The 129,504-nt window shown below is 38.0% G+C and overlaps 8 protein-coding genes across 8 annotated transcripts; 2 read left to right on the top strand and 6 right to left on the bottom strand.

Moving 5' to 3' along the window:
* Nucleotides 1-1,182: 1,182 nt before the first annotated feature.
* Nucleotides 1,183-4,226, bottom strand: foxf2a (forkhead box F2a). The gene is made up of 2 exons (XM_055033445.1): nucleotides 3,036-4,226; nucleotides 1,183-1,970 (listed from the first exon to the last, which is right to left on the bottom strand). Exons 1-2 carry the CDS (start codon nucleotides 3,973-3,975, stop codon nucleotides 1,789-1,791), a joined length of 1,122 nt encoding a protein of 373 aa, XP_054889420.1. The 5' UTR covers nucleotides 3,976-4,226; the 3' UTR covers nucleotides 1,183-1,788.
* Nucleotides 4,227-5,147: 921 nt separating this feature from the next.
* foxq1a (forkhead box Q1a) lies at nucleotides 5,148-6,385 on the bottom strand. The gene has a single exon (XM_055033323.1). It carries the CDS (start codon nucleotides 6,247-6,249, stop codon nucleotides 5,497-5,499), a length of 753 nt encoding a protein of 250 aa, XP_054889298.1. The 5' UTR covers nucleotides 6,250-6,385; the 3' UTR covers nucleotides 5,148-5,496.
* A 26,445-nt stretch (nucleotides 6,386-32,830) lies between these two features.
* Nucleotides 32,831-39,437, bottom strand: irf4a (interferon regulatory factor 4a). The gene is made up of 9 exons (XM_055033674.1): nucleotides 39,224-39,437; nucleotides 38,344-38,543; nucleotides 37,922-38,108; nucleotides 37,183-37,262; nucleotides 36,894-37,071; nucleotides 36,510-36,590; nucleotides 35,900-36,298; nucleotides 34,529-34,641; nucleotides 32,831-33,703 (listed from the first exon to the last, which is right to left on the bottom strand). Exons 2-9 carry the CDS (start codon nucleotides 38,539-38,541, stop codon nucleotides 33,554-33,556), a joined length of 1,386 nt encoding a protein of 461 aa, XP_054889649.1. The 5' UTR covers nucleotides 38,542-38,543; nucleotides 39,224-39,437; the 3' UTR covers nucleotides 32,831-33,553.
* A 298-nt stretch (nucleotides 39,438-39,735) lies between these two features.
* Nucleotides 39,736-46,139, bottom strand: dusp22b (dual specificity phosphatase 22b). Its single transcript, XM_055033675.1, has 7 exons — nucleotides 45,956-46,139; nucleotides 45,721-45,754; nucleotides 45,539-45,621; nucleotides 44,757-44,806; nucleotides 43,634-43,708; nucleotides 40,783-40,954; nucleotides 39,736-40,404 (listed from the first exon to the last, which is right to left on the bottom strand). Exons 1-7 carry the CDS (start codon nucleotides 45,974-45,976, stop codon nucleotides 40,276-40,278), a joined length of 564 nt encoding a protein of 187 aa, XP_054889650.1. The 5' UTR covers nucleotides 45,977-46,139; the 3' UTR covers nucleotides 39,736-40,275.
* A 5,590-nt stretch (nucleotides 46,140-51,729) lies between these two features.
* Nucleotides 51,730-59,459, top strand: ripk1l (receptor (TNFRSF)-interacting serine-threonine kinase 1, like). The gene is made up of 11 exons (XM_055033693.1): nucleotides 51,730-51,973; nucleotides 52,130-52,295; nucleotides 53,970-54,126; nucleotides 54,221-54,358; nucleotides 54,451-54,679; nucleotides 54,762-54,911; nucleotides 55,455-55,531; nucleotides 56,150-56,234; nucleotides 56,342-56,938; nucleotides 57,040-57,177; nucleotides 58,251-59,459. Exons 2-11 carry the CDS (start codon nucleotides 52,135-52,137, stop codon nucleotides 58,538-58,540), a joined length of 2,022 nt encoding a protein of 673 aa, XP_054889668.1. The 5' UTR covers nucleotides 51,730-51,973; nucleotides 52,130-52,134; the 3' UTR covers nucleotides 58,541-59,459.
* Nucleotides 59,460-59,819: 360 nt separating this feature from the next.
* On the bottom strand, nucleotides 59,820-65,269 carry opn7a (opsin 7, group member a). Its single transcript, XM_055033471.1, has 5 exons — nucleotides 65,182-65,269; nucleotides 63,916-64,078; nucleotides 63,501-63,628; nucleotides 61,442-61,776; nucleotides 59,820-60,747 (listed from the first exon to the last, which is right to left on the bottom strand). Exons 1-5 carry the CDS (start codon nucleotides 65,267-65,269, stop codon nucleotides 60,118-60,120), a joined length of 1,344 nt encoding a protein of 447 aa, XP_054889446.1. The 3' UTR covers nucleotides 59,820-60,117.
* A 6,023-nt stretch (nucleotides 65,270-71,292) lies between these two features.
* Nucleotides 71,293-78,012, top strand: mep1bb (meprin A subunit beta b). Its single transcript, XM_055032912.1, has 14 exons — nucleotides 71,293-71,422; nucleotides 71,528-71,546; nucleotides 71,641-71,691; nucleotides 71,793-71,836; nucleotides 71,936-72,014; nucleotides 72,890-73,007; nucleotides 73,189-73,367; nucleotides 73,891-74,109; nucleotides 74,252-74,404; nucleotides 74,949-75,164; nucleotides 75,261-75,728; nucleotides 75,809-75,988; nucleotides 76,732-76,882; nucleotides 77,512-78,012. Exons 1-14 carry the CDS (start codon nucleotides 71,348-71,350, stop codon nucleotides 77,732-77,734), a joined length of 2,175 nt encoding a protein of 724 aa, XP_054888887.1. The 5' UTR covers nucleotides 71,293-71,347; the 3' UTR covers nucleotides 77,735-78,012.
* phlpp1 (PH domain and leucine rich repeat protein phosphatase 1) lies at nucleotides 77,977-129,156 on the bottom strand. The gene is made up of 17 exons (XM_055032911.1): nucleotides 127,199-129,156; nucleotides 98,297-98,493; nucleotides 97,310-97,435; nucleotides 95,785-95,933; nucleotides 89,562-89,708; nucleotides 87,646-87,873; nucleotides 86,934-87,136; nucleotides 86,548-86,608; nucleotides 85,418-85,513; nucleotides 84,658-84,813; nucleotides 83,746-83,946; nucleotides 83,017-83,179; nucleotides 82,799-82,929; nucleotides 82,470-82,583; nucleotides 81,394-81,588; nucleotides 80,579-80,807; nucleotides 77,977-80,504 (listed from the first exon to the last, which is right to left on the bottom strand). Exons 1-17 carry the CDS (start codon nucleotides 128,799-128,801, stop codon nucleotides 79,185-79,187), a joined length of 5,319 nt encoding a protein of 1,772 aa, XP_054888886.1. The 5' UTR covers nucleotides 128,802-129,156; the 3' UTR covers nucleotides 77,977-79,184.
* Nucleotides 129,157-129,504: the final 348 nt, after the last annotated feature.

Genomic DNA, 129,504 nt, shown 5'->3' with positions numbered 1-129,504 from the left:
CAAACTCCACATTTTAGAATCAGTTAATACTTTCAGCTCAGGAAAAAATGTTTTGCAATCAATTAAATTTGCATGAAAGCATTTCTGATTGTGGATTTATGCCTGTGTGAGAGACAGAATTGATTGAATTTTAGTATCTAAAGCTACAGAGTCTGGGCAAAGAAAAATAAAAATAATTATGACATAAAGTTGGAATTTTGATGGCCTAGATCTAAAGATACTCCATTGCCAATGTTGCCGGCAAAACCCTGGGAGTATTTTTGATAGGAGACTGATTGAATAGCGATCATAGCAGAAAGAGTTCATCATTTCAGCTGTGTAAAGGACAAGGCTACATGAAATAATTGTTCAGTGGCCTTACCCTTTACACTGCCAAATTCTCCTTCTTGCAAAGAGTTGGATCCAGAATCAGAAATGCTTAAATGTAAATTTTATTGACTGCATTATTTATTTTAACTGTGACTTTCAAATGAAATACTGTAAATAACATGCAAAATACAGTAAATGTAAAACAAAATTAAAACCCAAGAATAAGAAAGTTATGAGAGCTGGAAGAACACAATACAATTCTCCTGTGCTCTTCATCTCCATACTGAAGAAAATAACTCAGTGGGTTTAATTAATGAGTAGTAGAGTCAGAGGAATGGCATCACCATCTTGTTGTGGCTCACAGTTGGAGCATATATGTCCTTGGCTTCTTCCAGTGTTTTGCCTCCTAACTTCTCTGCCACAGCCTCATTCCTCTCCCTCCTCTTCTCTCTTGCTTTTGATCACATCAAAATCTTTGTCCTCCTATTGACAGAATTGTAACACTGTGCTTTTCTCCGCCCACGTACATTATGCTTGATTGGCAGTTGATTGTTCATGAGCCATACCTTTGAGCTATTTCAGAAACTGGCTGATTATTGGTTGATATAATGTTTCACACATTGACCTATATTGGAGAAATTCAGGACTCACCCGGGAGCAATTTACCAATTCAGTACAGATCAACATGTTCAACATGAACATTTTCTACTCTCGGTTATCTTTTTTTCTTCATTAGAGGCTATTTGAAGTGTCACTCTAAATCATATTTTGACCACCTGAAAACACTGTAAGGACAAAAGACTGAAGCAAACACATGAAGAGATTAAAAAGGGAATTCAATGAAATGCAATTGATGGACAAACTCATCATACATTACCTTTATTTTCTGGTGTATTACAATAATTATCATGAAAGTTAGATGTCAGTAGCTGAAAATTAAGATTCTAACTTCCAGTACTACACACAGGAAAAAAGCAGGTTGTTGCACAATTCTTAGAAAATAAATAACATTGCTTTCAGAATGTTTTAACTATGATTCGAGAACAGCTTCGTCCTTTGACTTTCAGCTAGCTGCACTCACACTTCTGCATCTGCACATACCAGTTCAACAAAACCAGAAGTTCTTGTAGAAGCATGCACGCATCATTAACGACTCTTCTGCCAGATATTTTATTGCAACTTGGCCGTTGCTGAGTGCCACGAAACCCTGTCTTTACATTTAGACACCTCAAGATGGCAGTGCAGAACAAGACAATGGGATTGAAGGATTTGACCTTTACAGTTTCATGGAGCGCCAAGTTGATCAAATGACATCTCAACTGAAAAAGCATAAAAAACTGGGTATTTCAAATAGATTTCAAAAGATAAATCATATTTTGTATTTTTCAGGTGTAGAAAAAGGAGAAAGAGTCTAAGACTGAAAGCAAGACAATCATTGAATGGAAGGAGAAGAAAGAGCAGATGGGCTATGATGTGTGGTCATCGAGGCACACTCGGCTTTACGTCCTGGCAGTCGCTGTGGTTGTGGTGGTGATGAAGCCGAGGATAATCGGATTCTTCGGTGCTCGGATGGAAGGAAGAGGTGCCATTTAGGTTCAAAACGAATTCCTTCCTTTCCGGCACTTGAACAGCTGAGGGGCTGGAATATTGAGGATATCCCACTGGAAACAAACAGAACCAAAGTCGGGATCAGCATGTGTGTGAGGTGGTGTTGAAACTCATGGCAAAGCCACGCTGCATTTTTGAAGGGCAGCTTTAAAAAAAAAATGCCAACAGATTTTTCATGTTTTATTTTTGTGGCTAAAAAAAAAATTTTTTTTACTTGTTTATTGTAATATTTTCTCTCTTTTTGCAAATGAATTACAGAAGTGACTATGCTTCTCATAACTTTTAATGTTTTAAGCAGCTTGTAGAATAAAACTTTTTTAATTTAAACATGCCTAAAATAGTAAAATAAGTCAAATGTTTGGCAATGTTAATTAAAATTCAATCTTAAATATATGCAAATTAGATGTAAGCTAAATTAAAAGGTAATAATTCTGTCTCCTTGTGTTTGAGTGTCCACATAGTGATATAACTTGCGTCACTTGCGTAATAATTTGCTACTTTGTTGCATCTCATCTGTATTTTTATAGTTGTGTGTATTGTTTATGACAAAAATAGGGACAATACATAGTAAGTGCAGCATATGTAGGACGTACCAAAGGTCACAGATAATTAAAAATCTTCTCCAATTGCACCAAACAGTTTTGAGGCCCTGAAATATAGCCAGGTCTCTCTTCAAGCATTTTATATAGCTTCCTTTTCACTCATCTGTTATTCATTTTTTTAAACATTTTATGATAGGTACTTTTTTAAATGGAATTAAATTATTGAAATTGAAACGCATCACAAATGATGAAGCGTCTATAATTCACCGACAGGATGACGTCCTGACGTCTAGGGTTAATCATCGTCGTTTTTGGAAGACTTTCAGTAAAAATATTCGATATTTTCTGAAATGTTTAAGAACATTATATGCCCCCAAAAAATTGAAGCAAATATTTAAAACACACTACCGGAAAATATCAATAATAGGCTATTTCTCCAAATTTTCAATTCAAAATTAAAAATGTACTGGACAAAAATTCTAAACTCGTTTAAGACAAGCCAACACCAAATAAGTGAATAAACTACAGCGTAGATATCAGCATCACATCACAGTTTTCTTTAAGTGGATTTTCTACCTGCCACCTCGGATGATTCTCGTGTGTTATGATGAAAATGGATTTGAGGCAAAAAATAAGGTGAAGTTGCACAGGTATTGCTGAGGCTTGATGGCAGAACTTGCTGTTTTCTGTGTGAGGACACACCGGGTGCATTCCAGTGCGAGGCGGCATTTTCATACGCACGCGTAGAGTCCAGAGTGGCTCTTGTCCTTGATGAAGAGTGCAAGGGACTGCTGCTGCTGCCGTCTGGGCAATAATTGGTGTGAGATGCTGCTTCACATGCCGTCACGTAGGATGTCAGGGAGGTGGATGAAATATGCGGGATGTGATGGCCTACTCCAAGTCCCTCAAATCCCCCTTGAACTGCACTACCCACTAAATCTAAGTTGTAGTTACTATGGTATGATATTGAGACTTGAGGAGATTGGAAGTCAAAGTTCTGCGCCAGCATGGACGCGCCAAACCCGATGCCATTCATCATCCTGTGCACTGGTTTCATAGCTTGGCATTTCCTCCGGAATCCTCGCGGTCTGCGGCGAAAGGACCCCTCCTCGAACATGAACTCGCTTCCTGCGTCTATGGTCCAGTAGTGACCCTTTCCAGGTCTTCCTAGATCTTTGGGCAGTTTTATAAAGCATTCGTTTAGAGACAGGTTGTGTCTAATGGAGTTCTTCCAGCCCTGGTACGATCCTCTAAAAAAGGGGAATGTGGCCTGCAGGAACTGATAGATTTCGCTCAGAGTGACTCTTTTGCTCGGTGAGTTTTGGATTGCCATTACTATGAGTGCGATATAAGAGTAGGGCGGCTTTTCAGGGCGCCTCAAGCTGGTGGTGGACATTTTTCCTCTAAGTGCGCCCTGAGCGCTCTCCAGGTCTGGCCGCGGGCTGAGCAGCGCGGCGCAGGAGCGCGCAGAATCACAGGGATCCAGCTGTTGCTGCTGAGGCATCTCAGCAGTCATGTTCGCGCTTCTGTTTGAATGCGAGCACTCCCGCTTCCCTGTGTAACGTCGCTTACTCCGCTTTCCTGACGCAGCATTTCAAGAAGTTCCTTTAAACTGCTTTACGAGGTTTACAGCCGTGGCAATAAGCGGTCCTCTGCCGTCATTCGTCTCACTGGCCATGTTGGCAATGATCCCTTATAGACAGGAGGAATAAAGATCTTCCACTTAACTTGTGCATCTGTTACCCGGTCAAATGGAACTCGACTACGTATCCGTTTTCTCCTCTGTGTCCTTAGCCCCATTACGCATCCTGCGTTTCCCCCCAAATCCCTGCAAGAAATCAGGAAATACTCCCTGCCCCACTGGCCGAGATCCAGACAAGGAGTCGGACACAGCGCATTAGAGCAAGACTAATCCCCACCCACGCTTCACTTTTCAAAGCATTTCTGTCCACATTTGATAACCAAATATCTTATGTTGCAAAAATGACATCTTTGACAGTTTGTGCAGTCATTTACTCATTTAGTATTAGACAAAAACAAAGAGAAAAAAAGAGATTTTACCTCTTATTTTTATTTTATTCTGAGAGGGTGGACTGAAGAGGTTCACTGATGTTCATGTGTCAGGTGATACTCAAAAAAGATATATGCATTGTTGACCAGGATGGAATGGCAACCTGTCCATTGTGTAACCCTTTTAACCCACTGCTGGACATACCAGGCCTCTGAGACCCTGGAAAATAGACCAAGGGTCTCAAAATCTAGCCCTCAAGATCCGATGTCCAGCAAATCTTAGATGTACTACTGATCCAACACACATGAATCAAAGAACCTAATTACATCATCAGTACTCTTGATAATTACCTGATTATTTGACTCAAGTGTGTTGAACCAGCATCTAAAAAGTACAAGACACAGGAGATTGACGCTATAATTTTAAGACCATGGATGGATGGATGGATGGATGGATGGATGGATGGATGGATGGATGGATGGATGGATGGATGGATGGATGGATGGATGGATGGATGGATGGATGGATGGATGGATGGATGGATGGATGGAAAAAATGATGTAATAATGCAACATTCAAAATGAACTTCATCAAAATTTGCTAGTTTTATATCAACAAGCAAACAAATAAATAAACACTTTTTATTGGTTCCAATAAAACACACAACTACATCGTTGTACTGTTGTTTTTACTTTTTTTTATTTTTGCTGTTTTAAAATATTTTTATGAGAGGTTTTGACAAAGAAAACAAAGTGCATCTTGAGACATTTTGCCTATCAAATAACAAAAGTATTAGTGTACTGTACGCAGTCATATTTACAATTAATTGTTGTCAACAAAGTAATAAATAAAGAAAAGGCAGCATGTAAAGGTAAAAATAAAAGAAAACATGCCAGCATCAATAAGGTAATAAATTAAAGTATCATTCACTGATGACTTTAAATTCTCAAACAAGAAAAACAAAAACAATAACAATGTGAGTCTGTCTTTTGTTCTGTTCATAAGAAAAGCGTTCCAGCACCAGGTTCAACGAGCAGCCCAGCTAAAGGAGGGGGGGAAAGCAGATGCGCCTGAGTGATGCAGCATGAGGTCAGAGTAAGGCCAGATAAATGCAGGGAAAAATGGCTGCTTGGTTGAGACTCTTTTGAAAGGCTTGCTGAGGATGCTCTCAATAGCAAATGAGCTTGTAAACTTGGGACGGGGCTCAGTCTTGCTGCTTGGGTCAGGCTTGTCGGTACCCTGAGGATCCTCTGTGCTCTCCGACAAGTCCTGCACTCGGTTGAACTGCTTACTGATGCGCTTTCTCCTGCGCCGGAACACCCCGTCAGCGAACGTGTACTCGCTGTTAGGGTTGAGCATCCAGTAATTGTCTTTTCCCCAGGGCCTGGATGGGTCCCTGAGTACTTTCAGAAAGCAGTCATTCAGAGACAGATTGTGTCGCACAGAGTTCCTCCAGCCGGTGTAGCTGCCCCTGAAGAAAGGGAACTTTTTCATCAAGTAGTCGTTTATTTCCGCCAAAGTCAGACGTCCGGTGGGGGAATCTCGGATAGCCATGGCGATCAGAGCGATGTAGGAAAGAGGGGGCTTGGGTCTCCGTGTGTATGGTTTCGATTTGCTGCTCCCACCTGGAGTGACCAGTGGAGGGCTGTGTGCCACGCAGTCTCCATCGGACCCCAGCTCCTCCTCTGCAGAAAGAGCGGACTTTTCTTTCCCCTCTTCATCCATGGGGATCTGAAGCTGCGTCGTGTCATGGTTTCCACACAACACTTCTAACTTCATGCTGATAGAGGTGCAGAGTTGCAAGATCCAGCGTAAAACGCAGAAAAGCTGTTTGCGTAAAAGTGGTTTGTGCGTCAAGACGCGCGGTGCCTTGGAGAGTCTCTCAGGGCCGGTGTCTTTCCAGTCATACCTGCCAGAGCACAACAGCCCATTTCACCTTTACTCCACGTACTATTATTTATATCATCCTCACCTAAGGACCAACCCCAAAAAAGGCGGGGCTTTATGCTTAAAAGAAAAATGCATGTTACCATCTGAACAGGTATTACAAATAGAGTGCAAGTTTAACAGTGAATAGAATAACAAAAGAAATGAATACTGACTGATCATGTGGTATAAAACAAACATAAAGAGACCTCTCTCAACACACACTGCACCGTACCTGCTGAAGGTATTCAGTCAAACACTCTAGAATTATCTCACCTGTAACAACCAGGGGGCGTAACTCTCTACTGTAAGATAGGTGCTTAACCTTAATATCAACAGTTGATCGAGGGAGCTTCTTCAAAGTTTTGATGTGCTTTTTGAACAAATATCTTTATTAATGCCTTCATTGTCATGTCACCACCTTCAGTTAGAAAATTCATGTCTGGGTTGTGGTTATGTTATACCTTTTCCAGTTTCACATGATAAATTTGAGCTTCGTGAGATGTTTGCAGCTTGAGAAATTATTTTAATCTAACCTGGCTTGAAGGCAACTGGGAGCACTGTGATTTATTGAGGAGTTAGAACTGTCAGAGTGAAAGGGGGCTCACTACAAATTTCAGATTTTTATTTGCTGAAAAAATAAACTATGTTTCAGTTTCTCTTTACTTCATAAACATGTTACTTTCACACAATATGCTAATAAAACACGATTAACTTTGTAGCAGGAGAAAATGTGAAACGATTCAAGGGGTGTGAATATTTTCACAAAGCACTGTAAAAATTCCTACAGTCCAGAGTAGCTTTTAAACTTACTAGTATGACATTCAAACAAATCAACAGAAGTGCAGCTTGTGCCATCAATATTTAGACAGTTCAATACACTCATGATCTGCCACATCAAATCTATCAGCTGTAGATTGTAGCTTTCACGACCAGAGTAGAAACCAGTGCTACAAAAAACTGAGTCATGTTCGTCTTGATGCTCAGTGCCAAAAAGATGATTGATGACAAATTGCTTCCAATGATTTATGTTCCCTCTAAATGAAAAGCCTCGGTTTTAGACAATTTGAGTCCAGGCTACAAACCAAACAAACCAATTAAAGTCTGAACTCTGCCTTAAAGTCCTTAAAGCTAATGTTTAGGTCTTTTTACTATTTCAACAAATTATCCTCATAGTCATATATTTCCCTGGGAGTTTGTTTCGGCTAAAATAACTATTTGTTTAAGAGTCACCGTCTCTCTTTAAAAACAAACACCAACTCTGCTTTTTTCTTAGTTCTCCAGCAGCAAAAGGTTATCTGAAAAACAATACCTTTCAGACACACCTGCAGACAAAAGCTGACATAATAATCACGTTACACATAGTCACCAACTGCTTCCATAGAGGAGTGTGCAAGCCATGGTTTAAAACTGTTGCTTACACATGTTTGTACTGGTGTGGATGTTTGGATTGTCCATGTAGTAATCTGTTTGTGTTAAGTGTGACACCTGAAGCTGTGGTAAGGTCACTATTTTCAACGGTGGCATGTCAAGTGGAGATTCCTTTAAGCCAACCACACAATGACAGGAGCCCAAACAGTAGGTATTTGTTTTCTTCACTGCAAGTAGGAGCTTGTGAGAGCACAGGGTGCAACTCTTGTGAATTCCCTCCTGCATTCCTGCATTGTGATTTGCTGAAGGAGAGCTTTAGCCGTAAGTTATAGCGTCATAGCTGGAATTTCAAGTATGAATGCACAGTGTAAATAAGGTGCGATCTATGGATATATTTAAACACCACATTGCTAAGCTAAGACAAGCTAAGATATTAGTATAAAGTGTGTTTCTAAAAAATATAATGTTCTAAACATATTCTGCCATTAACTAGTGTCAGAATTATTTCATTTGTGAAAATGTACTTTCTGTGAAGAGAAGTTTTCCCAAGCTTTGAATATTCTATGCTTTTGTTTCAGAAAGCCTTTGTCTTTTCCATTGCCCAGTTTTTTGCCTGCACAAAAATTTATTCTATAAAGAAATTCAATACAGTGTAGTTCAATTTGAAAGTTATTGCTTTGCTAGTTTCACTTTGTGTCTTCTAATATTTTAATTATGAACTTATTAGGCAAAATGTTTTCATAATTAATTTGTGCAGATACACAATAAGATAGCATCTTTCTCTTTCATGAACTAACGTTTTTCAAGCTTACACATTGTCAAGCATTATGGTGAAAACTTTCTCAGTACAAAAAGAAAAAAAAAATGTTTTTGTCTGAGCTGCACAAGTAAGTCAACTATGGCTCCTTTTTAACTGCACCAACTGTACAATAGATTTGAAAGCATCGTTGTCCACAACACAGACAAACAGATTTTGAGATTTCAGATCAGACTTTTGGAAATGTTTGCTATTCTGGGTTTGACACTTGTCTGGAAATTTTGGAATGAGGAAATCAAAGACGTGAATAATCACGGCTTGGTGCATACCACTCCCACACATGCAAAACATAGCGCAACAGTACACATGACCATTTGATTGGAAAGCACATGGGAATCCCAGCCGGTTGCCAATGTAAATACAACCTCCCCTCACAGATTTCAAAATAGATGTCTTTATTGTGTGTATGAGTTTAATAAGCAGAATTCAAGTCACAAGCAAAGATATTTTATTATTTTTTTGAAAGACACATATAATTTTCCATCAAATACTAAAATACTAAATTAAAATAAGTTGAAGCCTAAATATGCCAAAAGTATGAATCATTTTTGGCTTAACTGTACAAAACTTTGATTCGGAAATTGTTGTGCGGTGGATGCATCATGAACATTGTTTTTTCCCATGAACATACTTTGGACAAGTCACAATAAAGTGCACAGAGACTTAACACCATGAGTGGTTTCTTTTCTAACTCTTGTAACTGAAAATAGAATAAAGTCGATAAGGTGAGATATGCTACTAATGTGGTTGACCTTTTAGAAATGGATCACTTCAGCACACTGAGCAGCACTTCATACAGACCCAGCTGAGTTTCACTGGACACCTCAATTGGTTTTCCAATGTGGCTTCTCCAAGTTCACATATGCATAAGACATGGCTATTTTGACTGATGTTTTATGAGTGCCCAGAGGTAACTGAAGGATGAGTTCCTCCTTGCGGCATTATGATGATGTCTTATGATCTTGTCCTATGAAAGGACCCGGTGTTCTTTTTTAAAATATCTGAACGCGAATGCAAAGCATGCAAATATATAATTTCCTGGACAAAAACCTAAAAACGTACAGTTGTCTGCAAGTTGATCTTGCAGAGAGCCTGTAGAATGTAATCTCTAGCCTATAAACTGGCTCATTAGTTCCTTCCCCTTCTTTGTTATGAAGGAGTGTGACAAGCCAGACTTATGTACATTTGAGACTATAATTAAACCAGCAATGTATTTTATTGACCGTATAGCAACCAGTATCTGCAGTATACTTTGCAGTTTTGTGTTATTGTTCAGGCAACTTTCTTTAAGTTGCCCAGCTAGAATTTGTTTAAAGAAGCAGAAATGAGTCAAGAAAGTTCTCCCTGACTAAGTGTTTGCAATGGAATTTCTTGTTTGAAAGTATGAGGAAGAGTAAACAGACTTAGATGACTGCATGTGTATGAAGTTAAACTGTTGCTAAAAACAGCTCAAAAAGAGCAAGACACAACAAAATGTTGAAGTGTGAATGTCAACTTTACCTAATCATCTTTTTTCTAATGCCATCAATAAATTATGAGTAATGGTCAGCTCACCATTCAAACATCAATTAACTCCTCAGTGACATAAAGAGCTGTAGCACATACCACTTTGTCCAAAATTAACCATATGATGTCAACCAACTCTATCCAAAAGATTTCAATAACAACAAAAAGCCTTTGGGTGCAAAACTGTGAATGGCCAGATGACCAGATGTCTTGCCCTTGATTAGAAAGTCAGTGTCTGGGACACAGTTATGGTTCTACCCACTCCTTAGAAGGGCAATTAAAATGTAATCTAAATCCAAAGTTTCCCCATGTTATTTATGCTGTTGTGCCACTCACCAAAGATACACCTCAAAATGCATTCGACAACTAATTATAGTTTTCTTTCCTGTCAGGTCATGATAATATGCTGACATACTTTCAGTGTGTTAATATTCTATACGTTGCTAAAAGTTGATGGCTGCTGATTACATGTACATGTTTGTGCAAGTTAAAGACTGAAACCATGTCAGCATATCGTCATTATGTGACAGAAAAAATCTATAATTAGCTACTGAGTAAGCATTTTGAGGTGTATTTTGGGTGTCTTGCACAACAGATTAAATATTATGGAGAAACTTGGGATTTAGGTTAAATTTTAATTACACTTTTAAACAGCGGGTAGAACCACAACTGTCTTCCATTGACTTTCAGCAGCTCTGATCTTGTAAGGAGCATCTAAGATTATCCCCAGTTTTGCACACAAAAGCTTCTTTTATGTATTAAAAGTAGTTTAGAACTCCAATGACCAGAAGTATGTGCAGGTCACCCGGATATATGTTTTGAATTATGGCTGTAACATTATCAAAAATGCAAAAATTGGGTGCTGGTCTATTTAAAGAAGAATACACCAGCACTCAAAGTACTGAAAGACTGACAACTTTCAGTACGTCAGTCATTATAAACTCAGGCCAAATCCCATCTTTCACTGTTGAGATGGTAATCGGAGGGTTATAAGCACATAAAGTAAAAATAAAGAACAGGTGCCAAATGGCTCTGCGATAAAGATCTGTTATTCTTTCAAGGTCATTATAGCGGTGGGTCTTGCTAGCTTACAAGTACTCATTGCATAGTTAAAATAAAGATGTATGCTTATTACCATGGACATACCGTGCACATACACACTTACACATAATGACAAACATACAGACAGACATATCTACCAAACAGTTGTGTTTTTGAACTGTGGGTGGAAGTTATAACACCTAGAGAGAATTCATGCAGGCACAGGGATAACATGCAAATTTCATTCCAAAAGCCACTTGGCCAGGATTCAAACACAGAGTGGAAAAGCTGCAAGGCAGAAGGGCTACCAGGTTTTCCACTCTGCAACCCTGCAAAAACATTTATGCTCCTTTAAGTTTTTATCATTATATTTTATTGGTATTTTGAGTCATTGACCAACACAATGTGAAATAAAGCAAAAAAGTGAATTATTTGATTAAATGCAACGGCTCAAATGGATCTGAGTCAGTTTCTTTCAAAGTGATTGCTGCAGAAAGTCTTTTTGCCATGTTTCTACCAGTGTTGCACTTTCAGAAGCCGATATTTATGGCCATTTGTTTTCGGATGGATATAATTTGCAAACATAATTTTTTAAGTTTTGCCACATATTCTCATTTTACTTTAGGTCTGGAAGTTGACCGAGTCATTTTAAGGCATGAATACTTTGATCCAAACATTTTATTTATACATTTGATTGTATGTTCAGGGTATCCTGCTAGAAGATGATCCTACATTTAAGTTTGAAGTCTTGTGCTGCTTTTAACAAGTTTTCTTCCATGATTACTATGTCTTCAGCTCCATCTAACTGTCCATCAACCGATGTATGATGCTTAAACCACTACACATATCATTCACCAGTGGGAATAATATGCACAGGCATCAGGCATGATGTGAACATTCAGATACATTAGGATAGCTGTTTTCCTTTACTTTCTTTTTTTCTTTTTTCCCCATTTTTCTGTATGTAGGTAAATAAGTTTGGTGTTGGGCCTATCATGTCAGAGTACATCTTTCACAAGTTTACTACGTGCACAAATGGCATATGGGTGACTATAAACGGGAAATCATATTCATTGTTTTAAGAAGTGGTTCTCTTAATGTCATTTCTATCCCTTTTTTTCCACCAACAAACCTGAGCTACATAAATGGACACTATTTACTGCCAAGGTACCTTCTGAAGGTCATTCGTTGCACTGGGTTTTATTTAGGGGTGTCAGAGTACAGATGACTGAATGCAAATGCATACCAAAATTCTGATTCTTAATTACCAGCCTTGTTTGATATGCTCACTGGAAGTTATTTTAGGTCAGGCATGCGTGGGTTTGTGGTGAGCACAGATGCTCTGTGTGAAAGACTAATGAAAAGCAGATATCTGAACTTTTTCCAAGCCATATTGTAGAGCAGCCTACATTCTCAACTTCTCTTAAATAAACTTATTCAAACCGATCATTTTTTAAAAAGGCAAAATGAGGGTAATTCAGCCATAAACAAATCACAGAATATTCAGAAAACATTGTTGGTAAAACATCATAACAGCCTTGGCGATGACAGAGAAAGAATCAAAAGACCAGGTCTTTCTCTGTTTGTTATCTGAAGGTTTCTGTTTGCATTGATGTCTGTGCTGAGTCTCTCTTAGTGCAGACAAACACCCATAAGCTGTTACTGACAAGCAACAGAGCTTCAAAACCACTGCCAGCATCACTGGATGATGACTAAACATTGCAATCTGTGTAAGGCAGGCAGTGTGGGAGCAAAGGCAGAGCCGTTTCAAGGCGGAAACTGTTACAGTTTGGACAATTTTTGCAGATTAACTGCAATTATAAAATAATAAAGTCTAATAAGAGTTTTGTACCATTCCTTTGTGTTCATATGCTTTTTAAGTGCCAATGAAGCGTACCAATGAAGCAGCTCTTCAGTTTGATCACCTTCCCTAATCTCACAGTTTACAGACAGTTTCCCATGGAAAAACATTAGAGGAAAAATTGATAAAGATATGATTAGATCTTAGATCTAATTATTGCAAGTTATGTCGGTGTTTCCTGAAAATTAAATCTTGTGGCATTCTGTGATCCTTGTGGTTACGGTTAATTGTAATCACTGGTCGGAGTGATGGCTAGTAAACCATTAAAAGAAAAATAATTATTATTTTGTGCGGAAAAATCTTTAGACTATTGCTCCATTGAAACACAAAAACATTTTAACCAATTTGAATAAATAACTGGACTCAACTGCATTACTTGATTAATTGGAATATGCATTTTTGTAGAAATCTGTATGTATGATTCGGTTGAATTGACTTTTGTTTTCTAAATACTTTGACATGATGTGTGCTGTGAATTGGCACTATAAAAATAAACTGAACTGAAGTGTATTGTGTTTACTCAAACATCTATATAATTCATCGGTGTTGCATGTTGTCATTGAACCACATTTTTTTCAGTGAGAGAGCGACATGATATTTAAAAGTAACTCAATTAATTATATTAGTCTTTCCATTACCAAAGACACTAACAAAGTTGTCTTTGGTGATAAAAACCACAAATCTTCTTTATATGAGCATAAAGTTTAATACTTTACACCATATTAAGATGCTGAACACAGTGAAAATCTTTTATGTAACAGTTCTGTTGTCCTGCTGGAAAGTCAACCTTTGCCTGTGTCTTAAGTCAGCCTCAAAAAGTCAGCCTTTCTGGATTGCTCTGTCCAGAATTGCCCCATGTTTCCAAAATTATGAATCAATTTTCTTCAACTTCACAACTACATGCCACTTTGCATTAATGGAGAAAATAAAATCCCAAACAAAAAAATGGAAACTTGTGCATGTGACAAAATGAAAAAAAAAAAAGAATAACTGAAAAACCAAAATTGTTTCAAAACATTTTGAACTGTACAAGACAAAGCATCTAATTACTGTGTTTTTTTTGCTTCTTGAATCTGTATTAAACCAGATATCTCCAACCTTAATCTCGAATGGACAACAGTTGTGTGAGGTCATGGTCTGGTGCCCTGTACCTAAACATTTCAGTCCTTTTTTAGAAGTCTGTATGTGGAATCTTGATGGGCAAAAGTTACGGCAAAAATGTTCAAGTTTGTTGGTGCCTAATTGTTAAATGAAGCATGAAAAAAAGAAGACATCTCACAAGTGAAATCACAGCAACTACATAAAAACAGAACAAAAATACCTCAAAGCTGTTAACAGGATTTAACCTGTTCCAACTGTGCTCAACCTGTTTTTGCTGCCCCCAGGCACTCCAGTCCTATTTATAAAAAAGAAACACACAAAAAAAGAAAAAACTGTGCACTGGGATTCCCTTCAAGCAAAGCATGCTTAGATAATATCAAAGTTACTAAGTCTTCAGGTCTTGTTTGGGTAACATTCAAACAAGATATAAAAGAAGGCATGAGAAAAGTAATGGCTTGGCGTGTAGACAACAAAGGGCCCTGCGTGCCAGTAAGAGGAGGAACTCCCTTCAGGTGAGTGCCTGTAAATTGTTCGCTTTGCACGAAACCGACACTGATCTTCTAACGCACACCTTATTCACACCTACTCCAAAAGGAGTCATTGAAAGGCCAAATGCCATCTTGTCAAAGTGATTTAGAACTGTATGGTTTCAGAGCAATCATAATGTTAATGATCCCATTTTATTTTTAGTGTTTGATGGCTATATTTGTTGCTGCTGTTGCCAGGGTTGTCTACCAGGTTTAATTGCTTTGTTTTTATAAAACATCACAAAGCAAAGTTAACAATATTAATCAGTATTTACTTTGCCACAAAGCAGTTCTTGCTGTTTTCCCTCTGGGGGTTTTTTTTTTTCTTTTAATTGAGTACTTTTTCGAATTACGTAAGATTTTTGGTAGATGAAAGTAACCCAGAGTGATTTGGGTTCTGTCAGATTCAGTAAAACAATGCATTTCACTAGTACATGAAAGAAACTGCATGTGCATGGAGTGACATTTATCTATTTCTGTGATGGTGGAGCATGTTTATGTTGAAAAAGGGAGGGAATAAAACCAGCACTTCCAAGCTGTCATGGCAGCACACTCTGCAGAGTAAAACACAATCTGACAGCAAAGTTAAATGGTATTCACTTCCTAGCAACTCACTTCCAGACCTGTTCTGGATCATTTCTTTTGACAAGACCTCAGCTAAGTTGAATTCTGAAAGTTTGTGAGTTTACTCATAATGCCTGTGAACAGAGACTGTTTACAGCATGGTTACAGCAGTGTGTGTTCCAACTACGAGAGCATGCAAGCACTGTGTTGTTTGCTTACTGATTCTCCGTGTTTTTGCACATGCGCTGAAAACAGTAATGGATCATTTCTGACGATTTAAATACACAAGCTGTCCTGAGGGGGGAAAGCTTTCTCCTACCTGCCATGCTATGAAGATTAAACATCTCCACTGTAGTCCACACATTGCTGTCCCACTTTGGCTCTCCGTGTAGCTGTATCAAATCAGCACTCAATGCTTCATTATCTTACAGGGCTTTTATGTATTTTCAAGGCACATAGTGCCATTTTATAATGCAATGTTGTTATAAAAATACTGTGCGCATCAAATATAACTTAAAAGAAACTTCACTTTGCAGACTGACAAACTAAAATTGGCCTCTTTCTGACATTATACCATTTACAACCATTTTCAGGAGCATTGGATTGAGAGCTCGTTTGTGTGAGCTCAGCAGACTGGCAGTTCAATTAGCAGTTTGCTAATTGCTGATATAGCTAGTCTTCACTTATATATTGTCCACTACTCATAAATTACAAAACGCATTGTAAGGATATTAATGCCCATTTAACATTCGCACATTCTGTAATAAAATGAAGCGAAAAGCAAAACTGTTTAAAGGAAGGGCACACCCTGAAAATAGCATCTCGACTGCAACACACAGTATTACAGCATCATGCCATTTTCCCAATGGCATATGAAATTTGATCTTGCAAAAAAAAACTTGAGAGTGGGGTTGAAGTACACCTTCCAGCAAGTCAAATGTACTAATGTAAACTGCCATTTTAATAGACACGTTTTATTGTTTTAACATTTCACTACCAATTAACTTAGCAAAGTTGACACTTGAAAACTAGAACAAAGTTTAAAGAGGCAATACTGCATTTACGATTTGGATTTTAAATGATGTGTTCAGTGCCTCCAATGTTCTTGTGATATTGGAGTGGTGCTGAGCTCAGTACTGTGAATGACGTCACACCGAACCTAATCTAACCTCACCATGCTCAGCTTGCAAGCTGTAAAACCAGGATTTGCTAAATGTTGTGCCTACTTGTATTTTCAGGAAATGTGAGAAGTACAAGCTGATAATATATCGAGCTGTATTGGGCATTTATAAAAGATTTTAGCAATGCACCCACCTATTTTGCCAGGAAAGCACTGCCCAATAGTCAGAAGTAAATGTAAAGTTTTACAAAAGATAAACTAAAATTAAAGTCTTTCATTGTGTTCTTTAAAGGTCCTATAAAGTGTTGACCATTAAAGAATTGAATATGCTGTGTAATCAAACTCCTCATTCTCTAATGATCAGGGAAAACACAGCTGCTGTCTTCCTGTTCCATGGTAATATTTGTCTCACATTACCCAGCGTCTGGGTATTTTTATTTTATTTTGTTAGAAACTGTGGAGTACTCGCTTTTAACCCAGAAAAGGAATTAGACCAAACTTGGAATCCAGAGACTCTAGTTTACAAAACCACTCTTTAGCTTATAATTTAGAAACTGTAGAGAACACATTATTTAGATGCAGAGAGACTCCTATTATTGCAACCCAGAAAAGGAATTAGAACAAACTTAGAATCCAGAAGAAATGTTTACCTCTGTCCCCTAAGCACATTACAGCAGAAACTATAATGTGCTTACCTGACCCTACCAGGTCAGGTGGAGCTGTTGGCTATGCTGATTCTTCCCAAATAAAGATATTGAAAGTTCAGTATTCACAGGTCACAAAACACAAAAACAATTTTCTCTACATTGTTTTTTTTTTCACAATAAACTAAATAAGCAATATTTGAGCAAATTAAAGCAGGCCCTCTGATTTCTGTAGAAAAGGACTGGTAAATCCTCGTACACGAAGCATAGAAGGGTCTCACAAGATGATTAAGACAATGACATAAACTGTATGTTCTCAAAATTAATGAGATAAATTGAATCACATTCTAAAGTCAAAAATTGCCTCTATGCTGTACAAGGCAGCAGCATAATAGTGGAATCTGAGCTATAAACTAGAAACATTAAACAATCTTTTGCTACCCTACGTCAGAACCTTTCCACACCTATTTTATTGCTCCAATAATCTTTGGCAAATCAGGATTGAATAATGGCCTTGGTTTGAACCACAGATTATTCAAACGAAGGTCATGGTTTTAAGGACTTTATGGAAGATGTATCTTTCATAAAGTTATAGGATCAGTTAAATACAACAAAAACCTTTGGACAAGTTAAGGAAGATACTGTCTACGAATCCTTCACACCAAGTGGAAGGATTCGATTTCTTCAACTATATCCAACAACATCTTAATGAATAAAAGTAATACTTCTGGAGTTCATGGAGATTTGTTTAAGTAGGTAGATGCCGTAATAATCTCTAAGTCCAGCAATTAGAACTTTTCTTCAAAACATCCAAACTATTTTAATAGCTATTTTACACTAGCTATGATTCCAGATTTGTGTCTCTGTTAGGTCTGCTATGAAGAGAATAAAACATTAATATTAATATTTTTTTTCCATGGACTAAGATGACACATTGTACCATATTTCATAACTTCTGGTATAATAATTGGTGTTACAGTTTTAGTGGATATGACAGACTTTCAGATTTTTTCTTTCACTAACTGAACTCAAGCTGCAAGGACATTTTTGCAACAAGACCTTAAACATTTTCCATACATATGTATAAATTCCCTTCTCACCCACCGCGGGTGGTTCTTATCCTCTGAGCTCGGGTCCTCTACCAGAGGCCTGGGAGCTTGAGGGTTCTGCGCAGTATCTTGGCTGTGCCAAGGACTGCACATTTCTGGACTGAGATGTCTGATGTTGTTCCTGGGATCTGTTGTAGCCACTGCTCCAGTTTGGGGGTTACTGCTCCGAGGGCCCCGATGACCACAGGCACCACTGTGGTCTTCACCTTCCAGGCCCTCTCCAATTCCTCCCTGAGGTTCTGGAATTTCTCCAGTTTCTCGTGCTCCTTTTTCCTGATGTTGCAATCACTTGGTATTGCTACATCTACCACAACGGTTTTACAACGGTTTATCTACCACGACAATGTCTGGTTGGTTCGCCCTTCTCATTCTGTCTGTCTGGATCTGGAAGTCCCACAGGATCTTAGCTCTGGCGTTCTCCACCACCTTTGGGGGTGTTTCCCACTTTGATCTCGGGGTTTCCAGTCCATATTCTGCACAGATGTTTCTGTAAACTATGCCTGCCACTTGGTTATGTCGTTCCATGTACGCTTTCCCTGCCAGTATCTTGCACCCTGCTGTGATGTGCTGGACTGTCTCAGGGGCCTCCTTGCACAACCTACACCTTGGGTCTTGTCTGGTGTGGTAGATCTGGGCCTCTATTGCTCTGGTGTTTAGGGCCTGTTCCTGTGCGGCCAGGATGAGGGCCTCTGTGCTGTCCTTGAGTCCAGCTTTTTCCAGCCATTGGTAGAATTTACTGATAACAGCCACTTGGGTTATTTGCTGGTGGTACATCCCATGTAGGGGCTTGTCCTCCCATGATGGTATCTCTGGCACCTCAACCTCCGTTCCCTGTTGTCTGAGACATTCACTGAGCACATTGTCTGTTGAGGCTTTGTCCCTGAGGTATCTATGGATCTTAGATGTATGATAGGTGCTGAATCTCTCCCAACTAACTTTCTTCACATTTTCATTGTCTGAAGAGCTAAGCCTTTCCCAACGTAGCTCTCTACCCCACAGGTACTGAGATCCTTAAGCCTGCTGGATATGACCCTATATCACACAGATCAAATCCATTAAACAGCCACTTCCCCCTATTACAACTGGCTGTTGACTTCTGATCTGATTATGACTCAGTCTTTAGGAGATCCTTTGGTGAGCCGGGAACTCTAAGAGAGAAATGTTTAGACACAATGCAGGCCCTTTCCCATCAGTTGACTTGGTCATGCCCAGCTTGTGAAATTTCTAAGGGAGATGGAAACAATGCGTTTGTAATCTGATCTCCATTCAGTATCAAACAGTGAGCAACAGCAGGACACAAAACAATAAAAGAACATTCATAGTTTCGAGAAGGGCAAGAACATAATGCCTTAGTGAGTGTAAAAAAGAAACCAAATATCAGATATTTTTATTATTATTATTATTATTATTATTATTATTATTATTATTATTATTATTATTATTATTATTATTATTATTATTATTATCATTATTATTTTCAAATTGGAGCAATTGTTTTATATGTGCTATAAATTGATTTAGTTAACTTTAATCATTTTGTAAAATTTGCATTAAAACAGCTGTTTGTTACTGACAAGAATTTCAAGGATCAAATGTCATCTGAGACACTAGAATGTTGATCTCTCTCACACACAAAAAAAAAAAACAATTAACAGTCTCATCAAGTTACAAAGAAAGCAAAAAAAGAAAAAAGAACTACTGATATTCCTCACAACTCAGATCTAATTTAGAGTATCTTCTGGAATGAATGCAAATTTCCCAGGCTAAAGGAATGTGATGATTGTACCACCCTTCAAAAAAAGTCCAGCAAAAGAAATATTCATGTATCTTGTTCAGCTACAACTTATTTGGCTCAGTTCATCTAAACATATTCCATAAGTATACATTCATTGCAGAAAAGGTGAGTCCAGAACAACAACAGACTAATGAATGCTTACAGTTGAAAAACCAGCAAACACTCCCTGATAGTAGGAGGTGATGAGCTCTTTTTAGAAAAGCATAAACACTGTGTGACTCATGATGACACATTGACTCAACTTTACAAAAACAATTTTCTGTGGCTTCCTTTGGTAAACACAGCATTAAAATATGATAGAGAAGGGTGTTGTTTGAAGTCATATAAAAAGAACAAAACAATAAGAGCGTTGAAAAGAATGAAAGTTGTTTTTAACTGCTTTCACATGACAAAAAGTAGTGTTACTTTTAGTTTAACATTTTTACTGGTGATGGCAATGATTGGAACACGAGTGTAAACTATTTTTAAACTATCACTTTTATACTCAAATGGGACAGAATGAAATGGTGCTACAGTGGTGAATTTAATACATTTTTGCTCTCTGTTTTGGGATATTCTGACATATTTCAAAAAAAGGCTTATGCCAGAGTTAATTCTCATTTAATCTTGAGCAAAATAAAATAAAAAATGTAATTGTTTTTCTGTTGTGCAGGAGAAACGAAGTCGTATCTTCAGACATGTGCTCAAGCAGCACATGTTAGCAAAGCAGCATTCATCACATCTCTTGATAACAAAACTGAAGGACTTCTTGTCAAAAAAAAAAAAGTGACACTCCCTGATTAACAATGTCTGCCCAGCTGCTTGTGTAACCATACATTGTACTGGGCAATAGCTGGTAATCCCCTTAATTTTTCATTTTGGGTTTGGGCTTTATAACTCAAATATGCAGCTAAGCATCCGGAAAGGATGTTGTTAGCTGTCAGCCTGCTGGTATGTCTGGCTAGATGTTCCAACATCAAGTTAGATGTTGGAACTAACTTCTAACAGCAGGGTGGCAAGAGGCAGTCAAAAGCAAAAACCCAGCAGTCCCTTTCTATTTGCTTGGTGGCTGTTAGTTAAACATCACATAGCATTTTAACTACTCAAATATGCACCCAGGATGTGATCTAAATGTTTCAGATACTCACTCAGAAGAAAATGTTTCAAAGAAATGTTTAAATTATAAAACACATTGAGCCTCTTTAAAAAAAATGTAATGTTTTTCCCTTATGTCGGCTCATCATTAGCATCTTACACTCATGCATCATTTGTTAAAAAAATATCAATCTGCCAAGCATCCAAGCACTGTTTTTTTTCCTTTTTTTTTTTCCTGATTTGAAGTCGTCCCAAACTTTTGAAAACCTTGAGGTCTTTGCTAATTTCTCAGTGAAGAAGGAAACTTGTCCAACTTTTTTATTTTGATGGTTCAGTTTGAACAAAGTTGAGTGTCATAAAAAGGGAAGGTGATGGAACATGGTGGTAAGCATGTCAAATGAGTAAGTAATTGCAAAAAAAAAAAGTTTATCCATTTGAAAATGACACATCTTGTCTTTGTAGTGAATTTAATTGAAGATAGGTTGAAAAGATTTTGCAAAGCATTGATTTCTGTTTTTATTTGTTTTACAGAACCTCCCAACTTCATTGGAACTGGGGTTGTATGTACACCATGTACAGCATACAGCTTACAAACATTTTCAAGATACTGAGTCAAAATACTTTTTTCTGCCATACACAGGAGTCATATAATGCCACATCAGAAGACTAAGTTTCATATTTGCATGAACCTTTAAAAGTTACTATAAATTGCTTCTAATTTATGGAAATAAATTATGTTGCATAATTAGTTTTACAACAACAAAACACTATCTCACGCAAACACTCTTTGTTGAACTGAAAACAATAAAATCAACAGTAGCAGCACATATCGTTTCGTTGAAGACTGTTTCTTGAAAAGCCTGGGTGTACATATTGCACCTTTATCAAGTGACAGGTTATATTTGGTGAGTCATTGCAATTTGTTTTATCTTTAAGAACAAACTGTGACAAAATAGAATAGTTATATAACAATATCTTATGCATACACAATAAGGCACAGCAAACTCTGAAAATTAAACTTGTTCAACACCTGAACATAAACATGGTTTCTGTTGTACCAAAGAAACAGTTCCAAAACAAAAGCAGAGTTTCTTCTGCGGGGGCTGTCAGTTAGGGTGAGGCCCGGATCCAAACAACCCAATGAGAAGCAATGAGACACACATTCATACAAGCAACCTTGAAATTCCTCAGTATAATCCGTTGGGAGATTTCACAGCTTATCTAATAAGATGACTGATGACCGGACACAAGGTAATGACACAAACATTGAAAATACTAAACAGTAATGACGAATGTCTCCATGCAAGAGAATTCTATGATTTGAGATTGGTGTTGACTTGGGTGACTGCTGTCTGGCACGCGATGTGGGATTAAGGACATAAACAAACCTGTGTCTGGCTCCGCCCAAGACTCACATGCCCAAACTCCCTCAGTCAGGAATGTTTCCCCAGGTCCACAAAGACGCAGGTTTACAGGTATACTATCTCAGACCTTGTCAATAAAAGTACAGCTCAAAGAAATATGTGCATTCCACATGAAATAAATAACATTATGCATTTTATTTTCCATTTAGAAATAAAGCATTGGATCAAAAAAGAAGGAAAAACATGGAGGGAGAAACTAATAGTGATTTGTTTTGGAAAAATCATTTTTTGTACTAAAAATAAGATTTACCCATCTTTAAGGAACCTGTTTGGTCCTCTGATCCCCAGTTGTGTGTTAAAGTTTATGGAGAAAACATCGATCCATTATCTGAACCTGCTTGTCCTTGCAGGGCTTTGGGGCCTGATCCAGAAGTTATCAAGTTGGAGGGGGGTAAGCCTTGGACATGTCACCAGTTCATCACAGGGCAAAACAGAGTTACAAAGGACAAACAATTGAACACACACATAAAATCGCACAGAAAGAACAATTAACCCAATAATCATGTTGTTGCACTGCAGGAGGAAGTTGGAACCCAAGATTTAAGTAACTCTGAATGCGGCATGGTTGTTGGTTCCAGGTGGGCTGATCCGTGTCCTGCCCAGAGGGAAATTTAACATACAAACACTACATAACATATATGCAGGTGTCTGAGACTGAAACCCTTCACCCAGAGAGGAGCCACCACCCTGAAAAGCAAATAATAATAATAATAATAATAATAATAATTGGATTATTATTATTATTATTATCATTATATGCATATTTCTAAATATAAACATATAAAGATAATTGTAAACAGTTATAAATGATATTATAATTAAATAAACGTTGATGATGCTTGCTTCAGATAGTTCTCAAAAGCTTCACATAGTTTAGTGAATGTAATGACCTGCAACTTTTATCTTGCTTTCTGATGTTACATCTGCTTCTGTCTTTGTCACCATTTACAGTGAGTAAACAAGTGGTTTCAAGATCTTGATGTACAATCAAACCATTAATTTGCTTTACTTCACCAGCAGTAATATCAGTAGTGAGAAGTATTGGGAAAACTGATACGTTTTTACTGCTCGGTAAGACGTTATTCATAAGTCTATAAACGTCACTAAATAAAAAAAAAAAAAAAAAAAAACTCTGCAATCGCGTCTATTGTCTGTGTATGTCAGGCGGGAGAGACATAGACAAAGAGACATTGAAAGATAGAGAAGGACTGCCATTTCCAGCAAACCTTTTCAAAGTAAGCAGGGCGGGATTTTAAGGAAGAAACTTGAAATGAATGACTGTGCTGGGAGAGTTAATGGGAAACAGTTACAATGAACTTGTGTGAGGGTTTATCTGAAAGTTAAAAACTAAAAACGGCAAGGTATGCTTTCTTTGTACCAGAACAAGCCGGGCTGGCTCTAGTTCTTTTGTGCAGACACACACACACACACAAACACTTATGCAATGGATGGATGGATGGATGGATGGATGGATGGATGGATGGATGGATGGATGGATGGATGGATGGATGGATGGATGGATGGATGGATGGATGGATGGATGGATGGATGGATGGATGGATGGATGGATGGATGCTTTATTGAGGACTATTAAAGTCTGTACAATGAACGTGTTATAATTACCTTTAAATGACATCTTTAATTATATATTTCCAACAGATAGTCAGTTATAAAAATGATATATTCTTACTCTTTGGGACAACTTTGAAAATAGTGCAAAAGTAATCATGGGATTACTTTGCATGCTTTTAGCAATGCTTTTCTTTTAGTTATTTACACAATATGAAAGTAAACATATCTGCGACAGAATCAAATATTGATTGCTTTACAGCTTTCAATGGCCTTGCTAAAAATAAAAAAAAAAACATAAGAAAAAAAAGCTACATCCACAGTGTACTGGCAGATCAGATCATCACTAAACAGTGTTATTATACAACACAATGATATTCACTAGCTAAATACCAAAGTACACCTTTGTGATTTTCTTATTGATGTTCATAATATTGTCCTATCTTACATACACAGGTCTGCAGCATGTTGTTCTAACCTGAGTTGTTAAAACAACCTCACTGCTGTGGAAGTACAACCTGAGGTGGGTCTTCGTAGGTCTTAATGCGTTGAGTCTCATTTTAATAGAAGATCAATATTAGTTTGAGGATTACCGTCAATTTCTGCACATTGAGAAATTCAAGTCCTGTCAAGTAGTTTAAAATGATTTTGCATGAATTTGTCTGTTTTTTTCATCCAGATTAGCAGGTTTGAATTTACAGGGATCCATGATTAGTTGAACATGTTGGCCTAAATATGCAATAGTTTTCCTATTTACCTAAAAATATGCAACTACTTCAAAAATGTTATATTTGCTTATCCCTGTGTTTATGCTTCCTGTTTCCTGTGCTGCTGTTCAGCAGCCGTTGTGGGAAGAAACACTGCATCAGGAGAGCAATTAAACATCAACAAGGAATAAATAACAGAAGAAAGGACATTTATTCCAAGAGTAAGTGTTTTCTTGTGGATTAATCAATCTCACTGTTGACATCTGAGGATAGCTTAATGTGTTGGAAAAAATGTTGTTAACTGCTCTGCATATATAGACATGCAGGGTAAATCATTACCCTACCTTGCTTCTTTATCTTAATGAGCTCAGCCCTTTCCTGCTAAATTATAGTCATTAAGAAACACTGTGGTCTCCCCTTAAGCATATCTTGGAGTGAAAGTGACTTTCATGACATAGCTCTTTAGCTGTAGGGTAATTACAGTAAGCTGTGTTTATGTCAACTAATAGGCCCCATGATGTTTATTGATTGACCTCAACCAAAGCAGCGAGCGTAAGGGATGTTAGCCTGATGCAGGTTGCTTAATAATAGACATTGATATACAGTATCGTGCCTCTTGTCTCACAGGCAATGCACTTTCTCAGTTTGGTCTCCTTATTGCTGCAAGAACTTAGCCTGCCCTCTGTAAGTGCATTGGATCTCCTGGGTGGTCTCAGGGCTTCAGCTGTGTAATACTGGTATCTTGCTGTTCCAAGGACGAAGTGAAATACAGTGGAAATGTCTCATTTTAATCAGATCGGAATAGCACATGAGCTCGAATGGACTGATCAGAGGTGATGCCCGTATTTGTGGTTTGGGAAAGGCTTTTGAGTTCAGCTTGCCAGGCAGATTACAAAAGAGAGCCAAAGTGGAGTGGGATGTTGTGCAAGAACCAGTTATAATCCGATTGTGGAGGTCCGTCTGGTCTTTGACCTGGACCTGGACTCCTTTTGGGAGGATTGAGAAGAAGGTGTGGTCTCCTCTCGTCTACCCCATTTCCTGCCTACAACACAAGCTCTAATTGAAAATTTGGGTGGGCTTGTTTATTTACATGGCTGAAATGTGGCGAGGTTGTATTTATATTTTCATGGCGTGTTCTCAGCAGTACCGCATTACAAAGCCTTCCCATGAGAATGCCATGGGAGTGGAAGAGGAGCATAGAGCTGTGGAGCAATACCAGGGCTTAATATATCTGTGCATCTGGTATGCATGGTTTAGAAAATTATGGACATTGAGATTCAATTTCATTTGTAGCCAGCAATGCACGGATTAGGAAGTCAAGCATGTCAAGCATGTCTCCATTGCTTTAATATTTAACTAGCTCCATCTAAAGATTACAGTGTCTAGAAAAAGTGTTCCCCCTTGAACTTATTCCCCTTAGGTGAATTTTTAACCACAAATGTCAGTGTATTTTATTTGGATTTTTTTGTTACAGACCAACAGAAGATAGCACATAATTCTCAAGTGGAAGAAAATTGTTTTATTCTTTTTATATAAAATAACATTTTAAAAGTGCTGCATCAATTTATATTCAGCTTCCGTTACAGTTATGACCTTAACTTATTTATCGTAACCAATTGTAAATAGGGTTCAACATTCTGTAATTTAATCTAATATGACTCCAGATGGATGGATGGATGGATGGATGGATGGATGGATGGATGGATGGATGGATGGATGGATGGATGGATGGATGGATGGATGATGGATGGATGGATGGATGGATGGATGGATGGATGGATGGATGGATGGATGGATGATGGATGGATAAATGCACTCACATACACACACTCACATGCATGATACACACAGCACATTAGAATACAGACAGAAATGTTAGCTAGCTTGGCTAGCTAGCTAGTTTCAAGAAACATGCTCTTTCGCACTCCTCCACCCCATGCCCACACATACACACACACCCACGTACACATAATGGACAATGACATGGTCCCAACATTGCTGTTGTAAAATATGTTGCTGTCATTTCATTTTAAAAATGTTGTGCAAATCGTCACAAATGTTCTACCATTTCTTCTAAAAAAGCTTAAAAACGTAAAAAATGAAAATATTTCAAACATGAAATAATACTTGTGTGAAGTAAAACACAGCAGAAAGTATCATACTAAACATTATTTTGAATCAAAATAATGTCTGAAATTAAGACCCACTCATGGAAGACTGTGTCATGCATCAGACATATTGACCATATATTTTGGACCACTGTGCAGAAATGACACATGCACATAACCATGAATATATGATCCAATTCAAAAAACATGGTGGTGGCTGCATAACTTTGTAAGGAAGCTTTTCTTCGATGTGACAAAATATGAAAAGGTTAAATCAATATTATTGCACCTACTTTTGCTGTGGTCTTCTGGCTGACAAATCTCTCAAGTGCTATTAATATGAGTAGTCAAAACTTTCTTCGAGTTGTATCAGACTGGTTGAATTGTGTGTTTGTGTATGATTAGCTGAGTAGCTAAAGGTACATCCTTTTAGAAGAGACATGGTCATGTATTTATGGATCTATTCCCATAAATACATGAAAAGACAGACATATGCACACACACATGCACACGCAAATAAGTACTCTGGGGCTCTACCGTCCTCTCTACCCATCTGCTACAGACCACACACCCAGACCACACAGAGTCTGAGAACAGTTCAAGAGCCACTCACTTACGAAATAACCTCAGAGCTACTACTCCGACCACTTCTGTTTCTCTGAATCTGTTACTTGATTCATAAAACAAAAACGGGGGAACGTATGTTAATGGAAGACTTTCAATCCACATAAATCTATTTATGTGGATCGTCACATTGTCATTTAGCTTCACATTAGTGGCACTTATATTTTCTCCTTCCATTCACAATAACAACATCCAAAGGGTAAGCAGTGACAAAATGCAAGAATTATAGTTATTAGTTTGACCTTTTCCAATAGATGGCAATATATCGCTCTCTGCTGGCCATTTTTCTCACTCCACCTTTGTCCATACACACAACTTTGTTGAATCTTTCACATTTTTACACTTGCTGTTTGTTTCTTTAAATAAAAATAAAATGTAGATTGTTAAGAAATGCTGAATTTCCTACACTGTGAACTAATATTTCTGTCTAATATCCCTTGTGTTCAAAGGTCATGCACATTCCCAGACAAATTAAGCACACAATGTAGCCCCATGTTTCAGTGCCAGGTAATGCACCATATTGTTCTGCTTATCAAGTTTTATCTGTTTACAGTTATGTGTTTTCCATTACGCTGACTCTCCTTATCCGATAACTGTTGGTCCTTTCCTGTCATCATAATGTATTGAGACAGGAGCATTGTTGTCTGAAGACATTTGTATAAACAAAGACGTCTCAAACAATTCACTTGGATTATTTGTGCTAATAAAATCGTAATAGATTTTTTGAGAGAAGTTCTCATGGTTTTGGTTGATCACATACAGATAATTATTCATGCTACAACAGGAGGCTATAATCATTTTAAATATAAAGTACATGGGGAGCGATGAGGAAATAGGAACTTTGCTTCCAGGTCAGCTTACAGGCAGTTGCCCATTTTGTTATGACAAATGTTTATTTTTATTTGCTATCTCTCACATTTTTACGACTGCCTTGCTAAGATATGCAATTGGTTTATGAGAATATGTACTTTCAGGAACGGGTGGAGGAGAAATGACTCTTGAGTTTTTATGCCCTAAGTCAAAAATGTACTTATTAACATAATTTTAACTATCTGCAAACTTTTAGTGATATTGTTTCGTTTTCTTCCATAGATAAAAATCAACACGGTTTCCTACTCTAAATGTGTGTGTATTTACGGGAAGACAGAAAGTTTGACAAATAAATAAATAGAAAAAGACAAACTCCAAAAAGAAAATTTCTAAGCTGAGATTTAAATCAGTTTTCCCCCTATAGCTCATGTTTCCTTGCCCATATGACATAATAAGTGTTTTCTGTAATATAACTTTGATTTTCAGAATTTAACATTGTACTTTATGCTGACATTAACAGGAACCAGATTTTTGTGACAAGAGTTTCCTGATGCTTGTGTGGATTCATTATATTTTTTGGGTGTATTTTTCAGTTTAGTCAAAGTCAGTAAAGTTTTCCTGGTCAATAATATTAAGAATTAAAACGACCTTTTCTTAATCAACAATTACTGACTCTTAACTTAGAGATTAATGACTTTGAGATCTTCTCTAGTTTTCCTAGTCTTATTCTAAATGGACATCTAAATCCATGATTTTTTTGACAATTATCTTTTGCTACTTTTCGTTTACATTTTTTCTTTATTACAGGCTGTGATGACATGACAAAACAAACATGACAAACCTGACAAAACAGTAAGGATGAAGCCCTCAAGCAAACAGCTGAGGTGACAAAAAAACATCTATTCAATGAAAAGCAATTGATGGACTAATTCATCACAAATAAACTTTATTTGCTGTTCTGAAACAACTACCAAAAGACACCATTATTTATTAAGTTAGATAGTGCATGTCAGTAGCTAAAAATGAAGCTTCATTATCAGCTTGGCTGCAGCTTGATGAGTTGCATATTTTTAATTACATGCCAGGACCATGACAACAAGTAGTCATGAAAGAATGAAAGATTCAACCTCCAAAATCATTACGAATTCAGGAAGACAATTTGGCAAGTCGACACAACATCAAATGTTGCCTAAAGTGACGGCAGGAAAACACATTTTCTGAACTAGCATCACAACTGCAAAACAGTAGAGTTTGCTGAATTTTAGCAGAACATGAAATGATATTTGATGAGATAAGATAGTCAGTAACACATTCTCTAAGATATTATGTAAAAAAGGACAATATATGGAAAAAGCACCTCATAGTCACTGTCACAGAGTGTGTGGTAGACTTTACACTACCAGTTCTTTGTGGGTGAAACTTTATTTCTCTGCTTGCAAGCATCGGCTATGTTCCCCCAATTGGAGCTTAAGCTACATTAACCAGCAGATGTCAGCAAAGCACAAAAAGGTGTTTTCTATGACACAAACTCAATACTTTCTTGCATGAAAACCTTGCTGTGTTTTCACAAATTATCTTTTAGATGTTTTTGGTTTGTTTGTTTGTTTTGTTTTTGGCATATGAGCAATTAATCAAGTGACAATAATACTGGAATAGAGAAATTTAAAAATATAATCACTGCAGAGGCCTATAATAATGTTTCCGTTTTTTAATCATTTAACATTAAATCTTCAGTGGGATTTACTTGTATTCTGTATGGCTGTAGAAACAAAAAGAGATCTGAGAAAAGGGAACCGGTGTAGACAAATTTTATTGTCATACACCACATATAATATAAAGAATGCTGACAGGCTGATGATTGATTCAGTAGAATATGTTTCTCCAATATGACAGCAAATGAAACATGATTTGGAGTTCTTGACTGTTATACAAAGATAAGTTTTGAATGACAACATGAAGAGCAAGATTTGCTTGAACAAGTCAGAATTAAGTTCTCTGCTCTATGAATACACTTTGCAAAGTGTTTAATGAATACAACAAATGACTTGTATGTTGAGTGTGTGACTGCTGCGCTGGCATGAATGGGATAAACTCTTTATTTGGTGGAGAAACGCACACAGGAATTAGAGAGTTTTATTTCACTTGGAGGTAGAGTTTTTTGGCGCTTGGACCATGACTGTGAATGAACTGGTCAGGATGAGGATTGGTTTTTTGTGGAGTGGAGACTGGAAAGGAGAGAAGCTTTAAGGAGCCTGGGAGGACCAAGTTGGAGATGAGGAGGAAAAATAATATTTTGGGTTTTATTCTTTTATTAAAAAAATATATGAGCATCCCTTCGCTAGGATTTCAGCTCAAGAGCTTCAAGCAAAGGACACAAACAATGTCACTAGTAGCAACAGCTTCTACAGACGGAAAAACTGAAAGCCTAACTACGAATGATGTGGCTTCCTGCAAAAGGGGAAACACCATGACAAATGCTTGAATGTATGTTTTTTTTCTTCTTTTTTTTAAATCTTTCTAACCAAGTATCACTCTCATTCTTGCTCTCAGTGTCTGCAAATATTGACAACACAGAGATAAAATGTTTTGACTAGAATAAGGACAGCTTTTATTTAAACGCTGGTTTAACGAAAAGTTTTTTGATTGTCATGATTTTCAGGATGTCCTCTGATTTGCTCTTTACTGTAAGTTATTAAATGTGATGTGAAATAGGTGTCTGTATTTGAGTCACCGATGCTGTAGGTGGGGGAGTCACATGTTTTATCCTAACTCCATAAATGTCAATTCCTGACAACAGTAATACCACAACTGTGAACCCACGCACACAAAGGCATCTGGTCCTTCACTATGCATACTCGTGCATATGCACATATGCAATGCTGACAGCAAGAATAGGAACTCATCAGCTGAATCATTTTGCGTTCTTGACTGTGATATAAAGACTGAATTTTACTCATCAGACAATCCGGAGGCTCACTGACAAGACATTTGAGGAAAAAGGATTTATGGCTGATGTAAAAAGAAAGCATTCCAGACTTTGATTTTGGTCAAAGTTTGTGAAAGGGATGTGGTTTAAGTGTTAGGGAAGTAAATGCAGAGATCGAAACTCAGGACCACAGAAGAAAAACATCACAATGTTTAAATCTCCTCTACCTTGCCTTTTGACATTAAGGACATCAGCAGAAAGAGGAATTTTGCCAAAATAATCAGCACATTCCATATTTGTGGCATAGTTAGGAACCTAGTTTGGCAATATTTGTATAATATTTAGGCTGTGAGCATCTGCATCAGAGAGCCCCAAATTCAGAACCTGTAGGATGGTTTTACCGTTCCATTTATTCCAAATGAATGGGAAGAAATATTTTTTCCACTGCAATTACAGTAATGAATTTTAACTGGCTTGGCTTTTCTGACTTAACTTTACTTCTGGTAACACTGCATTGCTAATGCGATTCCAGTTCCTCTACAAAGAAGTCAGACTGCAAGAAAGATAAACAAGCAAGAGAAAAATACTAAAAGTTCCAGAAGAAACTTTTTTACTTTAAGAAGAAAAGCGCTAAGAGAAAATAGCTTTGCTTTATTTTACATTTGAGGGACACGGCAGAGACAGCAATTTGAACGTAAACCTGCAAATCTATTTGCAACATACTAAAATACTTGAAGAATGGCATGTTAATTTATCTTTCTTGGTAATTAACTATTTTGAGGAATAACAGAGGTAAATGATTCTCAAAATAAAATAAAAAAAAATTGTAATGTATATTATATGATAATAATGATGACTGTCATGATTATCCATTCAGTAGACAAATTCAGAACTTTCTCAACATAAGTGTCCCATTACACTTTTTCTCAATATTTATCATAAATCTTGCTCTTATTGTCCAACCATGAGTTCATGACCTTAGATTCAAGCATGCTGGAGTCGTGCAGTGGCACTATGACGCAAAGTACGCTAGTCAGTCCACCTGCAAAGAGACAATGTGGATGAATAAAAAAAACAAAACAGCAAAGAAATGTGGGTTTAAATTCATCAATGGTAAGATAAAACAATTGTTAATTATAATGGCAAACACTTTAGATCAGCACACCCAGGTACTGAAGTGAGACAATAACTTCCCTTTTAATATAAATATATACTTATAAATGAGAGTAGGTTAGCTTGGGTAGTTTTTATTTATTTATTTTTTTTTTTCATATCAAGTTTCATAATTTGAAAACTGTATTTTCTATTAACTCAGGCACACTTTACCTGATAATAAATTGACTCGGTGAAAACTATTTGAAGTATAATTGTGAACCACTGCTCTAAATGAAGGACCTCATGCATGGGAATTGCTGCTCCTTGTGTGCAAAATCTGCACTCTGACCATAAAGGTAGTTTTCCTTCCCACTTGTGAGGCCACTAGTTTCAGGTCAAGAGGAACAGGTATCATTTCCCCGTAAGTTACGGGATGAGTGCTATTTTCCAGTCAACGTGGCCCACATCCACTGAGACAGAGCTTAAACCACAGATTGTTCTCCGATAATTTGCTATGCACCATTTGTCCACTTCTGTTGTGTGGGTAAATACCACACAGAAAGTTGTAGCTACAACTTCTGATACGCCGCATGTCGTCAGGGTTAGGTAAAAAAAACAAAATGACCTCCAAATTGCACCGTTTTAAAAATATTTATTATTACCCTTGAAGAAGTTAAACTATACAATATTTCACAAGGAACAGAGGAGTCAAAAGGCCAGAATAAACAAGGGATGTGCCGATCACACATAAAAACAAAACAAACAACAAAAAAATTACTCTTAGAACCAATCACAGTGGTAAGTTATCTTTTTCTGTAAGCATATGTCTTTTGTCTTCTGTTTTTATCTTGCATGCCAAGTATTGTAGACCATAAAGTAAATGCGCTGCATTAAGAGTGGACAACCAGAAACTGTCCTCAGGGCCAGTTAAAAAAAAAAAGAAGAAAGAATTACTGTTGGCTGCAAATAAGTATTCATTCACACTGGCTTATCTCACAGACGTATCAATGTTTGTCTTAGGGGCCATTCTTCCTGTGCACCTGTGCTAGTACTTCCTGTCTCAGTTTGCCCTCCGCTCCGCTCATCTCCCCCACCCTCAAACCGCATCCTTCACACTGTCACAATAATATTTGCTGAAGAAGAAAAAAAAAAAAAACTCTTACAACCCAGTTTCTGATACAACAAGCATGTAAAAACTTACAGGGTCTTCCCCATCTCAACCCCTCAGTGCCTAAATTAATCATTTACAGTACACATGGCTGCAGCAAGGTTAAGGCACAATAGAAATTCACAGCTTTACATTCACATTGATACTCTTCCTGCTTATGTGATTGTGTGGCAAGTGGGCATTTTTGGCATGCTTTTCACTCCTGAATATGCTGTATGGGTCTCTGGGGCGGATAGTCAATAGCTGGAGCGGTGTTTGGTTCCTGAATGTGATCGTAGGCTCTCAGGTAGTGCCCAGTGTTCTGCTGGTAATAGTAGATCAGTTTCTTGGCAAACATTGGTTCTATCTGAAATGAAATGAGACACAACATAGGAGCGATTAATCTAAAAATGGGACCTAAAAGTGCATATTCATATTGATTTAAACAGCAATATTTTTTCTTTTTACATTAATTTTATTTTTTCTTAAAAGTGCAGATACGAGTTGCTTCAATAGAGTCTTATCAGAGTATCTTATTAGACGTTGCAGTTTCTTTCAAAGACCTCATTGGTGAAATGTTTAAATCCATTACAACTATTATTCATGAAAATACTGCATCACTAACAAACAGTTCAGATAATAATATAGATGCATGTTTCAAGAAAGGGGAAAAATGGGTGAAATTTATGTGAAAACTTCAAAAACTCTCACTTTCTACAGAGCACAATAAAGCAGTCTCACTTCAGCATTTTGTAAGGACGCCACTACAAACTCTAAAAAAAATATCAATACCTGAAAGGAAAAGTAAATGTATCTGTTTTTATGTTTTGCTTGCAATCCATTTAGTTTCTTGCTTTCTCAAGTTATCTCGAAACTCTCATTTGTGACTTTTGACTGGTACTTTTTTAATCTGCTTTAAAATAATGAAATAAGATCACATCATGGTACATAAATTAATTCATTACAAGTACGACGACTGCTAGCTATTAATCAAATAAGTAGTTGATTATTGACAAATAAATATTAATTGCAATGTTAAAAGATCCCAACTTGGCTTGAAAAATTATTCTATCCGCACATCACTTTATTTAAAAAGATACTATTGACTCTGCTTTGTTCATTATATAATGTTTTTAGCATCTTCTCTGCTTTTAAAAACTGCTTTTGTAAAATATTTTTGTTCCACATTTACCTGCGCTGTGATGAGCTTCCTGGGGCGTTGCGGGTCTGGATATTCATCTCCAAAGCAAAGGACCACCTGGTGTCGTGGTATGTGGCGACCATTATGGACAAAATCTTGTAGATCTGAAAGGGGATCAAGAGAAGTTTAGTGCTAACTTGACATTTGACCCCACAAAGACACTAAAATGTCACACTGAACATTTAAAAAAAACATTCATCAACCCCATTTTAACTGTATGTCATGTCCTCAGTCACAAAGACATTTCTGGTAACTACTAGTAAGTTTGTTGGAAATTCAGAGCGAAATGGCATTAAAAAAAAAAAAACGGTCTCTTGTGTGGTGTGGACCACATGTGGGTGGGGACTCCACACACTTTGGCCCCCTGATGAGAAGATGAGCAACGTCTTTGTGCTACTTCAACACTAAGAGTGGGAATTACCCAACTCAAGTACCTGCAGCATCTCTTTCATCATTGTCATCTCATTCCCAATGACCTCAACTGTTGTTTTTGAATGGCTAGTGGAGCATTATTGCTTCAAAACTGTTTGCTACAAAGCAAACATATTTTATCAGTTTAAAGGGGAAATAATCTGTATTTAAAAGGTGGGAGAACTCCTACGGCATAGTTCTCCAATGCTTTTTATGATGAACTTGAACTACTAACAGTACAAATTAATGCTGTACAAAAGCAGTCTAAGATCTATGACAAATAAATGTTAAAATCTTCTGACCAATTTTAAAATGTACAGAACACCTGGAATAACCACACATACTGTGCACTTGAGTGGTCTTGATCTATAGTTGAGGAGGATTTTCTATCACATTTCTTTAACAATAAATTGTATTATCAGTACAGATCCAATACTTGATCATTAAAAAAATATATATTTTGTTTTATTCAATTTTTTGTTTAGTCATTAACACTGATTTGTGAATTGCAGAAAAAGAGCAGAAAAAACCCAACAAACATGAAGTGTGAACTAGTATTATGTCCATACAGAAACTACTTTCAGGAAGTTTGATGCTTCCACAAACTTTGGCTAATTCAAGTCTCAATTCTTGAGCTGCATCATGAGAAAACGTCAAAGACAGCACAACTGGGCAAGCATGAAATATGTTTTCAGCGAGATTGCTCCAAAAGACTTTTCAGACAAGAAATTGTCACATCTTAGCAGTGCTACATGTACTGAAATAATTTGAGGAAACTGAGCGTCCAGAGAAGAAAAGAAGAAGTGGCAGGCCTAAAATACTAGCAGATTAGCAGCATCTCAAAAGGCCCAGAATCTGTAAAATGAATTGCAATGATCTGATGCAAGGCCTCAGAGATGTGTCATCTATGAGTTGATGCAAAGCTGCAAACATCTGCAAGTTTCTGCTTACCAACAAGAAACTGATGGGTGTCAAACAGTTTGCATGGTTGCTCCTTCTCCAGCTTGTTGGGCTTGTCCACATACGGAGCCAGCGGTCCTTCCCAAAACACCCGTCCCTGACACAAGCGCTTGGCATACAGCCCATCAGCTGTCATCCACAGGAGCACCCCTTTCTCCAGGATGTTGGGAAGCAGCTCGGCTCCTTGCCTCTGAGACTCGGGGTACGGGGACGGAAAAAGAACAATTTCTGCGCCGCTGTGGAACCTGTCCTCTGAACATGGAGAAGAAGAGGAGGAAGAGGAGGGAGATGATGGGGAGGTGGAGGTAATCCGACAACCCTCTGGAGTGGTGACAGTGACTTCCTTCACCAGTGTTTCTCTGTAGTAAAGGGACACATGGAGGCTGAAATCTGTGAGAAGGAGGGAGAATTGTTTAATGAATGCACCAAAAGGAAAATGACAGAAGCTTGATCAAAACTCAACCCATAGCAACAACACTGAAATGTAGAGCTTTACTCGATTCACTCAGATCTTTTCAGATTGAAAATTGTGCACAGACACATTAAAAGAATCAGTGAGTCTTTCTGTAATGTACACTTGTATTTGTAGATGTTGTTTCACCTGATATGGCATTGCTGTGGTCCATTGTATACATTGGTGGCTGAGACTCGGAAAAGTATGTGTGGAATGAGAGCTGGAAACCTGGAATTGATAAATAAAGAGGGTAAATACACTGATTAACGGACCAAATGAAAATCCACAAAAATGTAAAAGGTTGTCGAACGTCGATTGTACAACTAATATTTTATAAATTATTTTAACATTTCAACATTTCTTTCTCCTTTGACTCGACAACATCATGCATCTCAATGTCTTTAGCTGCATGATGTTAAATTCACAATAAAAGTGATCTCAGTAAAATATGCAAGAAAAAATAAGGCAAACAGATCCAATTGAAATCCTGCTGCATGCAATTGAGTTCATTTCAATTGTATGCTTGCTTACCATTTTCTGTGTGCGGACTGGGCCAAATTCGACTGATTGGCGACTGATAGTGGCACTGACCATACTGCAGGTCTGTGTGTTGTCCATGGTGATTTGCATTAGGAAGAGAATGTTGTTCTGATGGTGCATGGAAATCTCTCCAGTCCCTTCTTTCTGGAGAGATAACAAAGCTGGGTACCTAAGGTGGAGGGGCACAGGGGCTGTCACTCAGAAAAACAAACGTTTCTTTCTTTTTAAAACTGCTCACCTGTGGGGTTTTAATTTCAGAATTGCAGCTAAATCTACTGACCTGGTTGTGAAGTGACGTATATGGTGGAACATATCCAAGCGGGTGAGATGGTGTCTCCTCCACACGGTTCATCTTCATACCTATTTACAACAAATATTTTGCCTTCAAATCTAAAAAAATTGCATTAAAAGTATGTCATTTAACAAAACTAAATATAGATTTCGCAATATGTGTGGGCCTTTGTTTGTTCCACAGAATAAAGAATAAAGATATTTTGTGCACATATACAGTGTGCTCTTTTTATTTAGGCAGAGAGTGCAACAAACTACAGAGTGAGAGAGTTCATCAAGTTAGTCAATTAACATAAAGTCCATGCAGCCAAAGCTGCTCATGTGTGACAATGGCTGTTGTATGATGGTAGAAACTTAGTTATGCAAGGCTGAGGTTGTCTTCTTGTGTTCTGTGCACTCTGAGCTTAGTAACCGTAGCCCTCTAAAAAAAGCACTACGGCCTTTTTGGTTCATGCTTTTGCTTCCTGTGCTTCCTGCCTCGCCAGAATCAGCAGTGGTGCAAAATGTATGTGAAAAATAACCAGTAGAGTGTAAACAGTGTCAGTTGCTGTGTAAAATGTTGGCATACTTTGAGTGTTTTTGCAACTGCACATACTTGTAGCAGACTTTATGATTTGCGTTCAAAACCTAACCACAAATCGTCTTACTCTTACCACTTTCTCTCATCTTCAATGCACATGTGATTGATCTACATGTTGACTGCTGCATGAACAGCTTTTAACACTCACCCTTTTTGGTTCCCTCCGGGATGATTCTGTAAACTTTGTACGGCTCTGAGATGTCCAGTTGGCTTCTTTCCACTATTTCATCAAAGTCGTTGCTCTTATTAAGGGCACAGCGTAGTCTGGTTTTCCATGTGGGGGGATCAGGTTTGTCAACTCCTTCCTTAAACTTTCCCTTGAACATCGCCCAAGCCTGTTAACAGCAGAATCACTAAATTCAAGAACTGATTAGATTTATTTCTGACTTCCTCTTTCTCCGGGACAAACTAAGTTGAGACTATGTTAATCGAGCAAAAGTTAGCTTTCGCTAAGGAAAATCTCAACATTTACTGAACATTTTTTGATGTTTCTATGTTTTACTTGTGAACTTTGTGCATTATATTTGCTTTTGCAGCATGAGGCAGCAGGCAAAGACAAAACTGCCTCACCTTAAAGAGTGCAGCATCCTCCTCTCTGTTGTAGTCCTGTTTTCCTGCATGTTTCCATGGAATCCTAAAGATGCTTTTTTCCTCATTTTCCCAAACCAGGCCAGGATATCTCCCGCTGTCGATCTGCTCTATGAGCCACTGCCTCAGCTTGCCGTTGCCGCAACTGCCCGACAGACCACCGTCGTCATCCAGGTTCATCTCTGCAAACAAATGAATTAAAATGAGATACAGAGCAGAAATGTGGCAACATTAAGATGGTTACAATTACACCTAATGCTTCCAGAAAAGTTTTGAAGGACAAATAGGATACAAGATATTGAGATGCCAGATTTAGTTTAGATGAGTTATGAACTTTCCAGATAATTATATGCAGTATTTTATTGTAGGAGCACTAGATGTTCATTCAGCAATAAATACAAACTGGTTTCTATTTTCTAGGCTACCTAATTTCTCTTTTGGAGTACATCACATCACTTTGGTTACATGCCATCTATACAATCAGTTCTCTGCATGCACATATAGTGTAAAGGGTGAAGACATGGATACTGAAATGAGTGATTTTCCTCATCACGTTTTGTGGTTTTGTCAACAACAAAAAAATCTGACTCATTTATGCCAAATGCGTGAATAATAACGTAATTCATCAAGCTATAAAAAGCTTAAACATAATAAATGAAGGAAGGAGCTTAAAAAGTATTAAAAGTGCTGCCCAGGCATCAACACTCTCATCTAACAAGAATGTTTCATGGAGGTGCAGCGTTTTCTTCCCTCAGTGCAGAAATGTCCTCCTGACAGAAGCCTTAATGTTGACCTGATGCAATAAAAGTTTGTATTCTGGTTATAATTTGAAATCATTTGAAAACGGTCTGCTGCAGCTCACCTTTAGAGATGTAGGGTCCACCGCGGAAATCTCTAATGCGGCTCTCGGGATCCTATAAATGTTATCACTGTCTTTTTGTTTTTTTGCTCACAGGGAGGAGTCTGTCGGAGAGGTTCAAGAGGAGATAAGGAGCAAACGCAACTTCTTTTTCTGTAAAACCTCTCAGCTCAACCCACGCAGCTCTCAGGTGGGGAATCCCTTTAGCGACGCCCTGATCGGGACGAAATGGAACAATCATATCTGTCCAGCCACATCCATGTCCAGCCACATCCATGTCCTCCGCGTTTATTTTATGAACCCGTTCAAATCCAAACTATTTCCAACCGCAAACTATCCTTTGTGGAAATACTTACAAAACATTTAACGTTAACATAATGTGTGTTCATGGAAGACATCCTCAAAACACATTAATAATAATAATAATAATAAAACATAAAATAAAAAAAAAAAACGCACACACGCCAGACTTTGTTCGTTAGTAATACCGCCACCCAGTGGTAACACAATGTCATTATACCAAATATATAAGATTTATGGTCAATTTTAAAAGCAAAACAAAACTTTTATTGCTGTTCTGCAGCTTATGAAAATACCTAAGACCAGACTCATAAAAGGGTGTGATCTTGATGGTTGTAATGCCACCATGCATGACCTCCCTTGCACATGAGACAAACAGGAAGAGAACCAGGAAACCAAGTAGCAAAAGGCGCAGTGTCTTATCACCTCCAACATTACAGACCATCGACCGACAACCTCTACCCAAGCAGTTGGCTTTGCTTCTTTTATTTATCAATTTCAGATCACAAACACATTTAAAAAAAAACATTTACAAGTAAAAAAAAATAATAATAATAATAAAACAAACTAAAGATTGTTCAGTTCAACGTTAGAAACATATGCAATGCATGTAAGGAGTCCATCACGGTCATTTAATGCGTAAGAAAGAGTCAGAAAACTGTGCATTTCATACTTCCACCCAGTTGCAAACCTCTTCAGGATGTCACAGTCAGTTTGGTTGAGCTGCAAAAGATCTCAGCTCAGTTCAAATACATTCAGGTGGAGCAGACATTGTTTTCCATTCCCTTCTCGTTGACATCAGGCACCCTGCCCAGAAGCTTAAGTATGTCCATAGTATCATTGAAGGGGTTGTCCTTGTATTTCATTTGAAACCATTTCCTGAACTTATGGGGGAGAGAAAGAAAGATTGAAGTAAGGAAAACAAAAACTTCAAAACATGCACAGAAATGCAGATCACCTTCAATTAGAATTAGGTCTGAAAAATCTGATTTTTCCCCCTCTATCTTTATTACTTGCATGAAAACAAAGAACTCTCATTCTTTCAATCTATAAACCCATTAACTAACAATTACATGCACTTTTTGAGTCAAGAGTGAGGTTAAAGATGTACTTTGACACATGAATGGCATTGATCGCCCATTTCCTTCACTTTCTTTTGAATCTGAAGCTACAATTTCAAAGTCTAAAAGAATCCAGATATTTTTTCTCTCTTTTATGTTACAAAAAAAAAAAAGCAGCAATTAATTTCTCATACAACCTACCTCTTCAGCTTGAGTATCTTCAAACTCTTGCAGCTGCTTCTGGAAACCCACATTGGGGTTGGCGCAGGGCCGGACCACTCTCACTGCGTTGAGCACGTCCTGCCAGCCCAGGCCTGTTATTGTCATGATGTAGGCTATCACCAGGGTGACGCTGCGAGACACTCCTGCCAAACTGAGGGAAAACCAAACTACATGACTTTCACTTTCCCCAATATTCCATATGCCTGCAAACAACCCATAAGAGCTACATTTTTTAAATTATGTGTTTGAAGTAAGTATAACAGATGATATATTTTTAAAATTATATGCACTGAGTTCATTATGTATTATTGTTATCTCCCAAAATTCTGCTAACGGCAACATATTTCAAATTCAGTCTGTTCTATTGCTGTTCCACCACCAACCTACAGAAAACTGTTAAAATGTTAATAATACAAATGTGTGTACTTAAGTTTCATTTAAATGGACACATTTTTTTAACACATGTATTTCTGAATATTATAACAGCAAATAGGACAATAATTCTGCAAAGAAAGAGCTGCATATAATTTCAACAGCATGTCAGCAGGGTAGAGGGGTGAGGAAACAAGAGATGTGAGCAATGAGAGACGCCACAGAGTAGGACTTTGACTTGACTGGTTGAAAACAGAATATATGAAGAACCTGCAGAGTGAAGTTTGTGCTGATACAGACAAGTGCCAAAAAGTGTATTGATAACATTCAGGAGGACTACCATAATGTGAATTGGAGAAGAAAAAAAAAGATTCATAATTGTACTGTTTTTTTAAACAAGTAAAAAACAAACAAAAAAAAACACGTGGCTTACATTTGTATGAAGCCCCGCCTGAATACATGCTGTGCATGACCACATTTTGTTGCATATCTCAATAACTGTTCCTATCTTGTGATGAAGTTGTTTTCAAGTTCTTCAGAGTTCGACATAACCAGTGAAAGCCTAACAAAACCAGTGAAACAAATTCTAATACATGAATGTGTTTTGTTTTAAGCCCGTCTGCTCCCCCCTGAACTGAGAAGAATCTGTAAATGGCAACTCTGCAGCTCTTCTAGAGTTACCATGGGAAGCTGAATTGAACAGTGCCATACGAACTGAACTTTATTCAGCTGTGTTTTAGACAGGTATCAAAATGGAAATGTTGCCTGTTTATTATTGTTAGCAAATTCATTATAATCATCAATATCATGGTTTTTCTAAAATGTATTGAATATAACAAAAGAAAAATAAAGAGTATGTTCACTTATTTGCAACAAAGAACTATATATAACATGATATATTATTTCATATCATACTCTTTAAAAAAAAGTAATTTCATAAATAACATGGACATAATGTACCTACCATCTAAACTCTTGTGTTTTTATAAGTAAAAAGTTAAAGTTAATGTAAGCAGTTTGTACTTTTAAAAGCACATATCTTTGATTATGACTCTTATCATGAAAGTCTACAGGAAGTTATGTCACTTTATTTATTGTACTGGTTGACCTATTTCATGTGATATGCCAGTTTTGTTTTGGTAGTCCTCCCGAGTGTTATCTACAACACTAGAAGCCTAAGAAACCTGACAAGTTATAAACAAATTAAAGAGATAAAGTATTCACAAGATCACAAAAATCCAGCTGAAATGTATCTACCTAATAGGTAAAGTAGTAAAATGTGAAGTATAAAAAGCAGGCATACGTTTGCAACGCACAGTAAGAATCCAGCAAAATGGTTAATGTGGCAATACACCTTTAAATGTAAACAAATTTCGAATATAAAACAAAAATGAAACTAATTCTCTGTCATTAGTATCATTGACAGAGTTTCTGAGTAAACAGTAGTACTCAGAAACAGTACTAGTAACAGTGTTTCTCTGTGAGTGAGAACAGTTGTGATGATAAAACATTCATATTTTTGGAACATGAATGAAAAATGCATTTTTAGAAGAGGCTCAATTAAGATGCACCCAACTAAAGCAGGCTTTGAGAGGAGTTTTAAAGGTTGGACTCAGCAGTGCTGCTCAATGCTCGTTTGTAACTGATGAACACCTATAGGCCGACATGGATATGGCCTTCTCAGTTAGCAACAGTTATATCCTCCTAGATTACACTGTGAAACACAGATGTCGCACTCACTGGACCAGCACAACCAGAAAACACAAAAAATGCTTCACTTTCTGCCAGCTTTCATTTGAAAGGCAACTGAAGCAAAGTAGATTTTGCAGAGTTGAAAATATTCAAAGTTTTTTGTCGGAAAAACAACTGAAGGAGACGTTGAAGACATTTTGTGACTTGATAAAAAAATTACATTTGATACCAGTCATATAGTATTGTACATAGTGACAGACATAGAAAATGAAACTCAGGAACTACTGGGTAATGTAGTGGAAGCAAGATCTAAATACTGACTAAATAAGCATGATAAAAGTTTGCTATGAATCAATACCTTTTAAAAAGGTTTCTTTGAAGTCAAATTTGTGTGTCAAGAAACTTTTGATTCAAGACGCCTTTATAAATAGCCAAATGGATTTCTGAGAAGACCGTCTGTCCAACCAAATATAGTTGTACCCTTTTAACACATAAGTGAGCTATCACAGCACATAAACACAATGTGGTAGGTCTTGCTACTGTACTCTGTTTTGGGAAGTTCAAGAATAGGCCTTCCTTTTTTCTTTTTAATCTTGCCAGTGCAGAAGTTACACATGGCTTCACTTGTGAGCAGTAATCAGATATGTAAAAGAACTGAACACACACTTAAGTCTGTGACTTCATGGAAAATAACATAGCTGTGCAAAATGTCGCTGGAATCCAAGGTATGATTAAAGGAATGATGAAAAGGTGATTTTGAACTCACCAGTGAACGAGGCAGCCTTCTCCTTTCAGCCGACACTCGTGCATAAACACTATGCTCTCTTTAAAGTGTTGAATTCTAAAGGGTGATAAAATATGTAAATAACACTTGTTATTATAGGTCATGGCAGTAATAAATATGGGAACATCACAAGTTGTACAATGAAAACTATACACACACGCTACCATTACAACTAATTATTAATTTACACATTTGATCAAATTTGCAGATTTGATCAAATCTGCTAATTTTTGTTTTAAAAATCTTGCAAAAGGAAAGAAATAACAAACTTCCTTTGTAAATCAGCGAGAAGCTCCACAGTTTTTCATGTTCAGAAGCCAATTCAAATCACTAAATGAGACAGTTATATGATAAATTATCCAATTTTGCAAGGAAATGTTTAATAATCTTTTAGAAGCCTTGTACATTATTTCAGCCTAGCAAAAAATAATTATTTCATTGCCATCATGATTTGCTCGTTAAAATTGGCATTTCACAAAAAACACTAAACAGCCGCTAGATTCTAAAGGTTAGTGTTGCCTACAAAATATGGCAACACAAGAAACTTTCATTCAGTGTACTTTTATTCAGTGTACTTTTATTGATAATTACAAAAGAAATCTAAATATATCCAGTTGGCCGTGGATGGACAGATGGATTTTAGATTGATTGTGCTCACACATCGTACTGACATATTCTTATGGTTGTCCCAATGAGCTTCTTTGCATCATCTAGGCACCATTGTCCTCAAAAGAGTAATCTTCTTTGTGTGACTTCTGTTCTTGAAGTTAGTCAATTTCCATTCCAAGTGGTTCTTAGCATACTTCTAACACCAGCATTAGCAATTGCATTGGGAAAAACACTATTAAAAAAACAAAACCCCTTACATGTAACCTTTATTTATGTCAAAGGAACAGTTTCTCATTAGCAACTGAATGTGGTTGTGTTACTCTGGGTGATGCGAGTTCACAGTCAAATATTAAACTTGTGAAATAATATTATTTACAAGTTAACTTATGGAAAGTGAACCCTAGACACCCACAGAGCAAAGCCCTATTTGAACGCCCTCTTTCTGGTTGGCTCGCCTTTCCATTGTTGCATGCTGAGCTCCGTGAATAGTACTTACATATTCTGTGAGGGCATGTCTGTTGCTGTAAGGCAGAGATAGGTCATCTCCTGGTGGACAAAGCACACTGGTTACCTGCTGGCTGCCCTTAAGAATTCGGAATAATTTAACGTTCAAATTGTCACAATTATGGTTTTGCATTCTTGCATCTGGATTTATTAAAAACATGGGCAAAATCTGGGTGACATTTTAATTTTTCTTTAATAGCTTAATTCTTCTTCCCCCCCCCCCCAATTTGTAAACGACACAAACCAAAACTAACACGAAATCAAGAAAAAATAAACAAAACAAATAAATTGCTGGTATCCCTATCAATCAATTTAAAATGACAGATATTATTTATACTAGTCTGTGTTTCAGGTTTTACACAACAGAAGACCAACTTATTAATAAGTGCTATAATAAATGTAACTGTATTTCAGAATGGCAAACTGTAAAGCAGCTTAGGGTCCATTTTGATGTTCCATGAGAGAACACTGCACAGTGGATATCGGCTACAACAGGAACAACTGCCTACTCTGACGCCTACACAAGCTGACAGCTGAGCACAACACCATGACTAACTACATCGGCTGCTGATGATTGGCACAGTGCAGGATACTCTGAAAAGCACCAGAGACAACTCCAGTGACTGGTGGAGCACTTCTTGCACAGCCTGGGTCAGTTGGCTTTCTCTAACTGGAACCGACTTCTCTTTAGCCACATTCATCTCCCTCCTCTGCAGGAAGAGCCGTGGTTTTAGTCGAAGCAGCTGAGAGCTGGGAGACAGGGGAGCATCTCACCGGTAGCATAGGAGCTGCGCACTCATGGACAGACAGGATGTGTGTTATGTTGTTGCTGGCTAACTGTTCTCTATCTCTCGCATCTGAGGAAAACAGACAGGAGCACAGTAAACGGCATCGAAAGGTGGGCAAAATGAAGGGACAGAAGAGAAAGAAAGGAAGAAAAAAAAGCTTCAACGCACCTTTAAAGTTTCCCAAGTACAAATCTGGAAGAACCTTAAGGAGGCGGGGGGAAAGACAGCTAAGATTTTCCAACGCCAAAGAGAACGTGATGAATAAATACATCATATCTGGTGAGGCAACTTTATTCTCATACACGTAACTCGGAACGAACAAAAGCAACTATTAATATTAGATATTAACGCCACTAAATACAAAAAAAAACTTATTTGCGTACTCTACCAGCTAAACTAGTACCTTACTGATGCCGTTCCCCATGCCGTGACTCCGAGTCGGAACTCCAACACTACAGCTCAGTGTCCCCCTTGTTTGCTAAAGATCTGTATCCCGCCTTTAATCGCTCCCAAATTCTCACTTCCAGCGGCAGCCTGAATACGAGTGAGGCTGAGGGGATTGAGCAAACTGCCGGAGCTTCTTCACGCAAGGAATCCTGGGAATTGTAGTATCACGGGTGAAACGGCTTCGCAAACACGTCTTGATAAAAGCAATAATGTCCACCAGCAAGAGAAGAGTGATAGCAATGCCTTTGGGACAATGCTGCAGGAGCTCATGACTGGCTTCTTCATGAACACACAATTTTGACGTGAACCCGAGAAATGTTTGAAAACAAAGTTTCGTGATTTTAATATTTTTGATTAGATTATGAAACAAAGCATATTCTGCACAGAGGGGTTTTGTGAATTTTACATTTACTGAGTGCCACACCAAAATGTATTCAAATTTACTGCTGTAACTTATCCCCAGTACTGTTACAAAAATATTTACAATTTAGCTAAAGTACTATTTTATTAATGTCTATATTCACATGTGGCATAACCCTAAAAATGAGGTTCAGAAATAAATCAGTTAGACATGGTATTGGTGAGATGCTCTGGAGTCAGTTTGCCTCATCAGTGTCTAGTTAACATGTTGTTGTCAATGGAAAAGAGTGGCCCAGAGGTGAATGTCCAGCTATCAGTTTTTGATCACAAGCTCACTTTGGTTAGACAGAAGATCAATGAGCCACAGCACAGCAGCAAGTCTTCTGCTAAAAGGTAAAAAAATAAAATTAAAATAAAAATTAATAGAAAAAAAAAACAGATATTCTGGAGGAGGTTAGTCAAAATTGGGACTTAATGTGATTGAGATGCTGTGGCATCACCATGTTTGAAAACCCTTAGAATAATTCTGAAATAAAGAATCCTCCACAGTGATGTAATAGATTCACCAACAAACTTTGCAACGAAAAAAATCATATCAAGATGTTACTGCCGCGGTTGACACAACCAGCTTTGTGGTTTAAGGGCCAATTACTTTTTAGATAGACAGAAGTTGGTTTTGATAGATATTTTAATGAAGAGAATTTGAAAACAACTTCTTGTATGTACAGTTAGGGCCAGAAATATTTGGACAGTGACACAGGTTTTGTTATTTTAGCTGTTGACAAAAATATGTTCAGAAATACAATTTGTATATAATATGGGCTGAAAGTGCACACTCCCAGCTGCAATATGAGAGTTTCCACATCCAAATCGGAGAAAGGGTTTAGGAATCATAGCTCTGTAATGCAGAGCCTCCTCTTTTTCAAGGGACCAAAAGTAATTGGACAATGGACTCCAAAGGCTGCAAGTAACTCAAAAGGCCTTTCCCTCGTTAACCTGTAATCAAGTAAGTAGTTAAAAGGTCTGGGGTTGTTTCCAGGTGTGTGGTTTTGCATTTGGAAGCTGTTGCTGTGACCAGACAACATGCGGTCAAAGGAACTCTCAATTGAGGTGAAGCAGAACATCCTGAGGCTTAAAAAAAGGAAAAAATCCATCAGAGAGATAGCAGACATGCTTGGAGTAGCAAAATTAACAGTCTGGTACATTCTGAGGAAAAAGGAATTGACTGGTGAGCTTGGGAACTCAAAAAGGCCTGGGCGTCCACGGAAGACAACGGTGGTGGATGATCGCCGCATACTTTCTTTGGTGAAGAAGAACCAGTTCACAACATCAACTGAGGTCCAGAACACTCTCAGAGAAGTAGGTGTATCTGTCTCTAAGTCAACAGTAAAGAGAAGACTCCATGAAAGCAAATACAAAGGGTTCACATGTAGATGCAAACCATTCATCAATTCCAAAAATAGACAGGCCAGAGTTAAATTTGCCCAAAATCACCTCAAGAAGCCAGCCCAGTTCTGGAAAAGTATTCTATGGACAGATGAGACAAAGATCAACCTGTACCAGAATGATGGGAAGAAAAAAGTTTGGAGAAGAAAGGGAACGGCACATGATCCAAGGCACACCACATCCTCTGTAAAACATGGTGGAGGCAACGTGATGGCATGGGCATGCATGGCTTTCAATGGCACTGGGTCACTTGTGTTTATTGATGACATAACAGCAGACAATAATAGCCGGATGAATTCTGAAGTGTACCGGGATATACTGTCAGCCCAGATTCAGCCAAATGCTGCAAAGTTGATTGGACGGCGCTTCACAGTACAGATGGATAATGACCCAAGCATACAGCCAAAGCTACCCAGGAGTTCATGAGAGCAAAAAGGTGGAATATTCTGCAATGGCCAAGTCAATCACCAGATCTTAACCCAATTGAGCATGCATTTCACTTGCTCAAATCCAGACTTCAGACAGAAAGACCCACTAACAAGCAAGACCTGAAGGCTGCGGCTGTAAAGGCCTGGCAAAGCATTAAGAAGGAGGAAACCCCAGCGTTTGGTGATGTCCATGGGTTCCAGACTTAAGGCAGTGATTGCCTCCAAAGGATTCGCAACAAAATATTGAGAAAAAAAACTTTTTTGTTTGGGTTATGTTTATATGTCCAATTACTTTTGAGCTCCTAAAATGTGGAGTGTTTGTAAACAAATGTGTACAATTCCTACATTTTCTATCACATATTTTTGTTCAACCCTTTAAATTAAATGTTACAATCTGCACTTGAATTCTGTTGTAGAGGTTTCATTTCAAATCCAATGCGGTGGCATGCAGAGCCCAACTCACAAATATTGTGTTACTGTCCAAATATTTCTGGCCCTAACTGTAGTCTTCATAGGTAGTCAGGTTACCTACATCTTATGTTTAAATGTATTTGTTGATTTGTGACATTGAGGTGCAACCAGAACAAAAATAAATAAATAAACTGTAAATAAGCAAATGCTTTTTCACCAAATGTGTCAGTTTTACCAGAAAGTTTCACCTGCTTTTGCTTTTTATCACAACCATTAACACACAAGAGCAACCCAATTCTCTCTGAGCAAAACAGACACAGACCAAAAACCAGTCACAATAGGAAACAACTGTGTGACTTTTACAGAGTGATGGCACATGACTTTGCTGCTCTGATTATTATCATCATTTGTAAAAACATCAACAGGAAGTTCTGCTACCCATTGCCCCACATTAGTCTCACAGATTGGTTCTACTTCCTGGTGATCGGATGCAGTGAGTTGACTAGGCTAATGTTTGAATCGCAGTAGGTGCATGTAGTAGACAAGAAGTGATGGATATCTTATGTGAACTTCTTATTGAATGGATGTATTGCATGTCCAACAACAAAAAAATAATAATAATAAAATTAACTTCTAAAGAACAGCAAAAAGTTTGCAAAAATCTAATACAACCTTATAGGAAAATCAAAACATCTGACCTCATATCACTGATCTCAAATAGTCTACAAACATTTAGAAGCATAGATTGTATTCCATTATTGCAATCAGCTAACCATTTTGCTGATGTAACTGTCAGTAACAAAGCGCAGGTACTTATCTGTAACAAATGGGTGGAAAAGTTTCTGAATAGCCTACAGATTACCAGCAATGCATGAGTAACAACAACAACCAAAAAGAAAGAAACAAAAAAACACACAAGCCACTAAACTGACACAACACAAGACAGGTAAATATGATACTGCTTTGTTGTGGCTTTAGTGTGCAAAAAGGAGGAATTTATAGTGTGGGTGTTTGAAGATAGGCAGCCCAAAATGTAGGCCTGCTTGTTAGTCTTCGCCCACACTCCCAGAGGTTACAACAAAGGTGGTTTCCCGCTCTAGTTTCACATAAATGCTTGTTTTATCAATGAACTTGATTTCTTTTATTTATTTTTTATTTATTTATTTGTCATTTGAACAATGGTAAAATTCCATTTGTGCTGCGATAGCTACATTGAATAGGCAAATGCAGCAATAGGCCTGTTGTTGCATTTGCTGCATATACAAGTCTGAAGTCAGCATAATCATTTAGGGTTTCAACATAGTTTGGCAATACAGCTGCATGCTAATATATTTGGATTATTGTCGAATCTTAATAAAGTAATTGAATACTGTTTTGTAAGATTCCAGTTGTAAAATGTTAAAATAATTAATTTCACCACTAGGTGGCAACAAAGTCACACACATACACCATTTATTCCTCAAAAGTTAAATGAGACCGAATTTTATCTTGCTTGTTTGAAGTTGGTTAGAATCGCCAAAAATATTTATTTTTCTAAATTCCTCAATATTATGCGAAAGAATACGTCAGAGATGTATTTATTATTATTATTATTATTATATTTTATTTTTTTATCATTTACATGGAGAATATTTATTGTCTATTTAAGCAATGAAGGAAAGCCTATGATTATGTAATGGCTTTGAACACTTCTGATAAATTAATTGACTCATCTTGTCATGAAGTGGTGTATTGGAGGTGATGAGGCAGGCGCTGGAGACCCAGATATGGTGAATGATGAAATATTTAATGAAAATAGTCCACAAAAACAACGTCAAAGTAGTCCGCGGCCAGGCAGCACGGCTGAGCGGAAGCCAGGGCTCACACCGGTATCTAGTCATACAGGCGGCAAACAAAGACAAAAGACCGACGACTTACGACAAGAAGACGACGAGGAACAAAGGACACAGGAGGGACTAAATACACAGAGGGTAATCACGGGAACAAGACACACCTGGGAACAATCAAGGGGGAAGACAGGACAACGAGGAGACTCAGGACACAGAAAACTCAAATACACACAACAGAAAAACACGGAACATGACACATCTAAGTTAATTGGAAGTATTTTAAGGACATACCTCCAATACACTTCTTTCTTGCTTGACACAATACAGTACAAAAAAATAAAAAATAAAAATAAATAAATAAAAATAAAATAAAATAAATCAGCCAAAATATTCCTCCAAAGTATTTTAACAAGCTTCCGGGTGAAAACCCAAAACATTAAATACTAAGGGAATGACTATAAATGTTTGAATTTGAAGACATTAATAAATAGATCTGACATATTATTTCTCATAATTGTGGGATTAGTTAACAGAATTTATGTTGGCAACTATAACTGACACAAGAAGTTTGGTGTGATTTAACCTCAAACATAACCCAGGGTATCTAAACTTCTGGTTTCAATTATCTTCAGCGGTTACTGGATGGGAGCTGAAGTGCATCTGTACCCAGCCATCAAAGGAGTCATTGTGCAGTCCAAAATTATAAATAATTCAAAGAAAGCTGTTAGGTTTAAGTGTAGTGAGTGTTTAATTGGTTTTCTTTGGGATGTAAACTAAAATTTAATTAACTTGTTTGCTATGTAAATCTTCAGAGATAAAGAAAGATTAATTTTAGTAATCTTACTTACTAAAAGTAAGATTGCCAAGTTATATCAGTATATTTAAAGGGCTGAACAGATCAGTTTCTATTTATTCATTTGGTTGTTTTTAGTTCATTTGTAAAAAGTCAATTTTTCAAGAAAATATGTGGTTGCCAAGGCGAACTTGCCACTCACAACATGGCGGACGAGTTGACATATGGCTTCTACTGGGGAGTTAATCCATCGCTCATGTGAAACCAGTCCTCAGAAGAATTCAGCATTGATCTTTTTTTTAAAAGATGACAGAAAGTCTGTGGTAATACCGTACATTGTAAATGCACTTTTGAGTCATTTGAAAGCGTCGCATACTAAAATCTACTAAAATCTACTAGTCCTCCTCTCGGTGTATTTTTCTGACCTCGATCAGTAAAGCCTGTTTGTAGTCTCATGTTTGGCATCTAACTTCGATGTTTGACGACACTTTACCGGAAATAAAAAAAGACTGCGACTTTATTTTGGATTTTAAGGCAGTTTTTAATTGTTGTTTTACATCTTTGTCTCAGTATTGATGCTCTGAGACACTTTAATCAATTGCGTGTTTTGGTAAAAAAGCAAAGTAAAAAAAGCCAAAGTTCGTTTAGTCATAAAACGTAGCTTCTAGCTTTCCTCTTGAGACTGTCGGTGTTTTTGAGTGTTACGGGTGAGTAATTCACCGGGTCATTGATGCAGTTTGTAGCATTTGCTTCATTTTTTTTATGCACGATCAACTGTGTGATAAGTTTTTAATCGCTATGTTTTACGTTTGGAGCAGTAGGCTATATTTTTTAACTCCCGACAGTTGTCTTGTTATTGGCAGCGGCGATGGCTACCGCGCCTGAGATGTCGCTTCATATGAGATCGGCGGATCTCATCAAAAGGGAACCTCTGGATTATGGAGGCTTTGGAGAGGTCTATTTGTGTTACCACGCCACCCTGGGCCAAGTGGTGTTGAAGACCGTTTACACGGGTCTACTTCGCAACGAGTAAGTGTTCAATGTGCACCACCACCAGCCTGGGTATTCCCCTTCCTCTAACGCGTATCACGAGTACAGTCTCTTTAAAGAAAGTATTTCCAATCTGGAAGTGCAAAAAAAAAAAAAAAAAAAAAAAAAGCGAGAGAGAGAAGAAAATAGGAGGTTGGTGTGCTTCTCAGAGATGCAAAGGGGCGTGTTAAGTATCACAAATTATGATTCTTCTGTGAAAAAGCATGCACAGATTTCTTTTTTTGATCACTTCCTTTTCTTTCAGAATGAAATGTAGGTCCATCTGAAATGCGGATGTCTGACATCCTTTTTTTTCAGACCAGAAGCAACACCTACATTTAAAGCTCTTCTAAGAATTTCAACTGTAGCAATGTGGCATTGCACGTATGCATTGCCATTTACAGTTATTAGGCTGGCATTGGCAGTCTAAAATGTTATTTTAGTCAGATGCTGTCAGTTAAATACAGTTTTATTTGCATTATTTCATGTGAAGCTTTGCACATGAAGGTGAGAAAGGGAAATTATTATCATTATTTAATGTGTTAGAAGTTACATTGATCAAATCGGTGTTTTTGTCAACATGTTCCATCTAAAATCTTTCAGCAATCAGCAGCATTAAAGTCCTCAGATAAATAGCTTGTGTATAAATAGTTTGTTGATACAAGCTATTTATATGCAGTGTCTTGCAGAAGTATAGCATTGGACCTTTCATATTTAGTTTCACTTAAATGTTATTGTACATTCATGTAATTTTGTGTTTTTCTGTGTGACAGTCAGAGTCAAATCAACACAAAGGTTTACATTTACCGCCCATGAGTCAGTGGTCTGTAGAACCAATTATTTCTGCAAATATTTTTACTATTTTTAGCAACTTTGCACACCTCAAAACTGAAAAGTCAGTAGCTAAAGGCCAGTCAGATTAGAGGGAGAACTTTTACTAACATCAGTAGTTAACAAGTATTGCCACAGATTCTGAATTAAATTTAGGTCTGATGCATCCATAAATATGATTTGATTTAAACCGTTTTACTGTAACTCTGGCTGTTTATGATTGTTGTCCTGGTGGAAAATGAACATCTGCCCCAATCTCTTTCAATTATGAGCAGATCTTCATTGATTTATCAAGTATTCAGGTCAATCAGTCCTTTCCATCAGCTCAGTCCACCTTCCCTGATACTGTTGAAGAAAAGCATCCTCACAGGATAATGTTACCTCCACAATGTTTAACAGTGTGGCTGGCATATTTATGGTGATAAGCAATGTTAATTTTCTGCCACAAAGAGTCTTGCATTTAGACAGAAATGGTTGATCTCAGGAGAGCATCTTTCTTCATCAAACTTCCATAAAGGTCAGATTATTTGCACAAATGATCGCTGTTTTTAGAGAATATCCCCTCCTGCACTGTTGATTTTTGCATTTTCTTCAGAGCTATAATATACCTCTTGTCTACTTCTCTGATTGATACTGTCTTTGCCTGGCATGCCATCTTAAGAGAGGAAAAACTTGATAGGTTTGGAGGTGCAGTTGTCTCATGCTTTTCCCTGTAAGACAAAGAAATATTGTGTTTTTTCATATAATGGTTTTTATCCAATGTCCCTCTTTGATGGACACCATGCCTGTTTCTAGAGTGCCTTTATTTACGACCTGGCCTTCTGTTTTCACTTTACCTCCCAGAGAAAACAAAAAGTCGCTGCTGGAGGAGGGAAGTATCATGGCAAGCCTCAACCACAAGCGCGTGGTCAAGTTGCTGGGAGTGATCATGGAGGACAGAGATTGCTCTCTTATTATAGAGCTTCTACCCAGAGGCAACCTGCTGGTCATGCTGGAGAAGGTCAGTCTAAGACCAGTATTGGGAAATGTTACATGTCTCGAAATGATGATCAATTTTAATATGTGGGATTAATATGATGTTGTGTTATTCTTAGGTCACTGTGCCAATCTCCATTAAGGGAAGAATCATCTTAGAGATCCTGGAGGGGATGGTGTATCTGACAGAGCAGCATGTCATTCACAAGGACATAAAGCCAGAAAATATTCTGGTGGATAAGGATTTTCACATCAAAGTATGTTATACACAAAGCATTTATCATGCATTAATTACTGTGTCAGTTCATATAATAAAATTAAAAAAAACAACCTCTTCTGCTGTGCTTAGATTGCTGACCTTGGCCTGGCCACCTGCCAGGCATGGAACAAGCTCACAAGACAGGAGTCTCGCAGGAAAAGCAGGGGGGCAACAGCTGGGCTGAGAGGTGCTGGCACATTAAGTTACATGGCCCCGGAGCACCTGGAAAGCATTCATACACCTTCTTCTGAGAAGTCTGATGTGTACAGCTTCGCCATTGTGGTTTGGGTCATTCTGACCGGGAAAGAACCATATGAAAGTAAGCTGTGATGTTTAATCGAAGTCTAACAAAATGTCTCAGACAGGTCATACAAACAGTGACCAAAGATCTCTTTCTGCAGATGCAAGGAGTGACGACCACGTTAGCCAGTGTGTTCGCCATGGTAACCGACCTGCAATGGAGCCCATCCCAGAAGACACGCCTGCAGAGATAATGGATCTTATGAAGAGATGCTGGGCTCAGGATCCCACAGAAAGACCAACATTTAAAGGTATGCTTTTTTTCAATGGACGTCCTAGTACTTTGCAACACAACGACTAACAGACTTCAGAAGCAAGGATATATTGGTCACTGATACATATATTTTTTTAAATATCACAAATGTGTATTGGAAAGTTTTGACATATTTATAATTCTGTTACACAGATGAAAATAAAAATTAGATACAAAAAAATGTATTTAGTTGCACAGCAATTTTGTACAATAATAGTTAATAATGAACATATAGATATTTTCTAAGAAAGCCAAAATCTTACTTTTGCTTCAAGTCTATTAACATTTTGCATTAATATAGAGCACAGTAGTTGGTGATTAATAAAAATAATCATAAAAAACAAGACTCTCCTAATAATTATTTACGTCATGTTCTTGGACTGAGAGGAAGCTGGAGTACCCACACATGCACAGACAGAATATACAAGCACCAGAAATTTTTCGTCTTACAAGTGCGCAGACATCTAGGCAATAAAAAAAATACAAATACGCTCAAATATAAAGAACTCACCTTTTCTCTTCTATGATCTCCCTCTGGCAGAGGCCTATGGCAGCTTCCTTCCTTTCTACAAGGAAAAGCTTGAACCACTTGTAGAGAAAGATGTATGCCTTTTGCAGGTGAGTATGATCTTAATAACAGATCTTAAGTTGCAGGAATGGGAAAACCTGAACCAGTTTTGACAGTTTTATGATTCGGCAAATGTAGGAAATAACTATTGAACATCCATCCATTTTCTAACACCCTGGTCCCTAATGGAGTCGGAAGGAGTGCTGGTTCTGGGCGAGAACTAGGGTACACCCTGGGGCAACACAGAGACAAACAACCATGAGCGTACACAGAATTTAGAGAAACCAATTAATGTTTTTTAATGTTGGACTGTGGGAGGAAGCCAGAATACCCGGGCTGGGCATCGAACCCATGACCTTCTTGCTGACAGGCAACAGTTCTACTAACTGCGCCACTGTGCAGCCCACTATCGAACATGTTAACATTTCACTTTCTAAATACTAAAAGAGTACAGTGTTCATCTTTATGTGCCTGCTTGCAGCTTCCTTCCTTCGTACATTGCATTGTACCTTGGTCATTCTTTTTTTAAAATTTTTTATTAAAAAATAAATATGTAGAATTATTTGTTTTGTTTACTTTGTACCGACACCTGGTGCAAATTTTATTTGCCAAAAAAAATGTCGGTATGTTTAATAATCATTTTACCTCCAGGATTTATATTTTTACAGGAACAGTATGAAGGTCCAGATGAGCTTGTTGAGAAGATTAAAGCATTATCAATGACCCATGACAGTTTTTTAGCTGCAGATCAAGGTGGGTAAAGTTGAAAATTTACTTTTTATGCTGTTCTTTGAAAGTTTGAGCAACTTTATTGATGTATTTATTTTTTTTTTGCTTGTTTTGTTTTGTTTGTTTTTTAGATGGTCCAGCTCCTTTGAGTTCACACAGAGATTTTTCAATGCCAGTTGAAGCCAGTATTGAGGACCTACATAACATCAATGAGCAACCACCTGGAGATCCTCTTGAGACGGATGCAAGGATACTGAAGACGCCCTCAGAGCTGGAGGAGAAACTAGACCGGGAGTTTAACTACCACAAGCATGGCAGTTATGCTTGTAATAACCAACCCGAATCTGCCCAGGGCCTTCAGAAAAATCCCTCCAATCCTTTCTTTCAAAGCCTTTTCAACTCTTCTGACAATGGCCTTAGGCTTCCAGCTCAAGAAAATTCCTCTGTCCATTCTTGGACAAAACCAGAACAGGAGCAGCCCATCAGCCAGGCAGAGGCTTATTGTCGGCCCACATCTGATCTCTATGAGTCCATACCCTCCTCTAATCCGTCGCTTTTGCACTCGTCTTTAAGCACTCCTTCTCTGTCGCAGTTTAACCAGCAACAACCACCTTTCCTGGACCGCCAGCAGTCCTGCCCAATCTACCCAGTGTCCGACACCTTTGACCCCAACCGAAACGCTGCCCATCATTTGACCTCTTCAAAGAGCGGACCTTTGCAGGACACAGGTATATATAAACCCAAATCTCCTATGAGCAGGTTCCTCACTGACACCTAATTTATGCTTTTGATCGACTTTTCTATGGTGTGTTTATCTTGTGTGTTCCAGGATCTCTCTACATCCATAATGCCAGTGGAATCCAGATAGGAAATAACAACACAATGAGCATTAGAGGTAGTGAGTTACCTCAGGGTTTGTTTGATGGCAACACTGCCTCTCCAATCCAAGAAGGCATCTCTAAATATGGTAAATTATCACATTCATTCCACAAAACACATTTATTAGTAGGTCTTTCCCTCGGGTTTGAAGTTGATTATTCTGTTTCCCAGAGCCAGCTAGTTTTGTTTTGCAAGAACTTGTCAACAGATAAACGAGAAGCACCAACATGTTCAAAGTGGAGTCAATAAGTGAAGTTTTCGAGATTATGAAACCTTTTTGAAGAAGCTTCAATCTTCCTGGGGAAGTGTAAAAAACTGTGCTAGCTTTTCCACTTTTTAATTCAGAGAACAATGTTACCACCGTACTAATAACTGTAGAAGCAAGCAAAGAGCTTTGTAACATTTTTTTAATATAGATTGAACATTTTTCAAAGACACACATGAAGGTTAACTTCACAACAACTTCAAATAATTTATTTTACTTAATTAAACAAAAAGACATGTTTGACTCAAAAATGTTGTCATCAAGCATACAACTTTTTTTTTTGCCTTTGTACACTTAGCAAAATCAATCTGGGGCATATAAGGAAAAGATCAAATTCAGAATTTAAAGAAGAAGGGAATGTTTGATGACTAATCTGCATTTAGTATTACTCTGTGAGTAGGACAGATGAGAAAAAAATCATTTGAACAAGTCTGATAATGTCTCAAGGCTGAGTTGCTGCATTTCTCCTCTTTGCTAAAGCCAATACAATACAATACGGTTTTGTTTAAGTGAACTCTGATGCAGTTTGAAAGCATATATGGAAGCAAGCGGACAGGAAACTATCTTTTACCACAGTCAATAACAGAATATAGAGTATCTGTGTGAAGAGTAAGTTTTTATTTACAATGTATGTCATGGTATGCAGTAAATATGAATGTTTACTGTAAAAAAATAACTTCCTCTGGAGATAAAAAACCATGTGAACTAAGTGATTGATCAAAACATTGGTTAACAAGTGGTTGCTTGTAACAGAACTTCATCTATCCCTTTAATGCACCAGTGTGTTGGTCCAGGAATTTACTACAGTTCAACTATTACAACAGATTGTCCTTAAAGCACTTTTCCTCTATTTGAGGACTTGTCATTTATTCATGACTACCTTCTCTTTCATTTAGTGGACCATGTGGTAAAAGAGTCGCAGCTGGACGTGCTGAGGGAGAACATGGGGAAGAAATGGAAACGCTGCGCGCGACGCCTGGGCCTGACAGAGGTGGAAATAGAAACCATAGAACACGACTACTACCGCGACGGCTTACCAGAGATGGTGCATCAGATGTTGGAATACTGGAAAAGAAAGCAGGGATCTTTGAACTGTACAGTTGGGAGGCTTTGCCAAGCTCTTCAAGAAAATGTAAAAGTAGATGTCATTCAGAAAATACTGGACTTGTGCGATTTTTCTGAGTAGTTTTCGCTCTTTTTGTTTAACAGTGGTCATATTTTCTAAGCCTTTGAGGCCAGCTTACTTTTGGTGCCATGGGAAACATTGTAGCAGTAAGTGTATTGGTGTGGTTTTAAAATCTGAAATATTGCTTACTTTTTAGTAGTTATTATGATGAGCAATCTTGGGAAGTATGGACCTTTTTGGAGGGTGCTCTTTAGTAAAAACAAAAAAAGTTCACATTGACTGATTATGACTGTAACTAGCTCAAAAAGCCACTTTTAAATTTCTGCTGGACCAGTTTTGATAAAACAAAGACGATATGCAAACTTTTTTTTTATTTTGCTACTTCAATAGTATCTTTGTAGCTCTTTTTACATATGTGTGGTCTGAGCCAAACTGATGTTCTTAATGGGAGTTTTCTAATTTTTTTATTTTTTGTCTTTGTCACGTGGTGAAATACGAATGATAAAAAGCCATCATGTTTGAGCAACATGTTTAAATTGAACCTTCAAGATAGGTTGAATCAAAAATAATGAGTACAGTAGAAAATGGTATGTTGAACATACAAAAGCACAAAAATTTTGTGCAATATTTCTACAATGATGTTTTGTAAATTTAAGGCATGTTGCGCATTTTGAGCTGCAAGAATGTAAACCCGGTTACTTCTCGCCTTTCTGTTTGATGGCTCATTGCACAAATTACTGTAATTTTCACAGTATTTTCATTCTGATGAGCTGTTTCTAGGAATTATTGTATATAATGGACTTTTCCTCATGTTTGGAGATGTGTTCAGGTCTTCTTTGAATTGGCTTTATGGACTTCTACTTGATTAAGATTAAATATAGTTGCACAATCAGTGGTATGTTTCTACAAATTCAAAGCCCTTGCCGGTATTGTTCTGACTGGAGGATATTCCAATAAATACTGCCTATATGTGTCTGTATATCTGTTTGTGTTCCCAGTTTTGTATTTATTGATTTTAAAAGCCGATTTCAAAGGCTTGGAGACTTGAACAAACCACAGTGAGTCATTATTTACAGGTGGAGGCAACATGAAGTTGTGGGGAACCCTTCCCAGAAGGGACCAGGGCACCAAAATTATTTTAACAGCACTAATTCAGGAAGTTACAAACAAATAAATAAATACATAATTCAGAACTACAAATTTCACTGGCCCTTGATAAGGTCAGAGTTCATTTTTTAACAATTAGCTGTTTTTTTTTTTAATATGAAAGAACAAATGTTTAAATCTTCAAACCTATTTTTATTTTTGTCACATCAAGTCTCTCTTTTGGTTAGTGGAATACTTGACCAAACCTTTTCTTATTCTGTCCATAGCAAACTAAAATAAAAAGAAAATGACAAACATGTTATAGGACATAGCTGTTACCAAAAAAGACATAACGGTATAGTATGCATTTCTGAATCTTAAAAAAACAGTTGCAGGCTGCAAGGAAGGGCAGTTATTAGCTTCTTGTTGTTAGCACTTGTGCGGGATGATTCCAGGTTCAAATTGCACATGTAGCCTCTCACCTTGACTGGTTGATGAATGAATGGATATTTCCACTTCTTCTAAACATGTCAGACACATTCTAAACATTATCAGGGCCAAGCCTCCTTTGTGTACCTGGGAACCATCTCCAAACTGATATTGAAATAGTTTGTATCTGATGTCCTTACGGTGGCCATCAGGGACTTCTTTGGATGCTCACTCTCACACATCTGGCTGAATGTTTGCAAAACCGGAGTTTCTTGATCTCTTGATGAGTCCGTGTTGGCGGCTGGATTAGCAATCCCACACATTTGAGGGTAGTGTCTGAAGCATTCAAAATTGTCCATGCACCTCTGACACCTGAGATCCCTCAGAGTCACTATAGGCGATTTAGCAGAGGAGATGGACAAGGGAGGCTGGTCGGCCTGTCTGTGAGCTGTGTGACGTCTGAGCATGACGTTTGGTTTTGAGCAGCACTTCGCTTGGCCTTTAAACATGAAACATCCCTTCAGACATGTTTGGATTAGCGTTCCCAGGTCCCTGCACATAATTTGTCGAAAATTAGGCCTCAGCATTAGGTAGATCATTGGGTTGTATATAGTCGACGACTTTGCAAACATAGCGGGCATTGCAAATGCAAGAGGGGGAATGCTCTCAATTTCTCCAAAGGCGGCCCACATTGAAACTATGGCGTATGGACTCCATGCTGTAAAGAATCCAATGCAGACAGCAACGCTTAGCTTGAAGAAGAAAAAAAACAAACACAGTTTAAAGTGAATACATAACTACAACTCTATGAAAAAGTAACACCTGGCAATAGTAGAATTAAAGGAGGTCAATCTGCATTACTTCTCCAGAGTTGAAGGTGAAGTGGGTTTGTATGGGGCAGCACAGGGCACCCCAAATACAGTGGATATTAGTTCACTGAGCAGCTATCTTGCCCAATCTTCAGCTGGCAAATTGTTAATGTTAAAGGAAAAGATGAGGTGATCTTTTTTGTCAACAAAAGAATGTTGTTTAAAATATTAAATATGGATATTTTGAGATTTTGTTGAATTATAGTTTATGAAACTACTACAGCTGCTATAAAATGTGATTTTCAGACTTGCTGCACCAATTTACCAGATGTACTAGTAATTGAAGAGGGGACTGTAATTTTGGATAATTTTTAATGATACAATTTTTTGTTATCAATAACCCCAAGAAATTTTATACACTAACATGCATGTTTTTGTCTAAATACGATGTTAACTGTATTTTCTTTTGTTTTCCTATAGAGTCAAATATTATTAGGTAGAATTATTTTTAAAAACATTTTTAGCATTCAAGGATACTGCAGCATATCAGGGATGAAAGCCAATCAAAATGTATTAGATCAGTCTTCAAGTAAACAAAGATGTAATTCTTAAATAATTTCTGAGCCTCTCACCTCACCTTGATAATAATCATCTGGATGCTGCTCATGTTCGTCTGCCTTGATGCATGCTGCTCCATGGTCTTCCTGGACGCCTGCACAGTCACCAAGATGCTCGTGTAGGACGCGACAATTACACAGCATGGAAGGATGTAGCAGAAAACAAAGAGCGCCACAGTGTACGAGCGGGCCGTGCCGAGCTTATTGGACAAGCGCCAGTCAATGCAGCAGGCGGTTCCATAAGGCTCTGGTCCGTACTCTCCCCAGTGGACCAGTGGGGAGCAGGCAAACAGCAACGCATAGACCCAAGCACAGGCTATGAGCAGCTGGCCATGAAAAGGCTTGAACCTGTTTCCTGTCAAAACAGATAAAGATTCCAGTTTATTGCTAATTATTTTAAGACATATCGTCAGCTTTCCACAGACTGCTTATTTTAGGATACGTTTAGAGAATTTGACAGCACAATCTTGCTCATTTATTGTTAGTTGAAAAGTGTTAGTTTCTCACAAGAGATGGCAAAAATGAAGAGTTCATCGCTTAAAAGGAAACAATGAAGAATAATTGCTGACTGTTTTGTACTAAACACAATTGTTTAGTTCAAGGATACCGAAGTAATTGCTGTGAAAGTTAGAGCCAAAGAACATATATTGTAGGGTAAACTCATATCGTCCTTACTGTTTACCCCAGAAAGGCACTTTTGGTTTTTCACAAACTCTGTGTGCCTGTTATCTATATCTATCTACCAGCACTCTGACTCAAGCCGGATCAACCAAGATTCACAAAAGAAAAAAGAACACTGAACAGCAGTGGGATGGGTGAAAAATGATCAAATGCTAAGCAATTTTCTGGATCTAGCACAATGAGGGGGATGTTTCCCTCTCAAAGAGCACATATATGCCGAGGTTGTGAAATCATCCCAAGTCTTTCAAGTTTGTCATATACAGATCCTTAGTGGTGACTCTTAGCCAAACTTCACACGAAACAATTCACTCCTTCAAATACTCAAAAATATTGTAAATGAATTTTAGTGGGGTTTGGACTGACTTACAAAGGTATCCCTAATTTTAAAACTTTCTAATTTTGCCGTAATTCAACCTGGAACTTTATTGTAAATTATTGAGATTTTTGTGAGACAGACCACAAATCTTTGCCAGTAATTTAAACTTGTGAAAATAGCAGCAAAATTGTGCTTTTTCATTTTGCTCAACAAACATATATCTACGCAATAAAGCAATTTGTATTCAGCCCCTGAAATGTTAATGTTAGGTGGAAACAACATACCATTAATGTAGTCACAAAACTTGAAAAGATGTAATGATCTAATGCTGTAATGAATGTTCCTCCTGCTGCAAATGTTGCTCTACATTCAGTTGAACACTCTGTTTTTTAAACGCAGGCAAATGGGAACCAGCAAACAAAATGCAAATGACTGCATGTGAACGTAATCGTTTTGAAATTCAATTATAGAAAAAAAACATTGTGTACTTTTTGTAAGCAGTCAAGACAACTGTTTACATAAACAACCAATATGCGGGGATAATGTGATTTAATCCACCTATGCTAAATATTTTTGTGCCAGCAAAACGTTAAAGGTTAGTCTCTCTGTGGAATGCTCTCAAACTGTGTTGGACGAATCTAATGACCAACACAAGACCAAATTTGGTTCAAAATTTAACAGAAATGAGAAGAAATGTAATTTTTTACATTTGTTTCAGGAAGCAACATCTTATTTTAGAAGTTATATTAGAATTTTAATAATATGAAACACTAATGTGAGACAAAAAAAAAAAAAAAAAAAGCTTATTCACAAAACTTCAGGTATGTACAGACCTTTCTATGAGATTTCTATCTTCAGTCCAGATTAAAGAACCACCACACAACATCAACCAACATCACAAGTAAGTCATATCGACTGCAGCCCCTTCACTTTACAGACACAAAGGAAGGCTAATGTGTGCTTCACTGAAGGCTCATCCTGCTATTTCCATCAATAAATCAACTTCTGGCCTCTTCTCTTATCGGGACCTGATGGTGGTTAATAATATAAGATTGCAAACATAACTTTCTTGAAAAGCTTACCATAAAGCGGACAGCACACTTTCACAAAGCACACCATGCTTAGCAGGGTTAGAGTGGTCAGACTGCAGAGGCCAAACAGTATGCCACAGAATGCGTATAAGGAGCACAAAGTTTTCCCATACAGCCACCTGCGTGGGACGGTAGGGGGTGTGAGAAAGCAGAACAGCAGAAATGATCAATGAGGGAGAAGGGTGAGAAAAGACAAAGAAAAGAGGAGATTGAACTACATTTGCAGTGTAAGCCCACTGGCAATCACAGGGTTCATTAATCATGCATTAAACAATCATGAAATATTGAAGAGCTTCTCTTAAAAAAAACTGAAGAAATGTAATTTTGCAGTCATGATGAAAAACATTTTGACTTGGTTTGTTTTTCTCATTCATTGCAATGCTACAGCACATGCTGAGTTCATTACCTGTGGTAGAAGCTTGAGGTTATGGCCATGGGATAAAGGGACAACGTGAGACCCAGGTCACTAACAGCCAGATTGATGATGAAGTACTCTGCAGGCTTCAGCAGGTGCTTTTTCTTGTAGGAGATATATAGCAGTGTGCAATTTCCAAATAGTGAGCATACTCCTGGAAAACAACAAAACCACAATTTCATGTTTTGTGGGAAACAGCTAGCCTACCTCAGTAAAATGGTAGAAAGACTAAAGAATACATTTTAGGTTTTGAAACATATTTGGTTTTCATGTTTTATACTTAATATCAAAAATCACCTAAACACAAGCTTCCAAGACACCAGCTATATTACTTCCTGTATTTTCTATTTTTTTTTTAAAAAAGGTCGGATTCTGACCATGAGTGTTGAAATAAATAATCTTAACATTAGCACCAATTATGTTGAAAAGCTGAAGATCCTGAGCATGACCAAAGTAACTTCAGACTGCATTGCCTGTGCTCCAGTCGCATCACGCCATTTATAGCTGACAAATTAATGTTGCAATAAATGCATTCATATTTGAAAAAAAAAAAAAAAAAATTTAGAAATTGACTGAATTAATTAGTTGGATTTAAAACCTCAGGTAAGACAGGTGCATCAAATGGAACAGGATTTTTTAAGGATGAAATTTTCACGACACATTTTAGAAGTTAGAAGAGGACATTTAATAACATTCCTGTAGAAGGAATGTTGGACATTCCTTGAACATTCCTGTGCAAGGAATGTTATTAAACATTCAGCTGTCACCTGAATGGCTGACATTCAGGTGACAGCTGCCACTAAATAGAGTACGGTGCATTCATATGCAAACTCCATCTGCAGCAACATGGAATGTAGGCTTTTCTTGGAAATATGACCAAGATCAAAACATAGGATGAAAGTAAACTTTGGGAGCAGAGAATTGGTTATCAGGGGCCTTTCATTGTATTGTGTCAGATAATATTACATGGACACCTGCCTTTTTGAACCCATAATAAATATAACCTGGAGCAATAATTAAATAAGAAGATAAGTGGCAATGTAAAATGAGTGGCATCCATAACACCTAACAGCGGAAGTGAACTTGCATGGCTTCACGTTGGGCTGTGATTTTTCTCATGCTGTGACTCATTCTCGCTTGAACAGAACTCAGAGAAAACTCATTTACAACAATATTAACTCAGCTGTTGGTCTGTCCGAGAATAATTTAAAAAGCAGAATAAAACATTACCTTTGAAGTTCTGCAGACTTAACTCACCGAAAATTGAGTAGACTACAGCCACAGTTATATCCAGAGGCACAGGTATGCTGGAGTGGAACGCCATGTCTTCAGCCAAGAGTCCCATCTAAAATGCATTGTTTTATTTTAAGTCCAGATATTACAGTTCTAGTGTGTTTCAATGACTCCCTTGCCAAATATACATTAACTGATGCTGAATGAATGGGATATAATCTAGCAATCATAAACAATACCAAGTGTATCCTGGGAATAATTAACACGGTCATATCTGAAATCAGCAGAGAAATTATGGGTTTTTTTTCACGGTCATAAACTGCCACCTATGGACAAACAAACGGATCTCGGCGCCACATTGGACTAAGTTTCAAACGTTTTCACTCATCTCCTTTTCTCATCAGTTAAACGATATCAAAGTATAAATAAAACGTACCTTAAATAATTACTTTCCAACAGTCCACGATGCGCTCATCAAACTTTTATTTATTTTTAGTTTTTTCTCCCCCCCCTCACACGTCCAACACTGCTGACGCCAAATAAAGTGAGTCCAGTCCGAACAAAGCCTATCAGTCTGGATGTGACTGTGCGTCTGTCTGTGTCGGGAGGCTTCACCACGGAGCGGCGGATCCAGATGCCCCCAAAACGACGACCTGCTCTCAGCAAATTAATGACGTCAATAACCGCTGAAGTCCACGTGGGTAGAGCTGCAGGAGCTGACTGTGCCCCTCGCTCCATGAAGCGTCACAGAACCTCCGACGAAATTCGTTTTCATGAAGAAAAGTGGCAGGTGAACAGTCGAGCGCATCCACGCGTCGGCAGGACGCGAGGGTGTGAAAAGTCGCCGTGATTTTAGCCAGGTGTTGATCACTGTAACTACTGCAGCAGGAGACTGAACTCTTTTATTTATTTATTGTAAAGTATCACATTTAATAAGACTCTCCAGCCCAACTTTCACTTCTCACTGATGCAGCGATAGCTCCTAGAGTTGACCATCTTAAAAAAATAAATAAATAAAAATAAAATAGGCCTATACATATGAAACATATTTTTACATTTATGATTGTGGGATTCTGTGATTTAGTGATATTGCAAAGTTACTGTCTATTTGAACTTCGAATGAGTTGAAGTGATTTTGACTTCAGTTTAGTATAAAATGTTGCACTTATTTATCAGAGCTTAATAATGGAGTCTGAATTAGGAACTTTTGAGTAGGCACCACGTATCTTATTATATAATCTGACAAATAATGACTCTTGCCTAACTTTATTTAATAAAATGTGGTTTCATCATTTTTTATTCAATGCTCTTTCAAACTTACCCAAATTCTTGCAAGTTGATACACAAATGTGGTTAAAGCTGCAATTAGTAACTTTAGTAAAACAAAACAAGCAACAGCAAAGTATTTACATGCTTGTTGAGACTGTCACTGTATTTATGTGACACGATAAAAATGAGAAAGATAATGTGTGAATCCTATGAAGTATAATGTGCCAAGGAAGATTCTTTTGCAGGAAACTTTTCACAAAACTTAAACTGGAGCCTTAACTCCCAGTCATTGATTTCTTTCATTTGAAGCCCTGGAGGACAAGGATAAATGCACATTATCATTGTGATAATGTAATTTTTGCTCCAGCAATACAATCTTTAGTTACATAAAAATTCTCCAAGCCTTGTGTCCTCTGATTTTTGTAACATAATAAAAATGGTAATAGTTGGCAATCGGCAATCGTCCCTTTCATGTATCTTAGTTACCAAAGACAATAGTGATGTGGCTCTTTTAATTAGAAGTCTGGCATTTCTGGCATCAATCAAACTGGGTCGAAAGGAACATGTGGTAGCAGCTTCAAAATTAATTTTGTGTGTTCCAGAAAGAACAGAACGAGAAACAGTCCACTCTGTCACACTTTGAAAGCAGGTAGGAGTTATCTTCAAAAGAATATTCCTCTGTGAAAATATTGCCTTTTGTGCCCCCCTAAATCCCCCACCCTTCACTTCTTTTCAATATTCATGAAATCACCCTCATACTCACATAACCAAGAGGCAGGTGAGCCTGGAACTGATTGAGGACACATTTGAGATGAAAACACTGTTCCAGTTGTAATGGTGCTGTCAATAAATTTAATTGTCATGTCCACAGAAGGAAGTGAGAAATGAAGGCACAAGATAAGATAAAACACGGCATGGACATCAAAGTGGTCTGGTGGGATTACAGAATGAGTGCTTAGGAGGATTTCACCTGGTGGCTACAAAACCACGGGCACCTTATGTTGTCATGACTACAGATAAGTGGACTAACGTCCAATTCTTGTGGCGAAACACCTTTCATTTTGAGCAGAATTCACAATTCATATTGCAATTTATGCTTGAAGTCAGAGAAGAAAGGGTTTTTAAATCAGAGGGTTTTAAATGAACAGCTCCTGGCGACTAAAGTAAAACTGCAATAACATGCTTTAGATTCTCATCTTTACCGTAATCAAATCAAATTAATCCTGATCTAAAACTCTTATAATCTTTTTGACTGTAAGAACTTCCATTTGAATTTCAACACCTCCATTTCTGAATAGTAACGATTCCTCATCATTAATTGACGAAGACTTGTACGCCAAACGTTCAGGATGGATATGCAGCTTGGGAATTTCCAGAAGATTAAAAATCTACTATAGTCAATGAGGCAATGCAGGGAAGTTTTATCAGTGGCATTTCCTGCTGTGCCCACCTGCCGGTGGGGCGGATTTGATAGACTGGTCCACCGGACACGGGTAATGAGGAGTGGAAGAGGCAGACAAACCTTGAAAAATGACAGCACAGTTTTACATCCAGATTTGTTAAAAAAAAAAAAAAATTCTCACCACCATCAAACAGAATATTAACTGTATGAATATATGTACTTTTTAATATTAAGGATTTCTTTTCCAGCAAAATTCTAAGAGTTTCTCTGCACTTTGGTTCCAACACTTTTTAGGATCTGAGTGAAATGTTTTAATACCTACAGTGAGGTTCTGATTCAAGAATTGGGAGTTGGGGCAATTCTTGAATTGTGTTTTAGCTCCATTGAAGATTTCTATACCTTCTTTTATGATTAAAACTTTTAAACTTTCCGTATTGTATGTTACCTTTCAGATCATCTAACCAGTTTAAAACAAAAATGTGTAATCTTTTGTAATATAAAATTCAGTTTTCAGATTGACATTTCATTTATTTTGAAAAATAAATGATAGAAAAAAGTAAGTGTCTTCCTTGTGAAACCATGAAGCAGTTGTGATTGACAAGTTTTTTGGGTTGAGTTTCATTAGCCACCTCCAGGCCTCAGTGTTGATGACTGAACAAAAGCAAAAGGACATCAATCCATGGAAGAGCTTCTCATGAGTGAAGCATGAGTGAAATTGTTTGGATGGTTTGTCATATAACATCTGCAGTAAGAATTATACACACAGAATTCTGGAAACAGAATTAAAGCATCTTCGACGCATTTCAGCCAAAAAGAATAAATCCTTACTTTCACTAAAGAAGCATGATATATTCTATATATTCATATTGGAACTAGATATCCACAGTTACAATAGGAATAGGTTCATAGCAGAACTGCTGTGTGCTTATTCATAGCATTTTTTCTTCCCCTTTAAAATATCAGCTTCTTTTGTCTAGGTGAGAAAAAAAAAAACAACAAAAATATAATACCTAAGTTTCAACACTTTAAATCACTAAGGTTTATGTCTGAGAAGTATTTATTTATGAATCACTTCACGTCTTACTGAGTTCAAATGCAACTCAAAATAAAAATGATGCAATAGAAATAGTATTTGAAGTTTTTTGTAAGGGCTTCAAGGATCATAAACACTGCATGTTTTTGAAAAACTTCAAGTACATTATCTTTGGAATTGAAGTTTATTCTTAACTCATTTTTAGTTACAATTAAAGTCTGCAAATGGCTTCATCAGACCTTTGAAGTGAGCAAAAAGTCTGATTTATGAGGGTTAATATTGCAAGAATGTCTGGTTAAAAATATACGTAAATCTTATAGCTTAAAGTAAAATAAGCTCCAAGGAAAATACTGCCAGCGACCCAGATGCATCAGTTCAGCTTCACTGGCTTCATCTATCATGTAAACTCATTTTTTCAGGGATATAAAGTAGGGCTGAGGAAATATCAATAGGTAATCACTTAAGCCAAACTATACAAAGTCTGCTCTGTGGCATAGCTGTGTAATTGTGTTCCCTTCTTGTCCTATTTCTACCATAACCACAGACAAAATGGGAGTTTTTTTTTTACAGAAAGAAACAACTATTTCAGCACACAATATGTTATTTTGTGTATTTATTAATTTGACTGTAAAAGAAAAAAAAAATCACGACTAGGGTAGATTATAGTTTTTAACAGTTTTGAGCCAGATGATTCAGAGCTATTCCTCAAGAGAGACCATCTGAAAAATCTGGACAAGTGTCCGTCTTCACCAGATTTAGATCAGCTGGAAAGTGTTCTCCCCCTGATCAAGTACAATGAGACTGTGGTTAAAAAAAGTACTTTTACCTCTGGTAGTATGGATAGCAGCCAAGTATTTCTGGAAAATAAAATCAGTCTCCAAGAAGCTTATCAGTCACAGATTTCCTTTCAATCTATTTTCCCCCCCAAAATTATGCTTGAATAAAGCACTCTATAAACAGTCAATGTCTTTTGTAATTATCCTTACTGTTTGATAATTGGGGCCACATAATATTAACATTTTCTGAATATTTAAATTATGGGTGTGTAGTGAATATACAGGTAAATTACTTATAAAAATGAACTTTTGAAAGATTTCCTGATTTTTGATGTACATATGCCATCTACACTAAAAATCAAATATTATCGATAATTTCAACCACATACAGCAAATCCTACAACAATACCAGATTAAAAACTAAAACAGGTCAAATCACAGGATGTTTGGACATCAACATCACTGAACTTACATAAACCTCTTCAAACAGTTCACCTTGTTACTGACATGTGTCTCTTTTAGTTAATCTAACATTGGTGTCTGTGGAGACATTCCAATGCTGGGGACACTGACAGCAAAGTATTTTTAACAACCAGCTGCATTTGGGTTGAAAGAGAATGAGGAGGTAACTATAGAGATGAAAAGAAGCACACTAAAACAGACTGTTTAAAAAGTCAGTTCCTGCAGAAGATTTTGCTTTACTGGTAAAAGAGAAAATAAATAAATAAATAAATGAACTTGATCTTTAGATGAATTAATGGAAGCAAAAGAAGAGTAGACTTTCTGTGAAAATATCAAAATAAAAACATCTAATGAAAGTCTAACAAAAAACATTTTCAAAAAGTTTAAGTTTCCTAAAGTTTATCTCCCACTGTCTGCTTTTACAACTATCTGTCTGTTAATCATGTGCTACAGAGGAAAAACCATTGTGGTCAGATTAGCTAATGTCATCAAGAAGCACTTGGGTTTTCTTAATCCAAGGTGCAACACTGATGTGGAAATGTACATCAGCAGTTAAAGCTAACATGACCACTTGCAAAGAAGCTAAATAATTTATTCTTTGCAGAGACTTCACAGTTTACTAATTATGTAAATATAATTTATGCCAACCCTACTTAATATGTGTGACCTGTATGTGAGACAGCGACATTAAGCATCCTGCAATCATAAAACATGGTCGAAGCAAATATTAAGACAGACATGACTACCAATAGTTTTGGGCGGGCTTTCCCTTTTCCCTATGTCTGAAGGTAAAAGGGATTTGTAGGGGGGTCTTAAAAGTGTAAAAAACACCTTTAAGACACAAGATTTATCATTATTTTTTTTTCAACACAATGTGTCCTGTTTCTTTCTCTTCGCAAGTATATATTACTATTCCTTTCTTAATTAGAATCAAATTAAAAGGCACTAAAGTATTTGGTTACTTCATAGCAAGATGTGAAAAAGTCAAGCGTGTGAATACATTTTTGCAGGGCTGAGGTATACGCTGTTGGCCGTTCAGAGGTTCTTTGCCAAGGTCTAAAGATTTATTGGCAAAAACCAGAGAGGAGCAAAGTTGTTGTTTAACTTGACCCTTTATGGCTCTATCAATTATTGACTCATGAAATGTGTGCTTTATCATCAACATACACCTTTGTAATTTCTGCCTCCTTGGCATTAACTTTGCACAGTCGCTGCCATTTATTTACTTCTCAATGAGGAGAGTACAACATGGCAGGAAGACAACCAATTGGTGTTCTTGTACTTCACATTTGTTGCCTTCTCTGTGTCACCACCCTCTGTTTGGTAAGATATTGTTTAGATTTAATAATGTGGGTTATAAAATTGTAAAAAAAAAAAGTAATTATTTTGTTATTCAATATTTTTTACCGCATACTATCTGTCATGTAGCCGACAGCAAAGATATCTGGTAAGTATTTTCATTAGAAACCTGTGGACTTCACTCTTCCTTAATACCAAATGCAAATGTCTTCAACATGTTTATTTATTTCTGTTTTCCGCAGACTTTGATGTAGATGGTGGACGAGACCTCGACATCTTTGACATCAATGAAGGTATGTCAAGACAATAGTTTGGGTCACTTTATTTCTCGTTTTTTCCTGGTTTGCACTTGATTATCCTTTAAACCGATAATATCTGTGCTCTGTCTTCACAGAGGCAGGACTGAATCTGGTAGAGGGAGACATTGTACTTGATGAGGTAGATTTTAATATTTTGTTTGATTTTCATCCGCACATGTGAAACTTGTAAAATCACATTCCTCTCTCTGCTGGGTTTGGCTTATTCTTGCCTCTACAGACACAAACACGAAATTCTATCATTGGGGATGAGTACAAGTGGCCAAAAACTGTTCCCTATTACATGGAAGATGACTTAGGTAAGAATGTGTGTTGAAACATGTGGAAAAATATAGCTTGAAAATAACTTACTGTAAACAGATTTACAGAATATTTGCATTTCATTTCAGTATGACTTGGCAACAGTGCATAGCTTTTACCCGTGTTACCTGTTTGCAACTTTATTTTGTTTATTAACATTTTCTTGAAAAATTTTACTTGAAGTGTTTTAGAATATAATTGTGCATAAAACATGCTGGTGAAACACAGTGAACTTAACGTGCTGTACCATCTTCTTATTGTGCAAGCTTTAAAACTGATAGAGATCCAAGATTACTGTCAGTTAATCATCAATCGTTATCATAAGTATCATACATGTGCTGACAAGCTTAAAGTTGTTTGTTCATAATCCTGCAGCGGGATGTGTGTGGTTTCAAGAAAAAATAAATAAATGCACAAATAAAATTTAAAAAAAACAAAATAGTCAGAAACACAGATAAAGACAGTACTTCTGTGCGTATCTAAATATCACTTTTTCATGGTTTATTCAATATATTATACATGGCAGATGTAGAACTTTACACTGATTAAATCTTGATCATATCAGTGGGTGGGGTGATTTGGGTAGAAAGTGAGCAGCAAATGTGGGAAGACTGAGTCAGAGCATCTTTAAACCTGCTGCTCCCCTATCAAAAGTGGCACAAGGAAGGAATAGTGATGAAAAGGTCTACAGCCAAAAGTGCTGACATCACTCACTAGTGAGTGATGTCAGAATTGGAGTAACATCTACCTTCAGAGATCTGGTGGACTCAGGCATAACAGCAAAAACATACAGGTTCACATATGATGAGCCTTTGATGATGAAGAACATTAAAACTTTAATATACCTGATTTGCTTGTGTTGTCTCCTCTGAAGAGATCAACGCAAAAGGCGTCATTCTAAAGGCCTTTGAACAGTACCGCCTCAAGACCTGCATTGACTTCAAGCCATGGAGCGGGGAAGAAAACTACATTTCCATTTTTAAAGGAAACGGGTAAAAGAAGAAGAACCTATTATTTTTATTATTTTTTTTTTTACCCTTTTAGATAGTGAGACAAGCTGTACTTTCTTGGGGATTAAAGCATTATTATTAAATCAGCACTTGAGAAGGAGTCGTGATAAGACTCTGCGGGTTTTATTTGATGTTCATAAAAGCTTTTCTTCCCTTCCCAAAGCTGCTTCTCCTCTGTTGGTAATCGCAAGGTTGGGAAGCAGAGGTTGTCAATAGGAAGGAACTGCGACCGCATTGCTACGATAGAACATGAGTTCCTTCATGCTCTGGGCTTCTGGCATGAGCAGTCCAGGTCAGACCGCGATGACTATGTGCAGATCATGTGGGACCGCATCTCGGACGGTATTAAATAGTTTTCTCTTTGTGACAAAAATGATTCTTTTTGTAAAATCTTGACTGCGATTGCATATACAGTGCCTTGCAAAAGTAGTCTTACCTCTTAGAACGTTACAAAAACTTCAGTATTTAATCAATATTTTTATGTGAAATATTTACAAAGTATAGAAAGGTAATGTCCTTTCTATGCTATGGATAAATAAATTCCAGAGCAACAGATTACCTTCACATGTCAACTCGCTAGTAAATAATATTCACCTCTGTATAACAAAAGTAAGAGACATTTATTGCTTTTGCAGAGTTTTATTGCGACTTTTAGTGCGCCAATTGTTTTATTGCATACATGATAAGTATGTCCATAAGAAATTGACCTCTGCTCATCAGTTTGCTAATGTATCATCTCCTTTAAACTGTAGTCAAAGTACATCTTCCATAGAGAGGTCAGCAATTTCTAGAGCATCTTTAAACCCCTATGAATAAACAAACTGTTTAAGAATTTTCTAAAAGTGTGCTTATTTTTTTTCTGTAGGCAGAGAACACAACTTCAACACATACGATGACACCGTTTCCAGCTCTTTGGGCGTACCCTACGACTACAACTCCATGATGCACTACAGTAAAGGTGCTTTCCAGAACGGTTCTGAGCCCACCATCGTCACCAAGATCCCTGCTTTCAGCGAAGTCATCGGACAGCGAATGGAGTTCAGCGACAGTGACCTGCTGAAGTTGAACCGCCTCTACAAGTGCAGTAAGAGTCAATACCATGCAGGGCCTTTTTTTTTCTTGGCAAAAACAAAAATAATTGAAACATTCGGGTCACTTTTTTCAGTTGAATGATGCTCTGCTGAGTGTATTGCTGTTCTTACACGCGCTTACCACATATTTTCTAGCTCAAGGCTCCACCTTCCTGGACTCGTGTGATTTTGAGCGTGAGAATATCTGTGGGATGATCCAAGGACATGGGGACAAGGCCAACTGGGAGAGGGTCGCTAGTGCTCCTGGAGGGCCCGACAAGGACTATTCCAACATGGGCAAATGCACAGGTGAGATAGATCTTAGAGAGACATGAGACACTGTTGAAATAAACATAGTATTTCTATGTTAAATAATGAGTTTAATTTAAATTCAATTTTTAAAGCATCTTTCATAATCTTTTATTTTCATTCTTTAATTGAATAAAAATAAAGAGAAAGTCAACACATGATTTTCAAAAATTCCTTTTTGATTTAGCTTTTTTCATCCTTTACCATTACATCTATCTGTACTTGTAAATGTTTTAAAAAGTCTAAACCAGACATCCACATAGAAAAAAATACTTTTGAACTTCACTTTCATCTCCAACATCATGATGATGTCGGCATGTTTCCAACATGCCGACTCATCCAGATTTAGAAAAAAAAAAGTTAAAATAAGTGCATGATGTTTCTTCTACTGTTAGCTGTGTTTTACACAGTACTAAGTTAAAAGGATTTTACACAGCTTTACCCGGGATGCTAAAGTGACTCTGCTACTGTCACATTCACAGTGCTAAAACAATACATTACGACTCACTCAGTCTTGACTTCATTTTTTATGCCATTGTTCTAGGATCAGGATACTTTATGCACTTTAACACTGGTACGGCCAACGCTGGAGACACGGCCATGCTGGAGAGCAGGCTTGTTTATCCAAAAAGAGGGTACCAGTGTTTGCAGTTTTTCTACTACAACAGTGCTGGTCCCAGCGACACCCTGAAGATCCACGTCAGGGAGTACGATGAAGCTAATCCCAATGGAACGCTGCGCTTTATAACAACACTAACTGGTGACTGCGTCAAAGCCATGCTGCTCACAGAGTTCTGCTGGAGAAATGAAGTCATTTCAATCCTCTTTTTTTTTTTCCTCTCTCATTTTCACACAGGACCTCCTCAGGATTTGTGGCAGCTGCACCATGTGAGTCTGGATGTGAAAAAAAAGTTCAGAGTTGTCTTTGAAGGGACAAAGGGGGGCTCGGGTCCGGCAGCAGGAGGACTCTCACTGGATGACATTAACCTTTCTGAGACCACCTGCCCCGAGTTTGTATGGCGGGTGAAAAACTTCGGCCAGGTCATGGATACGACCCCACTCGGCACCTCGATCTTTAGCCCCCCATTCACCTCCAAGGAGGGTTACACTTTCCAGATGCAGCTTTACCCCAGCGGTAAAGAGGACTATCCTGGGCAGTTGTCTGCCTACGCTCACCTCGTGGCGCGGGAGGGGGACGCTGGACAAACATGGCCTTGCCCGTGGAAGCAGATGACCATGATGCTGATGGATCAGCACCCTCACATTCAAAAGCGCATGTCCAATCAGCGCAGCGTCACCACTGACCCAACCGAGAAGGCAACAGGTGGGCTGTCGCAGAGAAGAGTCTTGTAACATATGCTAAGCTGCTCTTTATAGTTTAAACTTCACGCAACATTTTTTCAGATTCGGACCTTTTTTTCTGGGACGATCCACGGAAGGTTGGCACTGAGGTGACGAATACCGATGGGTCCAAGTATTTCCGAGGGCCGGGTTTTGGTACACCAGTGTATCTCACACACCTCAGAGCTAAGAGCAGAGACTTTGTCAAGGGAGGAGATGCCATCTTTCTGCTCACAATGGAAGGTAAAGGGAACAGATCACGACATAAACATTGAGTGAGTTTAATGAAAATACTCCAACTCCAACTCATCCTAACTAATTACTTACACATCAACACCACTACATTCTGATGCGTACAATAAATCTATGTCAGAACAACACAGATTCCTGGAGCTGACAACAAAGAGCTCTTTTGGGCAATGGATGGGTAATTGCTTGCTTTTCTGCACCTGTCCCATCATCACTATTCCCCATTTTATCCATGACTATCATAATTTTTCTCTGTGTCATAAGCTGTGCAGGTCCCCTTTTCTCTGCGTGGATGATTTTTTTTTAAAATTTTGTTACGACTTTTACCTCAACTCAAGTAAAATCATGCATGTACAAGTAACAAGTCTGTCTGGAGAATGTAAGGAGTTCAATACAGATATTTGTGTTCAGATTCAAGGACCAAATATAAAGTCATTCTAACAATAATTACAATGCAGTCATCTATTCTTTAAGAAAAACACAGATAATGGCAAACAAATACTTAAGAACTGTGAAAAAAGTTTTTGTACTGTGCTATCTCTCATCTTTGGATCTAATCACCTAGGCCTATACATTAAACCAATATAAAGAATCCAAAGTGTGCTATCATAAAACAAGTTTGATCTGCAAACCCGTGTGACACTATTAGGTTTGTAACTGTGCTGAAAAGACTTTCTCCTGCCCATATGAAAGCATGTAAGATTATAATCGCTCATTTATCTCATCTGTGCTTATAGATGTGGCCCATCTGACACAATCCCAGCCTGTGCCTTCCACAACGGTAAAACCTACCACATCCACAACCACTAATGCTTCAGATATTTGCCAAAATGTGCTGTGTCAGAATGGTGGAATCTGCGTTGGGGATGAAGGGAAGCCTTCTTGCAGGTGAGCAGGTTTTGACAGTGAAAAATAACCATAGTCAGTGCTGTTTTTTTAAATGATACAACAAAATACCCATATTATACCAAAGATGAGTTATTTTCCTCTCTGCTTTTGTTATTGACACATTGACAGGTATAAGACTCATCGATGCCTTCTGAAAAACACTCATATGACTTTAAGACCTACATGGATTATGAGAAATAATTACTTTAAAACTGTCTCAATTTCCTAAAAAGTTTACAAAAAACAGAAAAACGGTTTCAAGAGAATATTTGATGGTTTACTAGCTGGAATGAAAAAGTTATACTGCAAAATTAATTTTGTCACAGTATGAGGCAACATGTTGAGTTTATTTTAGCTAGGAAGAAAATTAATGAATGGCACCACTCCATTATTATGTTTAATCAGCAATTGTTTTTTAAATAAAACATCAGCATGAGATAATGTAATTTAAGAGCTTATATCAGTATAATATCAGAATGCCCTTAAGACATTTTAGGCTGTAAAAATTCATATTCTTACATTTAAAACAATTTATGACTCATTAAGACCCCTTTCAAATCTAGACATAGGGATACTGAAAACACAACGGTCAGATTTCCTATTTCTATCCCCTTTCGTCTGCTTTGCAGGTGTGTGGTGGGGAATGACTGGTGGTACTACGGGAATGTCTGCCAGCACAAAGGCTCCATGCAGGACAAAACCACTCTAGCACTGGCCTCCTCCCTGTCTGTGCTGGGGGCAATGTTAGTGATCACAGTTGTCAGCGTCCTCTGTGTGAAGAAAAAGTACAAGAAAAAGCTTATGAAGAACAACAGCACCATGCACATGGAAAATGTGCATGCCAATGATTGACCCTAACAATAACTTGGGACTTTTTTTTCAATGAAAACATTACAACCGTTGATGGAGAGCTGGATAAAACCAAATGTTGCCTTAGACTGCCACCTATTGGTCATTTGATGTAAAGACCTGGAAGTAATGGAGGAAGCTTTAATGTGTAAATGGAGTTATTCTAAATTAAGCTTTTATTATGGTCGTGATCTTTGTATAAAACTGTTAACATGTCCGAAAAAAAAAGTCTCAGACAACAATGCTTATATTCACAAATTTAAAATTTATTATACCAAAGACAGGAACATTTTGTAGTGTCTCTTTTCCTTGTGGCTATACTTGTTGGTGTTACTGAACTAGACACAGTCATGCCGGTGATAACAGTTACTGCAGGAGGAAGGTGGGGCTAATTACCTGTGAGTATCCATGTATGTGAATGTCTTGTGTGTGTGTGCGTGTGTGTGATTGTTTGCGTGTGCATGCAAATACCTATTAGTGTTCAGTAGATACAGTGATGACTACAGGACATCACAGTTCAACAAAGTGGAGCAAACCATTGCAACTTAGTGTATAAATGTTTTACGGAATGTTAGTTTCCATCCTGCAATTGCACATTTACATTTGTGTGTGTGTGTCTGTTGTGATGTTGATGTTTTGTGGGTTTAGATAAAGGGGGCACGCCTCCATAACAGCAAACAATAAATCCTCCCCACAGCTAGAAGCCTTCACCGACATACAGTTCCTTTAAAAGCATCAGTATACAACATTTTTCTTATTTACAATCATTGAAAAAGAATCACCATTTCTCTCAGAGAAGATTAGTAAAAAAGTGACTGAGTCACCATAAAGAGTATGCAACTCCTAGGAGTTAGTATTGGAAATTTTCTACAAAAAAATCTCTATGTCATTTTACAGGCCAAAGAACTGTGATTTACTGAAGAAATACAGTATTTTAAGTGCCCTATCTAAAACAGTTAGGTGTGGTAGTAATGGCGTATGATTCATCAAAAATCGATTGATAATAAAAAGATGAGTCTGTATTTCAAAAGGTTCCTTTTAGCAACTTCACTGCGATCACACTGATTTAAGTTCTTACAAAACAAAATAAACCATGGAATCATTATCCATATTAAGTACAATAACAAGCTAATGCCATCTGCAAATAGACTAGTATTGATTATGTACTGGAAAAACAAAAACAAACAAAAAAAACAGGTCTGCGAGAAGGGTGCGTGGAATTTGTGTCCTCTCGGGCGATTTGAGGAGGTTGAGGATCATTAAAGGGCTCATTTGCTTGTTTCACTCTGAGAATGCTTCATTACATGTTCCTCCAAAGAGGCGGCGCATGGAAGAAGCCTGTTGTGAAACACTTTCACATGTGCATTCTACAGCCTCCAGGCGAAACCCACCCGTCCGTGGGCATGAACGGAAGAATCACAGCGTGCTGTAGAGGAGATGAATCGGTGTCCCTCTAGAGAGGGGTGTCATAGTAATCAGTGGGCTGATCCGTCCCGGCTGGCTTCTGCTGTTTCTGCTGATGCTGCTTCATGATCTCCTTCACCTCTTCCTCCAGCTCAGGGGGGATGATGAACTGGTCGTCCGGGTCAGGCTGAGCCGGCGCTGTGAAGTAACCCCCTGATTTCTTGGACGGGGCGTCGGCTGCCACCTCAATGAGGTTGTGACTCTTCTCTTGACGCGCCACAGAACCATTGACCCTCCTCTTCCCCGGAAACTTCCCACCATCCCCAGCTCCTGCTCCCACACCTTGCCACGACTCGTCTCTCTCCAGGCCATTCTCGGCCTCTGCCAGATTCAGGTCCACACCGTCCTCTAGGGGTTCAGGGGTGCAAGGAGGTGGAGGCGGTGGAGGAAGGTTGAGCAAGATGCGTTCCTGACTGGACGATGCGGGTACGAGGCTTTGGGACGGTGATAACTGCGACAGCTCCGCTTTCAGGCAGTGAACGTCTGCCTCCACTTCCACTCGGCTCCCGTTGGAGAAAACGCCGGCGATGGGCTCCTCGTCCTCGCTGTCCAGCCCATTGTCGGACAAGGCGCTGGAGAAGGTGGCGCTGGACAGCTGCCTCTGAAAGGAGCCGGCCAGGCAGGCTGGGTGGAGCGCACAGCAGTTCCGAGCGGAAGCCAGTTCTGAACCTGGGAGGAGATACTGGCAGGACTGGGAGGTTGTGTGGGACTGCTGCTGCTGTAGAGACAGCAGCTGGGCTTGATGGTGCAAGTGAAGCTGAGGGTGGTGAGGCTGATCCTGCAGCAACACAAAGGAGCTCTGCGGGGGCTCGTCGGACGAGGCCGTGGAGCCCACCTCGCTGCTCATCTCGCTGGTGCTGATCTCGCTGCTAATTTCGCTGCAGGAAGACGGCGGAACAGGCAGTGAGCCGTCCGAGGGTCGATCTTTAATGGCAGAAGACGACGATGGGTAGGCGCCCAGGCCGGGACTAGGGGGAGGCTGGGGCGGGTCGGAGCAGCAGCAGGAGCAGCAGTCTTCACTCACGCTGAGCTGCACCACGACTGCACTCAAGCTGTCGGTACAGCCATAGCCTTGAGCCAGGGTGCAGAGCTTCTTCGCCGCAGCGAGACCATCCGGGACATTCCGAACCGCCTCCACTGCTTCTGTAGGAGACACAGCGTCCCACAGCCCACGGCTGCCCAGGATGAAGAACTCATCCTGAGGGGTGAGAGTCACCGTCTGCACATAGGGGCAAGGAATGACTGAGGGGAAAAGGAAGGAGTAGCCCATAATCCTTGTGGAGTCAGTCACGCCGTTCACCTTGTTGTCCTGGAAGAAAAGATGATGGAAATCAATACAGAGAACGTTTGAAACTAGATTTGCCTTTTTAGTGCAAGCTCTACCTCAGTCACGATGGCTCTGTGCTGCCTAATCCTACGGTATTCCTCCTCAAGGCCCACGTTGTGAAGCAGCGACAGGGACATGGGCTTCCCGTCCCGGCACAGGATGGCCTGGCACTTTCCCACATTAGCTGCTGTGAGGACGAAGCAGCCACTGGGGTCGGTAGGGTCGTGTCGGATGTGACATAGAGCCGCAGAGCCGCCGAGTTTCTGTCCAGCTGTTCCCAATTTCCTTCAAGGGGAAAAAGGATGACAAAAAAAGAGAGAGGACGACGGTTTATTGAACAGATTTTAAGTTGTAAATATTCAGGAGGGATTCTGTGGTTACAAACATAATTATGATTCAATTTAAAACCTGAAAATTAAAACCCTGGGATTGAACGGATTCATTTTCCATTCACAATCTCTGACAACTTGATGGTAGAGACGGGTGATCTGTGGTTAAGAGTTCATCATAATATTTTGTGGCATTTATTGCGATAACTAAACTGATGATAAAAAGTATTTAAAAATCTGCTAAACCCAACATCACCATAGTTAAAGCCCTATGAAAAAAAACAAACAAAACAAAAACCAAAACAAAACAAAGTATTGACTGTTAAACAGACTGTTTCAAGAAAACACAATTTAAAGTTGTGCAATGTTATCACTAAACGGACACAAAACTAACATTTAACCACATTTTTTAATGTCTATTTCTACTCTCTTGTAAAATCAAAAAATTCCTAAACACAACCAAAATTCTCTTCCTCCACCAAAAAAAAAAATCGCTTGCAAAATAACATCCAGAGAACAGAGTATTACTGCTGGTCACGTACCTCTGCATGACGAGGAAGGTGTTGGTCATGTAATCCTCTTCTCTTTTCGTCTTGTGGATTTCCTCGGCCAGGACATCGTTCATTGTGCACTGCAGCAGGTAGGGCACTTCCACGTTCCTGTCTCCGTCGAACACACCGTACAGAGCTTCCCGACTCTCACAGAAACTGTTTACTGAAAGTGCGGCAACACAGAGTCTGAAAAGAAACAAGACAATCACTCTGTAAGGAAATGACAAGAGCTAGAGAGAAAAAAAATAGGTAATACTTATTATGATCAGTTTGGATGAATATCTAAATATCTGCTAAGGTTTCCAAACATTTTTCATGCAAATATGTGTTTTAAAACTTCCAATGTTTTGACAAATATTTTCCAATTTTTTTGAATATTTTGAAAATACTGAATATTTTGAATTAATGTCATTCAGCAAATTCAAACTTCCCTTTGAATTTACAGCATATATTCTAGACTTTAAATATGAAAACTCAAAAATACAAGAAACTTAAATAAAAGAAGCAAGAGAGGAAAGAAGCAAGAAAGCAAACATTGAAAGAAAGAAAAGAACAGAGAAGCAAAGAAAGAAGAAAAAAGGAGATAGAAGAGTCATGAGAAAAAAGGAGACAAGGAAGAATGGCAAGAAAAGAAATGAAGACAAGGAGGACAGAATAAAGAAAGAAAGGACAGAGGGATGGGAACTAAAACAAAAGGAAGGACAAAAAACGGAAAGAAAGAAGGACGCAAGAATGAATATGAAGAAGGAAACTGAACTGTTACTGAACTGTACTTCTCCAAACATGGAAAATACTGAAACCGAATTCCAGACTTTTCCAGGCTACAGTAACCCTTTCTGTCATCAAAAAAAAAACTTTTTAATTTGTTTATTGCTTTGTAGTTCCAGTTTTCCCCAACAAAGAGATTCTGCAGCAAATGCTCATGTTTTAGAAGAGCACTGCTTCCATATTTTTTCATTAAAGTTATCTTTTAGAACACAAATTCTCAGAAGGATTATATTAGTGAGGCTTTGCAGCACAAACACGATGGAGGTTGTTCTTTTCACTCTTGACTGAATTTAGCTCACTTGTTCTTTACGCCTGAGGCCTCTGTGTAACCATGACTCCACACAGCGGGCCCCCCAGATGCCTCATTCGATGAAAAGGTTGGTGGTGGATCAATACGAAAACAGCGAATGTTACTGGAAGGCAAAAAACACGAAGCAGATCAAAATCATTCCCTTATCTTCAGGCACATAAATACATAAACTAAAGCCATATGTTATTATGAACAAACAGCAGAGAAATAATGAACATAAAGGAAAACTAGGTAATATATTGCAAGGAAAAACAGAGTACATTGAGAAAGAGCTTCAAGTGGAAAATGAAAAGGTGTGCTCAGATGAAGTTGGCGTACTTAAGCTGCTCGAGGGTTTTATGGTCCAGGTTGAGGCGCGGGTTGCCAGTGAGGTCCAGCTCCTGAAGTTTTGGAGGCAGATTCTCTGGGAGAGTGATCTCACTCAGCTCATTACAGCTCAGGTCCACACACTGAAAAACAGAATGTTGCAAGTGGAGGTTCAGAGGTGCAAAACCACAGAGACTTCATATAAAGACGAGCTGCTGCTGACGCCTCACCTTCATCTCCATCAGCTGCATGACTTCAGGGAAGACCTCGATGGAATTGGAATGGGCAATAAGCGTGTGCATCCGTTTACAGTTCATGATGGTGGTGGGAACGGTCTTCAGCATGTTTCCACTCAGGTCCACTTCCTCCAGCTCCTCCAACTTGGCCATTTTACTGAAGTGTAAAAAGGAAACAGATGAGCTGAAGCATGAACTAAATATCTGTTTCTTTAAAGAACAGCGAAGTTCACAGATGAGGTCAGCTGTCATAATGTGATCTTTTCCTTGCATGTGTGTGCTGGCTGCGCTACAAACAAAACATTCAGTCAAATGTCATATCCCATCAGAAGAACATGGTTTTGGCTAAATGATCCTTCCTGTACGTTTCCAGGCTTGGGAAATGCTCAAATTAAATTTGATACTTTTCAGGACGACATGCAAATGCTGTTAGCAAACACTGTTATATGATGATGTAGATGCAGTTAAAGCAAAAATGTATCCTAAACTTTTTTAGAATTACAAATTTTTCATTTATGAATGAAATAAACTCAAAACATTTATAATTATCTTTGTAATACATGTTCAGATTTCCTACATAAATTTTTTGTAAAACTGACATTTTTCTTTTTTACTGACTGGTGATTACATTTCTTCAAAATAAAAAGTATTACATGGACAATAAAATAAAACAAATATTTAAATTATTCCAGGAGGGGAAATTACTGGGAAGGAACTCTTTACCTCGCTGGGAAGGTTTGGAGGTGGTTGTACGCCATGTGCAAAACCCGCAGGTGTGTGTGACCTGTGAGCATCGGCACGCACTTGTCCGTCAGCCAGTTATTGGTCAGGTAGAGCTCCTGCAGGATGCTGTGGCTTTCCTCTGACAGACTGGAGGGTGGCAGGTGCTCCAGCTTGTTGGCTGATGCATTTACGCATCGTAAACTGAACCCAAAACACAAAAAACTCAGTTATTTTCATGGTATTTAAGAGACAGAAAAACAGAGATGAATTTCTAAACTGGGAAACACATCCAATGATTTACTATATTATACATCAGAGTTTTATGCAGAATTAATCAAAGGCAATTCAGATGCATTTCATTTATTTGAGCTGTATGTGAGAAAACTTCATGGGGTTCAGGAATATTTTGAGATAAAGAAAACTCAAAGGGCCCAGTGAGACTACAATAACCAGATTACTCATTGACTATATTTTTTGGCCAAGTTGTTAAACTATAATGCGGTCTCATTGATGCAATCTAGATTGGTTATCAGTACGCTGGCTCATTGTGGTGTTTTCCCACGTCAGCTGATCAGCTGATTCTTGTTCCTCTAGTAACCAAAACAAACATAAAAAAATGTTTTTATTCTTTTCTTCAGTTGGCTTTTAACAAGTATGCATTTGTATAATTCTTCAGTAGAAAACCCTATACATTATTTAAAAAAACACACACCAATGAGTAGCTTTGTTAAAATACTAATTTTCCTGAGAAAATGAAAAATCTTCCTTCGTAATGTTTTCTTCAGTTAGTCTCGTCTTTGATCTTTGTACACCCGAAGTTCCCGTTCCCTCAAGCTCCTCTTTGACTTAAAGATGCATAATTGTAAAAAAAGAAAAGAAAACCAGCCACTTTCAGCCAATTCTTAAAGCTACCTGTTGGATTTGAGGAACAGGTTGCAGGGAAGTTCCACCAGTTGATTATGCTGAACATCCAAAACCTCCAGCAGAGGGCGCTCCACTCTTTCAGGCAGCTTCTGCAGCTGGTTATGTCCAGCACTCAGCTTCCTTAGACTGTTGCTGCAGAACAACCTGCAGCATGAGAAATATCCAGAGAGCTGGGTCAGCACTGACATGTGATGGATAAGCAATTTCAACAGACAGATAGATGATTAAGATGGATTGATAGCTGAGATTCTGTAGGGTGGGCAGACAAGCAGATACAGATAAATTGAGGTAGACTGCAGTTATTGAAGAGAGAGTAAAAAGGGAAAGTGAAGGACAAAGCTGGATGTGCGTACAAGGAAGGAAGAAAATTTGAGAGTAGCAGCGCCTCTGGTGGCTCCTGTAACTGAAATTCATCATCCTGACACTTATTGGGTAAAAAATAAATGTCCAGACAAAACGGAGACCAGCCGTAGGAAGAGAGAGAGAGAAAGAGGAGAACAGGAGAGAAACCAAGAGAGCAAGGTTGATGCAAAGCATGGCAAAGAGTAAAAGGTGCATCTGAACTAACCTTCTAAAAATGCTACAAAAAGAGAAGCAGCCAGTTCAAAAAGCATCTAGAGGTTAGCGGCTATCAGGGTGATTTATGAGGCTCTACGGGGGATAGATACATCACTTGACAAAGGGCAGAGAGAGTAGCGCAGCATTGCTTCACATTTACAGGCATGTTTGCGGCGAGAGGGAGACTCACCTCGCCGGGAGCTCGGTGATGAGGTTGTGGCTCACGTCCAGCACTTCCAGTTTCTTCGCTTCACACAGCCAGTCTGGCACGGATTCCATGTGGTTCCTGGTGGAACAAGGGGTGATGATGATGATGAATGATGAGCCGTTTTTAAACTGTGTTACTTAAATGGAATATAAGTTAGAATGAATAAATGTCCTTTTTCTGTATTATGTAGCACTATAGATTTAGGTAAATGGAGTCCTGGCAGTGCTGCCTCATACTCAGACGGAAAACTCTTCTTCATTATGCGACTCCCTGAAGGCCACTTAGTTTTGTCAAATTTTAAAGTACATTATAAATCAAGCAGTCTCAATGTCAAGCTTTGTCAAATGTCAATGTCAGAACATTGAAATAAAAGTTTCCATCATTGTAAAGAGTAAAACAATTCACTATTGGGTTAGGAATAGCAGTGTTTTTTTTACAATGTTCATTTACATTCTTCTTCAATTATCTTTATTCTCATGCAGTGTATGAGCTTAAAAGCATGATCACTCATCATCTCTTCAGCATGGCAAGCGGCTATTTTACAAGTAAATAAAAAGTGTGTCCTGAAAGTTAATGTGTTGAAAGCAGGAAAAAAAAAATGGCCAAACGTAAAGAGTACAGGAAGCTAGACAACGTCCAGAGTGTAATGGCTAGCCAAGCTAGTGTAGCTCAAAATGCTAAAGAAGTTGATGCTGTTTCAGAGAGCAATGCGGTGGAAATGATATTCTCTGATGGCTGTGGGCTCTTTCAGCTAGATAATGCCAGGAAGCAAAATAGGATCTCAATTCAATCAAGTGAGATCCATAGAGGCCCCAACTCAAAGGACTTAAAGGATCTGCTGCTAACATTTTGGTGCCAGATACCACAGAACACATTCAGCTGTCTACTGGAGTCTGGGCAACCAAGAGTCAAGAGGCTGTGTGTTTTCACAAATAAGCAAATGGTACAAAAGAGATCTATTAGCTTTTTTTATTCTTACTTGTTTTCGGATGAGTTAGGTAGTTATGAATATATACTGGATATACATTAATCCAATAGATTAAGGATTCATCAGTGATTTCACTATTTTATTACAGTTCCTTTTTTACAAAACACAAATACTTTTTACTCACCTCGAGATATCCATGTAAGTGAGATTGGAAGGCACAGGACTTACATCCAGCTGTCGTAATTCTGTGGGGAGAAATCCAAACACATTAACCTACAGCAAGGACAGCCTAATAAAAAAGCAGGAAGATCTAAAATGGAGGAGAGGACTGGGGAGGGAGCTGCAGGGCGAAGGGGAATGATGAAGGGGAATGATGCAGAGGGACAATTAGAGAGTTTTATTGATGAGAAAATTGAAGAATGAGAACAGATGAACACAAGAGGCACATCTGAGATGACACATCTACCGTATAAAACACCTACAGAGTAGGGATTCAGGTATAGCTGAGAAACAAGTGACGATGTGGTTCAAAAGGAAAAGTTCTACCTACTAATTCAGAGCCATGCTCACCGTTATTTGAGGCGTAGATGCCTTTGAGCAGGGAACCTTTGACCTTAAGACATGTTATGTGGTTCCTCTCGCAGTGGAGGACCTCTAGCCTTGGGAAGATGGAGGCGTCAAGCTCCGTCAGTTGGTTATCCCTCAGGTCCAGCTGGGTCACGTGCCTCAGCAGGTCCGGCTCATCTGGCACCATGACGGAGATCTTATTCAACCTAACAGAGGAGGAAAGAGTTCATCTTCAGCTTGACCAGACTGCGAATTGTGTTTACATATTAGTGCTGGATTTCTGTTGCACAAGTATCATTGCCCTCTATTCAGTAGGCGTGTGATTTACAAAACAGGATGAAAGCTGAAGAAGAGTAACAACTGCAGCTGATTTCAAAATTTCTTCGACAAAGTTTCAGTGAAGCATTAACTGGAAAATAGTGCAAGTCACTCCAGCTCTGTGTTTCCTTGCGAGACTACAAGAGGGGACTTAATGGGTAGACAAATGATTTCTTCATTTCGTGCTCTTTAGCCGTCTGGCTCTGTGACGGAATCCGCCTGATGTTATTGTTTCCATAATTAGTGAGATTAAAGCATGTTAATGTGTATAACAGTCGAGACAGGAATGACTGAAAAATCAAAGTCATGCATTGTTCTGGGCAGAGTTCAATGAGTTCGTTCAGAAAATCCCCTCTAAACATAAAAACTACAGAGTGAGCTGCCAGTGCGGTTTTACCTTAGATCGATGTGTTTGACATGGAGCAGTCTGAAATTCTGCAGGGTGAGCGTTTCCTGGTTGTTTCCAGCCATGCAAAGCTTCTCCATGGAAGCCAAGCGCTCGAGCACCTGGGGCACATGGCTGAACTGGTTGAAGGAAAGGCCTAAGTAGCTCAGCCTCTGCAGGGACCCCAGCTCACACGGCAGCTCACTTAAACTGTTTCCGTCCAACAGGAATGTCTGCAAACTGAAAGAGGAACGATCAGGGATTTTGACAAGGACATATCTAATGATGTCTCTGGATTTTATCAAGCGTTATAAGATTAACATGTAACATGCTATGCCTCAATAATCAGTTTACTTAATGTCCAGTAGATGGCAGCAGCAAAATAGCAACCCTACTGGTCACTTTAGGAATTTACAGGCATACCAGATCTGTCCTGCAGATTACCTTCTCATCTTCAAAAGTTCATACCCTGCATACCAGCATGTTTGGCTTTGACTGAGGTCTGAATATGAAGGAGTGTTCTGAAATGTAATCCCAGAACTCGTTCATATTTTGTGTGTTTTTACGACCACAAGCTTTAGTTTGGATTAATGGGATTTTATGTGACAGACCAAGAACAACACTAACTTGACTAAAATTTAAAGCTTAAAGAAAAATGATGCATGGTTTTCAACTAGAAATCCACTGAGTGCGCCATATATTTGTTTTAAGTCTTCCTGACTGTCAAAGCTCAGCTGCAAATCTTTTGGGATATGACTCGACAAGCTTTGCATATTTGCAGATGAACCTTTAACAAACCTGGTAAAAACAGCATATTCCCAGTTAGACTGAATGAAGTACCAATTTTCAAGTGTTGCCACAGATTCTGATTTGACTGGGCAAGTCTAACATAAAGAAGCATCATTATCTTAACCACTTCAGCTCTTGATCTGTTTAGGGCGGACCTTCACTCAGTTTCAGGTTTTATGCCACCTCTGATGGATTTTTTTTCTGGAATGTCCTGTAGATAGTGTCATCAAAAAACAGAATCCCCACATCAACTTTCATGATTGGGGTGGAGTCTTAAATAAACGTATGAGAAATGAAATGATTTCTGAAATTACTCAAAAGTTCCATTGGAATTTAGTTAGGGGTATCAGAGTACTGATATATAATATATTTGTCTGAAATTTATTTAGGAGAAATTTTGAAAACCATCTGTTTTTCATTTTACTGCTTAATTACATATTGTTTGTGTTGATCTGTCACATAAAATCCCAACAGAAGACACTAAAGTTGACTGCTTCAGGGCTGTGATTCCTTACTTAAGGCATTTCATAGTGTCTGTATTGTCAGTACGTGGCTGGTGATGTTTGTACAGGTAATGTTTGTCAGAAATGTGGAGAAAAATTAATTTTTAGCAGCTTAAAGAGATGAATAAAAACTGTCAGCAAATGTGTCCAAACCCAACTCATAGCTGATTGAAAAATATTTTTTTTTATCAAAGTGAAATGTGCATCAAAGTGGACAGACAAAGCAAGCTTATTACCCACTGATTAGACCATTGTTAAGATGAGATCATTACAAACAAAACAATACAAAAATAAATAAAGAAGTAGACCAAAAGTACTGCATGAGTAAGGTCACCATTCACCCTTTTAAAATCGACACATTTGGCTATGCAAAAATTTGACACAGACAAACAGAAATGTAGTGCACTGTTGCAAAATGTGTATCTACAGAAACTAATAGTAGATAGAGGAAGGTAAACACCAAAAGGAAACAAAATAAGAAATGTCTTAAAAATCACATATGGGGAAATATATTAAGCTCCTGACATCACCAAAGATTTTGATCTGTAATATGTATTTCTTTTGCCTTTTGACACTGGTAAAAAAAAAAAAAGTTTTCTTTCCATTGCTTCTGTGTAAATTGCTTCTTTTGCTTACTTGCTCATGGCCTCCACAGAGCTGGGGACAGAGTCCATGTAGTTACAGCTGAGGTTGACCTCTGTCAGGGTGGGGATGTCACAAATGGCCAACGGGAACTGACCAAGGTGGTTATTGGAGAGGTTGAGGCTGCGGAGACGAGAGAACCTGAAGAAGAGAACGGAGACGGAGAGGGTAAATTGAAAAGCTTGTTTATATGTTGTAAAGATTAATATTGCAAAAAAAATATAGTGCATTCATAAATATATACATGGGGAGTGAAGCAAAGTCTCGCTTGAATATATATATATATATATATATATTATATATATATATACATATATATTATATATGTATATATATATATATATATATATATATATATATATATATATATATATATATATATATATATATATATATATAAGGTACATAAAAAAAATACAATGAATTTCAACACCCCCAAAGACAGAGTAGTTTTAAAAATTCATGTTGACTTGTTGAGTAAACAAATGAAGCATGAGTGTCTGTTATTTCTTTAAACATCAGAGACCAGCGGCATTCAGTGTGTCCCCTCATGACATATTAATAACCCTTATAGGAGCCAAGCCCTTAGGAAGAAAGGAGACCAAAACTAAAGTGAACTTTGCAGAATGAGCTTTTCTTTATTTATCAAACAAACAACTTTTTTTTCCACAGTAGCTGCTGTAACCAGTATTTGATCGGATTTTTCTTTTCTAAACTCAAGCTAAACACAGATTCACACAATATATTATGACAATGATAAGGATGTTGGAGTTATTGATTTGAGTGGCCAAGTAATTCCAGCTGAGGGCGGCCCCTGCTTGACATTGGTGGAGATTATGTCAGAAAACACCTCTTGATCACTACATCAGTCTCTGCAAATGGCTGAGTAAAAGACTCATGCCTTCGCCTCAGTCTCTGTGTCTCCTCCTTTATATCATGTTAGGTCATTCCAACATGTAACATAAGAGACAGTTTAAAACCTGATCTTGGTAGCCACATTGTCTTATTACTGAAACAATAGTAAAACTGTGTTACAGAGACTACTCTCTGAAACCGCATAATGTTGTCTATGCTCCAAATTTAAATAATTCATCGCGGCTGAGCAAGAAAAAATATCTTGAATGTTCTTACTTATTCATCTTTGTTGCAGTGCTAACGAAGCAGCGATTATGTGAACAACTCCCAGCGTGATAGCATCATTTTGGTTTGTTTTGGTATGTAAACTGCAGTTTTAAAGTACTGGTTAGCATATATGCTGAATTGTTTTTTTTTGTATGCAACAATAAAACACTTGCTCTTGTGCTCCCAGTAATTGTAGACACCTACCCTACAAGACAGAGCAATTTGTTCTTTTGTGGCAGAAATTAGCCATTTCAGATGTGACTGATGGCTAATTGCCCCTAGAAGTAGAGGTAACAAGAACAAAATTACGGTCATGTATTTCATATTGCTAAAAAATTTAAATGCAGAAATCGTACAAAGTCCTCATAGGACCATTATTTTGCGGTATTTTACAGAATAATGTCCAGACACCACACAGAAAAAAGGTTCTGTATTGTTGAAGTCAATAAAGTCTCAAAAACAAGCTGCAAGAACTCCTGAACCTGGTGTCCAACTATAATTTTGTTCTTTAGTCCTGGGAGAGAGAACAAATGACTCTGTTGCTGCTGAGTTTGTAAAGGTCTGTAGACGGATAGTTCTTAAAGTTTTTTCTTAAAGAAAAACTTGAATCAGCAACAATTGAGGTCAGCAGGTGGGAGCTTTACATTAACAGAGATTGAAAATCAGCCAAAACACCCAACTGGTGCATTACTATTACAGTAAAGCAACCAGAAGACCTAAAACAGTCTCCCCTGATACAGAGTTCTCAAAACATTTCAAATTTTCAAGAATTATTTTGTGTTAAAATAGGCAAAAAAGTTAATTATATCACATTTTGCCCTCTGTAGTCCACACTTAATACTAACAAAAATCAAAGAGAAAAAAAATCTACTGACTATTACAAGATTTTTGATAATCTTGTAATATCAAGATCACAAGATTGGCATATTTCTGTTACAAAAACATGCAAAGCAGTTAAGTTTGCAATTTAGTTCTGAATATTCTACTTCCAGAAGAGATTCTTAAAATGCTACAACATCATTACTGGATTATGGAGACTGAATATGCTTAAGTTCTTTAAAAGAGAGAAGCTCGCAAAACAAAAACATCATCCAAATGAAAGCTCAGATGTAAGATGTATGTCTTTGCAAATACATTTAACTCCCTTGTGAAGAAAGCAGTAGAACTGTCATTCAATAACAAAAACAAAAATATTACCTGAACAAAAAAACCAAAAAAACAGAAGGTTTTGTTTGTACTCTTCTGTTACGACAATATCAGTTTGCTAGTTTTGTCCCAACATCTTCCATAATAAAATACATGTTTCAAAAAGTTAGAAATATGAAAATGAGAAAGTAATGTATTGATTTAGTATTTGGTTCTGGTACATAATGGTTATCTCCTTTTTTGCACACAAATTCCTAACAGGAACAGCCAATCAGCACTCTCCCTCCTTAACTGACCTGCACACACAGGAGAGTTTCACACTCAGAAAACATTCAGACATTTTCGGATATTTCAGATGTGACTGATGGCTAATTGCTCCTAGAAGTAGAGGTAATCAATGACTATTTTCCCCAGTCACCTGGGGAAAATACCAAAAGGATCCTGATGTTTCTTAGATTTCACTTAATTACTTGAAGTTCTGTTTTAAATAATGTTAATTAAAAAAAAATCTGAATTTTCTGCCAAAATTGAAAAGAATGAAATCTGTAAGTATTTGGCAAGTAATAACCAGATGTGTCATACTGGAGGCCAAATTAGACCAACGGTGAAGGAGTCCAAGAGTACTATTGCATTAATAAGATGGATTTAACTAAAAAATGCTTATAAATGCCACCAAAACACTGTCAGTTAGCTCATTGTTTCAAAGGTCCAGCCAAGAAGTCCATTTATAGTTTTTTGAGCAGCTGCTGTGTTTTGGGCAAATCTCTGATAAACCCCTGGTACGCTGTGCCAAGCTCTAAAATGGCCACAAGGCAAAGCGGGCATCTAGCTGGTGAACGATGTGGAGCATTTAGCAGTTGAAAAGCCATAAATCCTCTAATGAAGAGAAAATATAAGATGAAGAGAGAATGGATATTTTGTTAGGTGAACCAATAATCAATTTCATTTATTTTGTTACAAAAGGTTTACAGGTAGAGTATAAAAGCATAAAATTAAAAGTTTTGATTTCTGCCAAGATTTAAAGTCCCATTACAGATGCTATCCAATAGCTACACCATAAAAGCTTTTGAAATATTTGTCTAGCATTTCTGCCTCAACTATTTGTATTAGGAATAGAAAAGATATTACACCACAATTTAAAGAGGGATCGTTAAAAAAACAAATCAAAACAAAACAGGTTTTAACTTTGTCTTAAACAAAGTGTAATGATTAAGAAATGCTTTTGGGATTTAGCACCTTACTATTAGTGAATTGCGTACATGACATTACTACAACTATAGCCTGCTGTCAAGAATTAGAATGTACAGTAGATCTTTAACAGATTTCTAAATCCATTATGTTAACATAATGACAGCGAGAGAATAAAGATTCAAAATTCATGTTGCTGTACTCTGTTTCGTTTAGCCTTCCGGTTATCTATACAAGGTCTTGCTTCCTTGAAGCCTGAATGATCCACAAACAAATAAAAAATTATTTTTATTTTAATAGCTTCTTAAAATCTTTGTTTTCTCTGACTTTGTTTTTTAAACACCTCCCTCATACAGAGATTGCTAATTTTGAGTCTTTCTGTTCTAGTGGCATCTACTTTGGTGCATTAACAAATTAAAAAAAGATTGTACTTTCAAGTTATTCTATATATATATCATCAGTGTCTCGTCTCTCTCTCTCGATAGATAGATAGATAGGTAGGTAGGTAGGTAGGTAGGTAGGTAGGTAGGTAGGTAGGTAGATAGGTAGGTAGGTAGGTAGGTAGGTAGGTAGGTAGGTAGGTAGGTAGGTAGGTAGGTAGGTAGGTAGGTAGGTAGGTAGGTAGGTAGGTAGGTAGGTAGATAGATAGATAGATAGATAGATAGATAGATAGATAGATAGATAGATAGATAGATAGATAGATAGATAGATAGATAGATAGATAGATAGATAGATAGATAGATAGATAGATAGATAGATAGATAGATAGATAGATAGATAGATAGATAGATAGATAGATAGATAGATAGATAGATAGATAGATAGATAGATAGATAGATAGATAGATAGATAGATAGATAGATAGATAAACTAACAGTCCACATCGGCAGTACATAATGTAGTACACTTCTTAACTTCTTAACCTCGCCTGCTTGATACAGGCCTCTCAAGGGAAATGTGGGAACTCAAGTAACTCTGCTGCATGTTTCTGTCAAAATCCCTCTATTTTCAGCTAAACTATTCATCTCTTTCTCATTACTGACCTCATTTTCTCTCATGCTGGGTCAAATGCGGATGAGCCTACTTAGATTTGGCAAAGCAAAATAGATGCTATCTCCTTTGACCGGCAGGGGAGCTATGCATCCCATATTCTGATTTAAAAACAGTTTTTCCCTTCCATGTCATTCTCCTTTTAACATCAGTCATTATTATCCTGGAGATTAAAAAGGAAATAAAGATGAGTCAAACTAATATTACCATGACAGGGACTCACAACAATTTGACCCCATTTGTCAGGAAGGCACAAAAGCATGTCAGATTATACACGCACTGCCACACAAACACAGAGTTCTCGAAGGCGAGCTAAAAATAAAATAAAATTTAAAAAACCCAACAAAAAACATAAAAATGCCATACTGTATCATGACATTGCATGCACTGACCCCAAATCTACAGCCTGCAGCCAAATTTACAGGCAAGCGACTTCTCTACTAACACACGCTCCGCTTTGCACACGTACATGTAGTACGGAGTTACAGTGACAAGCATAAAAGTGAAGCAGAACATTATATATTATATATGGCTACACACCCACACACACACGCATGCAAACACACGCGACCACACATGTAGCATCCAGTGTCTTGCCTGTGGTCTTTAATCTGGGACCATGATAAGCACGCAGCAGATGGTGCCCACAGAGAGAAAGAGTAAGACAAGCAAGGCACATTAAAAGCTTCCCTGCAGTCGCTTCTATCCTTCTGGGCTCTTTTGGCCTACCCTCCAACAACCCTGGCTGGCTTCTTTGATCCTCTTGTGCCAATGGCTCTTGTCCTAGTCTGGTCAGGTTGATGATTTGCAAGTATGCGGCTAAAAACCAAATCTCTCCAAATCAGACAGTCATGTCCAGCTGTTTTCAATGAAACCTCGCCATCAGTGTCTCGTCTCTCATCTTTTCATATCACAAGTTTCCTTTAACACATGGTTTATGCTTCGCTTTCCTAAACCTCACCTTGGCACAAAGTTCATCATCTGAGCCACAACATTCAATTCAAAATCAACTTGACCTATTATGACTTTCCCATCTTTTTTTTGTTTGCACTTTGTCATGTTGCAAACACAAAGTTTTTTTTTTTTTTGTGATGATGGATAAAGTGCATACTTGTATAGTGGATAGAATAAAAAACATGGTTTTCAAATGTTGTGTCAATCCTTTGTAGAATCACCTTTTCACCGCAATCACAGCTGGAAATGTAATTGGCATGTATTAATGCCCTTTTTACATCCAGAGAGAAATCTTGCTATGGCTCTCTGCAGCTGCTCTGGCACTTCTGTGAACCTCTTGGCTGCTTCTCTGATTTAAGCTCTCCTTGGACAGCCTGTTACTTCGGGTGGACACATAGATCTGCAGGTGTGCCACACACTTTCCAATTCCAGGAGATGTAATGAACAATACTTCTTAGGAATGAGTATCATTTTATATCTTTACCCTAGTTTAAACTTCTCCACAAATTTATCCCTGACCCATCTGGTGTGATTTTATTTTATTTTATTATTTTATTTTATTTTTTTATATCTAATTATGGTACTGTCCGCTGTCTAATGTTCTCTAACCTCTGAGGCCTTAACATAATAACAATTTTTCCACAAACTGTGGAAGAATTGAAGTGACATAAAAACATCAATGATACATGCAATAGTACACATTTCCAAAAATCAACCCCTTAGATGTTTTTCCTGTATGTAAGTCACAGTATCATACCTTTGCAGTTGCTGAAGGCGATGGTCTGCAGGCAGGAAGTTGTGTTTTAGGTTGAGGTGGGTGAGGTCGTGGCTATAAAAGAGGTTGGGGGGAAGAAGTTCCAGACTGCAGCAGGACAAATCAACTGAGTTGATTCTCTGAGACACCATCTAATAGGAAGTAGGGAGAAGAAAAGTGTAAAAAATGAATGGGATGAATGAAAACACTGTTGATCAGTATTATCTCCATCACATGAGAACTGTCGTCGTATACATCACCATGATAGGGGTCAAACATTAGAAAGAAAAGATTTTGACCTAACATTGAGAACTTTAAGTTGTTTGGTTCACCGAAATGTTGAAGAGTGTAGTAGCAGTTTTGTGTTTCCTTAGCGTGAACAGAGACACCAAAAGCACCATAATTAAAAGGCCAGAATAAATGTCTCTCATCTTAAGGAGAAAATTCTACAATTTGTGAACTTGAGCCTTTAAGAGTGGAGTTAGCCTGCAGCTCTGTAGTCATCGCTGAAGCACGTTCCATCTTTATCCAAGCGTCTATTCTGAGTGTCCCTTTGGGTACCGGTGACATGCACGTCCCTGTTAATATTTAGAAAAGAGGTTTTCTGGCTGTGTCCTACTTGAGTTCAAATGAGAGACGGAAGAGAGAGAGACACTGTGTGTGAGGGCACCTAGAGACAAAGGCTTTATACACCATGCCAGTGACAGTAATCAGCTATAAAATGTTTTTGAACTACTAAATAAATTTAATTCTGATTAAGCAATCAAACTTCTTCTAATTAGCAATTACAGTAAATAAAAAAATCAATTTCTATACATAATATATACTAATATTATGTATAGAAATTGATTATTTATATATATGTATATATATATATTCTTAGTTTTTTTTTAAAATACTAAGAAACATGGGCAACAAATATACATGGCTTCAATATCTAGTGGGAGAAACCTGTCATTTCCAATTGAAAACAAAACTTTTTTGTCCACTGAAGAGTTTGAAGCCATTAGAAAATTCTAATGTTAATTTCAGTCATTTCAGCAATCTCCTTAAATATTTTCTTTCCATGATGCATGGAAAAAGTTTGATCCCTCATATACAAACAAGCATCTTTTCATTTCAATGTAATGTGTCTTTCGACATTGTCGAAAGACAACGCTAGTCACTGCATCAGTTGTGGTTAAATAACTTGGTGCTAACTGAAACATAATTATCCATGCAGTAATTTTAAAGGGAATGTTTTCACTTTGTTTGCTTTGATAAATCCAGGTGGTACGTTTTTTTTTTTTTTTTTTTTGAATGGCTGTGTATATTAGATTTTCTCAGTTGACGGACTCCATTTAATAAGCAAAAACACAAAAATCTCAGTGGATGGGTTCAAAAATATTTGTTTACAACCTTGTCAGCAAATTTATGCCCACTTGGCCGTTTCATAGTGGGATTAAAGCGCATGTCAGCTGAACAAATACAAAACGGACCTGACACTTTTGTAGTTTTTTCTCTTCCAACTCCCTCACACACTCCATACCTTGGCAGCATGTCTGTGCCAGCGCAGGTGCTCTGTGAAGCTGTCAAAGCTGACATAGTAGGTTTGACTTTGAGGCCCTGCCGAGCTGAAGGCCAAACAGTGATTGTGCTTCTTCACCTCCTCCACCTGTAGTCAAAGTAAATATAAAAGTGACAACAGGCTGTGAACCATTTTGACCACATACACAAAAAAAAAAAATAGTTATTTGTAAAAATAGATGAGAGGAAATAAGGAACAAAACTAACACAGGAATGACTAATTTGAAATGACTTGTTGAAGCAGTAAAATGCTGAACACCTGCAGTGTAGATTAACTCAGTCAAAGACAGTTATGAAAATATGCAAAGCACGCACTCCTCTGATCAACACCTGTGCGTGACAGAGGCAACAACAAATGTAGGTGAAACATCTTTTTTGAAAATGCAGTCACACCTGATCATAGGGTAGCCTTTGTGAATGAACAGCTGATTGAGTATGGAGCTTGAATGGAACACCAGCACACACACTCAGAATGTAAACAAATGCGGTCTTGTGTGTGAGACGTTTAGAAACAGGGTGTGGCGGGGTAATGGAGTGTTCTTTGTGTCAGGCATAAAAGTAGATAATTATTTTTCTGAAAAACCTTGGACCTTATTTGTCAAGTAGGCATGCAAGGCTATAAATGGATAAAGGTGAATTTATTGAGCGCTATTGCACAAAAGGTTAAAGTGTGTCATGACTTCAGAATAGAAAGGAACAACACATTCTAATAAAGCTGAAAACATTCAGATAGAACCAGTGGCTCTCTAATCTGAATTTAATAAAACACAAACAATATAAATATTAAACTCAAACCAAAGAGCAAACAGTTACTTAAGGTCACATACTGATCGTCAGGTCATTTCGCTTGTGGAGCGACATTATCACTTTACGATTCAAAGCATAAACCATAAAACATTGAAACAAAATGGATAAGCAAGAAAATGTGTGTCATGTTTCCTTTACATACCTTCCCGCCAATGAGCGGCAGGATGTGCATTTTTCCGATCTGGCTCTCCTTGACAGAGGAGACGATGAGGCAGGAGCCGCATAGAATGACCTGCCGTCTGGTCCAGCGGTTGACTGGCAGCTGGAGCTTCCCTTTCCGGACGTTGTAGGTCCCTGAGAGCTGGACCCGCTCAGAACTCTCAATACTTTGGGGCTTCCCTGTGAAAAAAAAAAAAAAAAAAAAAAGAGAAAAATGGTTTAATACAAAATATGTTGGCAAGTACATAGGTAAATAGACATGGTAGTGCATTTAAAAGTGTATTTAAAAGAAAACCTATGACTATTGACAGTATAAAACATAATTAAAATCATAATTGGCTTTTCTGTTGTTTTTCCAAATCAGATAAGTAATTTTACATGCATTTTTTATTTATTTATTTTATACAAATGAGTTTTTGTAGTAATGCCTTTCTTAAAAACAGGAAGTGAATATATGGATAGTAAGTAATCTGGATCTGCAGTCCCTGACCTATTTATGTTATTGAATAGATGACAGACTATATTCTTGATATGAAACAAACCAAAAAGATACTTTTTTTTTTTTTTTTTTTTTTTTTTTTTACCAGATATACTCCTATATAGGGAGCTGGTTAATCCTCTCAAATAACATTTATCCCGGTTTTTGCCTCCTTTAAGTGAGGACTTGACCATGCAAGTCCTCACTTTATGAACTCAAGCTGGAGACACTCTTGGGTTAATACTTTGCTATGCTTTAACGTCCTAGTTTAGCATTCCAAATATCACTTGGTTACTCTTTTTTAGCTTTTCTTCTCAGAAGAAACTTGCAGTTTTCAATCCATGATCTTTTTTTTAAGAAGTTAAAATTGTAAAAGTAGTGAAAATGACTGTATATGTGACTTTTATTAATACAAACAACCAGGGCATGGACTCATATGTGTTGATCCGGATATCTGCTATCTGTCATTTGAGCATTAGCTGTCAATAGTAGAAGGCTAACCTGTTACTCTCAGATGTTTTCTGAGTAGGGCTAATAACTAACCAAACTGTAATAAAACAGACTTCAGTGACATTTTGTAAAGTATGGCATATTTTTTGTACATCTTAAATATCGTTTATGCAGAGCCAAAGGTGACAAAAAGCTTTATTACCACACAACCAAGCAAACCAGTGGAACAGAAAAAGATCTATTACCTTCAACATAAATGTTAGACATGGATGGCCTACTTTTGCAGACAGAATATAACAGTGCTGATTTACATTTAGTGAGGCACGTCTTACATTATTATTGACTCAGATAAAATTCTAGCTGCGTGTCTCTTTAATTAGGCTCTTGGAAATCCTGAGCTCTCTCAGTTTTATACATTTGTCTGCCTTTTACTTTTTTTTAACCCAGTTCCCTCTTGCCACCGCAACCCTGCCAAACCTGACTTTCAGACTGCTTATCAGGCATTCTGTCAGCTGAGGCTGTGTTATCACCCAGTCTAAACACCCAACTGCTTTCTGTCTACCTCCACCTCCACAAAAACTTCCCCAGGCTGGCACACACTGTACTCCCTTCTCCCCTCCATCAGTTTTTTCCTCCTAGATCCGTCTCCCTTGCCTGGCTTTCAATTTCACCATTCCATCTACAAATTGTTGTTTTGTGCTTACTGTGTCTCTAACCAAGTTTTTTGGTATTCAGTCAATTAATGTATCTCAATGTTGATGAAGTTTACCTCCAAGACGATGTCCAAAAAGCTTCATAGAAAATAATTTTAGTCCTTTTTATGGTAGACCAGCTCATCGCTAGGCACACATTTCCACTGACACTAAACACAGAGTCACTAGGATGAGCAAGTGTGAACTTGCACATAGTCTTGTTGTTGTAAATAATTCAGGTCCTTCACATGCCAACTGGGGCTAATGTAGTGCAATAAGATATTTCTATACGGTGGTAGGCCGACACAAGCTGATCAAACCCGAACCTTTTGTGATGACCTGACTTTTTCAGAACCTTCACACCAATAAAAGACAGCAAGGAAGAACTGATCAATTTTTTCATTGTAGATATTAAACTTTTGTTCACAGCAGAATCACTAATTTTGAAGATGAGACTTGACAAAATGTTGAGCATGTGATATAAAAGCTAAACATTCATACTTAACTACAAATGTCAGCTATTTTATGATGTGATAGAACATTTTGAGGGCATATAGAATAATTCAGGATAGAAAAAAATCTATGGAAAATATTAAGTATCTCATGGACTAGATGCAAATTATAAAGAAACAACATACAAAATGTCATATTTTTGCAAATGTTTACATCATATAACCCTGCAATGTTCCATTAGTGGAAAAAGTAGCAACAAATGAGTTAATGTAGCAATATTATCAACAAGAAAAACATCACAAAACACACCTCTACGGGCTCGTCACATGTCTTGGCATCAAGACTGAACTCTTTTCCAGCAGCTGAAAGCCAGCAATAATAAATTGAAGTTAATTGCTAATGAATATGTATGAGACATAATGATGTAAACAAGATCTTTATTTCTAATGTGGCACAAAAAAAAAATCCAGTGCCCCATTATTCGCAAATACAAACAAGATTTTCTTGAGTCTTAATCAGTGTTGTAGTCAAGACCACCTAAACTGAGACCGAGACAAGACCAAGACCAGAGTGTATGGAGACCGAGACTGCAGTGTAATCAGAACATTACAAGAACAAAAAACGGCTCTAGGTGAGGCTCCAGTCCTGTCTTCTTAGTAAAGAGAACAGGAACACGTAGCCCCCACAGTCTGTGAAAGCAAAGCGCTGCTAAATGATTGGTGGGTTTTGCATCCATTGAAAACAAAACTATAAACAAATAAACTGTTCAGTATGCTATAAGGTTAGTGATATTTCCACAGTCGCAGGCTTGACTGATCTTGAAATAAAATACCAAGACTGAAACAAGACCGAGACCATCAAGAAATGAGTATTACAACACTGGTCCTAATTCCCTTGATACATACTGTTGCTCTCCAAATTCATTTACTTGCACTTCTAAACCAAGTGGGATGTGAAGGCAGAGAAGGAAATTGCAGGTTTTTATCGCTCTTCGAGGAGACTTTATTATCACCACCCACTCCAGGTAAAAGCTGTAGAACGACTGGATGTTTGTGTTGCTATCATAATGTGTACACAAAGGCAGAGGTGTTGGCTGATGATTTTTCCTGTAAGCAGCCTATTTTCAAATTTAAGACCATAAATGTGAAAAAAAGAAACAGCTGAATAATATAAGTAAAGCAAAGTTCCAATTTAAGTTCTACTAGAAAATAATTTTGATTAAATCAGAAAATTACAAAACTTTTTTGATGGAATTATGTATTCATTTATAAAGATCTTTTAAACCATCCTATTTCCAATAACTGTGGTTGTGACCCAATTTTGGGTCAGTTGACATTTACAAAATATGACAAATCATGACCAGGGATTAGGTAAGAAAACCTTAAATTGACCTCCAGCAGCTTTATTTCATTTGTTGGAATCAAATAATGCTACTTCTTTCTAGCAGACCACTATTGGGCAATAGAATTTTACTTTAAATCAAACCGCAGGTGGTTAAGAATTGATTCGGGACTGGTACAAAATGTTCAGTGGAAGACAGCTACAAAAGTATGAAAGAAATGAAGGGGCAAAAAAAAACTGCAATTGTTTAAAAAAAAAAAAAAACATATAGCATTTATAATAAGCTTTCTTCACATGAAAACAATTTTTTGAAAGCTTTTAATCCCTTCAATGCATAACGAGTTTTATACAAAATGTCACAAGAATCTATGAGACAAAACAGGGTTAATGGAACAGACTGGTCATGCACCCCTTCTGACTTTGTGTCTGACAGAAGTTATCAGCAGGAGAATATTTGCATGGCTGATCTAAGGAAGAGAGAATGTGTTGTGTTAAGCAAATTATTCACAAGCTTTTAGCTTCCGTATGTCACATGGGCATATTCCTACTATTTTTAGGCTTTTGTTGGAGCATGCTCACTCCTACACATGCATATGCACAAAAGACACACACACACCCCTACGCCTCTTCAAATACCTCTGCATGTGACCACACATTCAGACACGGCCACATTTGGAGCTTACAACTATCTGACATGGACGTGTGGGATGTTGGAGGATACACTTTAACAGTCGGACCGTGGGAACGCACCCTGGAGGAAACAACGGGATAGGTGGGAATCCCAAGTGAGCATCCTGTGCACAGTGGAGAGCAGGAGAACAGCAGGATGACCCTGCGACAGGGGGCAGGAAAATATAACAGGCATTTGCCATATCCAAAATTTATAAACTACAGACGCACTTCTGCTGGAAATTTTTTGAGAGCCGATGATGTTAGCCATTAAGGTCAGTCATCCCATAATCTATGGGGAATGGATAAGGAGTGAAGCTAAAAATAATCGGGGCCTGCAAGGTGGGTGTGTTCGTGTGCAGAAGTCAATCTATTCCCAGACTTACACTATGCAGAAGCAGGAGGACAGTGTGTGTTTGTGTGTAAGAAACTAAAGATAGTTTCCTTCCTTTCCCCCAGGCAGAGGAAGTGATGGTTTCCCTTCCACACTGGGATCCAATAACGTGTGTTCACCCCTGCTGCTTAAATATAAACCAAACACACATACACACATAGAGGAACAATTTAAACTAAACTAGTCAATACCTATTTGGATTTATGTCAGTGATTAAAAGTGTACAGATGTAAATAAATGGAAAAGGAATATACAACTTAATACATATTAGATTCATGTTATTTTAATGTGGTTTATCTCTTAAAGAGAGGAGTTAAAAATTAGGATGAGTGGTTTCACATAATTTTAGTTTAGTTAATGCTTAGTTCTGGTTTTTGATTTACGGTCCAATCAAGCAGAGATGAGGGTATGTTCTATTTGTTAGACTTAAATACGATACATGCATTCTTGCCACAACCCTGATTACCACTTATTAAGCTATTTAAATAACAATAATGCAAAATTAGAAAACAGAATAAGAATATTGTAAATCTCTACAACAAAGTACCACAAGTTCTTGAAGTGAAGCAGAATTATGTTCAAGAGTTTGCAGAAAAATCTGAATATCACAAGGTAAACAAAGACCCAAGTAGTTTAGCAAGAAATAGAACAAATGGAACCAATCATCACAAGTAAATAAAAACAAATTAAACAAAAGTTGAAGATTTAAAAAATGAATGGTGCAAATGTAAGATGTCACTAAATGTAATTTAAGACATTGTGGCTATATAAGATTACATTTGAGATAATTAAATTAGACTATGTTTTAAAGCTATAGAAAAGTTGTTTTCCTTTAAATGGGCTCAAACAAATCTAATACTTACTAAAAGCTTTACTTACTTTGATTAAAGTATTTTTTAACACAATATGTATGGATGTAATAGTTTCTTCAAGATCAAATTTCTTCCTTTTAATATGTTGTGCAGCGTAAGCATCTTATTAATTATAAACAGTACGTTCTCAGCTGAGAATTGTCAAAACACAAAAACAAAAAACGAAAGAAGAAAATGTTACTGTTGCTATGGTAATTCCAGATTTATTTCACATGATTATTAATTAAAAACAGCTCACATGAACTGAACAACCTGATGTTTACAGTGCATCTGCTACAACAAAATATATTGTTTTAGCATAACACAAGTAAAAGATCATCAAACATCTGAAAGAAAATGTTCAAACCTCACTTTGACATTTGACTGGCAGGTTAACCAATAGTGACATGGTTGTAATCAGATTGAGAAGTTATCTACCTCCCACATGGCATGCAATCACAAGCATTACTTCAAGCACTGGTGCCATTTTTTGTGGTTTAATTCAAGTGTGCTGAACCAGAGATATGTCTATAAGCTACAGTACACTGGTCCTTGACGACTGGAATTTGACACCTGCTATTTAGGACACTCATTCATTTCGGAAGGCTAAGTTCAAGTCCAAAGATTGAGCTATTAAAAAATGGTAAGATTTTTCATATCAAATATGCAAATATTGATTAATACACAATAGCCTAGTGGCCATGGCTTTACAGGTAAGAGCATGAGCATCCACATGTGCAACGGCCTCTAATCTGTGTATTTTAAAATGCAATATGAAAAACAAAATCTTTTAGAGTAACTTGTATCATATAATCAATTAATTATAAACAACAGTCTGAACTAGTGATGTCTCTCATTTTCCCACATGAGATATTCAAAATAACACCAAAGACAGCTTCATTTATCTTTCATTTAGCAGTTCAACACTTCACTACTCTAGAGCCTAGGCATTGAGAAGAATGAAACCCAGATTAATCACTGTGCCCTGCTAAACGCAACCTGACATTAGCACACCTCCGTTTCAGGACTGGGCACGCCATACCGTAGGGCATCTATGACCCACATAAGTCACAACAGAGCATCAACCGACATATATGCAACTGTGACGTGCAGGATAGAAAGCTTCACTTCTAATCTTCAGCAATCATTTGACGGAAGACAAAGCATCAAAAAAAATCTTATCAGACACGAGGTGTGGTGCTGTTGGAGGGTAATAAATGGATTAAAGGAAGAAAAAAGAACAAGATAAGTGTTGAACTTAGGAAGGGGAATGGTTGACTCTGGGATACAACTGCCTCATTTTTCTGGTTCATAGGACGTCCAGGCGTGCTCATGAAACATCAAAATGCATTTGCTTTAAAACATGGGGATTTTAAGAACGTGCTTCCTGGACTATGCCATTCCTTTACTTACTTCTCCACCACTCCTCTTGTACTATGCTTGATTTGAGGTGATTACACAGATTCAAAATGACAGACCGTGCAAGGCCAGCTGCCTGGCAGGGGTTGACGAGCCTCGCAAGAAGGTGGCAAAGGCCATCATGAGTGACAGGTCACTCACTGCACTCAGTTAAAGTGCTCCACAGTTTTTCCTCTCTGTGCACATTTTAGGCAGACACATGCCTTCAACTGAACATGTGAAGCACTGAAATAAGAAACCCTGTTTAAAAACACCAACTTTCTGAAATTAGAGATCCCAATTAGTAGGCGCTTAATCCTACAACCCTCTTTAAAAATTCACAGATGTTCTCACACAAACAGGTCAATACAGCAAGCGGGGGCCGACTCTCCCTTAGGGACTGACAATGTGCTGATGTGTGAAATGTATCAAGCTGTACTTTGCCTAAGCATGATAAGAAGATGAGGAACATTTGCATGGGAAATTAGTGAAATGTTCCTACATTATCGCAGTGTGACGCCACATTTGCACAACCTCATCTCGAGTTATCCGTTTTCTTGAATCGAGTTGTGCTCGGCATAAATATGCTCGGCTGCAGGGTTGCCTCAACGATTGAAAAACACAAGGCTGAAGTTGTAATATCGTGACTGGTAGAATTAAACAAAAATGTCCAGCAGTCAAAACACTACTCAAGGACACACCGAGGTATGTTTAGTTAGCTTCATTTCAACCCCACAGAAAGGTTGAGGAAAAGACGCCAACTGACTTACATCATTTGATCTAGACGTTGTAAACCACTTTCAGTCCAGTACCATAGCGATATTGTGGCTCGGCATTAGCTTTGGATTGTGTTGGGTGATAAATGTAAAATATTAGCATGCTAAGATAGTGAACCACATTACAAGCTCACATTATGCTAATTTATAAGCCCAACCATTTACTTTCAGTATCTGCTAAAATAGATTTTCCAGCTGTCCTCTTGACATTTTAGATTCTAGCAGTTTAGGCTGATAAGAGTAATAAAACTGCTATCACTTGATTACTTGAGTAATTTAGTCATTTCAACCTAAAGTATTAGCAAACTATTATGTACATAAATGCAAAGGTTTCTTACACATTTTTTCATCTTAAAAATATATTTTGGTTGACTTTTCATGCAAAATTAATAACCTTCTGGACATTTTTATGTTTTCTATGGAAGATATCAATTTCTAATTTTCTTGCCAATTCAGATTTTGATTGATTTTCTTTGTTTTCCAAAGCCCTATACCCCATCAAAGTAAAAAAAGGCAGATGCAGCTTTTTTTTTGTGCCGACAACCCTGCACAAACACATTCAAAACTGAATCAAAGTAAAAACTGTTGCTCCATTCATAGACCATAAGCAGAGGAAGTTCTTAAATCGATTGGTGACGTTTCTTTCTCAAACCACAGTATTGCATCTGAAGAGTGTTTACACAAAATTGCATCATACACAGATGTAACAACAATTCCACAAGGCTCCATAGGTAGGACAATTTATCTTGGAAGACTGAATCAGATCACAACTAAAGATGAAAGTTAAACAGCTTTAAACTGCTTGTTTAATGAACGTGCACATTATACACTTACTCATGTTGTATTGTGTTTACATTATCTCTGCTAAATAGCTTTTCAATAGAAAGCAATTAGAAAACAAATGACAGAGAGTCTGTGTGTGAGTACTTATTTATCAAGAGCACACTAAAGAGTCCTTTGAATCTCTCAATGAAAAGCTGAGCGACACTCGGTGCTCTTTATACAGATGTCTATTGTGAAAAACAGAGTATCCTTCAGCTTTAACAACACCGCCGGGGTGATACCCCCCACCACAGCCTCAAACATTAATGACTGTGGCCATTGAAACAAGAGACTGAGTAAATTTATGTGTTTGCCTGTGACCACAAGGCTTTGAGACATCAATTGTTTCCCCCAGAGGAGGAGGCGGGCAGTTAATAGTTTGATGAATGATTAAATTCACTCATCTCTTTCAATCTTGTAAACTGTGAAGGATGCCATCATACAGAGTGCACATGTGCATGTAGATACTGTACAAAAGAAATCCTCTGTCCAGTGACACAAATCCTGACTCCAAATGAGGTCACAGTCTGCAGCATCTTCCCCATCACACCATTATTACCCTCTGCCCCAGGGGAGAAGAAACTACACAGCTCTCTGCTTTTAAAGGCATTGTGCAGCTTTGTTTTTCAGGTCATCATAGCACCACTTGCAAACACGGAGGCAGTGTGAGGAGAACTCAAAACAGGAGGAATGATGTTGTCTCCGGTGCCATAAAGCCAGGGTTCCTACAGATTCTTTACATTAAAATTTGACCCTGTCTCACATTACTATTTCCAGAATTCTAAGTGACGTTTAGAAGCACCTTTTTAAAGCAAAAAGAAAGTTCAGAATGAATTCACTGCTAACATTTCTAGAGCTTTCAAACTTTAAATATGAAATCTAGTAAACCTAAATACGGATCAGAGCAAGGGCAGGAAGATATTAAAGAAAGAACATGTATTCACACCAGAGCAAAATCTCTGACTCTTCATGTCAACCTGAAACAAATCTTTTGCTTATCAACAGAAGCAAATGCAAATGATGTACAGTATTCAGTCAGATCTTATGATGGCATGAATGAGGAACTACAAAGTTCCACAACAGGCTGGTGAATCACATTTTTCAGCTATAAATTATTTTGTTAGAATAAAAAACAAATGACTAGATTCTCTTGCAGCAGCACAAAAACTGCTACAACATATGAGCATGATTCATCACCAGGTTGATGAAACAAAAACCACAGAAATCAAAATGAAAAATCCTACACAGGGGAGGAGTATTAATGCTTTAGAAGGAACTGGCGGTCCCTGGTAAAGGTGTGTGAAAACACATAGATTTCCCTTAAGATTGCCTGTCCACTGACGTAGATGGATGTGTGCTCCCTTCTCTCCTGCCTTCGCTCCACATCTCCATTCCTGCCTCCGTTATGTAATGAGTGTGTTGTTATGAAACTCTGCACTGGAAAACACAGGCCCACTGATCAGCTACCTCAAAGCTCACACAGACACAGTGGAGCTCTGGGGATCGTTTTATAGCCGCTTGTGTGTGAGACAGAGAGAGAAAGAGAGAGAGAGAGAGAGAGAGAGAGAGAGAAAGAGACAGAGAGAGAGAGAGAAAAAAGAGTGAATGCAAATGCTTCATATCATCTGTATGAGGCTTTGCTACAAATTAATTGAATGCATAGGCGTAAATGTATAAGTATGATTGTAGGGGCTGATAAACTGCAGAGGGGTCCAGAGCGAATAAGCAAGTATGTTTGCAGAAATGTGGTAAAATAAAATAAACAAGATAGCAGGAGAGAAAGAGAAACATGTCCATAGCAACACATTGTACTGACAGAATACATATTCTGAGTACTGCAGGTTAGTTTACAGGAAAACATTTTATTTTGATAGTAATGTAGCAAAAATACATAGTCAAGCCATATAATGTTTGTTTGGAGTGTTGCCTTGTCTCCTTCATGATAACATGAAGGAGTCATCAAGTTAGAGAAATCTTTAAATATCATATGGCAACCATTCAGCAGGGCAAAATGCCTGGGTGGACCAAGCACCGCCTTCTCCTCCTCAGAGCTGTAGTTTCCAAGCTGCCGAGCTTCCACCTCACAGAGAACCCCGCAACTCACCCTATCAGCTCTTTCAGACGAGCCAGCAGCAAAAGCAAACACCAGGTGTAACTGCACATACTGTATGTTGAGCTCATTATATGAGCTACTTCTCAGTGCAATGCTGGTAAAAAAAAAAAATGTTTGCAAACAGGTTAATAGAAGAATGCTGTTGAGAAGAATTCCTGAAGGCGGAGTTTCAGAAGGAGCAGGAATTTTCGATTTCGAGGTGATAAATTACAAAGTAAAAAATGTTTTAAATATATACCGCGTTTTTATAACAAGTGAAGGTAACATAGTTACTTGATTGTGCTATAAAGTGGCATTATGTTCCTGGAAAACACATAATACTGTCCCTTTAACTTTATGCAATTTACAATATATGGTAGATATGGATAACATTACTGAAATAATCAGTCTTATAAAATTTTAGCAGCATAAAAGTAAATTGTTGCTGTCCTGCTTTCATTATGAGCAGCTTAACCACAAAATCCAGCTTTAAATTTTTAAGTAAATATAGTAATGTAGATCAATGGTCATTTTAATCAAGATTATCATTCTGTGAGAATCTCATATCAGCCCAAGCCTAATTATTTAAACATTAATCTTATTTTAACCTGTATACGACCCATGTGTTAATACAAAATACAAGCTGATTACTGTAAAAAAAAAAGCTTAGAAAATATTTCAGTAACTTCTTCTGATTAAAGTGTAAACAAAGTTGAAATCTGAAAAAACAACGCTTACCAAATAATCTCACCTACTTTAATGAACTGAAATCAATCCAGTCAGGATGGTCTGTAATGCTTCTTTTGGTGTGTGCAACATGTTTTGTCAGGCGCCTTCTGTGACAGATAAGCATCTCATCATGGCAAATCTGATTTTGTAATCTGTCATGCCGAAAACCAAAGTAAATAACCTGGTTTATTGTCAATAAAAAAAGGCAAGGACCCGGTGAAGCTAATTTAACAGTCATCTTTTTTCTCTCAGCTCAGAAAAACCTTTGAAGACGCTGTCACTTGCATTTAGTGTCTGCACATCCTGCCACAGAATAAAGACCAGGATGATTTTCCACCAAACCGTGTCATATTTTCTATGCTAAACCGCACAAGAAAGCTTGTTCAGCGGACCAAATGAAAGAAGCAACTGTATGGGAAAAAAAAGATATTAGCAGGTCATGATCATGAGAAAATAGGAAATTGCACATTCACACATAAGTTAAACTAAGCCTGTACATGTGTGAACTGAGTTACTATTGTCCGCTACTGAACTGGAGGGAGACCCGCAGTCCTAGTTATGTAATGAGTCTGTTTTATTTTCTTTCTCTCGTTCTGTCTTCAAAACAGACAAGTCACAGCTAAAGATTTACTGTCTGTGTGCTCATGTTTTGATATTGCAGCGGGGAGTAAAAAATTTCAGCAGTAGTAAATTTCTGATTTATCTACATCTTTTTCCATAACTATTTCTTTGTATATAAAATGTGAAACTATATTATCTTTATTTTATTTTAAGCTCCCTTTTGAAAAATAATAGATTAGTCCTTTTAATACTTGTACAACACAGTCTCTCCAAGCTATTGCCCTCTACTGAAATGTGTGCAACAGCTTCAGAGTTTAGATTTTGAAAAAAAAAGAAAATTATTGCATCTTTTCAGGAAATAAAAGAGAGGGAAAGAAGCAATATTTTTCTTGAAAACATAACATTTACGTCATGCAATACAATGGCTTTTGTATATTCTCTGGGTTTCTTTTTGCCCCTTAAGTCTTCCTGTTATCTACTGCTATCAGCCCACCCAGCTCCTGGCCCCTCCCACAGCCTCCACACTCCAGCAGGCTCTGCAGTTGTCCTCGGCACAGCCTGTGCCATCATGCTCAAGGATACTCCGCTGACAGCTGCGGGTCACTGCAGTCCAGGCACAGGGTGGCACACACTCATGAATGATGCAGCACTGGCCTTTATTTTAACAGCCCTCTCACTAACACTTAAGGACACATAATCAGGCTTACAAACAGGCAGGCATTCGCAATGACAAGAAAACGAAGGCAGGATGTGGCGTGCAACGCAGACGAATCCGAAGTGAATCCAAAAGACAGCACGGAATGTGTCAGTGCTGAGAGAGCCTCAGCCTGCGGGGAGATTCTAAACAAACTGATCTGTGGCACACATCTGCACTGTTTACACTTTATGTTGATGAAGTTATATCACTGCAGGATACCATATGGGGCCAGACTACTGGGAGAGCAGATGGAAAATACAAATTACAAAGAGCATCCTGCACACCTTTCCATTGTTTTGCATGATTCCAGAGTAATCAGCGAATGAATCCAAATCACGTAGTCAAATGAAGTTTTTCCTTTCAGAAACAATGCTTACCTAGATACAAAAAAGTTCCACTACAGGTATTTCATGACTTAGAAAATAACATGAGAGACTATTCTTTTTATCTAATTTGTAGGGATTAAGTCTCAGATGGGCACGAAATGTACACAAATAAATACATTAATTCTGATTTGTTATCGTTATTTTTATGTGTAAAAAGAACCAGTTTCATTATAGCTATTTTTGCCCCACACTATGGAAGTTGATCTTGACCAAAAGACACTAAACATCTTTGACTACATTACAAGTCGAGTTCTGTTTTCCTCAAACAAAGCTGATTACACAAATTCATTGGAGTATGCTTTTAGAGAAAACAAAGAGTTCCAAGTTCTAGTGTGTCTAATATACAGAGAAATGTGTCTTTTTTAGGACAGATGCATGCATGAATAAAAACTTAATTGGAAATCTCTGTTGTTAGATTGCTAATTAGAACAATATAATAAAATAATTCTTTGAAAATTACATTTAAAAATGCACTGATCAGACTATCTTGGCCGATTTCCGATTTTGTCTCCATTTTGTTCGATTCTGATTTCACTTTAAAACCCATAATATAAGACATAGGAGCAAGATCAAATCTATTTTTCTAGCCTTCCTTTTCTGAGCGATGAGTAATAAATTATGCCATTATTTAGACAGAGTAGAAACAATTGTTGTTAAACAGAATATTAGGCAATGTGATTATAGGGATTAAATTTTAAACTTCACTATCTTCTGATTAGCAAAATAGTGAATGAGAATTTTGACAATATTGTTTGAGTACGCAAATGTTTTTACTAAGGTAATGCAGAATGTTACAGTAAATTTATCTTTCTCAACTATATTAAGTCTTCTTGTTATCTACTGCTATCAAGCTCCCTTGCAGCTTGAATGTTATGCAGACATATCTTGACATTTAGACAATATTCTCTTTTAAATAGCTTCTCACATCTCTGTGTTTCTCTTGAGCCTCTTTCACAAAGTAACAACAGAAGAGTATTGTTGTTACTATGAGTGGACAGCAGTCATTTATGATGTTCTCACAGATGGGTAATATATCAAATCCTTAAGTTTCTGATGGCCGTCATCAGTCAAGGATAATCAAGCTGAAAATTGTTGTATTCCGGTCACCAATGATTTCTTGCTACATCTCTAGTTAAACTGAGGTTTGAATTTACCAACATTAACGTTTCATAATTTTAAAGACCATATTTTGGGAAATGGTTAGCTGTTGATCAGTTTGTATATAAGACAAGACTGTAGATATTTTCAACACTTCTTGGATTAATATGAGAGCTTCCCCAGCCTCACATATTATCTTTTCACTCAGGACACTGGTTGCTCATCACCAGTATCACTGTGTCACTTCAGCCTCCGCATTCTGTCACTCAGAAGTTGCTAATAGCCTGTATTCAGCAGCAGCCTGTCTGCAGTCTTTTTCTGTATACAGCTTTAATAAAGCACAGCATTTTATGGTATACGGCAGGGTTAAAAGACACAGAAAATGAGATGGAAATGGGGTATTGTCATCTTAAAGACTATATAATACTCTCAGAGGTTTAGGCTTACCCACCCAACAGTCAACTCCCCCGGGAAGCACATCAGGGTGGATGTAACATGAGAGCAGGGGTGATGGGAGAGCAGCGATAAGAAACAGGCTGACAACACCTCCCCCTGATACCGAGGCTAAAGAGGTGAGATGTGATCGCTAATTGGTGAGCCGCTTTGATGTAGCGCAGAAGGTTACTGCTCTTTGAGGTCAACAGCCTAAATATTTCTGGATAACTTTTATGGTGTTAGCTTGCAGGGATCCCAACATGTTTATAATTCTGGAATCTCATTTTTTATAACCCTGTAGCATTAGAAAGAAAGAAAAATAATTGTGAAATATGATGCCATTATCTACCATTTACATTGACTTAGCTTTAAAGGTCTTTGTATACTGTTTTTTTTTTTAATTAAAGACATAGGAGCAAGATCAAATCTATTTTTCTAGCCTTCCTTTTCTGAACGATGAGTAATAAATTATACTATTTAGATAAAGAGCAGAAACAATTGTTGTTAAACAGGATATTGGGCAATGTGATTGTAGGAATTAGATTTTAAATTTTACTATCTTTTGATTAGCAAAATAATTTCACGTTTTCTTCCCATATTTTAATTTCAATCATGTTTAATCTGATATGTGGAAGGTGCTGGAGAGATGGAATGAGAGGGTTAAAAGTTATCAAAATAAATAGTTGAAAAGAAATGGTCTAGAAGTCGCGCTACATCTATATTTTATGTTATTTTGTGTAAATGCCTGTAATACCAAATACAATACCAAATGAATGAGATCCAAACACTCAATCTAACAACTTTTCCCGATTTTGATCCAAAAACACATCAACCCATTACTCTGATTTTTGAGTTGGTTGAATTATGAGGCCACCAAGAACACTGGGTGGGCTGTATCCTTACTGGGACCTACATGGTGTGCCCAAATAGATTTTCTATCTGGGGCTCCATTAGGCTCTCCATGTAGGGCCACCATGGACAAAACCTTATGGAACCCATATTGTTTGTCCTCTTTCATCCCATATGGGGCCCACCTAGGTATGCTGACTGAGTCGTAATCACTGTTCCCATGCAGCAAGGGGAGTCTGGGTCTGAATCCTAGCCTGAGGTCCTTTTTTTCATCCCAGTCTGTGGTCCTTGAGTTTCTGTAATTCATGGTGATATTAGCATATTATCATGGTGATATTAGCATTCTTGTATTTATACAAGAATGTTTTATAGCTTGTATTAATTGAACTCCCTGCCAACTTTCAGAATGGATAATTGAAATAAAAGTAGGTTTTAAAAAATACTATGTGTCATTTGGAATGTGTTCTTAAGAGAGGCAGAAAACAATGATTAAAATCATAAATCATAAATCACATCTGGTATGAAAAAGTTGGAAGGTTTTTATTTTAAACAATATCACCCAGCCGTGATAGTCTGCAACCTGGCCCCATTGTACCAGTTCTGCTGCCGAAAGGCCGCTGCTGTTGAGCAGCAGCCACCCATGACTTTGCATGAATAAGCGGGCTAAAACAATACGAATGATTCCAAAAAAAGGGCAAATTGGAGGCATAATTACAATATAAATTCAAACATTAATTTCAATTTACTTGACATTACATGACAATTGCAATAACAATATTGCAATTATTATGTTTGTTTAATATAACTGGCATAGTAATTGAGTAATTGACTTATTTCACACTTATGGCAGGCTTTGTCCTCCACATAAAAATGTTTCTTGTTGATACAAATAAAAAAGAGGCATTATAAAGACTTCTTCTTGTGCTTTTTATCATAGGGCTTCATCATTTCCCCTGTTGTCAAAATATTAAGATGGTCAGAGAGCCAATGTCTATCCTCTTGTGTAAAAGTGGTAATAAAAATAGATTTTGTTAGGGAGAAAAATTAAGCTATCTGGGAAGTAAAAATGATGATCATAATTATCCTCTATAATACAGCAGGAACCTCCATTAGACTCTTCTGAATATTGTTAATTAAATAACCTAATGAACGAGTTGCCTAAAGGCAGATGGAAATGTGAGAAGATGACTGAAAAAGGTCAAAAATGAGATGAACTGATGCACATAATCTAATTGTCAAAGTTGTATCACACAGACAGACATGACAATTATTTTTTTTTTATTCTTGTTTTTCTGATACGAGTAATTGACACACTTGATCATTTTTGGACAGTTAGACATTCCAGCTACCGATCCCAAGATCCTAATCTGTAAATCTTAAAACTAAAAGGAATTCAGGCTAAAATTATTGACATCCTTTGCAAAGCTCCTCATTATGGGTGCATCAGATCTGACAACCTGAGACACGAACAATGTCAGAAGTTACACCCACACTTATTCAACTGCTGCTCTCCCACAAAAGCCCCATCTCCTTACTCTTTTTGCGATCAAAACTGGGCCTAAGCATGCGTACCTCTGTCAGCGAAGCTGATGCAACAATAACTCAAAATCTAAGGCTTTATGAATACACAGAAACAATGGCGTCACAAGCAGATCAAAAGTGGAAACAATGTGAGATTAGCCATCAAAATGAAAATGACTGTCACGTTTCATTTTAATATCTGGTAAAATATGGAAAACAAACTTTAACAAATTTTATTTTTACTGCTGTAATTTTTTTTAGCCCAATTTTGTAGGGCAGCATTATTATAGTAAATTATAAAATAATTGTGTGCAGTATAGTGATAATCACCATTACAAATGTGATTTTATGTCTTCAGTGTGCACTGAGCATGTGCAACAAATCACCGAGCAGACAGTTTCCTTAGCAGGGGGGACCCATTTAAGTACGCAGCAGCAACATTTTCATAGATGCAGAACTAGAATAGGGCTGGCATGAGAAAGAAACCACTGTACTGTAAAATCAGAAGGAAGTGTGTTTGCGTGTGTGACTGGTGGGATAAACAGAATGTTGCAGCCTGCTTCAGGCTCCTGTCTGAACTTGTTTTCCTCACATATGAGGTTATGAGCATGAAACATTTGTGTCATTTGATAGCAGAACTCCATAAGCTCAAGTCCTCTTTGTAAGACTGTCATAATTAACTGTGGGTCATAAAAGCAATAAAACATTTAATTATATTTACCATTACTATCCTAATCATAGCTAAATTGCAATACTTTAAACAGATCCATAATTATAGACTATATATGTTTTTCCCGTTAAGAAAAACTGCTGCTGAAATAACGGATGTCAGCATAATGCATAATACCAGGAAGATTCCATTGCAACATGAATGTGTGATCACAATAATAGAAATTGCATCCCCTGATTAATTAACCTCAACATCAGATACATTAAGTACATTATTTGGTGAGGTTTGCATGTATTGTTTGGGATTAAGTACTAAAAACTGAGTCTAGCCTTCCTCTTCATTTCATGTTTAAAGAGGGGCAGGTTTCAGTCTGTTTTTCTTACCAACACCTGATTATCTGATCATCAGCCCACGTTATCACCAATATAATGCCAAGATGGAAAGAAATCAACAAGGAGTCTTAGAGAAGTCATGTTTGCCAAACAATCTGGGAATTATTAAAAAGCAAATTTGAGAAAGTAACAATGTTATAGTGAGAAATATTACTTGACAGAACTTCTCGGCTTATTAACCCAAATATCTGGCTGTGTAAGGCAATGAAAATGTTCATAAAACCAAAAAAATTATATTTCAGACTTCACAGACCTCAGTTAATGTCAGATGTTAAAGTTCATTACTGCACACTAAAAAGGGGGTTTTAGAAAGGCTACGATGATAAACATTTTTTTCTCACAAACAATGATGTTAGCATGACTATCAGGCTTGCACACATGCATTTCAAAAAGCTAAAACATATTGAACAATCGATTTTGTAAAGATGAGACCAAAGTTGAGAAGTCTGTACACAGCATATCAGTGCAAACACTCCATACCAACTGTTAACTGTCAAGTATAGCTGACAATGAAAGAAATCTAGGTGCCCAGTCAAAGTCAAGATGCCAACTTGAGTGAAATGCTGTGGCAGGATGTTAAGAGAGTTGTGCGGAAACAAATTCCCACAAACCTTGCAGAACAGCAGTGCTGAAGGGAAAAGAGGGACAAAATTCCTTCACAATGATATTGACAAAGTTAAACAAAAAAAAAACCCGACAACTTCAAGGTGGTTCTAGAGGATGGTAAGGCTACAAACAGTCATTTTCCATTGTAGACTGTGTTTTCCATTATCCTCTGACCGGCCAAATGTCTGATGCAGAAGACATTTTAGCATGCAAATGGCAGCCATACAAATTTCTCTGACAGTGAAAACGTTACCGTTAATAATATGGGAATACCCAAATTTTTTTACAAACTACAGTAAACTTCTTTCATGTATATTTTAATTTTTTGTTTTTAATGTGCGCATGTGGCTAATATGGGAAAGAAGCTGCCATTGCAAAAGCTCTTAAATACCACCACAGGACAAGCCTGGAGGTAATCAGACCCCAGATCTGAGGTTAAGGCCACATTCAGAAGCAACCAGAAGCAGAAGCAGGACATTCACAGAGCAAGGAGGGAGAGCAGGAGAGCAGGAGAGCACAAGAATCAAAGTGCCGTTCTTGCCTGATGATGCATGGGGGACAGAGCGAGTAATGAATGAGTTTGTGATGTTGCTGCACATTCCCCCAACCCCACGTGCTCACTTTTCTCCTTCTTTTCTTTCTCCCTTTTTCCCTTCCCTTTTGTTTTGTTTAAAATTTAACAAGGCCTGGAACAGCGGAGGGCTGAGACGGGCATCCGGGGTGTTCTGGCACAGCTTTGTGTCACATGCAGGGGCCATGTGAACAAAGTGGCAGTGAGGGAGAAGTGGAGGGAGGGGGTGCGGGCAATGGGAGCTTAGAGGGGAGTGTAAGAGTAAAAGGGAGTGACAGTGAGAAAACTAAAGAGCGAACGCTTTCAACCAGATGGACAAGAGGTAAGCAATGCAAGAAAAGAAACGTTCAAATAAACAATTTAAAAAACTGAAGCTGCAGTTGGAGGCTGGGCCATGAAAGACAAGCTTCAACAAGGAAAAGCACATGATGATGGAAAATGACAGGATACTTCCTAGTACAACAGGTGCTTGTCACAGTTTTTTTTTTTTCCAGAACTTGGGTAATTATCAAACTGCTGCCACAGGAGACAATTTCCACGTTAATGATTGAGACCAACAGGAGTGCTTTCTTCTCAGTATATTTTGGCTGAAACTTAATTCGGACACATTGAGGAATAACTAGTGCCATTTAATACAATATAACAGTCTTGCTTATATTCTTACCTTGTTTTCATAAATTTAGTGTTTTAAATTTACAGACTAACTTACAAAGCTTTAGAAAAGGAATACTTTAATGACAAACTGTTAAACTTTCAAAAGACTGACTGCTTTTCTAATAAGAAGCTGATACAAAATATAAATGTTATGATATGTTCCGCTACCTGATGAACGCAAGCATGCAGTTTATGTAATTTATGCAAGTTATAAGTTATGGAAGTAGTACAGAAGAGTCAAAGGCCACTTTTTGACTCTCAAATGTCACCAAAAATAATAATATTTTCTTACAATTCTAATGTAATGTCAAATAATAACCTGTGAGTTTCAGTTTAAAATCCTTACACTATAAGAGTTGATAAAGTTTAGGAATGGCCCGACTTTCCTTGAGCAGAATGAAGCATAAAGTAACTGGGATAAGCCCCCCAAATCCCATTATGTTGCTATACACTGACTGACAGCTGGCTGAAGGAAAGATGCACTTGCTCAAAAACATAAAAGATATCCTGGTAATATATTAATAAACTCAGAAAATATTTCCAAATATTTTGAAACATTATTGAATATCATGTTTTGTTTTCAAGCCAATCCCAAGTGCAGAGTTGTTGCAGGTCAGCCTGAGCAGACAGGCTGACTTGTAATTTTTTAATACATGATGTGAAACCCCGAAACCTGGCATATTATTTCTTTGTGTAATGATTTATAGAACACAGCTGCCAAAAACACTTACCTAATGGCAACACACACACACACACAAAAAAAGCATTAGAAAATTATGGCATGCTGATTGAGTCTGGGTTCATAATGACAACCACAAGTGTATCACTCATAGCTTTAAGCAACTGCTTCATGGTCTTGCAGAACATGTTTTATAAAAACTATTTTTCAATGCAGAGCATTTCCTGCTATCACCTCTGCCTCCCCCCACATTTTAGAGGATATTAAAAAAATTTCTCTTGAGAGTTAATCAAAAAACTATGTTGCATATTAGAAGTTAAGATAAATAGAATGATGGGGATCTATCTGTAAAATGCAGAGTGAGCTGAAGTTCTCTGCAGCTGTAAAATATGTACATTTGCATATGGCTGTATCATGGCAGCTACTTTTATACCTTTTATCTTAGATTCACCTGCCCATGAGGAAGCATTAGACTTGTACTTCAGCATTTTCTGAGAAGTACAGATAAACCTTAAACTAGGTCAGTTCATACTAACAACTATATCCTCTTTTATTAGGAACATAGCCCAAGCTCCACCCAAACAGTTTATCTTGCTGTATCCTGATGATGCAAACACAAAGTTGGTGTCAGTCTCCTCACACTTCAGTGAGGAGACTGTTTGCTCATTGTTTGCTCAACCAAACAACTTGTCTTGTGTTTCTGACAGGTCTTTCTTTTTTTTTTTTTTCTTTTTGACTCTGATGACTACATATTTAATTTAGCGGACCAAAACAGTGCAAATACAGTTTTTTTTTTTTTTTTGGTTTTGTTTTATTTTTTGTATTTTTTGCTTTTGCTCGGGGAATGTTAGATAAAATGAAATGCTAAAGAAGCAACAGCACAAAAAACCCTCTCTAGAGACCCTGGCTTTGTAAAACAAATCAGCATAAGCACCAGTGGAGTGGTGGTATTTAAAAACCTCCCATCCAGGAACTGACACACTTCTGTCCTGTACACTAGCAGGCATGCGGGCCTCATGTTCCCTAATCGGAATTTTTGGGCCTCTTTAATGCAGAGAGGTGCAGATGTTGTCTGGTATTAGGCTGTGCTGTTGCTGATCAAAGCCGCGGATAGTGAGCCCCCGCTGGCATGCCTCTAATCCTCCCTCATGCATGCAGTCCAAACTGCGGCTGGTGCTCAGGTCGAGAACAGTCGGTCTTCCCCATGGAGGGATCCTTTTCAATGCCTTTGCTGATGGGCAACAAGTTCAACCATGTGAGGATTCTGGGGAGCAGTTGGCAAGAGCAGCTTGGAAGACAGCTGAGAGGTCAGGATTCTCCCACAAGGCCAAAGAAGCCGCTTCCCCTTACAGCTAATTTTCCTAGTTCTATGTCTAAGATGTGCCTGCTTAGCCTGACATTGTTTAGCCTAGATTTGGTTACTAAGAGCAAAACGAGGAGGACTTTAGTTAAATAATTTCCCTTTCTGTTTCTGCCAACTTCCCTGCCCCAAATACATCTATGTGTTCTGTTAATGTATTTCTCCTTAAATGGGAAGAAGAAAATATGGGGACTAGACGCTGGCCAATAACCATTTTCAAGGTATACCAAGATGACAAGCAGCTAGAATTTCAAGAAAGCTGTGATTTTCCATCCTTTCCAGTTTAAAGTCAATTTAATGATGTGTGACTTTGTGAAGGATTCAGCAATGTAGGGCTGCTCCTTCCCACCTGATGCGCACCGCTGATCAGGAAACTTGCTAAAGGAAACTTGCTTGCCAGAAAGGCAAATTTTAAAACATCATCACCCATCACTCTTTATTGAAGTGAATAGCCATGGGGCTTTTTTTTTCTTTAAATGAATGTGTAATTACATACATACATACATTCATACATACACACACAATACGATGAGGAACTTGCAAAAGATTTCACAAAAAAAGCTGGCTAGAAAAAAATAACAGAAATAAACTAAGAACATCTTATTGCACTAAAATAAATCCCTTACTCTACACATCAATACAAAAGTTTTAAGGTGATTGGTCACCTTTGTAAACACTATGTTGGAGTTGCAAAAATACAGAGATTCCAATGTGAATTCTGAAGCAATCTCATCTGGTATAAAAGACTTTCTTTTTTTTCTTTTTTTAGAGGAAAACAACTTGTATAGAAGGAGCAATCAACCTGCAAGCACTTCAGCTTTGTATACGAGCAAGAATCTTATTCTGACAAACCACATGCCCTGATTTTAGTAAGGTGCAAGCAGAGGATGAAGCAAACTGTGAATAATGATCATCTTGAAAACTTAAATTGCCAAGAATTTCATTATACCCCTTATTGAAGTTTCTCATGTGATGAATTTCCATGCAGGTTTGCACCACATACACAATATTCTACTGGTTTTGCATTAACTGGTAAAATTCCTCCGCAAAGCGCATGAACAATGCAGAAAACTTAATGTTGTGATTTGTGCATTACTGCACTGGATGACACTTTTTAAATGGTTACTCATTTATTCAATGTAACATTTTTGTTGTAATTAATGTACATCATATCTAATGACCTAATTAATGAAACTAAAAGTGGCTGTGAAGCAATAGGGCGCAGGCAGGCTAACTATGCCTGCACCCTGTTGGTTCAAGTTATCTTGAAAAATAAATCAGCAATTATCAACTTGCTATACTTCTGTATACTTCTACATTTAGCTCGCTTGTATTGCATTGTTATACTATTTATCTAAATCAAAATAAAGAACTTAGAGGAATTATAAACTCATGGGACAATTGTATATTATTTTAACAGTGAAAGAAATTGCTGCTTTTCTTATATAATTACATGTATTTTTTTTGTTTTACATTTTTGTGTAAGAGACAATTTACAACCTCCTGGTACAGTAGCTGCGTTTTGTCATGTCCCTTCATGAATGCTTTTAAAGACATTTATGAGGGCGACCAGCTAATCTTGGAATGGAAGGCAATAATATAGAGGAAAACAGAGATATGGAAAGATGAATGGAATCTGTCAGATGGTGTGAGGGAGGAGGAGATGCAAGAAAAGATAGTGAGAGGAGGGGGAGGTGGATCGATCAAGAGAGAAATTGAGAGAGGGAGGAAGATTTGGTCTGAAAGTAGAGTCGGGATGGAATGTCAGCCATGAAGGCAATCTATATTAAACAAAAACAGTTCTGTTAGCTTTAACACCCAGGAGCTGAAAATGCTATCCTCTCAAAGTCTGACTCAGTTGATGCACAGATCCAGCTGAAGATTCAAATTGATTTGATGAACTTGCACATAAAAAAAACAGTCTTAACCCTTTTAAGGTGTTCATATTTTGTTTACACAGCCACTGTTGTCTACACTTTACAGTTCAAATTCAACACAAAAAAGGCTTTTTACATTGAAATACAAAAACATGTTCATTTCACTCCAATTCCATAAAAAGAAACAGCAAATATGGCTGATCTTTTTGCTTTTTAACTTACAAAAAAAATTCCTTGTTCATGCTTGTTTTATGACCTAAACAAACATTTAAAAAATGAATTTCTATTCAATATGAATTCACATTTATTTTTATCTTGAAATTTATCTGTGAGGCTTTATGACAAGCTACTGAATGCCAACTACTAACCATTGCACGTCTATTCCTAATCCTAACCTTTACCAAAACCTTTTTCTCTCTGTACCTCAAACCTAACCAGTGGAGCACAGCCCAATTGAACAAAATAAACATCAGGTCATTCAGTTTCCACAAATGACCTGCCTTTGTTGGTGAAAATGGTCCTCTATATGTAGTACACACAAACCCAGAGGACACCCCTTCCACCTTTTTCCCACACACACACACACACACACACACACACACACACACACACACACACACCACACACACACACACACACACCCACACACACACACACACACACACACACACACACACACACACACACACACACACACACACACACACACAAGTCCACGCACAAACAACAGGCTTAGAAAGAAGCATAGCATAAAGAGACACATTTTTATCAGCTCTGGGTCTGGTGGACCCAAACACCCTGAAAGTAATGTAAATGTGTATGGACATTTTATAGTGGGTGGTCATCAAGCTTTTTTTTTTCTGATTTATGTTCTTCACAGAAAATGACCAAAGGCCAATGAGTCCCAGTTTGAAAAATTAATTACTTCGATTTGCTTTGCTACAATAAAAAGTGAAAATAGGTCCCACTGACCTGAACATCTAACAAGGGGTAAAATACAAGAAAAAACATTTTGCTTATTTTGCTTGCTTTTTCTGAGAAAACGCTTCACAGAGGCAAAATGAACTGAGGAATAAACCTGAGCTCTGAAATGTGTGAAATCTTATGCCATAATTACATAATAGCTGCAAAAGGCCATTTAAAAATACTTTTAGCAAGCATAATTAAAAGTATGAATTAGGAAGCCTTAATTCTGCAAGTGATATCTGCAGATTCCTTCACATACAGGGGGGATAAATGATTATTCAAATTTAATAAATCTAAGAGAAAATGACACCCAAACTTCAGACTTCATAACAGATTATTTCAACATACCAAAATACAAATGAATGAAACAAAATGAGGGGATATTAACACAATGGACAGCAGCCTTCAAAGAAAAAATGGAAAGACTACAGCTTGTTGGGAATTTAAAAATTATTTTCATAGAAGTGCAAAAAGTGCGAGTGTGGGAGCAATCTGGCGCACTGACTGTACAAAAGGAGCGACGTGGCACAGACAAGACAGAGAGACTGGTTCTTCACTTAATAGCTGCCACAGAGCCTGCTGGAGAAAGCTGGGAGCTTCATTAAGCCTTTAAACCCTGCAGAGACGTTTTAAGTCATCACGCCACTGGCTGCTGCATCCTCAGACATTCCCAGAGGCAACAAGGCAAATATGGAGTTCACAGATGAGATTCCAGAACGATCTGTACAAGTAAGTTTCATGAAGACTGTTTTTGAAAACAACAGCATGCTAAGAAATTTAATACTGACTTTTATTTATGAGGCCATATGCCATCTATTTCTCTCAGCTACACTGGGAAAATGTTTTTGCATTTTACAAAATGTCTCTTTTAAATTAATATTTTAATCTGAACGAAGGAAACAAAATTTGTTTTCAAATCATCTTGGGAGTTGCACATTTATTAAGGCTTCTAGCGATCTGATTTCAAAATTTAAACTCTAAACAGGTTTATAGTGATGAGGAAAGTCATAAGGAAGTACATGAGGCCTATTGTGAGTGTGAGGCTTCTCCTTGCTTCTTTGAGTAAATGACTTGACAGTCGTTTACTGTTCAGATTCATAAAAACAATGAACTTGTAAATTTAAAAAAAATGCATTTGGAGTTAACCCAGATACTCCTGGAAATGTTTGCTGTGGAGTTTGGCTTAGCTCAAAGTAATAAACTCGAGATACTGTCAGGATTTGCTGAGTAAGAAGTTCAATAACACTGAGCCAACAAGCATTAAAATATTATTTATTTCAAGTCAAGAACATTGGCAGTGAATTTTTGATGTAATTAAAAAGTAATGCACCATAAATGTTATTTTGAGAAACCAAGCTTTACAGTTATAATGGGTTTTTTTTAACTATTATGATTGAGTGCTATATATAGATCCTAGTGCACCTATTTCTCATGAAGGAAGAATCATCATGAGCAGTCCCACTGCACATTACCATTTTGCTCTGCAAGAATCATTTTTCATGCCAAACGTAAGTAGTTGGTAAACAGTGACACATTGTGAAATTGCCATCAGCTATGATACACAAAAGTAATACCTTATAAGTTTTGAAGTCAAGAAATCTTTGGTTTTAATTACTCTTTTTAGGAAAAGCAGCGTTTTCGAAATAGTCAAGAAAGATTTTGTATTGAAAAATCCCATTCAAGGTGGGTGAAAACACCAACCTGAGCAGGACATACTCTCAATACATGGTGAAATCATTGTCACTCCATTTTACACATATGGCCAATTAAACCATAAGTGTAGAAAAAAAGAGAACATTGGTTTAATTTCCAGAAAAGCCAGACTATATACAGTTGTCAAACTGTGGACTTGACTGGGATATAATATGCATGAACTAATTAACTTTTAGTTTCTTTTTTTTAACCAATCTTTCTTATGACGTTTTTTTTTTTTTTTTTCCTTACTTCTTTCTTCTCCAATAAAGCTGACCAGGCATTACAAGAGACTCCTCTGTGGGCAGTTCTGAAAGGATCCCTCATCGCCCTGCCAAAGAGGACAGCGGCCCTTTGATCTAGTCGTCCTTCAATATGTGCGTGTGCATGCGTGTGTGTATGAGGGGCACAGTGTGTTTTCTCATTTGGCCTTTGCAGAATCGGTTCACTCGAAGCATGCCCTGACTTCTTCCAAGTCAAACCGATCTTTGCATTGTCCAGAAAATCTGGCATAATGCACCATGGCAACTGTTCCATTTAACAGGCTCTTTATATCTTAGTACTGCAAGCCTAATCATGCCGAGTACCTCATGTGTCACTCATATTACCACCATCACAAAGCATACTGCCTTTCTATTAAATGTATTTTAGGAAAAAGCAAATAAAATTTGCATTACACTGTTGTTCATCAACTAGCTAATTATGCATGGTTTGTATGTTGGACTTCTTGTATCAAAGGTCGCTCAGCGTGAACGGCCATGCAGAGAGAGAAAAAAAAAAAAACAAGGCCTCTGGAGTGACAGGGGACCGGCCTTGCTGTCAGTCGAGGTCAGTCGTATCTTCCCTATCTGTTTAGAACCACCATTCAAAACAAGCTCAACATGTGTCTGCACACTATCACCCTCATGCATCCCCGCCTCCAAAATCCCCTTCCTCCACTTCCTGCACAGCAAACGTGCCTAACATTCTGGAGAAGCCGGCGTACATTCCTCACATGCTTCAGCTGCATAAAGAAATGGTCGAGAAGCCAACAGAGATGTCACAAGGGCATCAGTCCTTTCTCAAATGCAGGACAACCTTGTGTGCCTCAGAGTCCTAGTCGTTGTCCTTTTACGTATGTGCATGGGAGTGAGGTCACTTGCGGAATGAGCAGCCTAGGTTTTGAGTGGTGCACTCAAGGTTAGGAGAGCTGGAGGCCATCTCAAGTGACCGCGGTTGAGCTGTCTCACATAGGATGAAGAGGCATTACCTTAAAAAGAGCATCAAGGCATCATTGGCCCACTGCATCATTTAATCTCCCTCCACAGGTTCATGTATGCTTCATCTGAGGCATTTTTTAAGGTACATTCCAATTAACTTTCATGAATGTTTATATAGCCAATCACATAATGTCACCCTGATTAAATCAATCCTGTACATCAGCAAGGACGTTTAAGGATCACCACAGGTTGTTGCGTATGTGTGATTGCGAACTCAAAAACGTAAAGCCATTTTTAGCTTACAGGACCTCTCAATATGTCAAACTTCAGTGCCAGCAATTGCTCATCAAACATCTTTACCAGACACACATTTCAGACACCCCCGGCTCCTCTTCCAACAACAGTAGCAATACTGGTGAAGAAAAAGGGGGCTTCCTGAGCTTCGGAGGAGCAGCATATTAACTCAGCTTGGCAGGCAGTAAGTGTGACAGTAGTTGTGTTGGATGCCAATAGGACAGGCATTGCACAGCATCTCAATGACTTAAACTCACAGAGTCCACAGAGGGGGCTTATGATCCTCCCAGGCCATACCGCTCCCACCGCTATTCTCCATCCAACCACAAAGGCATTCAGGCTTTTCATTTGGATGATAATGGCCCAAAAGCCGGAAAGGGCCCCTTATGTCTGCACACCATAAGTTGTGCTGAATGCCTTTGTGGCAGTGTCATGCATGTTCACGGGAGCAAAGTGGGATGCTTCATGCCAACAAAGACAGTTAAAGTCGGAAGAAACAAAAAATAAATGTGTTGATTGATCAGAGGAAGTTCCTGAGACAAGGTAGATTTAGACAAGTGCTAACAACCTCTCCATCACAATCCCACTTGTAACATTGTGACCAAAGAGCGAACAAAGTCAGAATAGAAAATATTAAATAACATCCACCCAAAGTAGAGATGTAGCAATTAGTCGTCCCACTATTGGAAATTGACAATTTCTCCCATTCTCTGATCAGTAATAATCAAGTCAGTTACTGAACAATGTGCATCCATCTCCCACCAAAAACCAAACAGGTGTACTTTGATGCACTTTCGAGTTTTAATACAAATCAGATAAAGTTTACGTACATAAGCTTTGATGAATAAACTGTGAATCCTGTAATTCCTTCATTTCCTGTTTGATTCAAAATTTTGCCTACAAGAAGGAAACTGTAACCCTTTTATAAACTTTGTAGTCCATATAATTTAGATAGTCTGAATCAGAAAGTCAAATTTCTACAACAAACAAGAATGAAAATCAGCAGCTGCCAAAAACTTGACCAGTGCATCTGTAATCTAAAGTAGAATTTATTTTTTCAAAGAAGCACTGTTTGTAGAGCAACTTCAGTCGACTGAGAAATCAACAGAATAATGTCTTAGGCTTAGATACAGGTTAACAACCAGTTATAAGCACTGCAGAATTAATCACATGATAAAAATGAATCCTCAACAGGTTTTGGTGTGAGCAGAAATACAATATGTAAAAATTTACCTGCATAAAAACGTAACAGGGAGCCGATTTCTGTGTTGAGTCCTTCCTCTTGAACTCTCCAAGGGTCCTTAAATCCAAGCTTAAACAGAAATTCATTCTGGATCTGCAGAGGCCTCTCATCTGGACTAAGCCTCCTCACAGCCTCACCATGAAGCTGAACATACAGTGTGGGGCTGGTATCACTACAATCTCCATTTTGGAGTGCTGTCGGCTCCTCTTTCACAGCATCTTGACCACAGTCTTGAATGCCAGGTGTAATATCTGTGGAGCAGAATCTTGACAATGAGCCGGCACTACTGCTGGGTGGCAGGCTGCCCAAACTGTGTGAGTTCAGTCTGCTATCAGGGCCCACGTTTTTCGTCATGTCATTTAAATGTCCCATGCTGCGCTCCGTGTAGCTGGCAGTGACAGCTGAGATGCCATTGCTGTGGTCAATGCCTGACCCGGACACTGGACAATCGAGCTCCAGCTCGTCTGAGGAACTTCCATACATGTCGTGGCCCTCTGTGGCACTGTCAAATGAGGGGCTGAGGATGGATGCTTCTGTTCCCAGGATCATGTCATCACTCAGGGAGTCTCTGTGCTCACTGAGGCGGGCCCCTGAGCTCAGGTCATCAAACGCACTGCTCTCCACATCTGAGCCAGAGTTTAATCCGTAGCTGTCCACGCCATTCCTATGCTCCGAATCGTCATCATTATGGATATCCAAATTGGAGTTCAGGTCTGACAGCGAGCAGGTTATGTTATCCTGTGACTCTGATTCGGGGGTGAAAAGTTTCCCATCAACTTCCTGTTGCTTTTGCCTGTCATCTGCATTCTCCATAAGCAGCAGCCTCAATCTGTCACCCGGGTGCCCACTCACTTCTGCAGATCCTAAGGAAGTCTGCTGGCTGCACTTTCTTAGTGACCCGTCTTTCGTATGAAAGGAATCGTCATTGAATTCACACTTCACATTGCAGTTGCCATTTTGGTCAGTCTTGGAGGTATCTTTACAAAATATGCGCATCACCGAGCTCGACTTGCTGCAGAGTTTACTCAGTCGGAGCGCCACCTCGCCGGCAGTGTTATCCATAGTGCAAAGGACTGGCCTGGGATATGAGGACGTCAGCCTATCGTGTACGTGAATGCAGCCCCGGTGCAAATCCGCTCTCACCCACTCGCGATCCGCTGGCTGCAGCTGCAGGTTCAGGCGGTGCTTCAGCAGGGTCTTCCTGTCCAGGCTCCGGGTGTGAAGGGACGCGGAGGACAGGGCCGAGCTCATCTTCGCGGTGACAGCTGAGCTGGCGGCGGGAGTTGTTGCTGCAGCTGCGGCGGAGAGGTTCCTCTTCAAGCGCCGCCGTCTCAACAGGAGGGAGCTGGAGTTACTGGACGAGCTCCGGCCATTAGACGCCACGGCCCGGTTTGACGCACTAGTCGCCGGCATGGAGGCGGAATGAGATAGGCTATTCCTGTTCTTCGTCTCAGCGCGGGAGGGTGCCGACCGTCTACCGCCATCATCCACTGGAGTCCCCCGGGCGACAGACGGCCCGCCGGGCTTCTTCATTAACTTGGTCGCGTCTCCATCTGACGGCGCATCCTCGGCGACAGCCTGCACACTTTCCATCTCTGTCAGAGAAAAGTACCCCCACTCTCAATAAATAGCGGTGCGCAGTGGGTTATTCCTGAAACCCCCTACATTTAAAAGCCTTAAAATGTTCCCAGCGTGATAAATGTCCGCCAAGTAGGCGGCGTTGCCGAGTTATGTCCTTAGTTGTCATTCACTTCTCGCCGTCTTTTCCTCGTCGAAGTGCTCTCCGCGGTTCCAAAAAAACATTTTACCCGATTAAATTTGCTGGGAAGAGGCAGGGCGCTAAGGGGGCAGATCGGGGCGGAGACGTGACTGTACCGTGCGTCCCAAAATACAGTGCTAGAATATGAAATGAACGTCGGCAGACCTCCTACGCAAATCCTGGCTGATATATATTCATGAGGAGGGCACAAGATGGGGTCGCTAACAACAACGCAGGGAATTCTGGGAAACGTGTTCGCTACAAAAAGAGTTCTCCTGAGGAAAACGATGCAAGAAATACGTTTCCCATGAGTCCTTTGTTCCTTTTCAGTTGAGCAGGGCGGTGAACTAAGGAGAGGCGTAAACATAGCTCCTATAAATGTTTGACATTAGCCTGAGGTAGTTGTACGCTTTAGCGTACTTTACTTGTTGCGTGAATCCTGTTTATAATGAAAATGAAAGCATAATTTGCGACAGCGAACTGCTATCTAAACTGTTAAAAAATGCACCCGTATTTTCTAATAATTCAATAAAAACA

This window comes from Poeciliopsis prolifica, unplaced genomic scaffold (assembly GCF_027474105.1).
Source record: "Poeciliopsis prolifica strain line A6 unplaced genomic scaffold, Auburn_PproV2 SCAFFOLD008, whole genome shotgun sequence".
Taxonomy (NCBI): Eukaryota; Metazoa; Chordata; class Actinopteri; order Cyprinodontiformes; family Poeciliidae; genus Poeciliopsis; species Poeciliopsis prolifica.
Note: the sequence above shows the minus strand (reverse complement) of the source record. Positions and strands in the feature narration are given on the sequence as shown.

Coding starts and splice junctions, on each gene's coding strand:
- foxq1a (XM_055033323.1), bottom strand. CDS start 6,249: ATGAAGTTAGAAGTGTTGTGTGGAAACCATGACACGACGCAGCTTCAG.
- opn7a (XM_055033471.1), bottom strand. CDS start 65,269: ATGGGACTCTTGGCTGAAGACATGGCGTTCCACTCCAGCATACCTGTG. Junction 61,777..63,500: donor AGTGTGCTGTCCGCTTTATG/GTAAGCTTTTCA, acceptor CTGTTTTGACAG/GAAACAGGTTCAAGCCTTTT. Junction 60,748..61,441: donor TCCAGATGATTATTATCAAG/GTGAGGTGAGAG, acceptor TTCTTCTTCAAG/CTAAGCGTTGCTGTCTGCAT.
- phlpp1 (XM_055032911.1), bottom strand. CDS start 128,801: ATGGAAAGTGTGCAGGCTGTCGCCGAGGATGCGCCGTCAGATGGAGAC. Junction 85,514..86,547: donor ACTTACATGGATATCTCGAG/GTGAGTAAAAAG, acceptor TTGTTCCACCAG/GAACCACATGGAATCCGTGC. Junction 82,584..82,798: donor AAAACCCTCGAGCAGCTTAA/GTACGCCAACTT, acceptor TTTGCCTTCCAG/TAACATTCGCTGTTTTCGTA.
- ripk1l (XM_055033693.1), top strand. CDS start 52,135: ATGGCTACCGCGCCTGAGATGTCGCTTCATATGAGATCGGCGGATCTC. Junction 56,939..57,039: donor CGGACCTTTGCAGGACACAG/GTATATATAAAC, acceptor TGTGTGTTCCAG/GATCTCTCTACATCCATAAT. Junction 57,178..58,250: donor AGAAGGCATCTCTAAATATG/GTAAATTATCAC, acceptor TCTTTCATTTAG/TGGACCATGTGGTAAAAGAG.
- mep1bb (XM_055032912.1), top strand. CDS start 71,348: ATGGCAGGAAGACAACCAATTGGTGTTCTTGTACTTCACATTTGTTGC. Junction 74,110..74,251: donor GAACCGCCTCTACAAGTGCA/GTAAGAGTCAAT, acceptor CATATTTTCTAG/CTCAAGGCTCCACCTTCCTG. Junction 75,989..76,731: donor CTTTCTGCTCACAATGGAAG/GTAAAGGGAACA, acceptor CTGTGCTTATAG/ATGTGGCCCATCTGACACAA.
- foxf2a (XM_055033445.1), bottom strand. CDS start 3,975: ATGACTGCTGAGATGCCTCAGCAGCAACAGCTGGATCCCTGTGATTCT. Junction 1,971..3,035: donor AGAATCATCCGAGGTGGCAG/GTAGAAAATCCA, acceptor GTTTGTTTCCAG/TGGGATATCCTCAATATTCC.
- irf4a (XM_055033674.1), bottom strand. CDS start 38,541: ATGAACCTGGATGACGACGGTGGTCTGTCGGGCAGTTGCGGCAACGGC. Junction 37,263..37,921: donor CCCGGAGGGAACCAAAAAGG/GTGAGTGTTAAA, acceptor TGTTGTAAATAG/GTATGAAGATGAACCGTGTG. Junction 33,704..34,528: donor GGAAGCTCATCACAGCGCAG/GTAAATGTGGAA, acceptor ATTTCATTTCAG/ATAGAACCAATGTTTGCCAA.
- dusp22b (XM_055033675.1), bottom strand. CDS start 45,976: ATGGGGAACGGCATCAGTAAG. Junction 44,807..45,538: donor GCGCAGCTCCTATGCTACCG/GTGAGATGCTCC, acceptor TTTGTCCACCAG/GAGATGACCTATCTCTGCCT. Junction 43,709..44,756: donor GACATGCCCTCACAGAATAT/GTAAGTACTATT, acceptor ATCACCCTTTAG/AATTCAACACTTTAAAGAGA.